Source organism: Buteo buteo, chromosome 5 (assembly GCF_964188355.1).
Source record: "Buteo buteo chromosome 5, bButBut1.hap1.1, whole genome shotgun sequence".
Taxonomy (NCBI): Eukaryota; Metazoa; Chordata; class Aves; order Accipitriformes; family Accipitridae; genus Buteo; species Buteo buteo.
In genome coordinates, this window is record NC_134175.1 from 9,386,295 (window position 1) to 9,527,266 (window position 140,972).

Genomic DNA, 140,972 nt, shown 5'->3' on the forward strand with positions numbered 1-140,972 from the left:
TCCTTTTCCCCCTAGAGACCACAGACGAGGCAGAGACACTGACCGCTCGCTTGCTGGGACACAGGGAGGAGCTGATCCAGAGCGTGACACAGCTGAGCCCCATTGTAGAGTTCTTGGAGGCAGCAGAAGAGGGATTCCTGACCGCCTCGGAGAAGCGGGTAAAAGAATCTGAAATAAGGAAAACTCTGTGAGGGTGTGTGTGGGGGTGTGTGTGTCTGCAAGGCAACATCTTATTGCATGGTTTGCCAAGTGATGCACTAGCACGGACTGCACATGTGTTGTCTCAGGTCCTTCTGTGCTGAACTGTGGGAATAGTGAAAGCTGAGCTGTGAAGGCCACCCCAAGACCGGGATGAACACTGCCTGGTACAGTGTCAGACTGCCCCTGCAAGCAGAGCCTGGGGCAGGGGAGGTGCCTGGTACTCCTCATAGGCCCTGAAAATGCCTTTTGTAAGCCCGGAGAAGGCTCTGTAGTGGAGTTTGGTTTCAGCAGAACCACTGATACCTCTGTGCTGCCTGCTTGCTAGTTACATCCTTCTGTGCATGGTCATCAGCTTACCTTTCAGCTGACTCTGCCAGCTTTTATCACACAGTTGCTGCAAGAGTAGCACATCCACTGACTGATTTCTTTTTTCTTTTTTTTTCTTGTTTAATGTGTTGAATGCAGCAGTTGGTGGGGAAGACTGTTGCTTTCCTGTAAGCAATTGCATTATGTATGCTGATTTGCAGACACCATAAAGGACAAAATATTGTGTATAACCTGCTTTCCTTTGTGTTTTGGGTGGATCTGGCTATACCCCGCCTGTGCAGCTGAAACTTGCAGGGTGCCCTAGCATGCTGCGTTCAGTACACAGCTTGCACACCTCCTGTCCTAGTTTGTCACATCAGTTAGTTCCCCTGACGCAGGATTATAGCAAGTGGAAAGCACTGTTGTGCTCAGTGGCATGAATGATGTCTGCTTTCTGTCTGAGTGAGCCTGACCAGAGCCACGACAGGTGGGATGAGAACCTCTGCCTGTCTCTTAAGTCCCTCAATTATTGTATTGCTCACTTGCATGCAATCCCTGACCAAGCGTCCAGCCTGGAGCATCCCTGAGTATGGGCGCAGCTCGGTGCAAGGAGGGCCAAAGAAGGTGCTGCCAACAGAGGCATCCGCCTTGTCCTTGTGGGCTAGGGTGTGACTGGTGGCTGATGAATTTTCTCCTCTGAAAGCAGCATGGCTAAGCCTGGAATGGGGATGTGAGAGGAGAGAGCAAGGCATGAATGCAGCAAAGGACTTGGCATCTGCTGGGGATATTTTGACTGTCGGCAGACACCTGCATGGGGGTGCCTGGAGCTGAACTCCTAGCTGTGGAAGCTGCATCAGCAGTGGGGAGATTAGGATTTTTCATATATGCCTGTTCATGTTGCAGTGTGGTCTTTCTTTTAAAGGCTGCACCTTTTCCCTGCACTCTTCTTTTTGTCTTAATGAAATTAGGTAGTTAAAATGCAGCCATTTTTTATCTTCCTTCCCATTGAAAAAAAAAAACAAAACAAAACACCCAACAATAAACCAAAACCATTCTGCCATCATAATTCTGTTCCTTGGGCACAGGATACAGCCTTTAATTACATCATCATATACTAGGGTACTCCTGCCTCGTTTGGTGACGGGTAGTGTTATTCAGTATTTCTCTTTATCCTCTTCAGTCACTCTATGCTCTGTTTGCTGCAGAGCCTCCAAACCCTGCTGTGAATACAAAATCCTTCTTCTCTCTATGGGATCCCTTCATGTTCTTGTTTTAGCCCACAGGTTCCCAGCGAATAACAAATGTATTTGGGGAGCACTCCAGTGAGGCTGGGTGCATAGCTTTTTCCCTGCTGTGGCACAGGAAAATAAGGCAGAAATTGCCAAGTGTAGACTGACCTTGGGGGGTTCCCCTTTTTTCAGGCTTGTTTTATTTGTTTATTTCCCTGCTACCCTCAGACAAGTGGAAAAGTGCTTAATTATTTCAAAAGTTAAATTAAAATGGTGGGCCTGTGGCATATGTGCAGTTGAGATCTCTGGTGTGTCATGTGCAGTACTGGGAAAACGAACATGGAATTAGGAGCCACCTCTGAAGGTTTCGTCTTACCTGATTCATCCAGCACTGCACTAGAGCTCTGGGCTGACAGAGTTAGGATCTAGTTCTCCAAGGGTTCATAAAGACAAGGCTTTCCTTTTTCTTCTCACAGTCACTGCCTCATTAGCTACACATTTATTCAGCAAGACAAGTGTGAGTTTTACGTGTAACAGCCTTTTTTCTAGGCAGCTGGGTTCTTTCTGTGCCTGGTCCAAGCTGTGCATGGAGCAAGTCTGATTTTCTTTGCTGGAAAACCAGTACATGACGTGTTGTGAAGCCTCTTTGTAAATCCCTGGTTTTCTGGGGAACTTTTTATGTAGCTTTTCTATTTTTTGAGTGCTTAACTTTGTGGCTTTATTAGTGTTTCTGTAATGTGGAGAGGTAGGGTGGAGGATTTGAGGGGATGTCTTGGATGCAGATTATCACTTAAAAGAAATAAACTTGGATACAAAGGAAGAGCATGTGCATGGTGTCCCATGGCTTAGGTTGTTGCAGAGTTCAGAGTTCAGTCCACAGTACAGCCCTGAACCTGGAGCATCAGAGTAGCTGGTAAAAACACCCGTCCTTTCCTTCTGTCTGGGCTCTCCTCTAAAGGGGACTTGGGTATTTTGAGCTATGTGCTTTCCCTCCCCTTTGGCTCCAGTGCCTACATAGCTTGATGCTCAAACCAAACTGCTTCAGAGCTAGGACAAGTACCAATGACAACACAAGCAAGGTTACTGGCCGTTGCAGGAACAATCCTAACTGGACATGCTGGGGGATGGAAAAGTCCTGCTGCAAACAGAATGGGGAGATGTTTTCTGACCATCTCACCTGGTGTTGTCAAAATGAGTCTCAAAATGTCAGCACTGCATCTGGCACTGCCAGGGACATCACTTCTGTGCCTGTTGACACTTGTCTGGGGGCAGTGGTAGGTTACAGCGTGAACTCCCCAAAAGGATGCTGCTCTTGTACCCCTTTTTGTGTTCTCTTAAAAGTGGACTTCAGTCTGAGAGATCCAGAGTCAGCTCAGTGTGAATTAGATGGGAGGATATGTCAACAGGTTCACTAACAGAGTTTTGGCTATAAAAGGACAGATCTTCAGAAATGAGAGAAACTAATTAATGAGATCAGCTGCTCGTAAGAGCGCAGGAGGAGCTGTTGGATTAGTTTCTTTTATGTTAAAGGTAGGAGAATTGTCTGAAGTTTGCATCCTGAACAAGAGAGGAGAATTTCTATGAGAGGTTACAGACCTGAGTGAATGAATAACTTGAGGAAGAGTATTAGGACCTGCAAGGAATGTCTGAAATGTCCGACAGGCAAAGAAGTGTACTTTAGAGGTATGGAGAGAGGCCTGTGGCACGTCAGGCTGCTGGGCATCATGGCACATACCGTGACAAGCAACAAACATTTGTCTGACCAAGTAAAGGAAAAGAATAATGAGAGGACATGACCTGCAAACTCACGGCTGAGCCTAGGGCCAAATCCAGGAGAAACACAGAAACAGAGATTTCCTGCAGCTGAAGTGAAATCACAACTCAAAGGGCATCCCCCTACAGAGTGGAGGAGCTAACACATGTGGCTATGAGAGCAACAGCAAGGTTTATTACTTTATTTTCCAAGTTGAGAGTGGTCCCTACAATTGATGACCAGGACAGATGTGTGGGAGAGGGAAACTCTGGTCTAGGCAGTCAGCTCTGCGGGTGCACAGGAATATGTGTTGGGACAGGCTGGAGGGCATATGTAGCTGAAGCACTGCATGTAAGCAAAAAACAATGGGATAAAATGCAGTAGAGGGTGTTCAAGTAAATTGTTTCTGCCTGACCTGGAATCTTTATTTGATGAGATAAAAATGGTTTTTTCTGCCTCAATCTAGACTTGAGCAAAGCATTTGAATTTCATGTGAGGAAATTGTTAAACTAGAGGAAGTGGTGATATTAAAAAAGGATGTGTCTTATTGGGAGATAACTACAGATTGTGCCGAAGGCAGGACTGACAGGTTGGAGCAAGGTTACCAGTGGGATTCTTGGCACTAACTTAATATTCACACTAATGTTATTGACACAAAAATATCAAAGCATGCTTAGCAAAACTTGCTGATGAGCAAAACTGGGATCTTTTGTCCACACAGGGGACGATCTGCAAGAGGGAGAAGAATTACATGGCTGCAGAACTAAGTAGTGAGAACTGAATGACATGGTAGTGTTAAGTGAAGGGCGTGCATTTAGATGCAGTAACAAGAACTAAGAATTAAGACCTCATCTGAAATTTCTGTGTGCAGTTCCAGTCTTGTTCAAAAAAGATGAATTTGTATTGAAGCAGCGACAGATCTGCAGTCGTAAGATCAGGGGAGTGGAGAAGCTGTTTTGTGAGAGGAGCTGCTTTATTTAGACAAGTGAAATGATGACTGAGAGGGAATATGATTGTGCTCTTATAAAGAGATTGGAGAGGAAGGGTAGGGTAAACACCTCAGAGAGTTTAGAAGGCTTTTTAAGCTAAAAGATGATGTTGGCACATGAACAAATGGGTATACACTGGCCATGAATAAATTTAAGCTGAAAATTAGAAGAATCAGCAGGGGAATGAGACTCTGGAAGAGCTTTCCAACCAGGGGAAAGGGAGCAAAAATGTAACTAGTTTTAGGACAGATCTTAATAATTTTATTAATGGGACTGTGTAGTGTAGTGCTTATGACAGCAGGGAACTGGGCTGGTGACCTACAGAGTTTCTGCCAGTCCTACATTTCAAATGCTTAGGAACACAGCATTTGCAGAGAGGAGGTCAACCTGTATTTGTCAACTGGCTTTCCCTTGTAGGAGTCTTGTAGGAGCCTTGCAGGTATTCTACTGGCATACTAGATCTTTTCCAAGTGATTGCATCTCACATAAGAGATGTCTCATGTGGTCTTGTCATAGAAATAATCATTCAATTAATAGGATGCTTGTTTAAATAATGAGAGTCTTTTTTTTCTTTTTCTGTCCATCTCTGTCTTTTGATGACAAACAGAAAAATTGGGGAGACAAGGGAAAAGAGACTGCCAATTTAAAAAGTATTTACTAAAATTATTAGATTAAATACTGTTTTGAACCCTATCATTAAGTCCATTTTTGTTTCCTTTGAAAAAATGTTTTTTTGCTTGTCAGCCACTTCCAAGAGCTAGGCTTGGTGGAAGAACCCACCAGGGTAGTTTTCAAGGTGACACGTGTCAGATTAGCTGGGACATGTTAAGTTGTTCCTGTAACTAGCACTCCATAACACCTCCCAGTTAATCAGATGAGTGAAAGCAGTGGATATGGATTTATTGCAGTACTGTGATACTGTTCCTCCTTCTCTGATCTCTGTTCAGATCCAAGAATTTATAGGAAGCTGTCACAAACAGGTTCTTGGCTGTTTCTTTGTCGCAGGTAGTTTTGGATTGCTGTGATGGCAGCTCTCAGAGGGAAGCCATGGACAATCTGCTCAGGAAGGTAGATGAAGAGAAAACCCTGAAAGCGGAAAGTTTGATCAAACTTCTGGGGGCCGTGAAAGCATCATTCCCTGGTCTCCACCTTCTGCTAGACAACTTGGTGGCAACAGCAAATGTCTCTGATGGCAAAGGTATGGGAATACTAAACTTCAGAGCCTGGGGGCTCGCTTCAGGGAATTGCCAGGGAGTTTGGATGCTTGTCTGGACTTCAGCATGCTCTTATAATCTTACTTTCATGTAGGAGACTGGGATGGCCATTTTATTCAAACAAAAATGGTCTGGGAGCACTGGGGTAGGATGGCTATGCCAGTAAGAAGGCCCCTGCTTTGCAATGAAATGAGCAGTGTTGGGCAGAAGCCTGTTGGGCTCCTTCCTTGAGTTTCACACTGATAGGGTAGAAGCTAGGATGTCATCTCTGGAAAAGAGGAGAACTGTTCCCTCCAGTGTCAAATTACTTTTTGATTTTGAGTTATTTAAAAGCAGCAGCAGCATGTCTCTGTAATAAATAGAACAATTTTCACAAAATAAATGCTTCATAGGTGAAGGCATCTTTACCAAACTCTGGTTCATTGGTGACTTTAACATATGGTACTTGCTGGCTTTGAAATCAAATACCTGAAACTTCCCAAAAGTCATAGATGTTTTGACATTAAATACAGGCAATGTCTTACCTGGCTGCTGTCTTTGTGAATTCCTTGTGATTGAGGGAGATTGTGGGGAAAATTTAGTTGGGCTGTGCGCCTGTCCTCGATCCAGGTAGCATTTCTGCATATCGTGGTCACTGACTCGTGGTCTCCTGTGTGGAGCAGAGTGTGCTGATGGGAGTCCCACACTTAGTGTCTCTATTAGACATCAGGACCTTGGATACCTAGTCGCCTCCTTTTTGTTTTGGTGGGGTTTTATTGTTTAGTGCCTGCCTATGGTGATTCAGGGACTCATGAGTCCTCATCTTTTGACTGGTGGAAAAGCCTTCCAAGTTTGGGTGGGTTTAGGCACACACCTGCGCAATTCCGATGGAGAGGCAAATTTCACCAGCTCTGAAGTCACATAAAAATTAAAAACTAAATTAACATGCAGTGAAATGTAAATGAGTGTTTAATAGAAGGCAAAACTGTGCTCATAATGCTGATAATTTCCTCTGTAGCAAACATTCCCGACAGGCAGTTTGCTTTGTCATTTGTTAAGCACGATTGCTTTCTTGAAACACCAGACTCCCAACATGGTTAATTATCTAGTGGTAATACCTATTCCAAGGAGGAGCATTCCTTAATTACATAGAGTTGAATCTCCTCAAATTGCAGCTTGAACAAACAGAAGCACAAATATTCCTTATTGTGGAAATAAAGAAGGAGGGAATGATTTGAGCCACTGATGGCAGCCTTTGATGTCCTGTGCTGTCTTGCTAACAGAAAGGAGGATGTCTTGTACACTGGCATAGGGCATGCAGGTTATGGAGCTCACCTTGGTACTGCAGCTGAGCTGAGAGCGCATTCATAACAGCTCAAATTTGTGTAATAAAATCAGAAACATTCCGATGGGAGAAGGGGGAAAATATTTTTATTTGTAAACCATCCCCTGATCCATGTGGGGCACATCCAAGTCATATCTAAACACTACGGAGCTCAAGCACTTAATGAGGTTGGTACTCCCACTTTGCCAGGGAGTAGACTCATGTCTCCAAGAAATCTTTGTCCAGGGAGTTTTTCATATTAGCTCAAAATCTTCCGTTGATTATTTCCCACAGCCTGCCATTGCCTCCTTCACCATCCTGGAGATCTTTCTCTTCTTACCCGGCACCATAGGTTTTCTGGGCCCCAGAGACTGTATTTTTTTTTTCACCAAGCTGTGTGGCTGTGTGAATAATAGATTGTTCTGTTTGGTACTGAACCAAAATGATTAAAAGACCTGAGCACATAAACAAAAAACATGCACAGATGTCTTGGATGAACTGCAGTTCTTTGTTTTGGTTTCTCCTACAAAAGTATAACTATGCATCTTCTCCAATTTATTAACTCCAAGAGTGAAAAAAATCCTTTTCAGATTCATCTATTTGGCAATTTCCAGTTTTATTTATCAACTAATCTGGCAATAAGTACAATCATATATTACTTTTGGACACAGTAAGTTTTGCCCGAGTCTCTTCATTATCCTGAATAAACACTGTTCTTTCTTGAATTAGGCCATTGTGTCCTGATACCGGAGTGTCTTTAAAGGGTTGTGATGTTACTCTGGAGTTGTTTCTCAGTTTCATCGGGGCAAGCCTCAGCAGACCCAGCTTGGAATTAGATATGGGAGGGGGAAGGAATGAGGTTGAAGTTGCATTTCTTTGGTGTAAGGGAGAGAAGAGGGTATTACTGCTGCTTTGCAATCACAAGTCTGGTCTGTGTTCCCTTAACATTTTCAGCAAGGACAGCTCAGCCCACTAAGTTCTTGATTACCTTGGACCATCTGTGTGTTCGTAAAATGTTAGCATGTTTGATAGTCATACACCGCTGAGACGGAGCATGCTGCAGAGCTCCTTCTCGGTGGAGCAGCTCAAAGACTCTCACTTACAAACATCTTTCAATGAAACTACAATTAAGAGTCAGTAATGGGGTCTCCTTGATTCCAGGCCATCAGAAGAGGCTGATGAGCATCTCGAGGTGTTATCTTCACAGACAAGGCCACATGTTTACCTGCTGAACATGGCTGAAAACTGAGACTTTCTTCTTCTTCTGGGCTCAGACCAGGACTGAGACTTGGAAGGCATTTGGGTGCCAGAGATCTATTTCTGTAGGGGCATATGGGCAGAGGATATTCTGTGTTGTCTTTGATCTGGAGCAGTTTTGATTTGCCATGTGTTTTGATTTGTCATGTTCATCCTCTGCTTGAAGGTGAATCCAGGTGTCCTAAGCGTAAGGCCCTGAGCATTAGTGACCCAGGGACAACTGGTTGCTTTGGTTTTTTTGTTATCCCCTAGCTCTGAAGCCCTTTGGGAAGGTGCTGCAAGCTGAGCTGTTCTTATTTTCATTCACTTGCATTCAGCCAAATGGACCCCAGAGGATTATGGAGCCAAACTGTTAAGACAATACCGACAAAACTTGGTGGAGCTCCTCACAGACACCCAGACGCTGTTGCAGGGTATCTCTGCTGCACAGAGCCTGGCTCCTACTGAGAGAGAGGTAAGCAGTCTCCTGCATGTGTGCAAGCAGATACTGAGCTTTAATCCCCATCTGGGATCCCTATCAAGTCCTGAGGACTTGATTTACTACTTGTCATGGCTTGGTTTGGGGCAGTCCTCAAGCAGGACTCGGTTTAATGATTTCTCAGTATCCCATTGTGGGAGTGAAGCAGGTAACATATATGAAGCTGAAGGCTGGCAAGTAAGAGTGTCTGATTTGGGTACTGAGGAGAGATGCTCAGCTTTGGAGAGAGTTGAGGAAATAGCTGATGTGTTTGTGTGAAGAGCTGGGCTTCCAAGTGGTCACCACTTGAGTTGCAGTGTGAGCCAGGTCTTCAGCAGGGTGGGAGCAAGGGAAGGCTGGGTCTGGGGTGAGCTGCAGTCTTGTTAGTGCCTCGCTGTGGGTCTTTCCAAGGCGATGGAGCAGGTTGTGAAGTGTGAGGCTGGTGGTTTCGCCTCCCTCGTGTCAGCAGCGCTGGAGGAGCGGTCTTTGTCGGTCTCTGCCATTTGGCAGCTGCTTCTAGCTGTGCGGGAACCTGCACCACTGAACCTGCTCATGGACGAGATTCGGAAACAACCTGGCGCAGAGTTTTTCTTCCAAGCAGGTAATGGCCTTGGTGTCGTCCCCCCCGCTCTCCTTGAGCTTCTCCTGCTGCTGGCAGGAGCTGCTTTCTAACTCCTCACCCTCTCCCTGGCTGGGAACCTCTCTTCTTCCAGTAGGCCTCAACACCCGTGTCCTTGGTGAAACAATTGACTGTTTGGAAAAGCACTTTGGTCTGCAAACACAGGTGCTTTGCTTGTGGCTCTGTGCTTTCAGGTTTTGTAATGAGGAAGCCTTTTGAGAGCTGGCCACCATCCTGCAATAATAACCAGCTGGAGGCCCATCAGTCTGAAAGCATGGGTTTCATTGGAGGTCTGTGTGCAGCCACCACCCTGTCCTCCCCAGAGTCTCAGCCTCTGGCTTTGAGTTTTCCTACTTTAAAACCTAAACTGTGCTTTTCCCCCAATATCATTGTCAAAATCTCATGCAAGTCTGAGGAGTGTTGAGGTCGGTGGTCTTGTGGGGCAGGAGAGGGAGGCTGTGCAGAGCCCAGCTTTGTGTGTTGGCCCTGTGGGCCCAAAGCTGGGGTTCACCTGCCTGCAGTCAGATGCCTGTGGTGTAGCTGCCTCCATCTGAACTCCTCGTCTCCATCACCTCTGTGCTCAGCTTGGAGAAACCAGCCCTTCTGGCGTGTGGTGCATCTGGCCACTTTTTACGTGGCTGTCCTTGGATGAGGCAAATTGTGCCTAGATATGCCTGTTTCTCTGCAAAGTCAGAATGAGATGTCTATAATTGGGGTAGAGAAGAAATCTGGAGTCTTGGGAGAACCATGCCTGCCTTTTGAGTTTGTCACTGTCTCTTTCAGCAGCATGCTTTGGAAGACCTGATCTTCTCACCCGAAGTTGGACAAGCAGTGAGAAATGAGGTCTGCTAGGGTTTTATGCTGGATGTCAGTGCTGCAGTTAGTATAACCAAAGCTTGCCTGTAGTTGTTTGCTGTTTCCTATGCCCTAAAGAAGTCACTCCTGTTAACGGGTCAGTTTCAGGAGCGGACTGGACGAAGCTAAGTGAAGCTAAGGCCTCCAGGTTCTCCTTGAGTTTTGTGTTTTTTAAATACCTTTACTTTTTATTTTCATCTTTAGTGGCCACCAGCGAGAGCACAGCCATTGAGATCATCCTGCGCCACAGCAAGCTGATCTCGGAGGCCATCCAGCAGAGAGTGGACCCAGAGGGCTTGGCTCCGGGGGAGGCACAACTCACAGAAGCAGTAAAAGAGGTGCAAGGGGATGCTCTTGGAGCTGGCATGGTTTGGGGCTCAAAGGGTGGACAGGCCATAGCATGCGCTGAAATCAAGGGACGTTACTTAGGTTGGGGAAGCCATCCAAAGCTGGAGGTGACGTTCTCCTGAAGTAAGAGTGTGTTGTGTGTTTTGTATTAAATTCTGCAGGAGTTTTTAGGTAAAAGAATTTGCCAACAAGATTCTCAGCTGGTGAAAATGTGGGTATTCAAACACAGCAAAACTGTTCTAGCTCTGCAAGGGTGCTGAAGTCCTGGAGAAAGCAGAGCTGCCAGGGAGTGGGTTTCCATTTGAGTTGGTTGTTCCAGGACATACGAGAATGAAACACTCCTAGAAAATGCACTGAGGATGCCATGATTGTGTAGCATTCCAGAGTGCCTTGCCTTTTTTTCCTCTTTGACAAAGAAAATGGGTTGTGTTAGTTAGTAACAAGCTGGCCTTTTCCACCAGGCAGTCTATGGTTGCTCATTCTTTCTCTGGTTAGGTACTGTTGGAGATCTGGAAGGGTGAGATACGTATGGGCATGCACAGATTCTCACCTTGGTTCTCCTTGCAGTGGCTGTCTGAAGCAGGTTTGGATTTGGAAGGGAGAGAAAAGCCCAGAGATAGTTGTATATGAAAGACAGGTTTATGAGTTAGGTAAGCTTGTAATGGTGTAAGGCATTGAGGAACTGCTCTTTCTGTGGAAAGGTGGTTTTAAGTGAGCTAATACCAAAACAGAAAGTCTGAGAATTTAATTTGTTGTAACTTTTTTTTAATCCTGAAATTCTCTCAGTTCATGCACATCCATCAGTGGAGGGACAAAGACCTGTATGGAAAGGGATTTCTTTTCTGGTTTCTCAAAGCAGGTTCCCAGCAGTAGAGATGAAATAAAGCAGATGTGCCCTCACTCTCAGACCATCCCGACCTTTCACAGCCCAAAATCTCTGTCATGTGATGTTTTCTTCTTCTTCTTACTTCTGCAGCTACTGAGTATTTCTGCTCAGAAGGAAAGTTCAGAGGCCTCCTTGAAAGCAGCTCTGAGCACAGCCCAGGAGAGGTCTGTCCCAGCCATCAAGATCTGTCAGCTGCTGTGCAATGTCCATGAGTCCTTCCCGGACCTGCAGCCAGTGATGCAGGAGCTGGGGCATGTGGGTAAGAAAAGCACAGGCTTTCATCCTTCTGTGATCTTTTACACACAGTTATGGGAGTCCTGGGCAGTTTAGTAGTGGATGTCAGTGTCCTGGTGGCGTGAGGTCATTTTACAGAACTACCCCTGGCCAGGTATCCGGGTTGTACTTGCAGGAGGATTCACAGGGATGACCTTTGGATCCAAGCCCTGGAGCATGCATTTCTCCTGCTGGTAAAATGCACCATATTAAAGTTTTGTACATCATGAGGGTTGTGGAGACCATAACTTAGCCCATACTGGTATTCCTTAACTGCATTTGCACTTTTCCACCCCAGTCCTTGCTCTGGAGGTGTTTAAGCAACTTAGTTATTTAAGTTGTATCTATATTGGCTTGTTTTTCAGAATTACTATCCTCAAGCTATGGGGTTTCTTTGGCTCCTCCTGTATTGTTGGATCTGTATGAATTTGGACTTGTATTGCAGTCCCTTGACTTTATATGTGGATACTCTATATGTGTGGATACTTCACAGGCTGACTGTGGAAGGATCACATCAGAGTGCACTTGTCTTGTGCAAAGATGACCGTGATAGTGCAGTTTGTAGTCCCAGACTGTTTTCTGAGTTAATTTTCTTAGAGTGCCTTAATTTGGTCTTGCTGTGTATAAACTTTATAGAGCAAATGATCCCCTGGGAGGGTCCCACAGCAGTAGGGGAATGTTACATACTGTACTAGTTTGGCAAAGGTATGAACAAAACATATGCAGATAGCAATTTGGTGAACTCCAGAAACAAATGCATAGCAATAACCATGTGTGAGACCCTGCCCTGAGCTGTGGGATGCTTTCCAGCTGAGCTGAATTGTATCTCTGCATCCGTCATTTGAAGGAACAATGCTTAACAGAATTTGGTGCTTTAATGAAAAAGATAGCAGAGGGCCAGGAAGCTAACTGCAGGTTTGCATTCTCTTGAAAAGGATGCAAATGTGACTTGCTTATTCTGTTTGTTCACATACATTTTTATGGCGTTGTGTTTCCCAGTGCATCCAGATTCTTTGGGCTGCAGAATCCACTGGGATGTACACAGTGTGATATTTTTTTTTTTTTTTCAATTTTTTTTTTCATCCAAGCACAAGCGCTGGTTCAGCTCGATCCATCCCTATTTATTCGTGATGCCAGAGCTGCTTAGCTTACGGCGCAGTGTGGAAATACTAGCAGATTGTTAGGTAGTTAGGGTAAGCAGCTTGTTATTAATGTCTTATCTTTTTTTAGGAGTAGGTTTAATTGCTTTCTCTGAAAATTTGGGTCAGGGCCACGATCAGTCTTTGTGAATGAACACAAGCCTCCTGGCTTTGAGACTCACCATTGTTTTGTGTTTGACAGTGACAGGCAAAGCCAATGTTCCCCATATGCTGGGAAGGGACAGAGAGTTACCTGCCCCTAGGTTAGTTAGCTTGCCTGCATTCTTGCGCAATGAGGCAATGTTGGGGTGGTAAAAGGGACTGGGTGACGGGGAGCGGGGCATGTGTAGAAGAAACTGAGGATCTGGATTACTGCTCTAGCTGTAGGGCTTGGAGGGTGATAGCACATGCTCTGCTCTGCTTTCTTGACTCAGTGGCCTTAGTGGTCTCCCTGAGAGATGTCCTACACTGTAGATCCAGTATTCATGCCCAGTTCAGATCTAGGTCCTCTCTTATAACTCCACCAAGAGTTGCCACCAATCCAGTTGGCTTTTTAACCTGGTAATGGCTCTGATGAGGATTTCCAGAGAAAAGGCAATTCCTTCTTATCTGCCATTCCTTCTCTGTCTCCTTCCGAAGCTGCAGGCACTTGTCCCACTCCCCTTGACCCTGTCTGACCTTGCGATGTGCCAGGGCTGATGCCCTGGTGACTCTAGAGGAGGTAAGCCAACAGCAATTGCGCGTGCCTGTGAATGTGCAGCCCACCTAAGCTCTCGAACACCTTGCAGTGAGGGACCTGGGGAGTCAGCTAGATTGCTCTGGCAGATGCCTGCTTCTCTGGCACCAATATCAAAGAGAGCAGACTGCTGTTACTAAGTGTCTTTGCAGGGCTTCAAGCCAAGGTTGAGACGAAATAAAGCAAGAAGCAACATCAAAAACAAGAGCCCTGGAAAAATGGTATTTACTTGGCAAAAATGTGTATTCTGTATGAAGTGTTCAGAGGAGGATTGCCAGTTACCAGCCCCTTTTTGGCATCCTACAGATCTTTACACTGAACTTCCATATCTTAATTTCTAAGCCAGTCTCCTCAGCTCTGATATCACTGCTTACCAGCCCTAGATGTTGCAGGTGGCTTTATGGATCAATAGCCATGTGGGTCTTGGCATGAGATATGAGTGATAATTGCAGGCCTCATGTTTGAGGGATGTGAGCTTCCACTTGAAACAGAGGTGATCTTACATGTCTGAAGAACGTATGTGCTGTGTGGAGATGTGTACAGTTTGTGTTTCCATTTGAAAGCAACGGTTTTTACATCTCTACTGAATAAAAAAAAATAATTCTGGTACTTAATTTAGGTGAGCTGAAACAGTTGGAAAGCACTAGGCATCCGTGTGGAGGAAATTGTCTGTGTCCATCCCCAACCACATTCAGCATCACCAAAGTAATGGGTTGGTTTCTTTGGTGGAGATACAATATGAAATCTGTTGGTTTCTCCTTGGGTGCCTTCTGTAGTCAGAGCACTTTCCCTGTTGGCAGCTGGTGCATGCAAGGATGAGGTTTGGCTCTTCCAACCAACTCCACAACCTTCTCCTTAGCCAGCTGCTTTCCAGGTCTCCGAGCAGTCACTTCTTGGGAGATCATGTTTGTCAAAATATGTCTCACTTTCAAATCTCAGAAATGCATCAAGAACTCCAGCAAAAAGGCTTTTCCTCTGCATAATCTTGTGTTTAAAAATGACAGCTAGCATCTAACTTAGGCCATCTAACTTAGGCCTGGGTCAGCCCCTGGAATTGTGAAATTGGAGGGTCTGCAAGCAAATGCCATTCTCCTCTGTAGAAGTTCTGCATTAGAAGCCACTATGCATGTCAGCAAACATTGGAATGACCTTCAAGATGCAAAGGGGTAGGTGAAATTTTCTTCCAGCTTAAGCTGAAGAAGTGAGAGATGGGATGGTCACACCCTAAGATCCCTTCTGCAGGGAGGGTAGAGCAGCCACCAGGATTATAGACTCAGCAGACCACTTAAAAAAGAGAAAGAAAACTTGGTGTGAAATACACCATAATTAATAGCAGGGTTTTTCTTCCAGTGCTGAATGTCTTTGCCACCAGAGAATGGAAAGTGCTGCGGAGTCCAGAGTCGCAGACGACCCCATAGTTGGGAATTCCTGTCTGGGACCTTCTCTGGTGTATGTTTACCCCGGGCTCTGTCTGTTCCCAGGAGGCTCAGCCAGGGGCATGGCCAAGGCATGCTAAGTTACTGCCCCTCAAACTTGATGTGCAATCACTTCTTCACTCTGGTCTTGTTTCTCACGAGGGCACTCAAGCTCAGCTCTAAGCTTCCTACATCTCCAAGAACAGAAGTTGGCTGGGTAATGTCTGTTGCTCAGTGCTGCTCTCATGAGGTATGAAATGTTGTCTTCACCCATAGGAGGGGTTCCGGGAGACAACCTGGCTGCCAAGTGGAAAGGAATTGCTGCCCTGATGTAGCAGTGCCATGTGTCCTCTCTTCTGTTCAGGCAGCAGCCAGCCTGTGGTACTTGATGCTGTTAAAGAAACCTGCAAGCTCAGCAACCTGATGCCTGACCTTACTGCCACATCAGCTTTGCGTCGTGCAGTTTAGCATGTCTCCCATTCTCCTGTCTCATGATAGCCAGATGTTGAAAGGCTTTTGAGGATGTATTCCATCATGGCAAGGTTCCTCCTGCCATCCAGGATGTATATATTACACTGGCACGGGACTACAGGGTGCAGGTACCTAGCCATCAATTTCATGTGATCTGCTTCAGCTTTCTTTCAATACTGTTCTCTGGGAGTAGTAGCATCCCCCTGAAGATGGAGAGCTGTTCCTGGAGCACCTTTATGTATTTCCCCATGAAGGTGGACTTAAGTTGAGAGCTCCCCCTGCCTTTGTACCATTACAGTCTTGTGCTGTTGGCTAGGCTAAAGGTTTGTAATCCTGAACACCATTTTCACAGGCATAAGAGCAGGAGGACCATGAGCCAGCTTTTGACCCGCTAGGGTCTGTGGCAAAACTCCACTTCGTCTGACTCAGGTTGCACCCCTGCTGCCATGGTGGTACTTCTAGACGTTTCCAGTCCTGGTGTCCTTAATGCTCACATCTTCCTCCACGTTCATCCTCATCCACATTCTTCATCATCATCATCAGGTTTAAAGATTCTTCTTCACTCGGGTCAGAAAAACTGACAGTGTTGGTTGTAGGGATGTGGGAAGAGACCTTAGAGGTGAAAGGTGCGTATTGCTATCTTTATAGAGCAGGTCAAACTGAAAACCAGTCTTCCAGTCTTTTTCTCCCTTGATGTGTTCACTGGTTGGTGGGTCACCACTTGACATCTTAAGATTTCCAAGTGTGCTGGAATATCATCGAGTTTCTAGTTGGGTTGGAAATCCAGGACAGTAGCGCTGTGCAGGGAGGACACTTTGCTGAGCTCTTCCCATAGTGAGGAAGGTAGAAATGAAGTTTTGCAAGCACAGGGTGAATTTCCTGTGCATTGGCAAAAGGAGAAGTCTGCACTGGTTTCCATGGCCACACAGTTGCATGGTTCTCATTAAAGCAAAGAAGCCAAATATATGTTTGTATTTTGATTTCTTCCATATATGCATTCCCTGTGGGTCTTTTTTGTAGATTGAGATCCTAGGTGAATTTTCCAGCTTGTGCTTTTTGAGATGATGGTGTTACAGGAACTCAGAAAAGCATTATACTTTGTAAGAAGTGAATGTAATGAGCGATTTAGAATACCTCAGGGCCCTAACCAAAAAATTCAAAAGGGTCGTAGCAAGATTATCTGTTCCCTTTCAAAGAGTTTGTGTTTGGGAAGTGTTCCTGAGATTTCTTGTAATTAATGGCTGGATATCCACTCTCAATGGCAGACTTAGACAGTATCATACCTGAGGCTCAGATCTTCAAACATTTTAGCACAGCTGTAACTTCACGTGTCTGAGCAAGAGGCAGATGCTTGGATGCAAAAGTTGTTCCTGTTTGAGGATCAAGCTCTTTAGAAAATCTGGCCCTGGCTCTTGCCATCTTATCCAACCCCTGTTATTCGTGGGTAGAGAAATTCAAGGTCCGGTCTTTCATGCATTTTACCATGCACGGCCACAGCTACTTCTGGGCAGAGCCATGTGCCACCATTGTGATGGGACAGCGTGTCTGATATGTGTCTGTTATTGCTGTTCAGGGACAACTGTCTGTGTAGGAGCATTCAGGAGATGGGAGACTGAGGGGCTGGTGCCTAGTCCTAGTGGTCACCACTGAAACAGGAATTGTTTTTTCTGTAGGTCTCTTGACTGAGGGAAGTGGGGAGAAACCTGGGATCAGGAAGTGGAAGGTGAACAGTGAATCCCAAGTTGAAGCTCTGGACAAAGATGAGGACAAGGTGGGAGATGCCACTGCCAAGGAACTGAGGGAACCCCAAGAAAAAGCTTCTTCCAAGAAGACTTTTGTCTGCAAAGCCTGCGATAAGACCTTCCATTTCTACTGCCGCCTGAAGGTGCACATGAAACGTTGTCGGGTGGCCAGAGGAAAGCAAATCCAGTGTAAGGAGTGCAGCGAGGTCAAATCGACGAAGAAGGAGCTGGAGAAGCATCAGCTGGAGGTCCACGGGGTGGTGGGGATGGCCAAGAAGAAGAAAAAGCGTCTCCCTGTGGCGTGTGACATCTGTGGCCGAGAGTTTGCTCATGCCTCAGGTACAGTTGGTGGGAGCAAGGGTGTTTGGAAAGTCTGGACAATATAATAAAGTGATAGTCTGAAATCTCCTCCTCCTCCCTGCAGCTCTGTGAGCACTGTGTGTGAGAAACACAGCTCAGCTCATTTCTCCTGCCCCACTGAGCACAACCACTTTCTGATTAGTTCTTCCCTAATTGGTTTTCCACATGGCTCATCAAAGAAAAGTGGGGCTACTGGCAAATTTAAAAGCCTCCAAATATAATCAAGCTGTTCCAGTTCTGTGGCTGGTTTAGCAGGACGAGTAAGAGGACTCGAGTCTCTTTGCCCTCCCTGTGGCAGCTCATGATATCATGGTGGACTTCCGGGCCGGAGGACACCGGTTGACCCCCGGTGTCATGGGTGGGCTGGTGGACCTCCAGGCTGGGTGGACTGGTGCGTCTGCAGCAGGGTCAGGCAGGGCTGGCAGTGGGTCCCACTGGTGCCACCTGGGTGTCCTGCCTGCCTCCCCAGGGATGCAGTACCACAAGCTGACGGAGCACTTTGATGAGAAGCCCTTCTCCTGCGAGGAGTGCGGGGCCAAGTTTGCGGCCAACTCCACGCTGAAGAACCACCTGCGGCTGCACACAGGGGACCGGCCCTTCATGTGCAAGCACTGCCTGATGACATTCATGCAGGCATCAGCCCTTGCGTACCACACCAAGAAGAAGCACGCTGAAGGTGAGCCTTCCCTGTGGAAGCCTGGCCATGGGCTTCGCTTGCTCCATCCACTACTTCATGCCCTGTTCCTCCATCTGCCTCCTGGCTGCTTCCCCATCCTTTGGGGGAGTCCTGGGCAGCAGACTGCTCCCAGATCTCCTTCACCTGCACGGTTTTGTTTGCAGTTCCCCACTCTGCTTTTCTCCCATGCCCTTACTCCTACAAGACTCCACTCCTACAAGGACTCCATGGTCCTCTGATTAGCCACCCAGTTAGCAGTTTGCTCTCCATTAAGGGGATCTTCCTCTGCCTTCCTTGTTTTTCTCCTGAGTAGCTCCTCTCAGTCCCCTCACATCTAGACTCCTGCGATGCATCCTTCTCCCTCTGGTTAACCAGCTTTCTCCCATCCCTCCCTCTAGCTGAATTTCACGTAGTTTTTCATGCCAGTGCTGCTTCTGCCCCTGCACTCAGCCCCATGTGCTACTGGGGTTTAAGTATGCCTCTTCCAGCTGATCGTCACAGAGGATGCATTGCTGTGTTTGTAAGAAATACGTTTGGGTGTATTTCCCACTGTTGCACTAGTGTGATGCGGTTGGGCAATTAATTTTGAACATGAGGCACACCAGTGTGTAGTACCTCTAGAAGTGTGTAGTACCTCTGGATACTTGAGGTCTGTAGTAATTTAATATTTCCTGTGCAGTTGCGGTTTTCTCCAGCACCTCTAGGACTTTTTGACTCTGTGCTGTTATGCTTTGGCTACCACAGGAAAGTCTGTCCACTTTACAATCTCTTCCCCCTCCCTTTGAAATTAGGCATAGTCCAGACAGAGCTACTGTCCTGCTAGGTGCAGGCTCTCACCCTGGGTGTCGCTGCAGGGAAGATGTACGGCTGCCAGTACTGCGATGCTGTGTTCGCCCAGTCCATCGAGCTGTCACGCCACGTCCGGACTCACACGGGGGACAAGCCGTACGTCTGCCGGGAGTGTGGGAAAGGCTTTCGCCAGGCCAACGGGCTCTCCATCCACCTCCGAACCTTCCACAGTGAGTGTGGCCAGCTGCCTCCCTGGCTTGGGCCGTCCAGCCTGCGAGGCACAGCTTCTGTGGGGTCATGGCAGACCCATCTGTGCTAGGGGAGGCTTGTATGGGTGTTACTGGTGCCTGGAGGCTGTCTGGGAGTCTTGTGGTGGGATTTTTCCCTCTCAAGAAAAGCAAGACTCTTTAGTGGTTTGATGCTGTGAGTAGGGTTATCCCAAAGAAAATTGTAGGGGTGACTTCCAGCAAATCGCAGGCTGCTGGGAACCCACCATGGGAAGCTGTAGGTGAGCAGGAGCAGCAACAACATCTCTATGCAAAGCCAAAACTCCAGTGCTAGTTTTTGTCTGGGAAGTAACAAGTTTTTCTTTCCCTTTTCTTTCCTCCCCCTGTGAATTCCCCTCTTAATTATTTTTTTTCCTTGATTTCTTTGTCCCCTGTGGTTTTTGTTGCATTTCTGGGCGGCAGACATTGAAGATCCCTATGACTGCAAGAAGTGCCGGATGAGCTTTGCCACCCTGCAGGAGCACCGCAAGCACGTCCATGAGGCCCACTCTCGGGAGTACCACCCCTGCCCCACCTGCACTAAAGTCTTCAGCGCCCCGTCCCTCCTGGAGCGCCACATGGTGACTCATGTCGGAGGAAAGCCCTTTAGCTGTGAGATCTGTGACAAAGCTTACCAGGTGAGCTGGTGCAGCAAGGATTTGGTCTCGTGTGCTGGAGGTTACCATTGCCCGCTCCTGCACCGGGATGTCTCTCCTGGCCATGGGCACTGAGTGGAGCAGTTTGTGGTCAGCAGAAGGAAAAATTGCACAGAGGAGGCAGAGTTTGTAGGAAAAAGGCAAGTCCATGGCGAGAGATGGGCCGTGACTGCAAAGGGCTACATACCTGCCCATCTAGACCCTCATGAATCCCTTTCACCTAAGTATCTAGCTGCCAAGAAGTGTAGAAATAAAAATACTTGTGTTGCAAATGGCATACCACAGTGGGAGAGTGTGTGGGAGCGCATTCCTACAAGGGAGCAGAAATTCAATGCCAAAAGGGGACCTGCAGTGAGTGAGATGAGGATGAGGGAGTCAACAGTGTTCAGCTTTTCGGGGGCAATGGAGAAACAGAAGTGAGGTGTTAGCTCTTGTCCTGTGGGATGATGAGCAGGTCTTGTATCTGCTGAGCACAACCCCACTGTTCCTGTTGCTTTCCACACAGTTTCTTGCTGTCATGATGCCCCTGGAAAGGCTTTGAATTGTAACCATGATTTGATCCTTATCATTGCAGCAGTTGTCAGGGTTATGGTATCACAACCGGACCCACCACCCTGATGTCTTTGCAGCTCAGAATCACCGCTCCTCCAAGTTCTCCTCCCTGCAGTGCAGCTCCTGTGACAAAACCTTCTCCAGCACTGCTGCTCACCGAAAGCATGTCAAGACAGAGCACACAGGTAATGGCCCATTCTTTAGCGAACAAAACCATGTGGTGACTGCTGGGAGAGATGTAGTAATAACTCTGATAGGACAAGGCTGCACATCCTGTTTACCTGCAAATCACAGTAGATTCTTTGTATCCTGTAGCAATCTCTTCTGGCAAGCCTCATCTCAGTGTCTTGCAGCTCACTTGCTCTTGGCCTCTCCTTTTCCTGCCTTATCTTCAAAGATGCTCCTCATGTCTGTATGCATGTGTGGTGTTGCTGAAGTATTAACAGAGCTCTGGTCTGGAAGGTCTCTTGTAGAAGACCTTGGGTGCATGCTTTTCTGTTCTTGCCCTTGTTTGCAGATGTGAAGTTCCACGAGTGTGAGACGTGCAAGGAGCTCTTCCCCACGCTGGCCCTCCTGCAGGTCCATGTGAAGTGCAGGCACTCAGGTCTGTTACATTTGCTGTTGTTCATGTTACCTTGTGAGCAATGACTGCTCCTATCAGTGAGTGACATCTAAGCTGTAAGCGGGAGAGTGAAGATGGACATGGTAAGGAAGCAGAGTGTGAGGAAACAGAAAATATGGATGTAGTGGAAAAGCACTGGTTTTGGTGAGGCTGGGACATGTTTGTTAAGCTTCTGGAGACACTGGAGTCAAGGAGGGATCTGGACTTGCTTGTTACAGCAGAGAAGAGAGCTAAATGCAGGTGAGGAGACATCAGCATAGAGAAACAAGGAACTGAACCCTGAGCATTGGGGTTTGTGGAGGGTAGAGCTAGTGGGAGACTGGAGAAAAAAAGGAGTTTAGCACCAGAAAGATTAGAGAGGGCCTTGGGCTTGGCGAAACCACATCAAGGGCCCTTTGGCAAGCGGGCAAGCTGAAGCAATGTTGTGAGGACAGAGTGCACTGACAGACCAGACTACTACAAAAGGTGGGTCCCCAGGGCTGTGCATGGGATAGCAGGAGAGGAGGTGGATCAGGAGACATTGGAGGGGACAGCCAACCACAGCCTGGAGAATGAGGAAGGAGAAGACCTAGACGTAGCGCTCTCTCTGAGATGAGAGAGCCTCTGGGGTGGATAATGGGTTTGCAGTAGCTGAATCAGGAAGTGCAAGCCAGGCCAACAAGGAGCAGTGCTGGATGGTGCAAGGGAACAGGGAGAAGAGATGTCTGCAAGAAGGGACAGCTGTGGCTACAATCAGATACACCAACCTGGTTTCAGAACGCCAGTGCTGCAGGGAGCTAGAGCTGAATCAGATCTGAACGGCTACAAACTGTTTGACAGACAGTGGTGTAGCCAAGAGAAGGGACTCTGGCACACGCTGTGCCTTGAGTCCCTGGTAGGTTTCAGCGCTGTGTGTCCTGGCTATTTGCAGCTCCCTGTGCCCTTGGGCTGACCCTGGCCATCGCAGCCCAGGCTCAGGGCAGTGCTTCTCCCTGCAGGCTCCCAGCTGTTTTGCTGCTTGTACTGCTCAGCATCCTTCCGCTTCCCAGGGGCCCTGCAGAACCACGTCACCAGCGAGCACTTCAAGCAGACGGAGAGCACCTTCACCTGCAAGCTCTGTGGGGAGCTCTTCCCCTCCCAGGGCGAGCTGGAGGGGCACTACAGTGCTGAGCATCCCAAGGTGGTCTTCTCCCAAGCCGCCACAGCCCAGATTGTGCAGGTACAGATTGCTCTGTGCTGCAGCCCTCGCAGTTGTTCACCCAACCTCCCCTTCTAACCCTCTTATTCTTCCCAAATCCACCCTGTGGCTCCTGTCACCCCTTCTGCTCCCCAATTCCCCCTTCTTAGAGGGGTCTAGGATGCAAGCCCTTCAGCCCACAGTGCTCTAGGATTTCTGTGCTAGTGTGAGGCGGGCTTGCTGGAGGGGAAGCAGCTCAGTCCTGGTTTTCAGGAGCCGAGGAGGAGGGACTGACAGTGTGTGCAGAGGTGCCTGGTTACTCAGAGGCTATTAGAACCCAGATGACATACCCTGTGAGATTATAGCTGTTTTGTTGGACAAATGCTAGGCTTGAACCCAGACTCTTGCTCTTCAATACCTCAGCCATCAGTGGAGAACAGCTCCTCAGATGAGGGAGCCCAGTGTACAAGATTCCCTGGGCTGGCATTCCTCCAGTGGATAATCACAGAGTGTTTATTGTCTACGACTGCTTGTGGAGCTAAATTATAGCAATTTTGTGGAGAGAAATATTTAAATTACTCTCCGTTCTTCTCTTTTGCATCATTGGTGTGTGTGGTTTGGTGTTTCCCATTAGTCTCACGCCTATTGTAATTGCAGACCTCTGGTATGAAGCTAAATGTTATTACTAGAGCTGAGCCTAGGAATGATGTGGGTAGCAAAGTGATTGTGGGGAAAACGGTGCTGTAAGTGTCTGACTCTCAGGTCATCTTCCATGCAGGTGATTCAGACATCGGAGCAAGGAGCAGCAGAGCACATCATCTCTTTTGACAACGCCCAACTTGCTGGCTCCCAAGTCTTTGTGACGTTGCCCGAATCCCAAGCGAGCCAAACTGGCTCCGAGCTGGTGACAGTGACTATGGAGGACTTGTTTGATGACAAAGTCACTCTGATTTGTGAAGAAGCCAAGTGAGAGTGTGTGGCAGGTGCCCGTGCATGGCGCCTGGTATCCACTAGACTCGTTCAGGAGCTGTACCTCAATGTGCTGCTCCAGCAGGGAGATTCAGGCTTTCTTTGGGAAAGCAGCCCTGGCTATGTGTCACTGCAAAAGAACTGGCATGCAGCAAGCACAGCATGGCCATGGACAGGAGAGATTTGTAGACATTCACAAGGGCCTGGGAAGTCTCCCTGCAGTCAGCAACTGCCAGCTCAGGTGAGCTGGACCACCCATCTCTTCCAGCTCAAGAGAAATAAAGAAGCAGAGGAAAAGATGGGAATATGGTGTGTTCATGTGTGTTCCTCCACTGCTGTGAACAGAGTGGAGGAGAGGAGACTAGTGCAGGACAAAGTTGGGGTGGTATGGGTATGTGAAACCAAAGAAAAAACTGTCCTGAGAATTCAAGGTGGAGATTTTTATGGCTGAATCAGTGATGTGCTCACAGGTATCTGCTGCTTTGCAGGGTGAGTAAGGGCTGCTTTGTTTCTTCTGTTGCTCTCCCATGTACCGTTGTGCTGCCTGTTGTGCCAGCTAGAAAACTCCTCCAGCACAGAGCTGACATTTGGGCCTCTCTGCTCAAGCAGAGACTTCTTGGGAGTTGTGCTAAATGGCTTTGGAGCTGTTTAGGTAATATCTTGTGTAGCACAGGTCTGATCCCATCCATGTTTTTGCTGTGACTGTCCATTACAAAGAGGGGTCACAGGCAGGTCTGGGCATCCACATCCTCTTTGCAAGCAAACAGCCCTGAGATCTCCCACCCCTCTTCTAATTCACTGAGCACGTGCTGAAGCTGCCACATCTGAGAAAGGAGAAGGAGCTGTGCCTGCATGCCAAGGGCCTTCGTTACTGGTATCAGTGGATTGGAACTAATGAAGGCATTTCTGTCTGAGTGTGCAATAGCTGCTGTGACTGCACATAGAAGTTCCCCGTGGCACACAGGGCATTGCTTTGTAAAATGCATTCAGATACCTACTGTAAAGTTTGCTTCTCTGGTGCCAGCACGATGCAACAGCTTCATTGCAGCATACTGGCCCCTTTAAGGCTAAATTTCATAAAGCTTTTTTATCTGCAGTTTCCTAAAATATAATCTGATAATTAATGGTTTGCTGAATCCATTATGAAGTGCAATTAGATAGATGCAGGGTTCCTGTGGCTCTGAGGGGACTGGTAGCATTTATCTTCCTTTCCCTCATGCCAAAAGGTTGAACTCTGCCACTGCAATATTTACATACTGAGCGGTGATCCCTGCCGCATCTTGCAGCCTGAGACCCTGCAGTGAGCAGCACCCGTTTTATCACGCTGCCCAGAGCTGCGAGAGCACAAGAGATGAACAGATTGGAGTTTTCCAGCAGCATCTTGTGCTGGCTGCTCACAGCCACCAGTCAGAGATGGTCACACAGGAGCATGCCAAGGTGCTTGTGCCAGTGAGATAGTTTGTTGTTCCTATTACAACTCGGAGAGAAGTGAGCAGCAAGGGGTGCTCCCAGGAGAGGGGCTTGGTGGAGCTAATGTTCTGCATGGCGTTTTTTATGTGCGTGTGGCAGCAAGCGTATGACCCCGTTGAAGTGTTGCACATGTCTTGAAGGGCTCCCACCTTTCTCTTCCTTGGTTGCATGCACAGTTTATCCCCCAGGCTTTGAGGTGATGGTGAAGTGGGGGATGCATGAGGTTAAGTTGCCATGGAGTCCAGGAATGACCAGGAGATGGTGCTCAAGGTCTTGAGGATTAGTGCTAATGGCCAGGTGCCTCTGCACCTTTGCTGAAGCTCCTCTTAGCCTTCCCAGGCCTTCCTCAGCTCCTGGGCTGGCAGGTGTGGAGAGCCCTTGAGCCACTGCAAAGTTGAAGGACAACTCGAAGCCCTGGACAGGACACCTCCAAACCCTGGATATCATTGCTTAAAAAGAAGAACCTGAAACTGGGCTGTGGCCATGTGTGGAGAGGGTAAAATACATCTGTTACTGAGGTGAAGCAGTGAAAAAGCCTGAGATCCCCCTTGGCCAGGAGAAGAGCAGAGGGGGAACTACTGGAGACCATCTCATGCCTGCCTGGACACAGAAGAGCTGTGTGTGGTGCTTAGGATGAGCATGGGGATAATGACAGAACAAGCAAGTATGTCTTGATGGTCTCAGAGCAGATATGTTGGGAGGTAAGTGGTGGATTTTGTCCTGCAGGCTGGTGGAGATGGAAGCTGTTCACTCTTTTCTGGCTTTGTGGGGGCTGGGAGCTGTGGAAATCCTGCACAGGCTCCATGAGTGCTCTGGAGCAGGGCTTGTATTGTCCAGGTGATGCTTTGCAGATGTCCTAGCCTTCATTTGGGAGTCACTATCTGCAGGGAGCACTAGGTGAAGCTGATCTCCCTTTGTTCCTGAAAAACTCTGGAGGAAGAGTAAAGATTTAACAGAGTTTGGGGAGAAGTTGCCTTATTTTATAGCCCTCTCGTAAGGCAGAGGGAGCTTAGCTAGGGAAGAGCATGCAAGTGATGCATTTTGGTTTTGATCCATTTGATCCTCGGCGGTTGACTGAGTGTTGTCGCAGTTGAAGGAGGACAGTGTAGATCACACATCAGGCACAGTTCAGGCTCACCTCTCCTGTTTAGGGCCATCTCTCCTGCCTTTGTGCCCTGCAAAAGCCTGTGTGGATGTATCCTCGGCAGTCCTGCCAGCAGTATACACCCAATGAGAGCTCTGCAGCTGTACAGAGACCATCAAGCATCTCCTGTATCATTATGAGGAGATAATAACTCGGATCCCCACGTTCCAGTTCCTTCTTGATGGATGAAATATGCACGTCAGAGCAAATTGCAGTGTTAGCAACACCTATATACTACCCAGAAGGAAGATGCGTTTCCCAGGGCACATCCTGGTCTGGTGCACAACGCTGAAGATGCTGATCACTAGCGATTTCTTGTTATGCTGCATATTCTTTTTTCCTCTGTAAAAATAAAACATGGAGAATGAAAGATGTAGATACAGAGCGTCATGTGAAGCGATTGATTGGAAGGAAAATGTGATTTTTGCAGGTCTTATCCCAGGTGCTGGGTGACCCATTGGGTTTTATGGTGGGGTCCTGTGCTCCTCTTGACCTTGGTGCCATCCTCTGTAGGGAAGTGGAGAAGCTGTTGTCAGGTCAGGCTGGAGCACGGGAGCGTTCCGCCCTTCGCTGTGTCCTCCTGTTGCAGGTGTCAGATGCTTTTGGAAAAAGGGCAGAGTGCCTATAACAGAAGCCTGGGGAGTAACATCCCATGGAGGATGTTAGATCAGTTAATGGTTTATATATCTCCAGGTATTAATTGGTGCCATTTAGGGTGCAGGATTAAGCTTATGACTGTTAGGAAATGTCTGTTTTCTGCACAACTTTCATTCTGACCTGGTGTCTGTCCTGTTCGCTGAAGGATCCTTTGGAAAAAGGCAGGGTGCTGCTGGGCGTGGCAACAGCTGTGAGCAGCCCTTACTTGGCATTTCCCAATGCAAAGTGTAATTTTGCAGCTCCAAGGTGTTATTTTAACACAGTATATGTAAATTCTGTGCTCTGGGCTTTTTTTTTTTTTTTTTTTTTTAAATCCAACCCATCTGTGATTAGGTGCAAAGATAATGCTGCCTTGCCCAGGAGTGAGGAATGGAGGTGGTGGGAGCATGGGGGAGTCGGACATTGCTTGAAGCCTCTCCTGGGGGAAAGGAAGAGAAGAGCAGAGCAGGTACCAGCAGTCTAAAACCCTCTGTGTGAGTTGGGCAAGCCCTGGCAGCCCCTGCGCCCTGGCTGATGCTGATGTCTTGGCAGATTTCATTATTGGTCTGGCAGGCTGCCAGCATGTCCCCAGCAAATTCAAGCACTGGAAAAGGGAAGCGATGTTTTCAAACAGCCTCCAGCTCAGCAAACGCTGAGCCGAGTTTCATAGGGCAGAGATGAGATGCTTCAGCAGCCAGAGGGAATTCCTTCTCCCGAATATCGGTGGTTTGCTGCAGACAGTGAGAGCTGAGGTGCTTCCGTGGGAGATGGGCTTGGTAACCTTTTGTAATGGGGAGGAGCAGGCTGGCTAATGGAGGGGGCTCGGCTGCCTCTCCAACGTTGGTTAATATGTCTAATCCCCCAGCACAGTCAGCTGTATGGTGCCTCCTTGCAGTAAGTCGCCACGATTCCTAATTTCTTGAGTTAAAACAGTAATTCCTTTTATTGGGTCTCCAGCCAGCCTTTTGCACATGATGAGAGCGCAAGCAGAAGTTCTCACTTTGCCTTCCCTGCACCATTTATGATCACTCAAAGCAGGAAATCTGCCCAGGTTTCTAATCATATTTAAGCAAACCTGATAAAGTGTACCTCTTAGTCCATTTAATATGACACACATGGATGCTGCATAGCACCTGCTGTTAAGTTGCTATATATAGCTCTCATCTACAAACAGGAATAGGGCTTGGAAGCACCCATGGGTTGGACCATGGCACCTGTTTCTGTGACTTGCAAGGAAACAAAGTCCTTGCCGGCAAAGCATGTGGGCAAGACAGAGGCTGGAGGAGCAATAAGGAGCAGTGGGGATCCAAATTGCCTGGCACGCGGGCGCAGTCAAGCTGTGTGCGTCTTAGCATTGCTAAATGTCAGGCTGCATATCTGGGAAGAGGTGATGCTGGCCGTGTGGAGAGAGGGGGGGGACTGTGGTCAGGATGTCTGAAAGCATCCTGAGGTCTGCTGGTCGTAACTGGAGGCGTGTGGAGCTGTGAGCGACGTTTGGGGGCTTTAGTGGCAGCTTTTGGCAGAAGTTGGGAGGTGTTTACTGCTGCCCCCTGCTCTGAGCATTGCTGCAACTAGATGTCATTCCCATACAGCTGCTCACCCACAGCAGTGTATGACAACTAAATGACAAATTGAAGGCTCTGCAGGAAACAACTATCAGTACAAGTCAAGAGCTGGAAAATCTGCCTTATTGCCCGAGAACGAAGAAGCTCTAATTGCTCGGTGTGGCTAAGGGGTGACCTGGTGGCAGCCTTCACCCCACTATGCTGGGGGACTGTGTTCACTCCTGTCTCTGTACTCCAGCAAAGGCAAAGTGCTGAAGGGCATCAACACTAGTAAGGGTCCATCTGTACAGAGCACAAATGCTTAGATTTGCCTTATTTCCCTTCCCTGCTTGGACACCCCTGAGATGCCCAGCATTAAGGGCAGTCCAGACAGTGACCTTTTCACTTCTAACAGGAGCAGTCAGTCCCTGTCTTATTCCCAGGGAGCTCAGGGTCAAGTTTGTTGGCCAATATTTCCTTCATCCTCTGGATCAGGGATACTTACAGCCCTGCAGCATATGGGAAGCCTGGTCTGGGCAGGCTGTCTGCTTGTGTTCTTCTCTGTACTTCCCAGACCTTCTCCCACTGGCCCTGGAGCCTCTTGCAGATGGGGAGGGCTGGCCAGGATGGGTCTGTTGTACACATCCTTGCTTGGGGCACAAAGTAGCTGCCAACAAATGGGTCTGTCTGGATAGATTAGATCTAGCTTTGTGCTGTGCAAAATTGTCTCAGTCCCTAGGTCTTCCAGCCACTGGAGGCTTCCTGCTGGAGATGGAGTTTGCTCTCCTCCTCTTGGCTGTAATAAGGTGAGCAGAGCCCTGCCTCGGGTTTCAAACTGCCTGTGGAGATAATCTGTGCCCCTCCAGCTGTGCTGAACCTGCTAACAGGCATGATGATGGCTTTCCCTGACATGTGAATCTGGCTTTCTCTGCCCATGGAGGCCAAGGCCATATGCCACCTACTCCATGGTGTTGGCCTTCTTGGCCAGCACTTTGGTAGGGAAGAGTTGAGCTTCAGTCCTTGCCAGACACCCTCATCCCTCCACTCTGCTGTGCTTCAGCTGGACAAGGTCTCCCTGCAGGTTCACCCCAGCCTTCCACTCACCTTCACCCAGTCTGTCATCACCCAGAGCATCTCCCCCAAAGCTCACCCACGGAGATGGTACCTCTCGACATACACTTCCCATGAGCTGAGCCCCATGCAGGGCTTTGCTGTCTGTAGCGACTACATGTGGATGCACATCTGGAAAGTCTCTAGCTGCTGGTAAATAACTCCCATTCTGGCCTTCTGCAGGAGTTGAAAGGAGGGCTCTGTGCTGGGTGGAAGATGGGTGGGAAGGCTGGAAGGACCCCTTGGCAGTTACAAACATGTGGGTCATCCAGCTTTATCCAGCTTGTGTTGTTTTCATTTCTTCCAGCTCAGAGGCTACAGTGGAGACAGTATTTAGAGCAGGGCCGCCCTGCCAGTTGATACTTAATGCCATAATAATATTACATTTGTTTAGCCCATTGCACTTCAAACCTTAATTTGTTTCTTTTGTCTCTGAGCATTTAATAGCTGTTATTGAGCTGTCCAGTGACACACAGGGCTTTTTCCAGCATGCTTATAGATGATAGTGAATTTGGCGATATGCAGGAGTAGGTCAGATGATCCCTATGGCATGCATGAACTTCCATTTATCAACACTACGTTTCCCTTGCAGCGAAACTGGTCTCTGTTAGCAGTGAATTCCCTCTGCAGCTTCTTACAGCCTCTCTCATCGACTAACCCAGATAATCCTCTGCTATCTGCCACATCTCTGTAGATCTATTAAACACACAAAAGTTCTGGTGTCCTTGTGCGTAACCAGGGTAGGTTGTGAGATTTTAAATCCCCCAGTGCAGGATACTGTCAAAGTTTTATTGAAAGTCTAAATAAATAAACCACTTTTACTTATCCATTTCTCAGTGGTTCGAGAGGGCTTTTCCTTTTTAGAGGTGAGGCATTGCTGTTTGCTTGATGGGCTAGTTCAGATTATCGGTGATACAGCTGACCAGGAGTTGATGCCACTGATGGGACCCTGTGGTAGGTGATTGGATGTGGGATCCCAAAAGCTTTGCACAGTTGGGGTTGGGTCTGCCTGCAGCTCTAGTGGAGCATGAGGACAGGTAGGACTTGCTTTGGGGGTTCACAGTGACTTAACTTTCATGCTGAAGAAACCAAACCATCAGCCCTGCTGTGTGTCCAAACTCTGCCTGTGTCCCTCTGGGATACACAGGGGTGACTGCCAAGCTTTGGCAGGTTCTATCCCCTCCTCCACTTAGTCTTAGGAGGGCCAGCAGAGCAGGTAGCACAGAGAGAGTGTTACTGCTGATACTTCTCAGTGCTTGTGTGTCAGTACCTGTCCCCCGCTTCCCCTTTCTCACTGCTAAAGTCTCTACCGCTCCTGCATGCCTAATGCAAACATTGCAGAAGGATGATTCAGCACTTGGTGGAGAATTGCAAATGCCTGAGAGATTATTTTGAGCATCTGGGAGCAGCTCTGGGAAGCAACGGGGTGAGCAGGGTCCCTGTGCTCCTCCATGTGCCAGCCATGTCCCCACGCGGCCGCGTGCCCGAGCAGACATGGGATGCAGCCCCGGGACAGCCTGGCATGCTGCCGACTGCTGTGTTCCTGCCTCTGCAGCCTGCCCGGCTGCTTTCCCCCTGCCAAAGCTCTGCAGCCCCGGCAGGGACCATGAGCTCCCCTTTTCCTTCCAGGGAGCAGGCGGCTCACCTTGCCAAAGCGATCGAACACAATTTCCTTTTTCCGTGTCACAAGCCCATTCCTGGGGTTTTGCTCATGCCAGGTGCTTGCAGAGAGAGGTCTCCTGTTGGGAACAATTCCTTCCCCTGGGCTGGCGGGGGGGAAGATTACTAAGACCTGTAATTCGAGGGGGGACTAATTGGTGTTGGTTTCAATGTGAAAGCAGCCGGGCTGTCGCCCGTGATAGGAAGCAGAAAGAATCTGAAAGCAGCTGGGATCAATGGCTGCAGGTCAGGGGCATGAATGCAGCCCCTAGCTGGTGATGGGCTTCAGCAGGGGCTGTAGGACCTGCCTGATCCTTGGGGACGCTGGCTGGGCCCTTAGGGCTCGGACATTGGCATCTCCAGCACTCCCTGATCCCCCAGAGCACCTCTGCTGGCTTGGCCCTTTGCCCTCCCTGAGCCTACTGCACCATGCTGCAGGGCTGATGGGTAGTGTCTTGGGGGGGGAAAACACGCTGCTGGTGCTCTTGGAGGCCCCAAACAAGCCTTTGGGGGCTGGAGCCTGGCAGTTTAACCTGCAGAAGCTGTTTGGCTCGGGGTCCCTGTGATGAGGGCTGGGGGAGGTCTCCCTCCCTGTGCTGCGGGAGCCGTCCCCATCCTCTGGTCTCATTTGTTTGGGGCAAGTCTCTGCTCATCAGTGGGTTGCTCCATTTTCTTCTGGCTCTGCCTGCCGTGCCGTGTCCCTCTTTGCCTTCAGTGAGCTCTCTTTGCAGGTCTTCCTCCATGCTCTCTACGTGGGGCTGCGTGGGCTGGCCAGACCTGGACCAGGTTTCCCCTCCCAACCCTGTACAAGTGTGGCCAGAATAATTGTCTGCTGAGACCGAGTGCCTCCTGCCTTGTCCTGGCTTCTCCAGCCGGCCCTATTGGTGCTGAGCATAGGGGTACCAGCTTGGAAACTCTCCCCTGGAGTCAATGGGGGGGGGGGGGGGGCAGGATCTTCCATCTGCCTGCCCAAGGGATGGTCTTGAAGGGCATCTCAGGGGCATGCGTGGGTGCCCTCATCCACCCACCTGCTTTGCTCTAGGTGGCTCCAGCAGAAGAGGGGGAGCGCAAGGGGGTGCTGCATCGGCGCCTGGTCTCGTAGGAGGAGCGGTGGCAGAGCGGAGTGGCTGTTGCTGGGCAGGATGATGGAAGAAGAGGATTATGACAAACGGTATTACCAGGGAGTGCTTTCCCCCCCTGCTTTTTTTTTTTTTTTCCCAAGCTCCGATAATGCAGAACACATCCACGGAGATTTCCTCTCAGTTTTCCCCCCAAACCCCTTTCGTCTGTGATGAAGCCTGAGACATCTCCACCACAAAGAATTCTTTCTTTTTTTTTTAAGTTGTTAACGCCTGAAAAGAGGGGTTTAGGAGAGAACGACCTTCAGTATTGGTTATAATCTCACTGCACGAGTCTCTAATATCCCTTGCTCACACGAATACATTCACCCAGCTTCCTCCACAGCATCCTTCAAGAAAATCGATGAGGAAATGGGATTTGCCATGCTGGTCCAGCTCACTCAGGGTCCTCTTCAGAAGCCACCAGTCTCATGCTCCAAAGGTGAAAATCCTCGGCCACTCACACAAACACTTCTGCAGCAGCCTGATGGGGAAAGAAATCCCTTTGGAGGACTGCAGCCCCCTCAGCTTTTAAGTAAATGTTTTGGTCATCCCTGTTGGAGTGCCAAACCCTGTTCCACTCTTGCAAAGCCTATGAGTGTTGTCCAGGTTGAAATTAATTTAGGTGTCAGTTGTAGGACTTGCTCCAGGCCCCTTGTGTCCAGGGGACCAGCACTGGACATATATTCTCCAGGATGCTCCACCTGTGAAGTCATTACCTCAAACACGGTAAAGCAGAAGTCATATCTGCTGGACATTGTTGATGGTCACCCATGGAACGATGCTGTCTGAATGTCCTGCTGTGCCTCTGTGTGCTGTTAAACCCTGCAGTGTGAACCATCTACATCAGCATGGCATCTCCAAGTGCTTTGTGATGTTGGGAGGAAAAAGGTACAGTAAGGATTTTAGCAGGGGGGCTGAACTAGGTGATCTCCAGAGGTCCTGTCCAACCTCAACTACTCTGCAATTCTGTGATGGCAATTTTTTTGCAGATCTCTGATTTTTCACCTGAGGATTGAGTCCATAGCTTTGGCTGGGCTTCCCTACTGCAGCACAGAGCAGTATCAAGCAAACCCTAAACTCAAGAGGGCTGCATCCATTTTTCTGCTAGAGAAAAAATGGACCAAACCCAAGACACCTTTGGTGTCGGCTTCAGTGCAATCCTACTGCCAAGATGGGATGGAGCAGGGCGACTCAGGGTGGAAAATTTGTCTCACCTGGCTCCTGGGGGAAAAATATCTGACTCCCAGTTATGCCATGGACCCAGAAAGACTGGGGCATGGCACTTTGACCTGCTCTTTCCAGAACCAGGGATTTTTCCTGTGGTTCAGGTGGCTGTCTGGCAGCTCTGTGCCCACTGCAATAGCCCCATGGCAGCACTGTTACAACTGCTCCTACCTTTGTGAAGAAACGAAGGGGCAATTTCTGACCTCTTCCACTTCCTACAGGTCTTATCAGCTGTGTCTTACTGTGAATGTGATTTTGATCCAGCTCTGGAGGTACCAAAATGATGGGTCCCTCCATCCTGGACCACACTGCTCTCTTGCCCTTGTGATGTTAATCTGACCTTGCAGTTTCCACGAGTACCCAGACATCTGGCTGGATGGCAGCCCCATCCTGCCAGTGTTGCAGTTTTGGAGCCTCAGGCTTGTTGTCACAGTGCAAGACACCGCAAGGTAGGTCCTATAAACAGTGGGACCATACACCTGAGTAGTGCATCACAGCGAACACCCTAACTGGGGGCAGGTGGAGGTATCAGCACCTCTCTCTTTGTGTCTGGCCTCTGTGCTGGCTGTGGCTGTTTGCCAGCCTGATGCTGTCCTTCCAGGCATTTCCTTTTTTCGAGGAAGCTGGTCTTACTCGGTAATGCTTGACGCCTGTCTCCCTTTTTCCCCTGGCAGGGCCAACCATCCTCCCCGCCCGGTGCTGTTGCTGCAGCTCCAAGCCACACGCTCCATCTGTGCCAGGGACACGGCGTCTCTTGCTGCCTGCGGGCATGTCCCAGCATTTGCAGAGTTGTTTTAACTTTGCCCTTCTGCCTTCTGTTCACCATCTCCCAGATCTGCCCTTTCTGATTTTCTCCACACTGCTGTCTCCAGGGCCTCTCCAGCTCCAGGATGGTATCTGACCTAGTAGACAGGACATTCCCGTGCTGGGCTAGCTCCAGTCTGTCCTCAGCAGGGCTGGAGAAAACTCTCGTGGTACCAAGGCAAGCAGCCCGGTAATGTTCACTTTGAAAACCCCTCGCTCATCCAAGCTGTAATGTGCTCAGTTCACCGTTATTCCTACCAAGGAACCATACAGTGGGTTAGCTTGACTTTATTTCTTTTAGCAATCATACAGCTTAAAGAGCAGGTACCATAGAGAATGCTGACTCACTGTCCATCACGAAACAGGGCTGCAAAAACCAGCTCCTCGTGTCCCACCACCACTGTGGTACTCCTGGCTGTACCTCTAGCGGGCAAATCCAGTCCACTTGCAAGATTTCCTCTCCTGCTGAGCACACAGAGGCATGCAGATCTTTTAATGACAGCTGAGATTTGTGAGTATTGACTTCATTATTCAGTGATTAAAATATTCCAGCTTCATTGCGACACAGGGGTGCATTAATGATTTATGGTATTGCATTTTGATTCGACACCTTAGCAAACTTTAAAAGCAGCTCGTGCCATGGATTCTGCTGAAATCTGGAAATTAAATCTGAAGATTTAGTAGTTACTTGGCTTGAAAGATAGGAAAACGGGCTAGATGCGCCATGGAGAAAAAAAATCTTAAAGAGTCTTTGAAAAGTGACCATAACCCAGACTGGCACATGGATGCACCCGCTGCCCAAGGAGGCGGTGCTGGCCCTGGGGGGGACGGCATCCATCTCCACACATGACAGGAGGCTGGCACGTGGCTTGGCTGCGCTGACCCTCTGTCATTCTTCTCGAGGCAGCTTTTGCAGAGTTTTAAGTCTCTTACAATGTGATGGGTCCTGGGAGCAGGGGGGCTTCCAGGAGCGTTTCTGGGCCATGGGGGCTCCTAGCCCAGCACCCCTCTCCACGCCACCATCCCACCTCCCCGTGGGACCCTGTCCTGTGACCGTCTGTCCCAGCAGACCATCCCAACCCTTTCTCTTGCTCCTCTGGTGTAGGAGGCTGGGAGCGAGACGCAGTCATGTCTTTGCTGTCCCTGCAGGGAATCCAGCATCACTTGAGTGTCCGTCTCCATCCTCTGCCTCACCTGCTATTATCAGCAAATGCTTTGAGACCTGTGTGTCTGAATCTCTTGTACACAGTGGGGTTCCCCATTGATCGCTTTATTTCTTACCTCTGCTCTTAGGAGACCCCTGGGGTCTTTTCCTCTTGCCTGTGTCCTGAGAAAAGCAGAAGGGACAGCAAAGTGTGTGGGGGAGTGTGACCTGTTCTGGATGCAGGGTGTTTCAGAGGTACAAAGGAGAGGAAAGATGTTTCACTCCAGACATTCCCATTGCAGGATCTGCCCCTTGAACTGATGGCTGTGGCAGCCTCAGCCCCTGGGGACCCCCAGGTCCCCTTTGGGTGTGTTGCCCCCATCCCCTTTTGTCCCCACTCCCTTCACAGCCCAATTAGCTGTTTGCTTAAGGTACTGCAAACCTCACTTGATAAGTTTACCTAATTGCTTCACTTAAGTTAATTACTTCTTGGCTGAACAAGAAAGCAACATAATTGATGTCAAGGCGTATTTGTCACTTCGATTAATGTCCCAGGAGCGGGGAACTTGGCACTCCCCCCTCCTCGCACCCTTCCTTCCCAGCTGCAGCCATGGAGGCAGCCGGCAGCGCTCTGCTCCCTGTGGCTCCCGACTCTTGCCGGAGAGCGGAGGTGGGTGCTGCGCCTCAGGCAGCCCTGCCATGCACGTCTGCCCTCCCGGAGCAGGCTACAGTATGCTGGTGATGCTGCCTCCTGCCCCCACTTCTTTGCCAGACCCTGGGAGCAGGCAGCAACTTCCAGGCACTGGTGATAAATCCTGTTACACGGCAGTGCCTGCCTGATGCACGGACAGGGGAGGTGAAGGCAGGAAGGCTGCCCAGTGCGTCAATAATGAGAACAATTACCTGTGGTGTGGGCAACAAGCACCTTTTGCTTGAACCTGTCGATGGGGAAAGAGATGACCCTCATGGCTCCGGCATGCCCTGCGTGGGGAGCAGCTTCATGGGCACAGCCAGCAGCCAAGCCCAGACCATACCCCGCGCAACGCTAAATTCAGCCCATGCTCTGGCTGCATGCAGGCTGGGGTTTGGGTCAGGACACAGCCTCAAGTGACTTCTTTGAGTCCTGGCTGTTTGCTGGAAGTTAGGATAGCCGGCAGGATGCTGGGCTGAGGTCTCTCCTGCTAAATGAGGCTGGCAGTGATTGTCAGGGAGTTTGCACCCGCTTCTTTCTTTTGGAGGGTTTTTTTTTTCTCTTTCCTTTGCATCTGAAAGGATTTCAGGCAGTAGGTTAGCTCATAAAAAGCTTTCCCTAGGAGCGGCTGCCTGCCGGACTTGGGGTGAATGCCCTGGAGAAAACACCTCCCACTCCAGTGAAATCTTCCTCCCGTGACCTGCACCAGGAGGTGAACTTTTGTGCTAGAGAAAGATAATCCCCTTTGCTCACCGGGACTGAAGGCTCTGTGATAAAAGCTTTATTCAAGATCAAAGACATATGCTGCTTTTTTTTTTTTTTTTTAAACTACTACCTTAAACAAAAAGTTTGGTTTATGCCGGATTGAAGCTCCAAGTGGTGACAGCTCCAGAGCTCATCTTCCCAGCCAGTGCTGGTGGGAAGCGGGACAGCGCAGGGGTGTAAGGCACTGTGACCATTATCCCAGCACAAAGAGGGTTTGGGGGCTCAGCTCCATTTCCCGTTGCACTAAACCACTCAGGGTTCAGGTTCTCTTTCAGTCTGGGGGATTATCCAGGCAGCTGGAGGAGGCGGTGCGGGGGAGCCTGGGGAATGGTTTGCGTTTGATCTTGCTCAGCAGTTTCATCTGCACGAGTGTCCGTCTGGGGCTTTGCTCAGGGGTCCGGGAAACCTCCTGCGATGGAGGTGACACAAAAGGCTGTGGGTTTTTCTCGGCAGTGAGCTGGTCAATGGGGGGGTCTTGTGCCAGTTTGCACTTCAAAAGCCATGAGATGGGCTTCCAAAACTGTGAGCTCAGCTACAAATTGCAGGGTTGTTTATTCATTATCGGAGCCCCAGCACTGGGACCCCTTTTGCTGCTTTCTTCCCAGCCGCAGACTTTTCCCTGCAGCCAGCCAGGCTGTTACCTAGTAAAAATTAAGCCAAAGTGCCTCTTTTCACGGTGCTGGGTGTCCTCTATCAACACCCACATCCTCAGGACATCCCATACTGTGGGGTACCCTGTACCTTGTGTTGTTGGATGTATCGCAGGGCACCCAACTGCAGGACTCCCCACATCATGGGACACCCCCAACAGATCTACCTTGTGTCTCCAGACAGCCTTTAGTGTAAGACACCCCATACCCCATCCTGCGGTATAGAAGGGCAGCTGTAATGTGAGAAGCTCAATTGCCAGGACCACGCATTTCAGACAGTGAAATAAGTCCCATGTAACCCTGCTTTCACCCCCAGTACTGATTTTCATATCACAGCCAAGTCCTCCCGTGTGTAAAATGGCAGAGGGTCTCTCACTTACTTCCACTGCAACATCCTCTCCGTGTTTAGCCCTTTGTAAAATGAGGGATCACAGGTCGAACTGTGTGCTCAGGATAACTCCTCTGAAGCTAATGGACTTATTATGGTCTCTCATTTCAGAGCTAAGCTCAGCAAACCTCTCAGTGGGGAGAAAAAAAAAAAATCTCTCCAGGAATGAAATTCACTCTGTCGAGTGCAACACATTTTGCACTGAGATAAACTTCACTCCTCTGTGTGGCTTCTGCATGGACCAGTCCCTCAGCTGCCCTCCCCGGCTCTCCAGGCACTGCTGGGCAGGCAGCCCACAAACCCGACCCCAGCTCTGCTGCACCCAGACCTGGAACAAAGTGGTGGGTCCTACTTGTGCTGAGCGAGGGATGTCAGATGATGTTTGCCAGCTTGTTTTAGTGAAAATCTGTTGGTCCACAGGCCAGGGCATTGGGAAAGACCAACTTCCCTTATGCTGTTAGAGAAATAAAACCACTTAGAGAATCAGGGTTAACCCTGATGTATCTGCTCTCTAGCATCCCTCCAGCTGGCTCAGGTGCAACTGTCTCACCAGATCAGCATTAGGCTGGGAGAAGATCATCCCCGCCAGGACCAAGGAGGCAGGAAGGGTGGACAAGCAGCTGTATGGCTGATAGGATGTCACTGCAGTCTGAAGCCTCCTTTACCTTCTGCTCCCACTACACAACCTTCCCCTGCACCCACAAGCAGATGCCAACTTGGATGTGTCACTAAGATGGCTACTGAGGTTGAAATGAGGGAACAGGAGACTGGCTGAGTTTGGGATCTCATGGTGCAAGCAGAGAGAAGGGGTTAGCCCACACAGATTTAGGAAAGGGGGACAACTTTCCCTGTGCAGCCCATGAAGACCATGGCCGTGTCGTAGGCTGCTACCAACAAATGGGTTTAGAGAGGCTGAGGTAGGGATTGCTCCTGATCCTTCGTGGGCACAGGCCAGCAAACTCTTCACTGATACTCACTACAGAGTGGAGTGGAAAATCAGCACAATGTCCTTATACATCTCTCCAGAGCTGGCGTGATATGGACACTTGGTGCCACTGAAGTGTTGCAGGGCTCTACCTTGCAGCTTGAGGTCTGTCTTTAATTAAAGGAGGGCAACTGAGTTGGGATAGTTCCCAGAGCTTGGGGGGGGTTTTCCTTCCCTGGAAAGAAGGTGCAGGAGGTTTTTAATGTGGGGAAGAACTTCCCCTGAGGGCTGGGCCAATACCAACCTCTTCTGCTCTGTCTTCTGTGGTGGAGCAATGTCCCCCTCTATGCTGTGCAGCAGCTTGTACCAGCGTGGCTGCCAAGGATGTGGCCACGAGCTGTGCAGAACTGTCTGAGAGCAGTCAGGGAAGAGGTGGGCAGAGGAGAGGGGCACAGGCCAGACCTCTTCCAAGGGAAATAGTCCTTTTCTTTAGAGTCAAAGCTCCACCATCGAAGGGGTCATTCTGGACACAGGGGAACCAGCAGCACAGCAGCTGATGGAAGTGCACTCTCACTGGGTAATCCAAGAGCTCTAATGATCTGCCTTTGATCTCCTATTCAATGGGGAGATTTATTACAGCTTTCATTTCAAGTCAGAACTGATGAATTTCAGTGGACCTGTCGAGTGGCTACAATCTGGAGGCATTTATCTTTCAGGAGGAAGAGACAGTCTCCTCTCTTTGTCTCTTTGAAATGATGGGGGGAGACATGGTACCCAGCGAGTGAGGGTCAGATGATACCTGCTGCATGGCAGCAAGGTCTGCCTTGCTCAGGGCAGGCTCCCTGCTCCAGCTGTGGCACAGCAGCTGCTTCAATGGCCTTTCTACTCTGGCACAAAGTTAATCTGCTTAATACATGTTGCTCTCCCTCTTCCCTGCTTTCGCAGACAGCCCAGAGGGGCTGAGATCCAGCATCATGGGACAGGGCTCCCAGGGCTCTTTCCCTGGAGCCAAGTGCTGCTCTGGATCTGGAAGATGCCTATTCTTCTTTAGCAGAAGGTGGTCTGGAAACCTTGTGTCCAAAACCATCTCTTCTGGCTTGGGTTGTGCAAGGGACCTCTGTTGCATTTAAACTATTTTCTGCAATTTCACCAGAATCAACGCATTTTGCTTCTGACTGCTCAAGGATGCTGGGGGGAGCCTGTTTCAGACTTTCCCATGTAGGTGCAGTTTAGCTGTCCCATCTAACAGTATTTTCACTTGATACCTCTCCACTGAAGCAGATCCCTTATACAAACACCGGGATGGCCTGTGCTGTCCTGTGGCACATGGAAAAGCTGGGGATCTTTGCTAAATAAAAACAATTTTATGATTGCTAAGAGCCACAGAAGAGCTCTTGGGCATTATTTGCAGCTCTTATCAGTTTGAAGGCTGCTCCTTGGCAGGGCCTGCTCTGAGCACCTCTTTGTGCTGTCGCTGCTGCTGCTCCCTGCCTGCACCCAGCCACAGCAATGGCAGGAGTGTAATTTCTGTTACATATTGGCACTGGTTTGGGGTTCGGCTTGGACTGAGAGATGTTTTCCAACATTTAGCATATGCAGCTATTTCTCCCAGTCTCCAGAGCTGGTCCCATTGCTTTGGTTCACCCTCTACCCCATCTCGTCCCCATCTGCCCCACTGAGGAAGAGGCTTTCACTTGGTCAGAGTCTGCACCTTCCCAATGCTCTGTCTCAGTGCTGCAACGTTTGTCCTGGGAGCCCGGCACGTGTGAAAACAGCATCCTCGCAAGCTCCCACCACTGTCCTGACTATACCAGTCATCTTGGCCCCGCACCACTGTGCCAATGTGGTCCCACTGCGCAGCTCTGCGTTGTGTCCCGGCAAGCTCTGCACTGGCAGTGGCACCTCCGTGGGGCCGTCGTGCTCCCTCCCATCAGCAGACAACAAAGAGGCTCCGACGTGCTTCTGCTCTTGAGCAGGGCTGGGCTCTCCTGGGACAGGCTTGGCTGCCTTCCCTGGCTCATCTCTGCTTCACGAGCGGTTGTCTGAGTATGCTGCCAGCCCTGCAGACTCTGTGTCAAGCCCTTGGTCCTTTGCTCCAGCGGGACCTGTGGTGACAGCAGGAGATCTTTCCTCTCCCTTCTTCCCTGGTGCCTCTGAGGATCTTGCCCACAGAAGCCCCAGGGGCAGGGCAGCAGCAGGATTGCTGGGCTGCTTGGGCTCCCCCTTGGCCATGCGTGATCCCTCAGGACCCTGTTGCTGGCCCCAGTCACACGCCCCAGGTAAGAGCCATGTCCCTGGACCAGCACAGCTCCGTGGCATGCAGGGGTTTTGGGTGGAGAGGAGCTGGGTACCACGCACTGGTGCAGCCAGGGGCAGGAGAGGTGCATGCGGTCCACGCAGACAAAAAGCAAGTCCTGTGGAGTGGTGGCACCATCGCACAGGGCCTTTTGAGGAACGAGGGTGCAGCCAGAGTGCTGGAGTTACCTGGATCCATTGTGCAATGGGATGGACACGGGACCTTCGGGGAACAGTGCCGGGCCCAGCCGGCTGCATCTCTGTAGCTTTGGTTTGTTATAAGGGGTTCGTTGGTTTGGACTCTGCAGCAAGACAGGTTAAGCCAGTTTAAACCCAGGGTGCTGAGCTAAAACCTTTTCTTGCTCCTGACAACGATGCCTGCTTCCCGGTGTTCATCTGCCTCCTGCTGACAGCGGGATTGCACACCACTTGCATGGATGGATGCTGGTGGCATCACGCCGTGAGCCCTCTGCCGTGTGCTCAGGGCTGCTCTGCTGGCCCAGCACAGCTCCAGCTGCGGGTTGTCCCACTGTGCCGTGGGTTGTCCCACTGTGCCGTGCAGTGTCCAGGGAGCATGTGGGGCCCCATGGGGCCTTGGGATCAGGGGGGCCCTGTGAAAGCTGACACTGTCCTCCAGCATATCCCCGAGCCACACATGTGTGGGTGTAAAGCTGCATGCATGGGATGTGTGACCTGGTCCCTGTGCCTCATCACCATCTATTTCCAGGCTGCCCTGCTGCAGCTGTGCAGCACAGCTGCAATCTGTATGTGTGGGTGGCAGTGGTGGGGGAAGAGCCACCCGTTATCAGTCTGTCCCCTAATCCATCCTGCAGATGAGCGGCTGCCTGCCTGCCTGGCAGATAGCGCTGGGAGGGCTGTTGCTCCCTGCCAGGGACTGCTAAAGAGCAGCCACCATATTGATTGGCCCTGTCACCACTTGAGGGATGTATTCTTGCGAACAGCCTCTGGCATTAGCAGTCTGCTCACATGTTGGCTGCATCAAGGGCCACCAAGGTCTCCATCCCCGGCAGGTGCAGCAGGGACAGGGCTGGGGCTCGTGGCCGCGCTCGGCAACTCCTGCCCCAGAGAGCCAGACCACGAGGATGGCTGAGGTAACCCTCAGCGGTGCAGGAGGGGGAAGGAGAAGACCAAGATGGTGATGTGTCCCAGGATTCAGGAGATGAGGAGATGCTCGGTGAGCACATCTGGTGAGCTCACCATGGGCACACGGTAGAGGTGCAGATCCTTCCAGCTTGTGCTTTCTGTCTGCTGGATTTGGTAGGCTTCAGTGGGATCAAGGATGCAGGAGGATGACTGGGGCTGGACAGTGATTTTTTTTTTTTTCCCCCACAGAAAATGCTGATTTGTTAATCTCAAAGCCATAAGTATGAAATGTCTGGCTTAATCAAAGATACCTCTTTGGAAAAAATAGTATTCAGGAGTCTCCAAATTTCTGAAGTGACCCCTTTGGATGCTATCAGATTGGAGAAGCTCGGGATCTCTTCGTTCAGAGCTGGTCTGTGCTTTGACAGGTAAATGGTGATTCCTCTTCTCCTGGCTGGAGATGCAAAACTCATTCACAGTCTTTCATGTGCTTGTGGGGACTGGGGCATGTTTGCTGGGCCCGTGCTGTTTGCAGATCTTATTTCTGCTTCTGGAAGGAAAACAGTGACCCAGTACATGCGAGAAGAGTTGTGATGTGCTGCACCAGCTTATCTATATGACATCAGGCTCTGCACCAGCCTTTCCAAACTGCTTGCTCGTGTTAGTAGCTTGTTTATTTATCTCCTGAATGGGCAAATAAGATATATGTAGTTTTCTTTTTCATCTGGCCCCTCATTAACATAATGCTGAGCAGGAGAGCAGATCTGAGTGGTGCTGTCAGACTTCATTACAGGGATCCAGCCCAAAGAGACACGTAGCTCTGGGAGCTCGCTGCAAGGCCATCCGTCAAGCCAGACCCAACTGTCCCTATGCAGAGAAAGTGTCAGACCCCCAGCAGACAGAGGTGAGCACGTGATTCCCTCTGCCCAGCACAGGCTGAGCTACTCTTGCCATTAATCCTTCCAGAGAATGTGGCTCATTTCTTGGGTAGCATTAAAGAGAGCTTTGTTTCCTAGTTACATATCTGCATTCATGGTGCAGTCACCAAATTTCTGCCTCTCAAGCTGCCCCAGTGGTCCCTGAGTTATTCACCACCAGACACTAAGGCTGATGCTAAACCCAAATAGATGATAAAGCTTTTCATGAACACTATGAAACTATGTTTGCCTCTCTGATAAATCCTGTCTTTGAGCAAGATGTTGAAGGGATGCTCTCTACAGGTTGTGGCTTCAAGGTCCCCTTGGAGCAGCAGATGGTAAATCCTCACCAGCCTGTAGAAATTTGGACTAGTTCTTCCTTCCCTGCAGGGCACAGACCAGACCCCCCCCGCAAACAGCTTATGACCTGGACTTCTCCCTCCATACCTGTCCTGCAAAACCAGCCTTTCTGCCCTGCCCTGGGGAACAGCCCACAGCAGAGGACATCGGTTGAGCTAGTTCTGGGAAAGACCTCCAGAAGGAAGGCTGTAACTGTCAACATGCCAAACGAGAACACAAAAGAAGAAGTGGGCAGCAACCTGGCCTACGATCTACAAGGGCTGAAGTAAGCAAGATCCTGACGGGAGACATCACCCTGTAATCACTGCTGCCTCCCAAATGGTGTTAATGCCCGTTTGTTATCACTAGTGCTGGAGATAGGATCATTGGCTGATGTCCCACGTCCCCTCTGTCACGAACAAGTGATCCTGGCCAGCCCACTTGGACACTTATGTGGGTGCTGGCTGTGAGTGCACTAGGTCATCTTGGAAATGGCATTAAGTAAAATCCCTTTCCCACTCGTGCAGTCTCCCACTGAGGTTTTTACATCAATTTCCTGCATTTTGAGCTTATCAATGGGATCTTTTCTGGTAAAAACCAAGCACGTTTAAATGAAGAAGTCTCAAGTTCTCTTCCTGACGAGTGGGACGTTGTGGTCATTGCACTGGTCCCTGGACTGACACTGTGTCCATGCTTGGGACGCGCAGTCCCTGCTCCCTCCTCCAGCCCACTTCCTGACCCCGTGTGATCCCACAGGGAAATGATCCCATCTTTCTCATGAGCTTGCCAAATCACTGAGGAAATGTCCTGAAAAGGGACTCCCATAACACACGAGGCTCTCTGGGCTAAGTGAAAGGGGATATTTGGGGCGCTGACACCCCGGCTGGTGGGACCCTGTCCATTCTTGCAATCCCCTCGTGCAAGGGCTGAGCTGGAAATCTCCGCAGCCTTGGGCTTGCAATCCTTAGATTGACTGCTCGGCATGTGGCTGCTTCTTAGGTCATTAAAGCAGAAAATGGTGACGTTTAAAGCCTTTCTCCCTAAGAGGAAGTGGCAGACGCAGTGAAAAGTTAATGACGGTGGCTGTGCCTTGCCGAGTCCGGGTTCTCCCCTTCCCTGCCATCCTCTTCACTCTCCAATTAACGCCCTGGCTGGATGGCTGGGCCAGGGCACGTTTGCCAAGACAGGAGGCGGTGGGGCAGGGATGGATTGGGAGAGGCACCAGCTGCTCCTCTCATCGCACAGAGCAGATGAAAGGAGAAATCCTCCGTGTCTTTGATACAGGAACAGAGGCCCCTACACTGCCTCCTCCTCTCCTGTTGCAGCTGGTGTCTCAGGAGCCATTACATTACAATGGCAGTAATAAGGAGCACAGCAGCTATTGTTATTGGTGCCTGGTGGGTTTTGGTGCTTGGGGTGAGTGATGGAGATGTCTGTCCCAGTTGGGGCAAGGATGCTCCTGCCCTTGCCCCAGGCGCACATTCGCTGGGACTGCTGGTGCCTGCGGAGGGACGGTGAGCTGCCGTGCGAAAAGCAAAGCAATGGGAGCCTGCAGCATCCCAGCCTTTGGCATCATCTTAGAAAAAGGGTGATCAACAGCCCAGAGCTGCAAGAAATTTGTTTCTGGCATGGCTTTCTGGCCATCCTACTGCTTTCCCATCCAGGCTGCTGGCAGCCAAAGCGACAGGATTTCTGGGGGGATGCAAAGGGACGAGGTGAGAGACTGAAAACCACCATCGGAGATTTGAACCTCCAGATCAGGCAGCACGTTGCCCAAGGTGACCAGGATGTGATACCACCAGTTGCAGACCAGCTGGCCACCTGCTTGCCAAAAGCAACAGTGGTGGACATGCCCAGGGATCCCTGGGTGCTGCTTCCTCTTCCAAGTCAGAGGCTGATGACCCTCGGCAAACTGCAGTTGCTGCTTCAAGCCCTCCTGCTCAGTGGATTTTGAGTTGCATGGCAGAAACACATGCTCATAACCCTGGCACTGGTGTCTCTGCTTGCTGCTTTTGCCTGGGAAATTGGGGTGGTGGGCTATACGTAACACAGTCTGCACAACCCCCAGACAGTCCCCACCCCATCCAGGTACTGTGGTGTTGGACCCGACCAAGGCTGAGAAATGCAGCTAAATGCCACGAACTAACCAAGACGGTTGAGAAAAAAACTTCTCACTGTGTACCCTGATGGTGTATTTGTTAGACTGGATCCATGCCTCTTTGTGCCCCTTTTTCAGAAATCCAGGGCAAATCCACAGTAAGCAGCTAACAATTTGGAAGAGACATTCAGCCCTGGACTGTAGCGACCTTTCTAACAAAACCTGCAGCAAAAGCCTCTGCTCAGCAAGTGCCATGTGTGCTCATCATGGCGGGAGCTCATCTCTCTGTCTGTGTTGGTGCAATTTGCATTAGCCTAGGAAAATGTCACAGGTTACATGCTCTGGGGCAAGTTCTGCTCTGTTTTCTCCCGCAGTTCAGGGGGGAATTGGCCACACTTCCCACCTCTGACCCGCTCCCAACCCCTCTCAGACCCATGTGAAATCTGCAGCCGATAACTCTTGGCTTGAAGACATTATGTGTAAAGACGCAGGAGTGTAACTAGTGCCACTCAAAATCCCATCACATCAGCTTGGCAATGAAAGAAACAGCTCTATCCAAAAGCAGCTGACATCTCAAGGTTTCAGGCTGACAGGGAAACCTCTGCTCAGAAATTCAGGGCAGGCAGAGGAAACTGGATGCCCTGGGCTAGCAGGGCTGGGGAAAGAGCCAACAGTGGCTGTCTGCATCCTGGGTGGACAGCAATGCTGTACTCAGCCCCTCAGGAGAGGGGAGGCTGGTGTAGTGCAAAGCCTGGGAGAACAGAAGAGGGTTGGTACTCATCCTAAGGGCCATTATTTCTGGGCAAATGCCTGGGTTGGACTGAACTGGAGCTGGATGTCAACCCAGTTGTGTCCGTGTTGAGAAATATTCACTAATGGGAGATGCTACAGCTGTTCTTGGGGCCACTGGCCACCATCCCACTGTGGCCAGCTGCTGGTTTCCAGTGTCTCGGTGTGATTCCCTTAGTCCCACCATGCTCTTTGGCTCATGAGGACCTTGGAGGCTGTGAATGCCTGCGCTCATCTCCAACAGGCACCTTTGAGATGCAAGGCACGTGGGGTTCAGCTTAGGAGGAGCCACTACCAGAACTGACCCTCTTTTTCAGACCAGTGCCAAATGATCAGAGGTGGTCTGTCCTGGGCTCCCACTGGCTCTGCTGCAGCTTCCCAGGGATGGTCTGGGTGTCTCCGTGACCCTTCCTTGGGGCTCAGCTACCTCTGGGGCAGCGGGATGCTGACTCCGGTCTGTCTGGAAGGTGCTGAAAGAAAGCACGGTGGGGAAAAAGGGCAGGGCACAGGACCTGCTTTCGTGGGACTGATCCTGGCTCTGTATCCTCCCCCGAGGGCTGTGATGATCCGCGTGTCCTGCACATCACATCAACTCTGGGAAGCACCGGTCCCTGGATTGGGACTGGAGATGGCCCCTCTCCCCTCGTCAACAAGCTGGCTCTGCTAACGAGGCAGCTCCTCATTTGCATGGGCTTGCGATGCTGCGGCCGGGAGGTTGGCTCCGAGGGCATGAACGCGGGGACAGCACTGACCTGTCTTTGCCGTCTTCTCTCCGAGTGCCAGCCCGTCCCCCTTAATAGGGAGCTTTGAAATGACTCGTTCATTTATCCTAATGCAATAAGAGCCTGGTTTGAGTGCGGTCTTTGTGCAGGAGCAAACTGTCTCTGCTCCCTGGAAAGGCGGTATTATGCTGTCTCTCGCACTCCAATATGCTAATACACCAACTCCCTGCAATTTCATTTTCAACAGGGACTAATTTAAAAGAAATGACCAGCCTGCCAGTGGACTTCAAAGATATCTTTTGATGAGTTTTAGCAGCTTCAGCAAAACTCTAATTTGAATTTCAGTGGCTGCCGTGTGATTTTCTCGGTGACAGTTAAGAGAGATGATAGCGCCAGCTCCATCTGTCATTGGAGCCTCTTCTCTTCCCTCTTTTCACTGATTTGTTACAGAGGGGGGGGAAAGGAGAGAGGAGAAAAGTTGAAAGAGAGGGTGGCTAAATTCTGGCGCCCTTGTGCAGAGGCGCACAAAGGGGAAATGTGGAGCTGGGAGGTGGGAGGAGGCGATGGGGGACGGCCGGGCAGCATCCCTGCCAGCACAGGCAGTGTGCTCGGCAGCTCTGGGGGTTTTGACAAAACGGTGTAATGGCTCAGGCAATCCGGGTTAAACTGATAACGACACAGAAAATGCTTTCACCGGGAAATTAGCAAGCACTTTCTGTCCAAGTTGGCTGCCCAGGCCAGCAGCCCGGGGAAGATGAGCTCTTGCAGCAGGGGAAAATGGCAGGCAGGTTTTGGGGTCATCTGTCAACAACTGCCCCCCCTGCAATCCTGCACCCTGGGTGCTGCGATCCCCTTCGTGGTTCAATGCATTTCAGTCGGGGTCACAGCAATAGATGGCGAGCTCCAGTGGCTGGAGTCTGCAAGTTGCAGCATGGCCAGAATTGGGGCAACGTGTCACCCCGTCCCGGTATTGGTGAAAGACAGGGGACAGAGCACCAGCAGGCAGCAGGGCCAATGCAGGGACCGTCTCCATCTCATACGTTGGTCCTCCACCCCACCACCGCGTGCACTGCTCTCTACAAAGGGGACCGAGCCTCCTGGGTGGAGGCAGCACAGCTCCTGCTCCCCTTCTCATGTCTGGAGCTGCCCCTGTTATGGTTGTCACCTGTGATTTCATGCTCCCTCTTACATCTTTAGTTTCCTTTGTCAGAGACAGCTTCATCGCTGGCTCCCCTGCGCCTTGGGGAGTCCTCTCACGCTGAGCTGGCAGCTTTCGGGGCAGAGGCGCCGCAGCCTTTTGTTCCCAGAGACCCAGATTTACATCCTCCATCTGATGCCCGTGGACAGAGCCATGGCCGGGCGCATTTAAGCGCCAGTCCCAGCATCCGAGCTTGCCCTCCTCTCACAGGGAAGCCCTGGCCCGGATGGTGGGAGCCACTCGGGGTTCCTCTGGCTGGCCGGGGCATCCGGGCAGCGTGGGAGCGGCTGTCAATCCCACTGTAAGCCCCAGGCAAGCTGATCAGGACCTGTTCAGCTCATGTAAAATCTGGGATTAGAGACTGGTTCGAGTGCCCCCTGTTCCTGATTACAGCTGCTCCCAGAGACCTAGGCCAGGAGTCATGCTGGCAAAGCCTTGTTTCATGCATGCTCTCTGGTACCCTCCATTACTAGTTTGTCCCGGGGAATGGGATGATCCCAGTTCAGGTTTCTCAGTGGTGAGCATCCCACTAGTGCTCCACCCCACACTGATGCCAGACCGGGCCCCTGCCCTGGCAGAAGAGCCTGGAGAAGGAAAGTACGTGCCCCACATGCACATACACATCCCAGTAAAGTACTGCCCATACACCCCGGAGCTGTGCCCTCCCAAATCTTTGGGACCCCAGCACCGCAGGGGTCAGTGCCAGGAGGTGCTTGTGTGGGTCATGCCATGCTGCCAGAGTGGGCAGCAGGACCCTGAGAGCTGGAGGTGGGATCTCTCTGCGGGACCTGGATGCAGAACATCCTGGGGACCATCCTTGCCTGGAATGGGCTGCACAGATTCCCTGCCAGCTTTGCAGGAGTCTTTGTACCATAGGAGAAGATGACATGGCGAGGAATTAGACAGGATCAGTGAGAAAACCCTGAAAAAAAGACAAGGAGAGCAGGCAGGTGAGAGCATCCTGGAAGGCAGCTGTAAGGCAAAGGAAGGGTCGTACCCTGTGCCTGCTGAGCCCAGGAGCTGTAGAGGCCAAGGCTACCAGTACCGATGGTAGAGGCAATGGCACTGGCCCATGTTTCCAAGCATGCTCCCTTTTTCAGATTAGCAAAGCTAATCCTACTACTACCGATGGCTAATGAATACAGCGCTCATCCATCCCACCCCTCAGGTGATACCCCAGGAGTATGCACGGGCTGGTAACCCACCTGCAAAGCATCCCTGCTGCTGCCATTGTCTCCTGCAGCAAAAAACCGGGGTCAGTTGCCGTCTAAGCCCGTTTGACAGTGCTGCTGAGGCTCCGCGGCGGAGACCTCAGCTCCCGGAGTCAGGCTGCTGCTCTGAGATCTGCCGTGAAATCGCTGCGACATTAGGCACTTCCTAATAAAGCTGTCACAGACACCCCCATTATCTCTCAGCTCAGCCCCCTGCCCTCTGTTTAACCAGATAATCTGCTTTTTAAAAATACATTTTCCTCTGGCTCAGTGGAAGCTCAGGTCTGTCCCAGTTCCTTGTCACCGAGGCGCGCTGAGGAATTATCAGCACGCAGGCCTTTTTTATTTTTCTTTGTCATTGTGTGATACTGAAAAGTCTATTTTGTGGCTAATTATGCTGGCATCTGCGTGCCTCCCTCGGAGTGCATTTGAGTTTGTCCCTACTGCAGTGGAACAGCCTGTGCGGGGAGGCATCGCTTTCCATTAGACATGCAGAGATCAGACCTGAAATTTGCCCCAGCCCTATGCACAATGCTGGTGTTCGGGGTCCTCATCCATCCTTTTGTCCTCAGCCCTGGGAAATTCCCATTTCTCTACCACAGCCTGGGGGATGAGCGGGTTTGCTCTCCAGCAGCAAGGTCTGCCACCAGACGGTGGCTATGGGATGTGTCAGGATTTGCAAAGGTTCCTGGGATCAGTCTGCAAATGTTGAATGTGGGACCGTGGTCATCCTTTCCTGGTAGAGCCAGCGTGGCCCCATGCTGCTCCCTTGTCCATAGCCCTGAGCAGAGTGGCCAAGTGGGGCAACGCTACTGCAGATGTCACTGCCCCTTACGCTCACCCCAAGGACCATGGTGTGAATCTGTTCACCTTCTCCATGGTGCCCAGCCCAGGTACTTGCCCATGAAGCTTGTAGGCTTAGGACTGGTAGACACAAACGGCACAGCCACCATCTCGCTTGTTTCCGCCGTTAGGCTCGTGAATCACCTGTGAAGTGCCATAACAGTGCCCACTGTAAGGTCTGCCCTTCGGAAAGGCTCCCCGAGCCCAGCAAGCATTTGGGCAGAGCAGCATCTCTGGCACTTTCTCTCTGCTTTGATCAGCTTGCAGTGGCCCTTTCGTTACCTGACTTGGCTCTACAGGAAAGGGACAGAGTGGGAAGGGTTAATCCTGTGCTTTCATTCTTCAGTTTTGCTGGGAAGTAGGGAAGTGGCAGGGGGAGCCCGCCTGAGCCCTACCATTTCCAGGCTCTGCTGGTGGTGCTGGTCAGGCTTGGTGTGCCACGTGGTCATAATCTGGAGACCACACTCAATAATAATTTGGCCACGAACTAGAAGAGGCCAAAGACCAGCTGCAATTGCTAATGCTTTGGTTAGTCACAGGGGAAATGTGGTGTAAAGCATTGCATCATGCTCTGGGGGTCGTGTGAAAAAGGTGACATGTCAGCCTAGAGAAGAGGCTGATTTATTTTTCAGGACTGAGCTACCATCTCACGGGAGGATGTTGTATCTAATCCCACTAACGCTGCTGAGACAGAGCACCTGTAACACCTACAGACCTCGCAGAGCTGGAGGCAGCTCTGGATATAATTACCCAAGTTCACACTAACGTGTCCATGGTTAAATTACTGCTTTGGAGAACTACTGGAGCAACACTGTGGATTTGTGTCAGATAAGAAGTGTGACATTGTTTTGCAGAATAAAAAAGAGCCTTATCAGGAGTGTGCTAGCCTGAGTGTTTGTTCAGCTCTGCAAGCAGCTGACTCTGCAAGTGGTCAGGTTGGCTGCAGCTGGGGAAGGCTGCCTGCTGTATCACAGATGGGAGAGATGCTGCCGTGCAGTGGAGACAGGTCCCAACGCTGCTCCGTTGAGTGTAACGGAGAGGCTGATCCAGGCAGCATAAGCCTGGCCTGAAGAAAGTGCTATTAGCATGATGCTGGCAGTTCTCTGAGACGGGACCGCACCATGCACGATCCGCAGGTGGAAATACCTCTGAGCTGCTGCACCGAGCCTTGATATCCAGGAGCATATTGGTGGGGAACCATGGAGAGACACATGGTGCATCTTCTTATACTGGCAAGAGAGGATGAAAAGAAGGAAATTAAAGAGGGCAATGCAACAGCTAAGAAGAGGATCATCTGAAGCTGGGAACAAGACCTCCACAATGTGTTTCCAATGCCTCTGCATCAACACAGGGCCTGGGAACTGCAGCAATGAGCTCTCACCGGGGGATGGTATCACCACTAAGAGGGAAGAAATGAGTTTTTCCACATGCATTAAGACAAGACACGCCAGCATGAAGTAAGATGATCCACGTGCCCAGAAATGCACGGAGAACTGCTGTGTCCTGGTGTCTCTTCACAGAGGATACAGCAGAAAGTGAAATCATGAAAATGATAATGGGTGGAGAACGATTTCCACATGAGAAGAGAGAAGAAAGGAGCTATTTAGTTTGAGAGGGGATGAATGAGAGAGAACACGGTAAGATGGAGATAATAATGAATGGGACAGGGAAGATGTATCCACCAGTCACCCTCGACAAAGCAAGAAGCACCTGGGGAACTGAAAGGGTCCTTCTTGCAAATGGATGCAAGAAAGTGCTTTCTGGCAGCGTTCAAGTGATCTGTCCGTGGGATTGAGGGCAGCAGGAAGCAGAGGGCAAAGTACCAGCTCATTTCTGCTGAAGCTGCCTGCATCTGCCTCCGTCTCCCTCCACCTTCTGCCAGCATCAAGCAAGACAGTATCTCTGATCTGCTCTGCTCCCCAAAATGGCAGTGATCCCCAGCAGCTTGCTAGTGTGGTGTTTCCCTCTAGTGTCGCACCAAGCAGGCTGCTGCTGTGGCTGCTCGTGAGCACAAAGGCCACGGTGATGGCCACAGGGCTCTGACCCATTGCAGATGAATTTGCGAGGTATGAAATGCCTGGATTCCCTCTGGCGACTGCTGTGGGGCATCAAATGTGGCAAATGTGGCGACAGTGTGGGGCATCAAATGCCTTTCAAAATGACTGCGTGCCCAAGACATGGTGGACACAGCCATGAGGACTGGAGGATCCCTGTAGGATTTAGGAGTCATCAGAAGGGACTTAGCCACCCAGAGGAAATGGGGAAGGAGAGAAGTGTTAATACCATCTTTTTGCATGTCCCTTCTGTCACCTTTCCCCAGCGTCAGAAAGCAATGTGGCTTCTGGGGCTTTCACAGTGGGATGGGGGAGTCGTTCTGTCCTGTCCCTGAGGAGAGGGGAACCACCAGGTGTCTGCACCCTCTCCCTGGGGCAGAATGCTGGGCACTTTGGGCATACTAGAAGCCAGTATCAGGCTGCTGGAGGATCCAGTCTACAGCCCTGTACCCCTGAACCCGCATGGTGACAGTGACAGCAGCAGCGAATGGTAATGCTGTGGACAGTGCCGTGGTACACGTGTGATGTGCACTGCTCCCACAGAGCTTCATTAGGATCATTTTGGGTTTTTTTGTTGTTTTTTTTTTTTTTTCCTGGGGCTGCTGGCGTGACACTCCAAAAGTCTCCGCTGCCACGGGGAGGTGCTTTGCACAGCATTTCCATCCCAATTGGTGTCCCCTGCTGGGGACCGCCTGTGTCCCAGCCTCGCTGTCCCCGTTTGGGCCAGATGGAGCAGGTGGGGACAGAAAAGACCTGAGGGCTGCTCCTCCTCGCTGCATCCCCATGACATCCCCTAAGGTTTTCCTAGCCACGCTCTGCTAAACAACACTGCCTTGTTGTCTCACCTTGCTGCAAACGGTGGGGTGCAGGCAGCGGGGCTGGGTGGCTGCGGACAGTTGCAGGGACAAGTCCCTGCCAGCAGCCCGTCAGCACCGAGGAGCAATGCTCACAGAGAGCTTGGGGCAAGCTGTGGGGAAGCCTTACTGGCTGCTGCCTTCAAAGCTGTGTCTCCCCAGGATGAGGCAGGTGGATCAGAGTTCAGCTTTTCTGCCAGGTCTGAAAACAGTGCTTTTAAATCATCACCTGGGACCAATCCAGAATAATACTGGCTTTTTTTTTTTCTTCCCCCCCTTTTTTTTTTTCTTTCTCCCCCCCCAGCATTTCCCAAAAATCACAGTCAGAAAGAAGTTGGTTTTGGGGTGAAGTGAGTGATTTTTGGGCTTCAGCATCATTTAAGGCTCAGGGGCCACAGGGAAAAGAATACACAAGCAGGGAGCTGGGGTTGTGTTTTTAAAGGCTATGGACTTTGCAGATGCCTTGCCAGGGGGAAGGAGAGCACACACCCAGAAAGTTTCACGCAGCGAGCGATGCAAGGGGATGCATTTCATTTGCTTGCCAGCCACAGCCTGCTGCATGTCATCTCTTTAACCAAGGCGATCTGCACCGGCGCTCCTCTCTGGTGACTCCCAAGTGCTCTTCCAGATCCTCCACTACACTGGGGCTTGTCCAGCCCACGGCCACGAGGACTCTTGCCAGCCCTTCATATGTATCAATCAGGAGGGCAGGACGCTGCAGTCCAGCGCATCTGTGTGCTTTCCAGCCAGGAGCACCTCCACGTCCCGACACTGACGGGGTAATTGCAATATTGTCATGACATGTAGAAGATCAAAGGCTGGGTGCAGAGGAGGTGGCAGTGGTGGTAAGAATGACATGCAGTTTGCATTTAGAAAGCACTTAAGAAGCAATTATCCAGTGCTGGGAGCCCTGGCCAGAGAGTGTGGCTCATGTATTTTAATGCATATTTCAAAGAGATGAAGATTGGTGCCCAGCGGGAGGCCCAGCAGTCGTGGAGCAGCTGTGTGCAGCTTGCTCTGGGCCAGGCTGCACTGCAGTGGCCTCACGCAAAGCTGTGGGCTGCCTGCCCACGGGCAGCTTGCCCTCATACCCTGCCCCTTGCCGCTCCGCCGCATCAAGCCGTCTCTCCCTGCAGTGCTGGCCTATGGACGGGAGGACGAGGGGTGAGGAGGAGAAGGGAGTCTTGGCATTGCCCCTGGGCAACACCGCTCCCCGGGTGGCTCCTCGTTCCTGGAGAGGGAGGGAGGTGCTGTTTTGGATGGGATGCGGGGCTCTGCTCTGATGGCAGCAGCCAGATGCAGCGATGCCAGCAATGCTCTGACACGGGGCCGCAGGACCCACCTCGCATTGCGCCAGCTGCCGACCGTGTCGGTGACGGGATGGGCCTGTCTCAGCCTCTCCCATTTGCAAATCCCAAAGCAGATGCACATCCCTCTGCAGTGAAACGCGGTACCTCCCGTGCACCCCTCCGATGCAGTGCTCAGTCCTGCTGGTGGCTTCCCTCAATCAGCCCGACTCAGCTCATCAGCACTGCATCACCGGGCTGCGGGAGGGCAGTGGTCCTGCCGGCTCCCTTTCTGCTTAGCAGTGGGCATCGCTAATGGAAAAGCCTCTTTAGGGAAAGAGACCACCTAGGAGAGGCGGCCTGTTCCTTGTTTTCTAATTAGAAGCAGGCTTAGACAGACTAAACGGGTTAACCAGTAATGAATAAATTATCGCTTGTAATTATCTTCTTCATTGCTGGCTGGAGCAGCGAAGACCACAAGGGATAACCTCCTAACTTGAGCTGGAGCCCTGTCATCTTCGAGGGAGCATCCCACGAAGACTTCCCAGCTCCTGGGCTGCCCCAGGGTGGGCAGCCAGCAGCACCCCAGGGCAAACCCATCAGTGAGTTGATGCTTAGCTGGACCTTCAGCATCTGTGTGTGAGGAGGTGAAGGACAGCGAGCGGGCAAGCAGGTGGAGGTGGCATCGCACCGTGGGTAGGGTTGGGAGCAACCCTGGGGCGCAGGCACCCCATCTCCTCTGTGGGACCAGATGGAGCTTGTCTTTCAGTAAGTGCAGGTATGTCCGGACAGGGCTGCCGGCATCACCCCCAACCTGTGCTATGTCTTGATGGGCTGCTGACAGCCCTGGGCAGGCGTTCCCAAGCCATGGGCCCGGCAAGGGCAGGTTTGCAGCCCTGGCACACACCCCAGGAGGTCTGCCCCCCACATCCACACCAATGTCTGTCTGTCCATTAGGCTATCCCTGGGGGGGCCTTTGCTGCCCCGACCTGCCGCCGGAGCCCGCTGCCTTTGACAAGTCTCTCCAGTGGAGGTCTGACAGCTCGTTTCAGGGGAAGGGGGTGCAGAGGAGCCACAACATCTCACTGCGGTGCTTGAAACACTTGTCCACATCCCACTTCGGTGCCGACCCCCCACCTTGCGGAGTCCGTGGGGTTACTGTGAGCTGAGCTCAGCACCCACGGCACGACTTGGTGGACTCCAAGTAAACCTTCAGCGAGGCCAGCCTGCCTGGTGTGTTGCTTTCTCATCCCAACACCACCTCCTCCAGTCACCAGGGACCTTGGGTTTCTGGAAACACGTTGCTCTGAGCTGTGGGGGTGCTGCTCTGCTTTCCCCAGGGCCTCAGAAATGCTGGGAGGGGGGGTGACTCCAAAGAGCCCCAGCAGCCCCTGTCCTTGCTCCCCTCCGGCTGTTGGAGCAGGGAATGCCTTTGTGGGAAGGTCAACGGATTTGTGCCAAAGTGGGACAGGCTGAAGATAATCTCAGGGCTACAGGGATACTCATACCAATTCCAAATCAGAATTCTGACTTCAGTCTAAAGCTGTTTGCTTTCTGTTGGTGTTCCCACACACAGTAACACCCACTGCAGTGCCTTCATTCTGGCCCAGGATGATAACGGGGGGGTGCTGACATCAGCTCAGCTGGAGGAAAGGAATTGTGATCAGTGGATCCCTCAGGCCCATGCAGATTGTTCCTGGCTCAGTCCTTGACTTTACCCATTGATTTCTGAGCCTTTTCCTTGATGATGTGTACATCTTTTCCACATTCACTATATTATTTAGACAGGGGAAGTGTTCCTGCTTAGGTTTAGGACCTGTCTCCTCAAGCATGGTAGTCCCCTGTGTGGGAGACCCTGGTACAATTCCCCCTGTGCCAGGCTGTACATCTGCCACCCCTGGACATGGGTTATCCTCAGCTCGTGTCTTCTGCTGCATGTAAAGTACTTGCAAAGTGTTTGGGAACATATAAGATGATTTTCCAGCCCCCCAAAGGGCAGGACAAGGGCATTTCATTTAATAAGCATGTGGAAGAATTTGAGAGATGGTAGCCTGGCCAGGACATCTGCCTGCCTGGGCTTTAAGGCAAGGCAAGAATTGGTTTATAAACCTGCAAGCAAAGGAGAGAACAGGACCCAGGACTTGATCTGCTGTGCAAAGGCAGTCCTGTGCTCTCTGTCCTGTTCCCTCCTCTTCGGTGCACTTAGATCTTCAGTTGCTTTCTTTAATAGCTTCTGGAGCAGTAGCATTTTCTTCTGGATAGAAGAGAAAAATGGTCTGGAAATCCTCAGCCTTGGTCATGTTATGGATGCTCTGCTGTGAAATACTGAGCTTCCCAAATAAGCAGGGAGATATAATTTTTACTTGGCTCATTAGAGCCTATTACACTTCAATTTGAAGCCATCTTTAGTGGGATTTTGGCACCACAAAAGCAGCCTAGTTGGTGCAATCCACCTTCCCAGTCCAAGGCACCTGATATAATGCTGAGACAGAATGGAGTCTTCTGGAGCTTGGGAAAAGCTGAGGAGCCAAAATTTCCACTCTTTCTAAGCTTGGAGCGCACCTCTCAGGTATGATACTAACTCCAGAGACATCTTCTGAGTTTGATCTCCATGCCTGACCTCTCAGGGACCTCACTGGGGCAAAATCTGTCTCTCCAAGCCCTGCAGAAGACTGATCTGCTGCAAGAGGCTCTGTATTCAGGACCCACATCTGTACATGCAAGCACCGACCAAGAGGTGCCCAGCGACACACCATGGGAGAAACATCTCCTGCCAAAGGTTGGGGCATGATCTGGAGAGGCAAAAGGTAGGGTTTTAATCCTCCTGGGAAGAGGGAGTTGTGGTGCTTCTGTCCCATACCACAGGTGAGTTTGCTGGTTGCTTGTGCTGCTATATAACTGGAGTGTTTCTCCTCTTGCCCTGCTCGTCCAGCTGCTCGGGTGCAGACTAGTCCATGGGAGGATGCTAGAACTCCTCTGGAGCTGGACTCCTCCAGCATGGTCGAAGAGCTTCAAGCAGCTTTTCTCACAGCCACTATAAGCAATAGGTTGCAGTAAAAAGGAAGGTGTCAAGGCAGTAGCCTTATTTTTGACACTGGCTGGTTTTGAAGCATTTGATTTCTCTGGTAGCTTTCAGTTGACTGAGGCCAAGAAAGCTAATTACAGAAGTGCGGCTGAGAAATCTGAGGCACACGGGAACACCATGGGAAAAAATGGAACATATAAAAGGCATGGTTTAATCAGAGAGGACTGAAAGAAAGAGAAATCTCAGAAGAGCTAGTGACTGATCTGTGGCTGGAGAACAGGCAACTGAGAGAGAGACAGAGGCAGCGAGAGAGGTCTGGTTGCAGAGCTAACTCCAGGCATTGCAATTAGAATTTGCCAGGCAGCAGAAGTCACCCTGTCCAGAGTGACAACTTTGAAGGGTGAGTAGCGCATAGCCTTCATAGACACGGTTGAAAACACTTGACACCACTAGAGTGACCCGTGGCAGAGATGAGAGCAGATCTGAAAGAAGGAATGAAGCCAGCACAGCACCTGGATGCTGCATGTACTGTGATAAGCAGTGAAAGCAAAGCACCCTGCATATTGGGGAGAGGCAGCAAATGCAGGAGTCTGCAAGCACCAGCAGATGCACGGGAAGGATAAAGAAGAAGGTGACCATGTTATTAGCTCAGATGATTTTTTCAAAGGAGTGAAGGACAGTGCTGCAGCAGAAGGGAAACAGACTCTAAATCTCCAGGCCAAGGCAACTTGCTTTACTTTGAATACATGTATTTAAGAGCAAGCCAGAAAGTATCTCTACAAAAGAAGTTTCCTCTGACAGTGGTGAAGGGACTTCTCTCTGCTACATGTGGACATCACCTGAGTGTACTACTGATCAGATAAGAACCTATTTCTGCTAACATCATCACCCAGTCAAGTGTCCCAAGACCCGAGTGCTGCAACCGGAGGACCAAAGTAGTAGAAGATGTTAGGGGATGTCCTCCTGCATGGCCAGACGAGACAAACAAGGGGAATGGAGTCTACCACAAAACTTTCAGTGGCTAGATTGGGATGAGAGACCCTCAGGGCATGGCACAGTCAGGACAAGTGCAACTGGCAGCAGAGCTGCCTTCAAAGGGAGCCTATTGCCTAAATACTCTCTTAGGGAACTTTGGGACCCCAGCCACACCGTTACAAAGGAGAATGACTAGCTTCTTGAGAAGTATTTCTAAAGATAGCTTGGAAAGAAGATATGGTCCTAGGGGTGGTGCCTTGGTGGGCTGAGATGCCCAGGCAGGAGACAGTGTCTTGCCTTGCAGGCAGACCAAAGCCTTGGATGGTCTCTTGCCAGTGCCTGGTGCCCCATGGGACCTCAGACAACACAACAGGGCCCATGCGGGGGCTGCTAGCAATGGGCGAGGAGCTTTGCTGCAACGTCCTCAGGATGGGGTACTGGAGAGGAGAACAACCCATGGGGAAGCTGGAGTGATTAAATCAGCTTCGCTTGGGGCTCTTTTTACTTTACCTTATGGAGAGACTTTCCAAAGACAGAATGGCAAAAACTGTATATATTTAAAAATTAGAGACAGCTTGCTGTCAGTTGGAGTGGGAGGAAGATGACCGTTGCATGGCTGTCCTGCCAATTCCTGGGCACTTGTCTCAGGCCCTGTAATATCTGGAGTTTGATGAAGCTCCCTTCTGAAGCCGCTTGACTTCAATTTAGCCCAAATTCCCCAAACCACAGGATAAATAAACTTCACCCATGCTGGGGGCTAGGTAAATCCCATCTTTGAAAACATGGCATGGAGAAAAGTGGTGCCAGAATCTGGCAACGTGACCTCTTGCTCCTGACTCTCCTGCTGATGCCACTGTCTTCAGATGAGCAGGCAGGAGCGCAACACATTTTGAGCAAGCCCTTGAAGACTATCCAGGGGCAAAGCTGAGATCTAAACCTGGAGCTGTGAGATGACATGGCAGCATCGTGGCTGGTTTAGCTGTAAAGAGGCTGTGGGTTGGCAGCCAGAGCCACCCAGTGATGCTGCGTGCTGCCAGCCTTGGCTTCTTTAAAGCACAGTGACTGCGTTCAACAGCTCTTTGCTACTCTGTGCAGCTTGGACTTGCTCGCACTGACCTTTGGGAGCAGCAAACAGCCTCCTGCTGACCCTGAGCAAGCGAGGGTCTGGAAGAGAGATTTGCCTTCTCCTCTGCCTCCAGCTGCAGCAACAGCGTGGTCCTGCGTGGTCCTTCCTGCAGCGATGCCTCAGGTCCCAGCCAAAGGCTGGGTTTTGTCTACATCTGATTCCCAGATCTGAGTCCTTCTCTCTGTGTGAAATACATAACATGTCCTCCCTGACCCTTTGCCACCTACCCTTGAAACATAGATTATATTCCTGACAATTTCCAAGTGAATCTGTTAATTAGTTCCTGAGACAGTATTAATTAAATACATGCTCTTTACAAAATTTCGATTTGTTTGTTCATGTTCTGCTGACCCTTGAACTAACGAAGGGCTTTTCACTGACCCCTCACACCCCACAGGGAGTTAAATCTCAGTGAAATAAGGTGGAGAGTTGGATGTTTGAAGAAATTAGGCTGCAATTCTACAAGGTTACCCAAGGTAACCAAGTTATTTATAACTTTGTGTAATAGCCAGGGCTGGATGGGTAGCTCCACTTCTTCCTGAATAGTCCTACATCCAACATCCCACACGAAGGAACACGGCTCCTGGGCAGGAGGCAGGCTCCAAACTGCATACACAGGGACCTATGCTGGATACTAAATAGTCCCAGCTGGTGGCATGGTCCCTGATATAGCTGGACTTCATTATCAGAAAAAGCAAATATTAAACCTGAAACTGCAGCTGGGGATCCTGGGATGTGCAACTGAAACTGGAGGAGAAGATCTTGGCTTAGGACCATCCTTTGCCGTTGCCAGCCCCACCTTTGCATGGTGGTCGCCTGCTCCCAAATTTCCTAAGGTGATAAATGATAAAGGCAGAGCCCAGCTCTGTGAAAGTACAGCCCAGGCAAATGGGACCCAGGTACCGCCGGCAGGGAGCCAATACGTTCGCAGCGTATGCCTGACCAGTGTCCCTCTCTGCAAAGGGACAATCCTGGCTGAGCTCTGAAGTGGCTGTGGGTGTTCCCATTTACTTTGCTATTGTTCCCCAATCACTCACCCCATTTTAAATGGAGCTTTGTTTGGTTATTTTTGCAGTGTCAAAATTAATTTTGGAAAGTGTCTCATTGTAAGCTTTCAAAAGGATTACACCTGTGTCTGCCCAGCTCTATAATTAAGTCTCTTTGAGATTTCCACTGCCAGCAGAAACAATGTGCTTGAAACAAAGCCAGAAGTTTAGGCAGCTATTGGTGCATTTTGTTGGCAGCGCAAAGGATGCCTGAGATGGGTCTGAAGGTATTTTCTGCCCATCTTGTGGCTATGCCGTTAGCACCAGTGGTTTGGGGCCAAGCAGAAATCTTTTGCTTGGGATGGCAGAGGCTGGGGACACTTGCTGTAATGTACTTCCAAGGCAGGCTGCAGGACTCTGGAGGTGGCTGGTGTGGGCTGTTCTGCTTTGCTTTCCATCTCATTGCCGCTGTCCAGAGAAAGGCTTGACTTTTGGTCTGGGAACCCCAAGAAGAAACAACCATGGAAGTGCCCCCTCTGATCTTATGGAGGATTTGTATCCCATAGCACAACTAACGTGGTTTTTGGGTGCCTTGGACAGCACTCGACTCATTGCTACTGGAGAAGCCTGATGGTGCAGGCAGGATAAAGACGAAGCTGGTATCAGGGAGCAAAGCAGTGACCAGCTGTGCAAACAGAGGAGGCGGTGGGTGGCAGGGGATGTGGACTGAGATGCCACTGCCATCTGGCAGACACGAAGCAGTTCTGTCCATGCGGGATAAAGCCCTGGAGACAGGAGAGAACAACCCGTGCACAAGAAAGGAAAGAGCAAGGACAGAGGGGAGAGAAGAAAAAGGTGTGGAATAAACTGGGAGGAAAGAAGCACAAGCTGGGTTCAAGAAATGCAAGGGATGCCCCAGAGCAGGATGATGCCGGGGTCCCGGGTGGCGGAGGGTAGTGAACTGGGTTGCAGGCTCAGCTGCAACCCCTGCAGGGACCCTATGTTTTCCCAAAGTCTAAACATTTCAAACCACCTGCTTAGCCCACAAAGCCATTCCCTTCGGCAATATCAGAGCTGCTGTGCTCTGGAGACTGGGATTAAATACACACAGTGCTGCCTGGGCTAGTGGTGGCCCCTGTTTTATTAGCTCCAGCTAATTTCTGTTTGTTTGTAACAGCCTTTCCCAAGAGAGCACCAGGGCTGTCCCTCTGTCCCTTTCTTTTCCAAATACATCTACACTGGATGGAGAGAGGGGACTTCAGCTGGCTGGTCGATTGCCTTCCTCCATTGTTGCTGACTCTCAGGATACCATGGGCAGCCTTGTGTTATTTTCGGATGCTTTCAAGCCCCAGGTCCTGGAGGCATATGGTTATAACAGCAAAGCCTTTGGCCTCTGTGACTGTGCAGAATGGAGCCGTGTGCATGCCAAGGTTAGAAACTGGAAGGCAAAGGAGAGATATTAAGAATGGTGAGGTATATTTGTGGCTCTTGTGCCATTTTAGTGCCTGATTCATGGGGTTTGTTTCCTGATGTGTCTTTGAAGTGCTTGGACTTGACTGTGTGTTGCATCTCTGCTTCTTCAGCCAGCAAAGCATCATTGCTTGGGCTGTCTGCAGAGAAATCCAGAGGCTCTCACAGCCTTGCCTGGGTGTCAGAACTGCGAGTGTGGGCTGGAGCTCCTACAAGCACTCAGCTGGCCATGCCAGCACTGCAATCAGGCTTGAGACCCTCTGCAGAGCACCCCAAAGCCTCTGCTGCTCTGCTGTGGACTCAGCCCTGCTTTTGTGCTCATGCTGAGGCACTACATGCTATGATGTCTTTCCTCCAATGCTCCCCATGGCGATGTCCCCATTTGGGAAGCTGAGGGGTGGTCCCTCAGGTCATTACAGCACTGGATGCAGAGGGGGGCAGAGATGTTGCTCAGTCCTCCCTTCAGACAGGGCACAGAAACATTTTTCTCCATGCCTGGAGATGCCTGTGGATCGCCAGGACTTACTGCCATATCTATTTCAAAGGGGCAGCCCATCCCTCACCATCCCTCAGGATAAGGGCTGCGCTATTTCCAGGTTTGCAGGTAATGCTTCCAGCCTGGGCCTGGGGCTATTGTGGTGATTTTGCTTGGGCTAGACTTCTTCTGACTCCTCATCCCCTCTTCTTCTCAAGGCCAGACTGCCCCGTCAAGGCATGAGCTTCTATGTCCTTTTGGGCAGCATGGACATGGTGGTGCTTGGAGATACTTGTACCAAAAAAATAGCCCCGGGGAGACTCTTGCTTTGTATCTCTATACAACCCTGGTCCCTAACAGCTTCACAGCAACTGTGCACCCACCTTGGGGAGCAGAGACTTAGTTCCACTTCAGCAAGACAGAAAATAGGCAAGAAGGCAAGCACAACCCTGGCGCTCTTGGATAAAAGAACATTAATGCCGTTAATATCCAGCAATCAGAATTTCTTAGAGAGAGAACAGTGCTGCATCCCCTTCCCTCCTGCTCATCCCCTGCTTGTTTAATGAAAATCAGAGACAGCCATTAAAGAGCTGCTTAGCATTTCAATACGTTTAATATCCTCACTGATAAGGGAACGATGGATATTACCAAAAGGCCTTTCTTAAACTCTCCCCTTCTGCAGCCACTGCTCCTGGCTTGTGTTTGTCTCAATTCCAATTCCAAACCATCTCCTTCAACGAGGAAAAATTATGATAAGATTTTTTTTTTTAATATAAAGGATATTAATACACATCATTTCTGATAATGACAAGGAAGAAAGGCATGCCAGGCCTCCCCAGCCTTGACCTGAATTAATCGGGTGCTGATTGCTCAGCTGTCCAAGGTCCTCCCACAGTTCCACCTCGTCACGACTGATGCCAAGAGCTGACCCTCTCCGCTGGCATTAATGGAAGAAACCAGGCACCCACCTATGGTAACGAGGAGGGAAGCAGCATCCTCCACCTGCCCACGGTGAAGGGCTAGGCAAGACGTTCGGCCGTGGCATCTCGTGAAAGATGCTGGCTCGAGGGCTGCTCTGCTGGGGAAGAGGCCAGGCGGTGATGGGGATGCTGGTGAGTCCCTGGGGCAAACAGGGAAGGCACCACCTGGCCTGCTCCTCAGGGCAGGCACTTTGCTGAAATAGCGGCCTGACACATTAGGAAAACAAAAGCCCTCAGGGTGCTGGAGAGGGAAAAGAGCCCTGTGCAGGCTGCCCAGGAGGCAGGAAGGGGGTGAGACATGGTCCCTGTGATGCTTGACCTTGCTGCTGAGCAACCTGTCCCAGCCCTGATACAGCACGAGGAGTTTGGTGATACTGATGTAGCACAGGTATTGCTCCAGACGAATTCTTATAACGATATAGATGACTTGTCGGCATGTTTATTGTATTAGATGCCAGTTTAAAGGGCTGTCCACATGCATCGTTACATGGGGTACACTGAAGTTTGCTGGAAATTACTGCTAACAGCTCAGGCTGGGGCACCAAAGGCAAGTTTTTCTGGGGGATGCCACATGCATTTCTGCACATGAAAGTGCGGAACGGGGATGTACAACCTGTATGGGTACAGCATTCCGCTCCTATCCTGCTGCTCCCAGAGCTTTGCTGGAGAGGCCAGGGTAGAGGGCTCAGGACAAGAAGCCTGACTTGTTTAATCCCAGTTTTAAAAGGTCTTTGGATTCAGGGCTGTTGTCTGTGCAAGAGATGGAGGGGGCATTGTGCGTGGCCATTTGTGTGGGGAAAGCCTCCCCCCAGGACTCCTGTCCCCCCACCCTGCAGGGGGGCACGGCTTTGCCAGGAGGATCCTGGACCTCCGTGCGGCATTGCCTGTGCTTGGGGACCCACTCAGCTCATTCTCCTCCTCCTCCTCCTCCCGCAGACACCGTGTGAGTGGGACAGGGATGCACATTGGGCTTGGGAGAGGACACCTACTCCCCATCATTTCTCAGCGCTCCTCCTCCTGGCAAAGGGATGTACAGGAGGGGACAGACAGATGGACAGGCATCAGGGGGTTACAGAGACCTGCAACATGGCTCTGCTCCCTGCCCTGAGTGTTCCCTTCCCTGCAGGGTTGAAGGGGGGACCTTGGTCTGCTGGTGGCCTGACACGGGTTGACATGGGTCCTGGAGATGGTGTCATTCCCTTAATGACTGCCACCCATGCTGCCTGCACCAGCCCTGACCTGGAGGCACCTGGCCCTGCAAATGCTACAGGAAAGCAGAATTGCCTGGATGTTGCTTTCCTGACCCAGGAGGAGCAGGGACACGGGAGGCAGGCAGGGCTGTCCTCCCTGCTAGCCAAGGCACAGATTTGCTCTGGCAGGCCCGTGATGGGCAATCCTTGGGTGCAAAGCTGGGCGAAAGGGGCAACAGCCACTCAGGTCTGAGCTGCTGAGTTAGCGAGGAGGCTGTGGTCTCCCTGGTAAATGCACAATGACCTGGGTCATGCTAAAAGAGGGTATAGCCAGGCTTGGCTCCCCTCCTTTGCTGATCCTCGCTGTCTGAGCTGTGCTTTCCTCTCTCCGCAGCATCTATAAATATCCTCCCCATCTCCGTGACAGCCAGGTGCAGGACCACGTCTGAGGGACGTGGTGACGGCAAGAGACTCACCGAGGAGCGGAGGCAGCAGCACGCAGTGAGATAGGGGAGGCAGCTGGCAGGCAGGCGTTGTGCCCCATCCTGCTCAGGCCAGGGAGAGGTGACTGGGAGCCTGGGGAGGGATGCAGATGGGGAGAACCGCCAGGGATCCTGGTCTGATGCTCTCCATGTGTCTGGTTCCTGGGCTGTTTGGGGTTTCCGGGATGCCTTGTGACTGCGGCTGCGGCTGCATGTGGATCCTGGTAGGGAAAGGGTCCGCATTTCCAGACAGCAGCATCCCAGGCTCTTTCTCAAGTGTTTCCATCCTGTACCAGCTCACACACTCCCGACAGTGCCCAGCCTGCAGGCACATACACTAATTATGCACACGAGGCACATCCTGACCACAAAACCAAGTGTCCAGTGAAACCAGGATGCCTGCCCCTACTCCCACAGCCCTTCAGTGCCCAGCGTGCACGCACTGCATTACGGTATGCCATTCACACTGAGCCTGCACAGTCCTCCACTGAGGCTCAGCACCCTGCTGCACCCACCACTGCGTGCAGGCACCCCAGTACATGTCATCCTCTCTCCCCAAAGCTGACAGTGTATCTGAGAGGCCTCCCATTCCCTGGGAGGGATTTGGGGCACGCTATTTTGGAGTCACTGTGTCCTGGCTCCTGCAAAGCTGCTTTACATTCTGTAACAGCGCCCAACCACCGCAGCTTTTCTAGGCTCCTGGGTCACAGCAAAGCCAAAAGCTGTGGGGAGGTGCAATATCTGGTAGCCCTGAACACCCTTGCAAGACCTGGAAGACCCACATTCCTGGGACATGTGGGGCTGGGATGGTACCAGGGGACTGGAGATCCTGTGTGGGTGCCTGGGTTCTGTTGGAGGTCTGCAGGGTTAACCCCCTGTGTTAGAGCATCACACTGGGAGCAGACTTCACTCAGTACTGCAAGGCCAAAGCTGGCTTCTGCTTCCCCAGAGGTTCATTTCCAGAGCTTGGGGCTGAGATGATGGCAGCATGGATGGCGTCCCTCTGGCAAGCCTGACTCTGCTTGGTCACTGCGTGACAAAGAGTTGAGGGATCCAGCACTGAGCTGTGACAAGCCCTTTCAGGAGATTGCTGGGTTGGAGTAGCAATGTGATAGCTGGCGGAAAATCAGCTCTCCCACCACCTGCAGGGGTGCAACCACCATGGCATCAGCACTGCTCTGGGGCTTCCTGGTGGCTTGGTGCTATTTGGGAAACCACCAGCCCTGACCCCTTTGCTCCAAGGTGCACCACAAAGACCACTTCTTAGCTGCAGCCCCTGCCAGACGGCACCGCTCAGCCTCTGCCAGCTGCCTTGGGAACTGCTGGAGTCCTCCCCAAGCCATGGCTGTGTCCCTGCCGGAGCTGCTCTGCAAACCTATCCTGTGATACCGCTGATGACAGGATCTCTCCAGCACTGTCTCCAGACGGATGGCTTCCCAGGCAGGCAGAGCAAAAAAACCTGGAGGCACCTGACGCCCTGGTCCGTTCGCAGATCCTAATGATGAGTGGTGCAGACATGTCCCTGCGGGTACAATCCTTATCCATTCTGAATGGGGAATTATTGCCACCACGTGCTGTGGGACGGGCAGGGAGCCCGTCTCACCCCAGCAGGTAGGAAGCTGCTGGCAGCGCTGTGGGGTGCCCCAGCATGGGGTCCAGCATCTCCAGGGAACATGCTGGGATCAAGGGTAAGATGGAGGGTGTGCAACACTCTCCCCCCCCCCCAAGCCCACTGAGCAAGTTGGGTTGAGCTTTATCCAAGGGATGGCCTGACAGTCAACAGAGGGAGATGCCCATCCTCCCTCCCGTGCCTTTTCCTGGGGTGAGTTGCTGGGGGCAGGGGAGGGCTGCAATCGTACATCAGTTCCCTGGTCATGAGCACATGGAAGAGCAAATAACCCTACCGCACGTGGCATAGGTGGGAGTCAGCATCTGTGGTTACCATGGGCAGGTATTAGTGATCGTTCAGCATTTAGATGGGGAAACAGTTGTGGCCACTGTAGGGGGTCTGTTGACAGATGCCGAGTGTTTAATGCTGAGCAAGGTACTCACCCGGCTCGGCAATTCTGGTGGCTCCAAGCAAGAGGGACGCAGAGGCGTCCTCAGTAGGGCTGTGGGGAGGCTGCTCTGTGCTCCCGAGGCAGCCCAGACCCCGGTTGCAGTGCACCCTTGCCCAGCGCCCAGCCTTGCCCACCGTGGGAAAACTGCAGCGTCCTCCCAAACTCCGCTTTTGAAGGGCTTGGCCCTCTCTCGGGCAGCCGATGTGGCTGTAAACAGGCTGGGTGTTGTCAGCCCTGGCCGTGTTGTCCCCTGCTCCCGCTGACCCAGCTCAAGGGCAAGCAGAGAGTATCTATCCCAGGACAATGTGGCATGGAAAACATCAAGGGGGGGAGGTTCTGCCTGCCTTCCCCTGCCCCAGACATGCAAAGGGACCATGCGCAAGGGGTTTTGCTCTCTGTGCACACCGGGACTGAAGGGCAGCCCCATCCCCTTCACACCTGACCCCACCTGAGCGCAGAGCTCCCCGCCGGGCCACGGCTCGGGCTGCAAGTTTGGCTCTTGCAGCAGCTGGACGAGAAAAGCGAAGAGGGTTGGGGGAGCGCGAGAAGCGGTGGGGGCTGCTCGAGCATCGCCAGGGAGGAGGGATGGATGGCAGTGGGGAGCGGGAGCCCACCGTCCGGATGGATGCTCGGGCTGGGTACGGCGTGCGCGCGTGGTGCGGGAAGGGGGGCTTGCTGCAGAGCCCACCCACCCCATTGGCTTGCGAGCGGTGACAGGCAGGCTGCTCCCTCCCTGCCGAGCCGCTCGCCCGTGTGGATGCGAGCAATGTGCGCAAAGTGCCTTTGCATTAGCCGGCGTGTGCCGTAGCTCTGGGCGCTCGCTCGCAGAGGTGCTGGGACAACCGAGGTGGCCCTGTCCCGTGCCCGGTGGCCCTGCCGGATCATGGCATGGGCACAGGGGGATCTGACGTCCTCGCTCTCCATCGTCATCGCTTTGGCTGCCTGCCTCTCTGCCACCACCAGCGAAGGTAGGAACCGGGGTGGCCCTGGCGTGACGGGGCAGCGTTGGGGGGGACCTCTGGGATCGCTGTGGCTGTCTGGATGTGTCCACATGGGCTTGCTCGCTCTGTCGGGCTTAGCTTCTCCCTCCTCCCAGGGGAGCGCAGCTCCGGGTTCCTGCCTGCCTGAGTTTCCTGATCCTGGAGCTTTTGCACTGGAGGCTAAACTTCTGAGCCGGGCAGGAGGACTCGGTTTCTGCAGCAATGCCTGTCGGCTCTGACTGGCCTCCCCTGCAAGGGCTCTGCTGCAGAGTGGAGGGGTGGCTGCAGAGGGGACAGGGACACAGACACCAGCTCAGCCATGGCGATCCCCATCACCAGAGCTGGTGGCAGTGCGGGGCCGTGTGTGCTGGCCGGGTGGCGTGGGCTGCAAGGGAGCAAGCAGGTGGGCACGGGAAGGTGCGCGGAGGATGCGGGGAGCTGGAAGGGCACTCGGGTGGGAAACTTGTCACGAAGGAATGGGCTGGAAACTTCTGAAGTAGAAAGCAGGGATGCAGCCAGGGACCCTCTCCCAACATCTCGGCGTCAGCCACGTCAGGCCCGCTCCCTCTGCCCAGCCAGTCTACCCGGCTGCTGGCTGCACTCATCCCCGGCCCTTGTCAGCAGTGCAACCCTGCTCCGGCATCTCGGGCCCCCCTCAGCTTCGGCAGCGCTGCTCCCACTGCCTGCCACCCACCCGCTCGCCTGCCTCCTTCCGCGCTGGCAGCGGCAGCATGGCTGCTTCCCAGGTCTGCTGATCTTCATCACCCGGAGATCTGCTGTTCCCGCTCCCGAGCGTGTCCTTGGCACCAGCAGCATCCTCCTTCCCCCCTTCTGCTACGCCTGAGAGCCGCGGCCAGCACGGTGCAGCCCTCTGCAGCGAGTCCCGGGGCTGGTGTCCCTACCCGGTGGCGGCAGTGGCATCCCTCCCTTCTCCTGCCCCTGCATCCCTGCCATCCTTCTGGCTTGCTGAGGCCCACGGGCTGGCGCCGCGATGCTTCGTGCACTTTGCGGCATCCTGCCGGGCTGGATCCTTGCACCTGCTGCCATCTTCCAACACCCACCCGCACCTCGCCTCCAACCCAGTCTGTCTTCCTCACCTCTGTTACCCATTTCTGGCTATTTGCTGGCCCTAACCCCGTTTTATGGTAGCTGTCTGCTTCCTCGTACTCCTCCTGCTCCTTTCCCCGCTGGCTTTCCTGCCCTTGTGGGGGGATGCACCGGGCTTTCACTGCTGGGGACGGGCTGTGTGGGTGCAGGATGAGAACCCAGCCCCCCGACACCCCCAGCCCTTGCTCGCCCTCCACTCCGTGGTGCGGCAGCTGCCCTGTACCCCGAGCCCTGGGCAGAGCGCAGTGCAGGATGCTGCCCGCGCTGCCCTGGGGTCTCAGCGCTGCAGCCCTGCAAAGCCAAGTAGCCCTGCCCGGACTCAGCTAACGCTGGGCACGGACAAGCGAGGCTGGGGCCTCTTTGCTTTCCTCTGTGGAGGAGATTGCTGGCTGCTGGGGTAGGTTTTATGGCGTCTATATGGACAGCCAGGCCCTGGGCTGCTGTCTGCTTGTCCCCAGCTGGAAAGACCTGGGTTTCCCGCAAGACTTTTTGGAAAGGAAAGCTAGTCTCAATAACAGCCTTGATCAGGGGGATGAGTGGGGCTGGGGATGAGCCAGGCTCTGGGGAAGACCAAGCGGGCTGGATCTGGGTTAGACTGGGCAGAAGGTGCTGGGCGGCATCAGGACAAAGCGCGGGGCCCTGCAGAAAGCTGGCGGTGCTCTGTTGACCACCCCCAAGGATGCTCGTGCCTCCGTGGGTGCTGGGACACCGCTCTGCAGTGGCGAGGGGCAGCTCAGTGTCAGCCGGGCCCCACGATACAGACAGTGGAGCCGGGGATGTGGCTGCAGGCTCCTGCCAGCTCCCAGCATCTCCGGGCGCGGGGATGGGCTGGTGGCCGCATCCATGCCGGGGCGGTTGCAGTGCCGGTCATTGAGCGCCCTGGCATGGGGACGGGACTAGAAATGTGGAGAGATGCTGCAAAGTGCATCATTGCCCTGGCGTCTCCTGCACTCCGGTGTGTGCTGGGCTTTGCTACCCCATTTCTACAGCATGTGGCACTTGCGGGCACGGTGTGAGGGTGTAGCCGTGGTGCACAAAGGTGCCCCGCTGCTGCTGACCGTGACCTCTGCCTGCTGCCACGGCCGTGGTCTGCTTCTTGCCGTGCATCTCTGGCCATGCTACCCAGAAAACCCAATGCTCGAGAGCTGCAGGGTAGAAAATTACAGCTGCAAAGCAAATTTAAGGCCAGTGTGCGCTGCACTCTGTCTGTGCGTATTGGGAGGCAATTGGTATATAAAGACGTATATTAACCTGAAGAAATGGCTTTAGTCTGATTTTCTTCCCCTTCCAAGAGCTCCCAGTGCATTTGTCTTTTCTGAAAGATTTGTTCCAAGAAGTTTTGAGCTTATATTTTTTATTCCTTTCAGTCTTGCATGCAGTGGGTGCCCTGGAAAAGGGAGAAAAAGGGAATCGCCATTCCTTGGGAAATCCCCACATTTCAGCACAACAGCCATTGCAAAATGCATTGAAAGCGAAAACTCAGATTTTTTTTTCTAGGTAGGTGAAAATTTGCAGGATGTGGAAAATTTTCATTTGGAGCACTGAAAAAATTTTGTCTGAAATTGTTAAATTGCTTTAGAGCAGGGAGGTAGAAAAGTTATTTTCAATAATATGAAGATAGTGTGATAGACTAAAATATTTACACTATTACACACCAAGTTACATAGGCAAAAATATTAAAGCGGATATTTTATATGACACTGCAAATTGAAGTGCAATAATAAAATATGAAATATCTTTGTTGTATTGAAAGAAAATCAGACAAGCAGAAATTACCACATTTGGGGCTTGGGCAGGGAGTGACAAAATTTTATTTTCTGCTGGAAAATGGCACTTCAAATGCTGTTGCTGGGGTCTGCTCCCTCCCAGGTGATGCCTCCAGCTCAGCTCTGCCCTCCATCCATGAGGTGGGCAACCTTCCTCCCCATCACAGCACAGACCTCATGGCCCGCGGGTGAGCTTGGCTGGTACCTCGGTGGGGAACATGGTGCAGCAGGGAAGGGGGACCCAGGGACATGTCCCCCAGCATTTCAGGGCACGTAGGACGGCCGAGGCAAACAGCAGGTGATGGGGATAGGGCAATGTACAGGGAGCGTACTGGTGAGGATGCAGAGCTGGTGACACAGGGATGCTCGCCTTTTCTCTGCCCCACGGGGTCGGTGATGGAGATGTTTTGTTCATCCTCGCAACAAGGATGGGGTGCGGGAGAGCACCAGGGTCCTTGGGAAAACCCAGCAGCTTGCTGTGCTGCCGAAATGGGGGCCAGAGGAAGCTTGTGTGGCAATCTCCCCTGCTAATCTCTCAATTGTAATCTCATTAATTACCCCTCTGCTCGAACAGAAAAAGAGGTAAAAAACTTATCTGCATGTTTATTCAACGCTACTTTTCTACCCCTTCTGCAGCAATGCCGAAGTCAGGGCTGCGGGAGAAGCAAAGCTCTGAAAGGGAGAGGAAATAGCTTTTGCAGTTGTAAAAAGGCTGTGAGGATGCCGTGATCCTCTGTGAGAATTGGAAATAAGATGTTTTAGGTATACAGGCTTTTCGTGATGGGGGGACAGAGAAGCATTAGTTTAAAACAGGGAGCTGATTTTGGCTATGTTTGCCAAAAAAAAAAAAAAAAAAAAAAAAGGGGTGTGTAATTTTTTGATTGATCCCAAAATGCTGATATAAAGCAAATACTTGCATGATTTTAGGCAGGCTCACAGGGATATGTTTCTGGTCTCATCTTCATTTCCATCCTTCTTGTATTAATAGCTTATAAAACTTCTGGATAATGAAACCACAAAATTTGCAGAAAAATAACACAACAGCACACAAAATGCACCTACTCCGTGAGCTTTTTTTCATTCTCCTTGAATTCTCGTTTCCTGAAATCATGAGGGGTTTATTTACAGTGAAAATAAATGGGCACCCATTTTGGTGACGGTGGAAATAGATCTGATGAATCCAAAATTAAGTACAACTGAAAACCCAATGAATTACTACAGGGATGAAGGAATTCCCTATTTTTTCGATTGCTGAGAAATTATTAGAAAAATATTTTACCCAAAAGAAAAAAAAAACACCAAACAACGAACCCCAGCCCCATAAGATGCTCAGCCAGGGAGGGAGGGAGAGCGGCTCGTCCCACACATCCCGCTGGGGTCAGCACGTGTGGGTCCTGGCGGGCAAGACTCCGGAGAATGCTGGTTTCATCAAGATATCCTGACACCTCCGCTCTTTGTTTCGGTCGGGTCCTGTGTTTCGTACGTCCCTGCTCGCCTCACTGGCAGCCTTCAGTGCTGCCTTTATCTCCAGGGGCAAATCCATTCATATGATAACTCTATTCATACCCTGACAGTTTTTGATAGTTCATTCTCCTAACCCCAGTGTGTTTGCATGACCAACACTCAAAATTATTCCTCTGTCACAGAGAAACGATTAACCCCTTCAGCCCTGGTAGTTCAAAAGTGAGCGGCGGGATCACACAGTCTATTTCCTTCAAAAAGAAAAAAAATAACCCCATGTCCTGCCTGAGTAGATGTGCGGTACTTAAGGTCATAAATAACCACATAAAGGACGTAACTCCTTTATGGGTCAGGTTCAGCCACACCAATAAAGCCTAATAAACTGTGTTTGCCCTAAGGACGCCATCCAGAAAGGTATTCAACATTTATCTGAAGACATCGGCAAAGGCAGACCAATCCCTGCCTTCAATAATTTGTTCCAATGGCCCATTGGCCTCAGCCTTAAAAAATTGGACCCCTCTTTTCCCTAATACAAATTTGCCTGGATTCAACTTCCAGCCATTTTTTCATGTTAGGCTTTCCTTGCTAGATTTAAGAGCCCATATTTTTCTGCCATGAAAGTACGCTGAGTGCAACTGGGTGCCTCACACTCCTCATGGGCACAAGCAGATTGGACTCTGCGGGTTCCTCTCTCTCATATTTTTTTTCCTCCAACCCTGGTGTCATGATTGTGCCTGTGGTATCTTCTGCTCTGTCTCCAGTTTCTCATATTTAAAATGCCTTAACCATGTAAGTGAGTGGCAACAGCACTGACTGCAGCTAGATAGACCAGCTCCATCCCAGCATCAAGGGCGCGCACAGGTCACCGGATCTTTCCTTGGGTAAAATACCCTTTGTGTTACATACCTCCCTTACAGTTTTTAAGTGATATTTCATTACCGGTGGCATGAGATATTCAGCCTGTCCCCTCAAACATTTTTAGTATTGGTATTTTTGTCCATGAAAATATTCCATTTTAGAAAGCTATTTTTAAGAAAGCAAAGTAATTGCCTTTAAAAGAAATTAACTTGCTTTAAAAATGTCACTGGGATACAAACAGCTAGACATGGTTTAGGGTGGCCAACTGGTGTGAGAGCAAAAAATGTCGTCAGAGAAATCAGGGAAAACACACCTGACAGTCTGAAAAACTGCCATCCAAAGCCCCTTCAGATAACCCAAATAAGTAAGCACATTTACAAAACATCCACATTTTCCTAGTGAATACTCCAGAGAGGATAAAACTCAAATCTTTGCCAGGACTGCTGGGATGCAAGAGTCAGTGGGAAGGGCAGGGTGTCTGCAGGCTTTGTACTGTTGATGGACTCACAGGCTCTGCTACAAGCACAGATCTCCAGTGCCAGGTCCACCTGAGTCACTGTGGGTGGCATGGAAAGCAGCTGCGAGCGACACCAAGGAGTCCTGATTTTGGGTAAGAAATCTGCAAAATCCCAAACAGGCAGGAGATAACCGAGCAGACATGCGGCTTACAGGTTGGGGGTGGAAGCGCTGAGATGCTCTGGGATAAGGACCTGGGATGGCGTTAGGGGCTTGCCTGGCGTAAGCTTTGACTCCCGAAAAATGCAGCAGAAGTCAGAAACCTCATCAGCTAAAGCTGAAAAAGCATTCATGTCTATTTTGCTATACCCAACAAATGTGAGAAAAGAGAAGAGGGAATCAGGACTGGTGTGAGGACACTGGCACAAAACCCTCTGGAAAGGGCTCCCATTTCTCCGAGTCTGCACTACACAGGTTTTGCTTACCGCAAGCAGAAGAGGTGTATTTTGAGTTAGAAAAATCTCCTGTGTGATTTTTAGACTGTCACGATATTGCGTTACTGGTGGCATGAGATATTCAGCCTGTCCCTGAGACTAGGATGGTAGCTTTGTGGAAAGTGGGACGTCCTGGTCTGGGTGCAGGGCTGTTACCTGTTCTTCCAGTTTCTGGGTTTGGGGACACTGGTCAGGGATGCAAGAAGCTGTTCTTTGATGGTCTGTGGGTTGAACAGATTAGGTCTCGCAAGGCTTTAGCCAAACGAATTGCCGAGGTGTGGCTGTGCAAGGCATGGGCTCCTCTCCACTGATGGACGGGTCCGTGTCATCTTGCTGTCCTTTAGGCTGGAGACATTGTGATGGAAAGGACTCACACGGCTCCCTGACGGCCAAATCCAGACCTGGGGACACCAAGTCTGCAGAGCCCCCCACCGGGGCTGCAGGGACCCTTCAGCTGCCCTTGGTGCTCCCCAGTGCCTGCCCTCTCCCCAGCCTCACCGCAGTCCTGCTCCTTCCCCTGCTCACATTGGATGTTTCCATGGAATTTCTTGCCTCCCTGACCTTTCTGAGCCCCCCCCATCCCCAGAGCCTTCCCACCTCCTCCTCTGGCTTCTGCCCTGAATTACAACGAGCCCAGCCACCCCTTGAGCCCAAAAGAGCTCCTTCCCCACCAGCACGAGCTCCTGGACCGGGGACGTGGAGATGTGTGCTCACCCCTCGCTCTGAGCCTCAGATCTGGCCCCATACACCCCATATTCGAACCCTGGGACAGCCTGTGGTTTTTTAACATTTCCAGTCAGTTATTTATGTCCAGCTCTGACCACACACTCTCTTTGCACCAAAACCTGTGTGTGCCACGAAGCGGGGATGCACACTGGTGCTGTAACACCCTGCCCGGAGGTGGGGAGTGTGTGTGCTTTAATCTGGGTTGCCGAAGCCAGCCTGCCCAATTTGCCCTGGCTATCCCACCACACACAAGCATCAGGAGTCTCAAACTGAGTAGGAAACATGAGCATTTTACATCTCTATTTTCTCACCTATATTTCTGAGAGGAAACACTTTTTTGTTGTTTGGCTTTTGATGTGGGGTTTTTTTTGGTTTTGTTTTTTTTTTTTTTTTCTGGGGAAAAAAATGCTGCCCTGTAATTTCAAGGTTTTTAGCCTTGGAAATACTTTATTCAGGGTGTTTTGTTTTGTTTCATTTTTTACACTATTTCATGACACCTCAGTCCTACCACAGGTTATGGTCTTGCGCTGCACATTATCTTACATGATATCATGCAGGGTCTGGAAGGATCAGGTTGATAATTTTATTTTTAAAACCTGAACTGCAGCTTTTTGTTAGCACTGATTGAACAAACAAGCTTTCTTCCTACATCAAAGTATCTTCTGCTCCTGGTATACTGAAAAGGGGTGACCCTCTGGGCAGTCCTTATGGGCATTACCACTCCTGATGCATTACAAAAGATATAAAATTAAATACAGAAAGTTCACAGCAACAATCTGGAGGTCTGAGAAGAAATCCTGAAATGGGAATTAGGGCACGTCCAAAAAGCAGCACTGCTTTTTCACGGCAATTGTTTGAAAATGTTTCTTTTTAATATATATTTTTTTTCAGCCTGATTCTGGCATTTCCAGAAATGTGGAAATCCCACTTTCCTGATGGATTTGGCGACATCTTTTATATCTACCCGCAATGCTTTCCTAAATTTCCTCTCTGGGCAGCCGAGGCCAGCGGGTGCCGATGCGAGCACCATCCCCGCTGTGTCCTTAGTACATGCAGCCTCATCGACGAGCAGCTGCTTGACAAAGCCTGCCAGGATCTGGCCACTTGTGCGGCGGAGCACTGGTGTGCAGCACCCCACTGCCGCGGTGCTGACCTGGATCCGTGGGGCGCATCCCCTGCGCACAGCTCCCGAATGGGAAGAGCTGACCTACCCTCCAGGCTTGCTGCTTTTACCTCAAAGCCCCAACGGTTGGCCTTGTGCGTTGGTGAATAAATAACTATTTTGCTCTCTTTAAAGATATATACTGTCCCGGGGAGGGGGAAGCTGAAAGCGAAGCGTCCTGTCCTGTGCCCCTGTGATGCTCTGAGGCCAGTAAGACACAGCTTTGTTGCTTGGCTTTGCCTCCCGAGTTGGAAAGGTCATGGCTGGCTATTCAGCGCGCCCTTGGATTATATGGTGGGACACAAATGGCTGACCCACCCCGGCCCCACCTGCCCATTCAAAGTTCTCTTTGAGCTTACGGGAAATGAATACCGCTGGCTCTTGTTCGCGTCCTCTCAGGGAGCCTCCTCCTGCCCTTTTCCCATACACCGACTCTCTCTTTCTGCTGCAGATAACCCTTCCTGTATCATTCCTTCCCCAAGTGGGGCTGGGGCTGTGGAGCTGCTGTGGGGTGTGCAGACCTGTGTGGGGCTGTGGGGGCTGAGCCCACCGGTCTTCCGGTAGCAGGGAGCAGGAGTGCCTAACCGTGCTGAAAAGAGTTTAATTATCGATGCAAAAGGCGTTGTTACATGGGGGAGAGCCTTGCTGTGAATCCTGGGAGGGCTTTGAAGTTGTGATGGAGAGGAACTGAAGCCCAAGGGAACAGGGCTGCTCCCACTGACCCTTCCTCCCCACGTCTGCGCTACAAAGCCCCTGCGTGGGAGGGAGACGGCGGAGTAATTAGAGTGAGGACCGCAGTGGGTTAACAATTAGCGAGGGAGCTCAGAGCCCTCTTTGGTCCCCCACTGTTCTTCTAGAGGCTGGGGCTCAGCACATCCCCCAGCATGTCACCCCCGGGCTTGTCCCGCCACCCCACCATGCACTCCCGCGTGGGCTGAGGGTCTCCATGTTCCCCTGAGCTGGGCAGCCGTGGCTCCCACAGCACCATTCCTGAGCCCGGGATGCTTGGATGTGGGACCCCAAGATGTCTGTGCCTCTGTTTGTAGGGATGTAATACATCCCTGCAGGAGCCACAACCACTAGCACAAGTGTTGGGAAAGGTTTCTCAGCACTCTTTATAGATACAGATATACGGACCCAGGCAAAACGCACATCCTCTGGATGCTAGTCGCTGCCTCGGCTTCCTTGCTCATCCCAAGCGGCGTTTAGAATTTGGTAGATATGGGTATGGATATGGATATGGACATGCATACAGATACAGATACTGATACAGATACATATAGATGTAGATATAAAAATAAAGATGTAGGTATAAATAAATTAGACATATACATATAGATCATATACATATACATACACCTAATCTTTGACTCCTGCATAACGTGCATCTATGAGATTGCAATGTGCACTACTCACACAACTTTACATGATGCAACTTTATAAAGGAGCAAGTAGGTATGCCTTGCGTGAGACTCCGTCTCAAGACCCCAGTTGGCACTGGGAAGCGACCTGCTCGCTCCTAGGTGCTTCCATTTGAACGGGCAATCAGGCTTGACAGCTTTTCCACCAGTGCGAGAATTTCCCCTGACACCTCCTGGTGTTTTGGCTCAATACGTCGAGTCAAGGCCAAGGCACAGAATAGGGAAAATACAAAATGGTGCTCAGGAAAACAAAATGGAGCTCGCAGTTTGAGACTGATACGTGCAGACAGTCCATAACATCAAACAGAATTGCCCAGCTGTAGGAGAGAGGTCTCCCAAACCGGCACGTTTTCTGAGAAATGTTTCAGCTGAAAAGGGTCCTTTGTGGCGGTCTCGCTCGCCCTCTGGCATCAAGGGCGGGATCTTTCTGAGCATCGCCCCCGGAGAACTGACACAGATGGGAGATCACCTGCGAGGGGCTGGACAGGGCATTTGTCGCATGCAATGCAGTGGGTTTCATCGGTCTTGGTCTATAGCCTTTCCCTGAAATGGGTGGTTGGGTTTTGGGAGACTATTGTTCTCCCCATATCTGACCACAGCATGTAATAGTGCTGCTAGATGGATGCTCATATCCACAGACATGTGTGCTATACCATGAGTTAACGCGAGAGGTCTTGGACACGCAATGCCTTTGTATTTGTGCAATGCCCACTGCAGTGGGCTTAATGCGTAGGACTCCTAGGCACTTGGCTAAAACGCTTGCTAAGGAATAAAAGAAATAACTTAGCCCTCTTCCTGCAAAGTGGCACGAGCTATCTGCTCCACGCGCTTGTGGCAGGGAATGCAAGCTTGTGTAGTCGTTTGTGCACCAAAGCACCCGCCAGCAGACGGCTCCTTCGTGTATAGGAGATTGGGTGACAGTCATATGGTCCGCATGGTGGCATGGGGGGTAGCAAGCTGGCTCCAGGTCCCGCACACTGCTGTGCAGACAAGCCTGGGGCACATCCCACCGTGCCTGCTCTGATCTCGGCGTTGTTCCCCACGGCGCGATGCTCCAGCCGGACCCCAGTCTCTGCAGGCTCCTCGTGCTGCCCGGAGAGAAGCGAGAGGCAGGCGCATCCATCGCTGAGCATCTCAGCGTGGGAAAGAGGGTGCAAAGACCATGGCTGGGGGGAGAGAGGGCCTGCGAAAGCGGTCCCCTCCCCGCAGCCTGCCTGCTGAGGGTCACCGGGACTCTGATCCTGCACTGTGAGCCGGGAAACTCCTGAGCCCCGGCTCCTGCTGGGTGAATTACCCAGGGAAAATAGGCAGAAAATCTTCAGATTAACAATAACAAATAAAAATGGATTTGAGATCTCCGAGGTAATTACTCCGTGCTGAGGGCAAGGGGCCTCTTTAGCAGTGGGAGCAGTGCCGTGCGGGGAGCGGAGGGGCTCGGCCTGCTGTTGGGCCAATGGAGTCACACAAGAAGCCCTGGAAATTCTTTCAAATTGTTCTGCTAACATTAATAAATGCCTCAAAAGCTCCTAATCTGCTATGTCAGAAGCATGACGTCTGGGCGTTTCACAGCCAGCTCACGTCTCTGCTCCTCTCTCTCCTCCGTCTCCTTCCCTGCCTGGTAATAGTAAACGAAAGTGGCACCCGTTCCTCCAGCTGCTGGGACCAGCATCATGCTGAGTCCGGCCTCTGCTGGGGCTGGAGCTGCTGTCCTGACATGCCCCGTCCCTGCTGTGACAAGCCGGTGCCTTGCCCTGGGACCACCATCTCTCCAGAGCCCAGGGACCAGCCGAGACCCGGTGCTGCAGCAGGGATGCTGCGCCACGTTGCCTCGAGGTCCAGTTTGATGCTGCTCGAGGGTGAGGAAAAGCAGCCGGCATGGATGCAGCGTCCAGCATGGTCTTGACCTTACTGGGTGGCTGCAGGGCAAAGAGCACTGGGGAGAGCTGGAGGCACTGGATGTCCCTGAGGGAGCCCGGTGCTGATGAAGGGTGACGAGGCATGGGTGCATTGGTGTCGGTGACCACTGTGCTCACTCCTAAGGGTCAGGGCACCTTGCCGGCACCCTCTCCCAAGCCTCCATCCCTCTTGATCTGCACCCTGGAGCTGGGGCTTGGGCTCCTTCCCCAGGTGCTGAGCAAGTCGGGGGGGTTATCAGGCAGCGGCAAGTCTCTCCTCTGCCTGATGTTGTGGGATCTGGGTGTGGGGCTCATGGGCAGCAGATGACACTCAGGGGCAGCTCACCCTGTGCATGCAGCAATGCCGTGGCAGCCCGCTTCCCCTGCCTGCTGACACTGCACAGGTTTCCATGGGAAGCTCCTGAGCACGTTCAAAGGCATCCTCGCCTCTGCCCCTGCAGAAGCTGCTCCCCTGTCCTTGCAGCTTTTCCCATCTCTCCTTGTTAAGCTGAGCTCCCGGTGGTGGCAGGGCTTTTGAAGGGTTGGCTTTGATGGGCCTCCTCATGCAACCTGTCCCCCAAGGGCTGGCTTCTCCAGTGGGGTGTCAGCCAGGACCATGGGAGGTCACTTTGTGCTGGAGCCAGGCACTGCGGTGCGTAATTACAGTGGCTGCTGGAGTGCAGACTTCAAGCTGGTGATGCTGGGAGGGATGTGAGCCTAAAGAGCTCAGCAGAGCATCCAGAGGAGAAGTATCCAAGTGAGGAACAATGCTCCGGTTGCATCAGTGTTGGCACAGGGTGGGGCTGGTGGACAACCTGATGCTTGGGGTTTGTTTCCCCAGCTCCCCCTTGCTTTGCATCCCCTCTGACCTGCTGTTTGCAAATGGACACATTGCTCTCAGTCTTATGCCCAGGACTGGTACAGCCCCACCCCAACTCTACCCCGAACCAACACCTCTGGGGAGCATCATTTGTTGCCATCCCCTCACTCTATATCTGCCTCAGCTGCAGCCAGGCAGGTCTCTGGCAGCAGCCCCATGGATTGATGGGCACAGGGGACAAACAAGAGAGTGGGATGCATGGAGGGGTCATTTGTGGTGGCTCGGTTCCTTGCCCCTTGGGGACGGGGAGAAAGCTTTCTAACGCAGCATTTTGCTCCTGTGTTTTCCAGTGAACTTGCTAGACACGTCAACAATCCTGGGAGACTGGGGCTGGATGACTTATCCCTCACACGGGGTAAGTATGAAGCAGCTGTTGGCACATGGGGGACCCCAGTGGGATGGGTCACCACGGGTTCAGTGGGCAGGGTGGATGGACATCTCAGTCCCAGGTTGGTGCCTTGGTCAGTGCTGATGGGGCAAAGAGCCCATGTCTGTTGGGAAAATGCCAGCCTGAAAGACTAGCAGTGGGATGCGGCCGGTTTGAAAATGCTGTTTAACTCTCCATGTCCCCTGGTAGGGACCAGGTTGTCACCAGGTCCTGAGCTTTGAGGGAACTCAAGAGCTGGGTCACCCCATGGGCACTCACGCTGAGAAGCATCTCATTCCTCGCTGCACCGGGGGAGCATCAGGAGCAACAGCCCCAAATGACTGGGAAGCTCTCAACCGCCTGTAATCAGAGGAGTTTGCTGTGGGAACTGGGCAAGAGGGGCAGGGGAGCATCCCCTGTAGAGGGTTTCTTATGGGGAATGGGGATGTAAATGCACAGCCCTGTGGTGTGGCTGGGAGGGATGTAGGGGTGGTGATCCCCATGTGAGCCTGCCATCTCTACTGGCTGGATCGTCTCCGCATGCTCCCTTCACTTGCATTTCCATGTCCAGGTTTTCCTGCCGCAGCAGCTTTCTGGAAATTGTGAGTTTCAGATGGCAGCGGTGACCTGGCTGTAAGGATTTTGCTCATTCATTTAGTGAACAGAAACAATCCCATAAATACACACAGGACCAACTGCAAGGCACAGTGGGGCTTGCTGCATGCACAAAACGTGCAAAATTGGGGTGCCTACCTGGCTTTCGCTGCTGTGTTGATTTTTCATGTCCACTCTTTTTCATCCCCTCTCTGAACTAAATGGTCCTAATCTTTTCAATTCCGCCTCCTACAGAAATCTTCCCAGGCCTCTAATCATTTTCATTGATCTGTTGCTTGAGACTTTCAGTCCCCGTGCTCTTTGAGCAGGAGTGATCAGAACTGTGAATTCATAATAATAACAATGACCAGATTTATATCAGACATTATCATATATGTAAATATATTAAATCATTAACTCAGCTCTAATTTTAGCAGTTAGCTGTTGCAATGATGACTATCCTGGAAATGTAATAGATTCAGAGGTACAAGGTCAGAGGGGACCGCAGAGCTAATGTGATGTGATCTCCTGCATAAATGCAGGCCTTCAGACCTGTCAATTCACTTGCATCTCAGAAAAGCTCAGCTTTTAGAAAAAAAAACCATCCTTGACTACAAAATTGCCAGTGGTGGTAAATCCTCCAGGTCCTTGTAGCAATGTTGTTAACACGCTGCTGTTAAAAACCCATCGATACATGGGTTTGCCTGGCTTCGGTTTCCAGCCACCGGACCTTCTTCTGCCATTGCCCAGATGAGGGAGATGTTGTCCTCTTCATGGTCATGCACAGGCTGCCCTCAGTCATGTGGATCCCTGTCCCGTCACCCTGCTGATGCCATCTCATCCCAGCCCTGCTGCCAAATCCTGGCATCCCGGAGGGGCCGGATGCACGTTCAGGGGATCAGGGACCAGGGCTTCCTCTGCTCCCCTGGGAGGGAGGATGTTTCTGGGACGTTTCTGGGAGTGAGGGCTGTCTTCCTTTGTCCACTTCCGTGGTTCTGCCCTTCACCACATCCTAAGCAATTCCTCTCCATAGTCAGACCCTCCACCGCTCACAGACTGCCCAAGACCCTCCTTCTTCTGGATCCTCCACCATGAATCCAGCTCTCCAGACTCCTGCGTGACCTCGTCCCCAGGCCCATTACTAGCTGTCAGACATGCAGATGGGATCCATCACATCACCTAGGTGACTTGGATGAAGATGAATCCACCTGAGCTGGCTGTCCTGGGGACACATGGGCACGACTGGGCAGGACCTTGCACTCCCAAAGCAGACAAGAGATTGAGCCTACAGGTGCCTTTTTCTCACCACGTCAGGGACTTCCATGACTGGTTAAGGTGTATCATCCTGTATTGTACACCTGCAAATCCAGGGGATGAATCCTGGGTCCCATTAGAGTTGTCAGGTGTAACGTGTTATGTGACCATAGGGTGCTGGCTCACAGGGCAGTCACCACTTGCACTGCTCTCTTGCACTACAGCAGATGTCCAGCAGGCCTTCACCAGCAGCCCAGCAACTCCTGAACCCTAATACATGTCTGAAGTCTCCACCTTATTAGTGATGTTTATTAAGAATAGTTAATACTGGATGCCAAAAAAAGAAAAACAAAAAGACTTGTGTAACACCTAACACCAAAGCCACCTCTTGGACATGCTGCTGTGTCCTCCTACAAGACCTAGGTAAGTCATGGGTAACACCACACTTTGCTTACCCTGTGCTTTTGCCCAACTTGTGGCCTTGTTACTGAGAGGATGACCATACAGCTGTGTGAAAACTGTCTTAAACACCTTCAAGGAGGGTGCCTGGGTTTCAAGGTGACATTCCTGCACGAACAACTTTGCATATCTTTTTTCAGCTGGATGTTTTAATGGTTCTTCTGAACACTTGTCTGGACTGTTGTTCTTCCCCCATGGGCCATTGCATTGCATCATCCTGAAAGAGCATCTCATTCCTTTAACCTCCTGCTGGTCCTTCAGCTCCAGGTGCTTTTTGAGTAGTAAATTTGCACTTGGATCCAGTTGCCATCACCGGAAAGGAGGTGGGATAGTGTGCCGGTGTCTCAGAGAAGCTGCTGTAGGATACTTGCTCTCAGATGCCTCCTGAGCAGCCCCTACAGCAGGGTTCAGATTCAGGTGGGAGAGATGCCAGGTGACTTGCAGGCTTGATATGTTGGGTCCGCATGGCTCCAAGCCTGGTGTGATCTCTGCTCCAGGAAAGGGACTGAGTTTGCTGGTCACTATCTCAGGAGTACGGCGGGTGTCCCTGGGACTGTCCCTGCCCACTGTGGCATGCTGTGACTCTGGCAGCCCTGGGCTGGGTAGAACCCACTTGGTGGTGTAGTATGGAGGTGGTGTACCATGGAGGCAGATTTTCTTTGAAGTCCCTTATTTTTGCTGCCATTTCCTTAATGCAGATATTCCTGCTGGAAAAAAAGGTGGCAGTGCCCCCCGCCCTACCGCTATCCTCCCTTGCTGCCTGCTGGCTGTCCTGCCTGAGCTGCAGCTGGAGCGTGTGCTGGGTGCTGGAGGGTGCAGGATTTTCTGGCAGTGTCTCTGCTCCATCCATGGACAGACACAAGCATCACAACATCCTCCTGCCAAGGGACAGTGTTGCTGACCTGGCTCCCCAGCTGAAGTCTTGCTTGTTTTTGCTTTACCCACGTCTCCATTCCCCTGCTTCTCATGAGCCCAGGGCCACCGCATGCGTGACAGTGGGGAGGTGAGTAGCTCTGGCTGGGTCTTTGCATGGCACTAAACAGCACAGAGCCCCAGTCCCCAGCCCAAGGAGCGTAAGAAGGGAACTTGTGTCTGCTAGCTCAGTCCCTAATGCCCTATGGCTTGCTTTTCCAGCACCTGCAGCTCCTGTCCCACCTCTCTGGGGCTCCTCTTCGGGGCTGGGAGATCCCAGAGCTGCCCATACAGCCAGGGCAACGGTTCAAAGCATCAGCAGTGCAAAACTGGAAGGGTACCACTTGCAAAGTCCTGATGTTTTCATCACACCTGTGGGCAAGGTGAACTTGCCTCACAGGGAGGGTTTTTTTTCTCTCTGGGTTTTGTGTGGCCCGCAAGAGCAGAGGAGCAGGGGACTGGGAGCAATGGGCAGAGTGGGGGTCAGCAGCACCATGGGCCCTGGGGAGTGTCAAGCCATCAGGGAGCATGCATGGCCTGTTTTGACATTTCCTCTTGCCAGACAATTAACTGAGGGGTAATTGGCTGTAATTGCTGCTCAAGGGTTTAATTGCATCCCCCCCCTCACCTCCACCCCGGAGACACGTGCAGGAAGCGGAAGGGTCACTGGGAGCATCCCTGTCCCACAGGCTGCGGCTCCTCTCAATTATAACTTCAAAGGGCTCCCAGGAGCTTTGCAGCTCACTCCATCCCCAGAACAATTCCCTTTGCATTGAAAATTAAACTCTTATCAGTGCAGTCAAAGAGCCTGCCCCTTCCCCTTCTGTGCCTCTGGTTTCCCAGCTCTCCCCAGGAAAATGCCCCAGTGCCCCAGTGCCCTTCTCTCCCCTTTCCTTGCTTGGCACGTGACCTGCTGGATCAGAGGCAGCCTGATCGGCCCCTTTGCAAATTGCTTTTCTACTGACTAATTAAAACGCTGATGAGATAAGTCAACATATTATTAATAATTATTGTATCGTCTACTTTGATTTACAAAGTCAAACAGGAAATGATTTTGTTCAGACACAGGGTATCTAAGGAGCTTGAATGATGCCTTGCAAAAGCTAATTATAATGGGAGCACCTTGAGTGCCGGGGGAAGGACCCCCATGCTGCCCACAACCTCCCCGTCTGCCCCCCACCAACACCTCTGTTGTCTGGCCCCACAACATCCCCCTTGTTGCACGGCCTGGGGTCAGCCCAGAGAGCTGGTGGGCATCTGCCACCCAGGAAGCTGCCCCAATGCCCGGCATGCTTCATGTTGGCTTTGGGGGTGGGAACACCAGGAAAGACCTTCAGAGGTGGTTTGCACCTCCTCATCTCTGCCTCTCCACTCCTGGTAAAGGGACATTCCTGAGGCCCCTGGGCACAATTAGCCAAGCCAAGCCAATTCACTCATTCTGCAGAAGCTCAGAGACAAAACTGGCAGGAAGGCACCAGATTTGCTTAAACAACCAACTGAGAGCACAGACAACACGCTTCTGCCCATAGGATGGTCTCTCAGCAGTGTTTGCACAGCAGGGATGGGGATTTCATGCTGGTGTACAGTGCAACTGTAAATGCCCCAGGACCCAACTGTTTGCAGAGCAAAGCCTATGCAGCAGGGGACTTTTTTTGCCTGGCTTTGGTCCTGCAGGCAACAGCCAGTTTATGGCTTAGATGAACCCGGCCTGACGTGCCAGCTCTGTTACAGAGCAGTCTCCCTTTGTCCCAAGCCCACCCTGCAAAAACTCTGCCCCAGTCCGAGCTGTGCTGTGTGCTTGCCATTTCAACCCCGTCTAAGGTCATGTCTTTCTCCTCAGAACAGCAAAAGATATTGGGGCTCTCCCTTTTGCCCAGGCCATGTCTTCTGCCCTCCATCACTTTGATGTCCTTGTGCCATTTCTTGGGTTTCTCTTTCAATCCAGAGCCTCTGCCTGGATCCAGGAATACCAGCAAGTTAGAGGACAAGCTGCAGCGAAACGGATTTTCTTTGAAAAAAAGACGACGGGTAGGAATGGAACATTGGAAAATAAAGATTTAGACTAGTAATTGAGATAAAAGCTCATCTCCCAGCACTTGTTCAGTAAATGCTGGGTTATTGCTAATTCCCCAGACACTGGTCACTACCAGGAGTTAATCACCTGCAGTGAAGCTCAGGGTGGTTAACTGCCTGACAAATCCTTCCTTAGCCACAGCAGTGACTGATTTCATGGGGATTATCTCCATTAACGCCTCCCATCTAATGATTTATAGCTGCAATAATGTCCTTCTCTCTTTTTTTCTCTCCCAGTGACAGTGGTGTGAGGGACCTGGCAGCTCCAGGGGACGTGCCGTAGCTCAGGTCTTGCTCTCGGGAGGAAGGAAAGTGCTGGATGTCTCAGTGGCAGCAAAAACTTTGCTATGCCAGGCAGACCTGGCATCCCTCCTGGAAGCCATCCTAGGGCTGGGGAGACCTTGTCCCTTGGCTCCTGCTGTGGGCACCGCAAGGGTGGTGGGAGGCTGAGCTGCTGCTCCAGGGCAATGTGGTCTCTCCTCATGTGTTCGCCCCCTCCGCTCCTCCTCCTCCTCCTCCTCCTCCTCCTCCCCCCCACTCTGCTGCACCACACAGGCCCTGGGAGACTTCTAAGACCTTGCTCAGCCGCCCAGATATCTGGTGTTTGCATCTTTCGCCTTTCATAATCTGGCAAATTTTTTTATAACTGGTGTTGACTTTAATTTAAACTATTAGGCAAGGCCCTGAATACAGATGCGATCATGTCCCCCCCCGCCCCAACGCGTGCGCTCACCACGTTAATTATGATGTCCTCATTTCTGTCTCACTAGGGGTTCTTATCGCAATGATGGGGGCCGGGCTGAGCTTCGCTTAATAAAAGCCACTTCAAACTGTCAGTTGAGAGCAGGCGATGCTGGGAGGCTGGGTGTGTGCACAGTGCCTGCACTCTTGAACTAATGGTACCTGGCGTCAGAGACTCCTCTTCCTGCCCATGAGAGCCTGTAATTAAGGTGAAACAGAAAACCCCTTCAAGTCATGGGGATTCCTGAAGCGGGTCCCTCCATCCCAAATGCCTGGCACATCCTGGGACCTGGCGGAGCTGTGTTGCCTTGTAGCATGCTGGGAAGATGCACGTGTGGCATCCAAGCCACCAGTTCAGGTGGCCTGCCTTCCCTTCGTGCAGTTCCACCGATGACAGAGCACGTGCCCTGTGGGCCACTGGTACAGGTGTGGTGTTTTGGGCTAGTCTCAGGTTGCGATCCCAAGGCGCTGCATGCAACCCTGGGAACGAGCTGACGGTCCAGCCGCTGTGCAAAAAAGCACCAAGTTTGAAAGAGTGATGTTGCAAATGCAAACCCTCCACGTTCTCCCCTGTGGTTGGTGCTGACCATTGCTGGTGCTTGGAGGTGGGCATTTAGCTCCCTGCTCTCTGCCAGCAGCGAGGACACGGCCAGCTCTGGCAGTGCCACAGGGCTGTAGGGACACCACAGTCAGGAGCATTGTCTCCTCTGCCGGATTTGAGAGAGAAGTGAACGTCTGGAGACCCAAAGCAACCACACCAGCTGGAGGCCAAGGCATTTTGTGGCACACAGTAACCTCATATTTCCCTTGTCAGACACTCCTGGAGAGCCCCAAGCCCCACAGAGGTTGCAGAGGGGAGCTTGCTGTGCAGCGTGGGAGCATCCCTGCTCGCCACCCTCAGCCCTGCCCTCGTCCTGCGCGTCTCCTCCCGTGCGCAGCTCTGCCTCGCTTCCCCCCAGGGAACTCAGCAGGGAAAAGACAGGAAACAGATGTTGTGTTAATTTGTGCTCGATTAATTTCGACAACGACTTCCACACCCTCCGCAGCGCCGCAGTGCATACACGCGTTGGCGCAGGAACGGGGAGCTGGCTGGTTTCTGCTGGCCCCGGTGCAGGAGTGTGCAAGGAGCTGTGCCATGCCTGCTGCTGCACACACTTTAGGGCACCTCTGTACCCCTTGGCCAAGCGGCAGGGGTGTATCCTGGGTGTCATAGCACTTTCTACAGGCTTATCTCTGTGGTTGAGGAAGCTGAGGCATAATAAGATGGGTGCTGCTGCTCACCCCTCCAGCAAAGCACACAGGTAGCCTGGCTCCTTTCCACGTTGTCTACTTGAGTGCTGGGGTGCAGAGCAAGTCCTCAGTGATCCTAGGACCTAGGATGAACCTGGGCTTTTCTGGAATTCAGAGGATGATTTTTTTAAAAGAATCTGAAATATTTTTGTCTCCTGGCAGTGGCTTGACTTTCACACCCTTTGCCAGCATATTCCTCTCTGAATGAGCGTTTGTTGAAGTCTGCACCTGGAGCTGCTGCCTTTTCCAGGTTGTTTTGAGCTCTTCAGCAGTGAGGAGCAGAGTTTTCTAAAGGCAAGATGCTGGGGGAGTTTTGAAGATGTACCTCACCAAAATGACTGCTCTGACCATCCTAGCACTAGCAGAAGGCAGAGGAACGTCTCCTCCACAGGAGCTGCAGGTTGAGGAGGTTAAATGAGGAAGGACTTTCCTGTCTGAGAGGGGAGAAAGGAGCAGACTGTCTTACAGGTATCACTGATAACTCTTTCCAATCTCTCTTATGTTCTGGAGGTGTGATGCCCTCCCGCAGCTGTGTCCTGTCCCTGCAGTGCTACCAGCCACATCATGAGGCTGTCGGGTGCCTGTCCCGGCAGATCTGCATCCTTGCTGGCTCCCGCAGTCACTGGGGTGAAGTCTTCAGGCTCACACCCCACCCTGAGCTGAGCATCAGGCTCCTTCTCTCTGAGCTGCTGTCAGTTTTGCATCTGTAATGAATCACGGGTCACTATTCGCATAAGAAAACATCATTTTTGCCCTGTCAGAGCAAGCCCAGAGATTTATTTTAATGTACTTGCAATGCTGCTTAAAAGATTTGTTTTCCTGCTCTGTGTACCACTGCTGGAGCTCTGCTTGGCTCCCCCAGCTCTCCCAGACAGCACGCAGGCAGGCAGGGCACATACAGTGAGTGCTGAAGTGGGGGGCTGCACCCTGGGGGTGCTGAGGCTGTGGGGGGTGATGGTTTGGTAGGCAGAGCAGCAAGTACTGCAGGGGTGCCAGTACCTTCCCCAACTTCTGCAGGGCTGCGTCTGGGGCTGCCCCTCGCAACTGGACTTGGGTATGGTGGTGGGACTCAGGCATCTTCAAAGCCTGTTGCTAAGTCCAGAGAAAAGGCAGAAGGTCTGAAGTCCTCCTCTGCTCATCTTCCTCCTCCTCCTTCTCCCATAAGAAGAATTGAGGGGTCCCAGATCCATCCATGGGGGGTGTGATTGGTGTGCCTGGTTTGGACAGGGATGTGAGCTGAAGAGGTGGTGTGAAGCCCCCAGAGAAGTGAAGGTCTGTGGGTCCTGGTGAGGGGTTGGTGGCGTTGGAGGGGGTGGAGAGGGAGACACGTCAGGCAAGAGTGAGCCCCCAGAAATGTCCTGTAGCCCTCAACACCTAAGTTCAACTTGTCCCTCAACAGCCGAGCTCATTTGTATCCAAAATCTCACTAACTTCTCACTTTGAGTCAGTCAAACCCACTTAGCATCCCTTCCTTGGATAATACAAATGTCCCTGTCCCCTCCTAACCCACCCAGTGACTCCCCAGACCACCCCTCCATCACAGTCCCACTCACTGCAACCTGCTTTTGCCCAGAATCCCCTTCCCAAGCTCATCCTGCTGCTACACTGAATTTTAACCGCAGAGCTGTCAAGCTGTAAGCCTCTGGATTCCCAGAGCCAGCCCCTAGTCCAGACTCTCAGCTGGGCTGAGCACTGTGCACTCACTGAGGAACCACGCTGACCTCTCCTTGCCTGGGAAGAAGGGGGCTCTGAGCCTCCATGGACCCCCATTTCTTGCTGGAAGTCCTGTGTTCACTGCATGCTTCCCCTTCACCCTGTGGTATGCGCCCTGAAACCCATTCCTCAGCTGGAAAGCCGCCTGTTTAGTTTGTGCATGGAGATTGCATGAGCCAGAAGAGACCCAGGTGAGCTGTGAGCATGGGTGCCTTCCTGCTGCTGCTGTGAATGGCAGGTTAAGCACCAAAAGGGACTTGCAGATACGGTCTGGAGGGTTTGGAGCCCTCCCAAACAGTTTCTGCCATCAGTTTCTGCTATCAAATCAGACTTGTGCAAGCATTCCCGTCTGCGAACAGGGGTGCACTTCACCCAGCTCTGCATCAGGGTGGGCTGTGAGAGTTACTGCCCAAATTAGTGCTGGGTAAAGTCTGCTCATCTTAATTTTCCTTTGGCCTGTGGCAGCAGTGATCTCTCATCCAGACGCAGCTGCAGGAGCAGAGGGAGTTCATCCCAGCGTGGGTGATGGCACAGACCCCTGCATGTCCCGTGCTCACCCAGTGTTTGGGGACATCTGGAATGACCTGTTCTCTCTCTGTCCTGCAGTGGGATTCAATCAATGAAATGGATGAGTTTTTCAGCCCCATCCACACCTACCAGGTCTGTAATGTCATGACCCCCAACCAGAACAACTGGCTACGGACCAACTGGGTTCAACGGGATGGCGCACGGCGGGTCTACGCGGAGATTAAATTCACGCTGAGGGACTGTAACAGCATGCCGGGTGTGCTGGGCACCTGCAAGGAGACTTTCAACCTCTACTACCTGGAGTCCGACCGGGACCTGGGCACCAGCACTCGGGAGAGCCAGTTTATGAAGATCGATACCATTGCAGCTGATGAGAGCTTCACCAACGTGGACCTGGGGGTGAGGCGCCTGAAGCTGAACACGGAGGTGCGGGGCGTGGGGCCACTGAGCAAGAGGGGTTTCTACTTGGCCTTCCAGGACATAGGCGCTTGCATCGCCATCGTTTCGGTGCGGGTGTACTACAAGAAGTGCCCAGCGATGGTGAGGAACTTGGCGTCCTTCTCCGAGGCTGTGACTGGGGCGGACTCCTCCTCCTTGGTGGAAGTGCGGGGAGAGTGCGTGGGCCATTCAGAAGAGAGGGACACCCCCAAAATGTACTGCAGTGCTGAGGGAGAATGGTTGGTGCCCATCGGGAAGTGTGTGTGCAGTGCTGGCTACGAAGAACAGCGTGATTCCTGCATGGGTGAGTCCCTGCTTCTTGCTAGCAGTGCCTGCAAGGGGAGGGATGGCTGCAAAGGGGCTCTTGCCTCTTTGGGGAAGGGCTGAGGGCAGAAGCCTGCTCACAGGAACTTGGAAAGCCAGCCTCTGTGAGGGCCAAGGTCTGCCCAAACCTTTGCTGGCCATCTTCATGCTTCCAAAACGGATCACTGGTACCACTGACAAGCTCCTTCGGAGCTCCTGTGAGTCTGACCATGACAGGTCCTGGTGCAGGGGGTTTGAAAGCAAGGAAAGAAAAAAGAAAAAACACGGAGCTTTTATGAAACAAGGTTATTGCGTCCATCCATCACCCCTCCCCGGGGCTGCTGCAGAGCCCTGCCGTCCAGGGGTGTGGAGAGCCTTCCCGGGGGCCCTCTGTGCCGCTGGGCAGACTTCAAGCTGCCGACTGTACAAACTGTGATAAGGAAGCGGGGTGACCAGCAGCAGCCGTGCACCAGGCACGGGGATGTGTGTGTACAGAGCACGGCACTCGGGGCTCCCCAGGAGAGCCATCCACACAGATTTGTTTGCTCTCAGTTTCTTTACGGGACGTGTTTAGGGGAGCAGCACAAATAAGAGTGCGGGGCCTTTGTTTGAGTTTCATGGAAACGTCAAGTGTAGCATTTGTCTTAGGGAGACTTGACACAAGGTTAGGACGTCCGACACCGGAGTGGAATGGATCCAGGTGCTGCTGGGACCCGTGCTGGCCCCGGAGGGTCCCCAGCTACGCAGAGTGGGAAGGACGGGCAGAATAAATGTTTCTATCTGAAACTCCTCCTGTCTGCGACCATTGATTTGAAAGTCATCCTTGGATAGATCTGATAATTCAGAAAGGGCCTTCTGCTCCCACGTTAAAGAGTGGGTGTAAAGTGTGCGTGGGGCCAGGCACGTGCTACTGTGGGAGGGAGCACTGGCGTGGGCTGCCTGGATGGCTGGGTCCCAGCCCCACGACTGCAAGGAGCTGCGAGTTGGAGGTTTGGTTCAGAATGGGCAAACACCCCTTCCCTGTATTCCCCTCCTGCAGTCCCATACAGCAGAATCCACCCCAGGAGATCACCACCCCAAAGCCTAGAGGCAGAGGGAAGCCCCAGGGTCTGTGTCGTGCTCAGCCCAGCTCATTTTCCTGTGTTTCCTTGGACATGTTTGTCTCTCTCCTCAAAGCAAAACTCTGGGAGAGCTCCTTCTCTGCCCTCCTGCCCTTTTCTGGGTTTTGCCCCTACCCATAGGCACGGCACAGGAGGAAGTGTGGTCCAACCTGCCTCCCCAGATGGGGTGGACACAGGCAGAAGCTGGCCCTTCTGCATGCAGGCGGACTCAGACCCATGCTGCTCAACCAGCAACGCTCTTTGGTGAAGCTCTCCAAGGCTCGTGGCATCACAAATGGGACAGAAATGTCACTGGACTTTCTCCGACCTCAGTGTTGTCTCGCCTGCCTGCCTCCCCTGTTCCATTTATCCAGCTCCTAGCATGGGGAGTTTGATAGCCCAGCATCAAGGGAGCAGGGGCAGCACATCCTTCCTAGCCTCTCCTTTGGTGGGTGGGAGTGGAGCAGGAGTACATATATTTACACACAAAAGCAAACAGATGCAAATCTCTGATCTAAGCTTCTTGTGTTTGACTGGGACAGAGTTCATTTTTCACGGTGAAAAGTGCCTTTCCAGAATGATTTATAACCCCAGTGGATCTGTCAGAGTTGGAAATTAGCCGTTTTAATTGTCAGGCGGACAAAAGCAGGATTCCAGTGGCTGTCGCCCCAGCAATTTTTCATTCTCCGTCACAGGGATGAGATGGTATAAATCACTCCTTGTGGCCCTAATAATCTTTCTATAAATATCAGGGAAATTCATTTTTTGCTTGGGGGGGGGGGGGGGGGAAATTAGAGAGAAGATACTTTGCCTCTATGGCAGTGTTTAAAATGTGATTCCAAATTAATTTCCTTTTGCCTTTCACAGTTGGACGCCTTATTTGTCAAAGCTAAAGATGTTTGAACAGTGGAGGTTTCTCCCCCACTTCTTTAACGTTCATTTTTCTAAGGACCTGCCAGAGTGATGGAAGACAGCTCATGAAACCAGATCATGGCCAGAGCTGTTCCCAGCCCTTCGGAAGTGAAGGAAGGCTGTGCCACAGAGCTGGGAAGGATGGGGTGAGGTGGGACATGATGGAGGATGTGTAGGAACCTGGGGACATTCTCTGCCTCTCATCCCCCTTTACTGTCAGCCATCACCTTGGATGCCCCCTTGTTTGGGCAGGAGGGTGGTGGCTGGTATCTCTGACTCCTTGCGCTTACCCCAGCAGGATCCACATTTTTCATCTGGTTGTGATTGATGTCCTGGTGTTTGCCATAAGGGTGTGAGGGGCAGTTTCCATGGCATCGAGGGGGCAGATCTCAGCCCAGGAGCTCCGGATTCAGGACAATGCTAAGGATGCCAGCCAGCCTGGCATGAGACGTGTCACAGCCCTGCATCACACAAGACATTTGTCCCCCGTATTGGTGCCTCATGCATCTGCCTGATTTATCTTCAGAGGTACAGAGTCCCCTTTTCCAGCTGTCCCTGGGCATGGGTGCTGCAGTGCCTTACTGGGCAGAAAGCAGGTTTGAGCATGGATTGCCACAGCTGCTGATGGGGTCCTGGGGTCTGCCAGCTCCTAAAATTCCCAGCTTCTGGTCCCATGGCATCTTCTGTCACAGCCACCCCAACAATGAAACGCCTTGAGTTCTCTCTCCCAGGGCAGCACAGCCCTGCTGCCCCACTCACTTTTCCCCTCCATTCTCAAGGCTCTGAAGGACTTTGCTTCCCTCATCCCTGTCATTCACAGCCAGCCTCGGATGTGCTGCTCTTTCCTTCTTGAAATGCATTAGTCCACAGCAAGACGCGTTAGTATCTCTTACACACAGCAAATAGCAACTGCTCTGCCTAAATAGCAGAATAAGCAATAGCATAAGTGAAAAGGATCTGTCCCAGCAATTTATCAGATAAGAAGACTATCAGCATAATTCACCTTATTTAAATGCAGTTGCTGTACAGGGCAAATAGAGACCCATTTCAATAAGGTCAGTGCTATTAAAGAAACGAGAAAGGGGAGCACTTTCACCTGGTTCTGCTTCTGTGGGATGGGAAGAAACCCATAAGCCACCTCCTCAAACAGTCGTGAGGCTGAGAGCTGGGACATGTACCACAACCTGTGGATGGATGGAGAGATGGACAGGGAGGCTTAGGCAGGCTAGGACAGTGGCTCTCCACCCCCACCCCTCCTACCAGCCCTTGCAGCCCCTCTTTGGGAAGGGCCGCCAGGCTTCTGAGCCACCAAGGCTTTGAGCCTGTGGTCCTTGAATAAGAGTCAGCCTTTTGGGGAGGATCTGAATTATTCCTTGGGCTGCATCTGTCACCAGCTATCAGTGAGCAAAACTGGAAAGTTGGGCTACAATCTGTTTAGGTGATCACGAGTTGCATACACACAGAGTCAGTTTGGAGCATCAGTCGCAGTGCCATGGCTGTGGATCATGGTGCTGCTCTCTAGGAGCTGACACAAACCCAGCCAGTCAGCCAACCACCAGCCACGGAGACCTCCAGGAGCACAGAATCTCTTGGGAAACATTTTCTTTAACAAATGAAAAAGGGTAAAAGAGAAGGGACAGGCCTTCTTCCCTGTTGTCAGAGCAAAAGGATGAGCCTTTGGCAGAAATGCCATTCCCAAAGAGCATCTTTGAGATATATTCATGGGTTTCAGGTGGTTCAGACATTTTTGTCTAAAGTTTGGGACCAGGCATCTTGGCCTCCAGGTCTCCTGATTGCTCTGGCTACTTTCCCTCTGCTGTGCTTGGGGGGCTTCAGCTTGGCTGTTGCTGTTGGCTGGAAAACAGTGATGAGGGACCAACAGTTAAGCAATTGCTGCTCCATCAGCCCATTTGCACATGAAGACGGGTGTTCATAGCCTGCCAGGGCTGAGCAAGAACAGCTACCAAACAGGGGTCTGATGTGTGTGGCTGAACAATGATCTGACCCTGGGGTAGACTTTACCCAGCTCTGCTTAAGCCAAAAAAATGGTCTGTCTCCTCCAGACAAGAAGAGAGGGAGGCTGTCACCACAGGGACCCTTTCCTCTCCAGCTCCCAAACTGAAGGAGAGATGGGAATAGGAGAGGGTCTGCTCGCCCCTCATGGACAAAATCCTCTGCTGCTGGGCGCTCTCATGCCTCCTGTGGTACACGCCTGGTGGAAATGGATCTGGAGAGTCTGGTTAGCAATCTGGAAGCCGGTTAATTTTTTCCAGTTGGTGGGATTCATGCTGATGAACCAATCAGCAAATTTAATGTACTTTAAACCTTCCTTGTGGGCAACTTTAATTGAGCAATTAAAGCACCACGGCATTGCTAATTAAGAGGAGAAAATACCCAGCTTGGTAATTATGTGCTTGTGAATACAGTTTTGCATCCATGGACCTTTAAGAAGAAAGTCAGTGGAGACTGACTTTCCAGCTGATGGGGCAAGGGGGAGCAGAGCTACACAGTGTGACAGGAGGGGAAACCCCATCCAGCTGTACCCCACCACCCACGCACCATGCTGGGGGGCACAACCCTGGCCACACAGGGACAGGGTCAAGGTAAGCCCTAGAAACACCAGGGGACAAAGTGACACAGATGAAGCCATTGGCAGTGGAAGCCAGGTCAGAGACACAGAATCCACCTGTGCCGGGCTGGGCAATGACCTACAGCCACTGCAGCAAACGTTTGCAGCTGTGTGAACAGATGTGGTCCAGATGCTGATGTTGGAAGGGGAGGAAAGGTGGAGGCATGCGACCTGCTCTCCTTGGCCTTGGGTGCGAGGGGACAGACCCCTTTGCCCACTGCATTGCAGGTGCGGATGCTGCTCACCCTTGGATATCTGCCCAGGGAGACAACAGCCTGTGTTCTCTTCCTTCAGTGCTGAAAGGGTGGAGAAGCATGCATGGAGAATGAAAGATACGCTAGTGGGTTAAGGGAGCCCACCAGAGCCTTGCTCCAGTCCCTTCTTTCCCCAAACTCCTTATCCTTTTCTCCCTCAGAGATGTTCTGAGAAGCCTCGGGCTTCTCTCTCCCTTTTCTGCTAACAGTGATTTTTTTCCCCACCTGTATAAGAACATCGCACAGCAACTCTGAGCTCCTCATGTTGTGTCTTGGTGTGAAACAGCCGATCCAGGTTGCTCTGTTGGAAACAGGACACCGGTCCTGCTGGGCTGACTCCAAGCAAACCCCCTTTTTCCTGCCTCTGAGCTACACAGGGTCCTCCAAAATGCATGAGGGGGTCACACGTACCTCTGTCAACGAGCAAACCTGGGAATTCAGGGCACCCATTACCAGGCTGGGCTCCACCTCCCTTAGGTCCTGCCTGGAAGAATATGTACCATATATCAAGGCAACAGATAAAAGTGTGTCAAAATACCCTATCACTGCAACTCCAAACAAACATATTGGAATATGTTTCACTTTTCTTTACAAATTGGTATGGATTTCAAGGAGACTTTCCGTGCAAGTCCCAGCACACCCATGCCAGCTCCGAGCTGCAGGCTTGGTGGCTGTGTTGCACCTCAGTGACGTCTCTTCAGAGTCTCCTGTGCCTGCTGGCAGAGTACCAGGCTGTCGTACCCAAAGCTGGACTGCACCAGTGCCCTGAGTGCCCACCACAGAGGGCTTCTGCTGTGAGTGTACCAAAATGAACCTTTCAAGGGCAGGGGCAGTGATAGTTTCAAAGATGTGCTATGGAAGTTATGCAAATGTCCTTTCCATGATATCAGGCAAGAAAATCAAAGAAATTTGCAAGATTTTCATTCTTGGTTTGCAAGCCAGTCAGCTGCTTTGTAAAATACAGGCAATACTGTCTGGTAAGATTATATCACCTTCTGTTTATCCCACGCAAAGCCCTGCATCCTGAAAAAAAAGAAAACAGTTTGTTTTCCAAACCACATAAGCTAGGACTGTTAAGGATCCAGGTATCAGACTTCAGATGGGAACAGCCTGCAAAGGAGATGTGTCAGAGACACAAATTGTTTGCAAGGTTTGGGCTGGACATTAGGAAAAACTTCTTCCCCTGGAAGATTATCCAGCCCTGGGACAGGATCCTTGGATTCACATTTGCCTCGTACCAAGACTTCCAGTTTATAGTCCCAGACCTAGCTGCTAATTAGTCTGTTTGGATGCCATGTCTGCTGGGTTATGTGCGCGTGGCTAATTCAGCTCAGTGAGCATGCTGGAAAAGGCAGGGTGCAGGACAAGGTGATCTCAGTATCTCCAGCACCTTCACTCCCTCCTTGAAAACTCAAGCACGTGGCTAATTGCATTTACTAGGAAAACAAAACAAAGCAGCACCCTGACCCCCGCCCCCCCCAAACCATTTTTTTTTTTCTGGTTAGGGGCAAACAAAAAGGACAGAGATGACTGCAGAGCTGCCTTTTCCCCACCAAGAGAACAATATGGGTTTTGTCCCTGGCTGAATATTTTATTGTTTGCCACTTTTCCTGAGTTTGCTGTGTTTAGCCACTGACATAGATGAAGGGTGAGAATGATGTGAGGCTGGAGTTTAGGGTATTGATGGGGCTGAAACAAATTTCATTTGTGCTTGGTAGGTCTCTGTAGTCCCTATAAGAAATGCCAAAGAGCAGCTGGACTTTGATGGATGGATCTGGCAGTACTCAAAGACCTTCACCAGTTTTTGAGTGTGGTTTTTTTTTGTTTGAACTCTTCTTTTCCACAGAATTTGGCCAGGTTCAGGTCTTGAACACAGGTTGTAGCTCTGGATTACCAATGTGCAGGTGCCTGGGAAGCTGTTGTTAGGGAGTTAGAAACAGGCAGCCTGCAGGGAAGACCTGGCATTTTGCACTGATACTTACAGTGGAGACAGTGTAATGCAATGGGGGGCTGGGGACCTTAAATTCACTACCAGCATATTCGGAGGATTGGTGTGATTGCCTTGCATGGGCAAGATGCTCCTCATCCCACAGAGCAGTAGCACCGTGCCAAAAATTTGTTCTGTACTTGGCATGAGATGCAGATCCCAACCATGTCACCGCTTCTTTCCCCTTCCTGAAAACAAGATGCTGCTGCTGACACTTCCCCGTGAAGGAGAAAGGGATCCAAAAGCTGGTGGTGCTCAGCTGTGCGAGGGCGAGGGCTGTGCTGGCCCTGTGATGCTCTTCACTTGCTTCTGTTGGAGTGCTGGGCACCCTTATTTTAAAGCTCAGCCTCTGTACATATCCATAGCCATATGCATGTTGTGAGAGGGCTCGCATACATACCCTCCAAAGCTGCGTACTGGTTCCTGCAGGGGCTGGGATTAGGTTCTTGGTGTTACGTACATTCTTTCTTCATTTATGCATCTTTGCTCCCTGAAGCCTCGCAGCAGGGATGCAGGGTTACCTCCAGCACTGTCATCTGCAGGCATGGCTCCCATTCGGCCATTCTTCTTCCTGAACACAGCGTTTTCTGGGTTTGTTTTTGGTTTAGTGAAAACTCTGTTTTTTTCAGGAGCCTTGGTTAGTTCTGTCTAAAACCCTTTGGCAAGACTGAGTTTTGGAAACAGGTTTTTTCTAATTCTGGCATTAGGCTGCCTGTTTCCATCTGACTCCTGCAAGCTGTAGCATTTCCCCAGATAAGCTTTATAAAAAAGTTTTTGCTCCAAGAGCATGCCAGGCTGTCTCACCTACATAAGTCTGCACAGCATCACCTTGACTCCACTCCCGCAGAAGGATGTCTGCACCGGGCAGCAGAGCAGCACTCGCAGCAAACTGGGATTTGGATGTTTCCTGCTTTTTAAAATTTTTTAAAAAAACATGGAGGGAAGAAGAGCAGGACAGAGTCAGGGGTGCCTTCAACAGTACTGAATCCAAGGCAATTGCTGATTTTTCTATGGCAGCACCATGCAGATGTCCAGTTTGGGATGCAGCCAGTCTGGGCCACCATGGTTCCAGTTTGCCCAACAAGTAGAATTACTCCACTCGGAAAAGCAGAGGCCTCCTTAGACAACTTGTCCCAGTAGTCATGAAATCTGGGAGCAAGAAGCTGTGCAGGGTGCCCTTTGCTGCACGTGCCATTTGCTCGCAGCCTGATGCGTAGGGTTTTGCTAGCTTTGCAAAATCTTCATGGGCGAAAACTCCAAAACTCCCCCTGTTCCCCTATCGGGGGTGTGAAGGAGTGTGAGATGGGTTGAATTGTGGGAAGAAGGGCCAAGCAGTGGGGAGGTGATATGAGGTGGAGTCTGGGGTGATATGAGACAAGTTCAGGTGTGTAGAGTGGTGTGACAGGTTGTAAGGCAGTATTGGGGGTGGAAGGGGTTGTGAGCTGTGCAAAAGGGCTGCGAGGTGGGAACTGGGCTGTGTGAAGGGCTGTAAGGTGGTGCTCAGTGGCTAGAGGTAAAGCAGTGATTGGAGGTGTGAGACAGTGCAGGGGTGAGCAGGACGCAAAGGATGCACAGAGCATCAGCAGGGCCATGGGGTGATGCATGATTTAGAGACCAAGAGTTTGCCTGAGAAAGCCAGCCCAGCCAGTCCCCAAAACCCCCTCCAGACCACCGACCAACTTGGGGACAGAGCCTGGGCTGACCTGGGATTGCAGGGAAAGGGGAACACAGCCTTGCAAAAACACAAAGTCTGGGTCAATGAGGCAGATGCCTCTTTTTAAGACATGAGTGTGAATAACATGCTTCTGTTTCAGTGTCTGTGTCATGTGGGAGCTGAGCATCATGCTGAAACTGGATTGAAAGGAGCTGGGATTTTCTGTGCTAGCTTCTGCATCCTGGAGGGCTCTGGGATTGGTGCCTGTCTCTGGCTGTGACAGTGGCTGTGACACCCTTATTTCCATCTCTATTTCTTCCCAGCACCGCCGAAGTATGTTCTGCTGGTGCTCTTGGCTCCCTTCTAGTGCTTGCTGATGTCCAGCTTTGTTGCAGGGTCAGGGAAGGGGGCAATTTGTGGCACTGGTGCCGCGGAGCTTCCCCATGGCACCCTCTCAGCTGTGCCCTTGCCCTGCCCAAACGTCCTGGCCTGAGGATTGAGCCAAGAGGGAGTGACACGGGGTCGATGCTCGCATTTGCAGCCCCACTGAAGTAGCCCTTGGTGGTCCCACCAGGGCCACCTGCAGAGCACTAGTCCCAGATGGCAACTTCAGACTGAGAAGAGCAGCTCGTTCCCAGCTAGTGTATCCTCGACAGGTTCATCTATCATCTCCTGAGCTCTGCCAGCTTATTAGCAGATGTTGTCCTGTCCCCAGAGGATGGAGAGGGAGGGAAACAAATGGACCAAACTACAGATGGCTGGCAGCGCCTTCCCCACGCTCGCTGTTTCTAAGACAAGCCTGCTGCTCCGGGGCCCCTTGGGCAGGTGATGCATGAGAGAGTGGGGCTGGTGGGCTGGGAAAAACAGGCAAGTTGTGCTGTGCAGGGTAGTGGGATCAGTGGAAGCCCTGTGGCATTTACCCCCAACAGGCTGGGGTGATAATTGCGACAGAGGGTTGGAGATGTGCTCTGCCAAGCACAGGTTTAGTGCCGGTTTTTGTAGGCTCTGTTTGTGTCTCTGGGACCAGCCAGGGGTCTGGGCTGCAAGCCCAGTGTAGATATGCAGGTCTTGAGCTGGGCTGCAGGCAAAGGTGTGCTGCTGTCCCATGTGCACTGCAAAACCACACCATGAGATGAAACTGCAAGGACAGACAACCTTGGCTGGGTTTGGCACGGGGAATGGCACTGGGGACAGAAGAAGGACACCAGTAGCAGGACTTCTGGTGGTCCACAAAGAGGCAGGACCCGAGATCCTCAGACACAGAGTAAAGGTATCAACTGTATAAAATAATAACAAAAAAAAGAAATCCCCACCTTCTACAAGGCTCCTGGAAGGGCATTGCTGGTAGGTGGCAATAGCTGGTTGCTGCAAAGACAGCAGGACAACGGTTCTGCACCTCCCTGGTGGGTGGCTTCAGATTTTGGTGGCTTCAGTGTGTGCTACAACCATGGAGCCCTGTAGATTTTAGACCTGATGTGTTTGACTGAATTTTTCTTGCTGGCCACTTCTCTGATGGTTTGCTCTTACCAGAGCTAAGCCGGGAGGTCCTGGTCTTCCACATGTCATTGGCTTGGCATGAGAGACCTCAATCCAGAGCAGGACATGCCTGTCATCCTGTACTGTAAGGATTTCATATCTTGTGCAGGTTCCAAGCTGGTGCCCTGTCTCCCAAGCCTGCAAAAGGCTTTGCACATGTGTCCTGCTTCCACCTAAAGCAAGCACTGAGACACACAGAGGTGCATGACCCTATCCAGAGCAGTGCCTACCCCAGCCCCAGTTGCTTTCCAGGCTTCCTCACGTGCTCGTGCTGTCCAGGTGCTGGGAGGTGGCTCTCAGCAGCTCTGCCCTGGTGCACAAATTCACCTGTAATTTGTCATTTAGGATAATTTTCCCCCTGAGTGCATCTAAAATAATTGGAATCATTGCTACAGGTAATTAATGCTTTCTCTTTTTTTTTTACAGCATTAAATGCTAAGTGATTACAATTGCTTAGTGCAAATCTGCTGTGCTTCATGTTCCCAGCCTTCCTGCTGGCCTGTCTCTCTGTACCTGATACATGATACAGCACTGATTTCTTTGCCCTTAATTAAATATTGGTGGGGAGAACCACTCCAGTGCTTCTTGAATCAAGAGTCCCTGGTTGCTGGCTCCTGCACGGGTAGAGATGACAGTGGTTTGCAGGTACAAGGGGCCCTTCGCACAACAAGTTGAAGGTGGCAAATCCTGGCATGCATGCTGGCTAGCATGGACTGTGGGGCTGTCTCATGGCTTGGTTCCCATCTGGTAGGCTGTGCTCATGCCATGTCTTCATCCTTTCCCACACAGAGGAACTGGGAACTTTTCTTTCTTAGAGATATGATTTGGTTTATTTCCCCAGCTGCCTACCCCCCCAAATTTGTCCCCACCTGAGAACAGGGTGTAACAGCACTCACCTCAGTCTTACACCCAAAACCCAAGGGGTTGCAGACCGGAGGGTGTTGCAGCATCAGGCAGAGGGGATTTGGTAAAGGCAGAGAGTCCCCCTGGCTCTCTTGGTGTGTGGGATAACAAGGACCAGTCAGCACCAGAGCTTGGCAAATGTCCTGGGCTGTCCTTGGTGTGGTTGGCTGGGGACAGGAATCCTCCTCTCCCAGCTCTGCCTCCCCTGTTTTCTCTCCTCTTCTGATGCCCTTGAGGAGGTGAAAGATGTCGAGAGAGCTGGGGAGCAAAGCCAGCCCGGAGCTGCTGCCATTTCCTCATGAGTCACTTCTGCCTTCCCTTGCATCCCCGAGTTTGGGCACTTCTGCTCCTTGCTCTGATGCTACTCAGGGACTGGAGGAGCAGGGATTTGGGAACAAACTCTGGAGCTTCTGGCCTCTGCTTTTTCCAGCCTGCTATACCAAGCTGTGACACCAAGCTTTGATACCACCATCCCTGGTACATCCTGCTAGTAGTATTTCTCCTCTGTCTTTAAAGCAGCATTCAGCGCATAACTGCCACAGGAGCTGGTGACAGAGCCTGAAGAGGGACCAGCAAGCCACCAGGGATGTGTGTGGCTGGAGCACAGCCTTCAGCTGCCGTTGCTGGAAGTAGCTCCATTACAAAGAGGCTGTTGCATTACTGTGCAGTGTGTGACACATGAAATATGTTGGTGGCAATCAGTCCAGGGAGATGTGTGGCAAGGAAAGGAGCATTATTAATAACAAAACAAATCAGCACCTAGAAGCAGAACAAACAGCCAGCACAGAGGGACCCAGACCACTGGGGATGCTGGATCACAAACAAAACCCTTCTACATGCTTGGAAGCAAAATTTGAGGCAGTATGCAGAGGTGGCCACTGGGGGTAAAGACAGGAAAATGAAGGTATTACTACCTCAGTAAGGAAAAACAGAAATGAGTCAGAGCCAGGATTAACGCTTGAATCACTGGAACTGGTCCTAGAAGTACTTGGTGAATACAGGGACTCAGACAGAGCCTGTTTTTCCCTACTTGGAACTGAAATCTGCAAGAAAGGACAGATCCTTCCACCCCCAGACAGATACCTGACATGCCACATGTCACTTTTGAGCTAATCGATTTTCCTAATGAGAGACGAGTTGTTTGTTTGTGTGACAAATGATTCACCCGAGGGGTTTCTGGGAGAGGTGGGGGTAGGATGGAGCAGACTGATGCCAGCTGCGGCGTGGGATGAGCGTGTGCTGCTGCCACACAGTCCCCAGCACCAGGAGGAGGCAGAGCAACTGAAGGGGGGTTGCGTTGTCAGAAAAAAGCTCAGGGTGGCTCGTTTGGCCTTGCTGTCCCTCCGCAGATAGCAGGCAGCATGCATGCACTGCCGTTTTGCTGCAATGTGGAACAAGAGAGTTTTCCCTTCGTTTTGTGCAAGCAAACTTGTTTTGTATAGTGGCACACCAGGGGCTTGCAGAGGGATGTGCACCGTGTCCCAGGTGCGGAGCTTTTAATTCTTGAAACCGCCCACATGGATGCTCTTGGACACCTGGGCACATCCAGCATGGGTAGTATGGCAGTTCACAACATCACTGGGAAGTGAGGACTGTGCCGCAAATTTGCCCCGTAAATAATGGTTCTTAGAATAGTTAACAAAGCAATTTCCAGTGCTGCCTGGTTTGATCTTTGCAGCGCTCCCTGCCCCGGGGCCGGGTGGTGCCCCAGAGGGGTGGCTGCAGTGGGCAGAGCTCTGGGCAGGAGACAGGGGGACAAGGAGAGCACCTCCAGCCTCGCAGGCAGCTCACGAAAACAGAGGCACCTAAGTCTGCTTGTGGAACAGTGGTGAATGGGTACCAGGATGGCAGTAAGTACCAAGATGACAGCTTGGGGGAGAGGCAAAAGCAATTTTCACAGAACACGGTTTCCAGCTGGAGTGGGACTCACCCAGGCGCTGGGGAGAAGGGCTGGTTTCCCATGCGCTGCGATGGGGGCGAGAGCGGGGTCCAGCTTTGTGCTGGTGGGACCCACCGAGTCGTGGGATGCTCCTTATCCGGGCGCATCCCTCTGACCTCTGCCCCTTCCCTCCTCTGCAGCCTGCCAGCTGGGATTTTACAAGTCAGCCCCCGGGGACCAGCTGTGTGCAAAGTGCCCCTTGCACAGCCATTCGGAGAGCCGGGCGGCCCGCGTGTGCCGCTGCGACAGCAGCTTCTACAGGGCGGTGCAGGACCCCCCCTCGGCCGCCTGCACGCGTGAGTACCCCGGCTGCCCAGGCGCCCGTCCGCGCTGCAGCGGGGCAGGCGTCAAGCCCTCGGACGCAGCAGATGCTCCCTGGCTGAGCCCGGCATGCACCCTTGCCTCCGTGCATGCTGCCCAAGGCGCTGTAGCAGCCTTTCAACCCCAGGTCTCCCTTCGGCGCACGAGCTGAGACCCCCTCAGCTGCACTCCCTCACTGCCCTCTGTCTCATCCTCATCCTGCTGCTCTCCAAACATCCCTGGGCAGAGTCTGCTCCCCTCCTGGGCGTCTCTCCTGCGACAGGGCAGGATGAGACCGTGTCTCTGCCGGCAAGCTCACCTGCTCATGCACCAGCCCGTGTGGCCGCTTCCCTTTACAGAAATGCCCGGGGTGGTCAGACCCCTGGGAGGCCACAGGGCGGCACAAGTGTTTCTGTGCTCTCCTTCGCTGTGGGTGGACAGTGGCACCAGGGCTTGTCATAGGGTTTCAGCTCAGCTCTCTGCTATAGACTGCTCTGAGGGGCCTAGTGCTATTAAAAGGGGACAAGAACATCCCAGGAGGAGTCATCCTCTCTGTAGCTGGTCCAGCAGGGCAGAAAGGTGTGGGGCTGCTAGCTGAAGCCAGGGTGAAAGACAGGTCAGCGGCATCTGACTTGTGTTTCCCTAGGGGATATCCTCCCAAGACTGTTGATTTCCCCAGGAAGTGTGAGTTTACCCTTCCCTTTAGATGAGCAGATCCTGTTCTCCACTGTCCAGCCCATCAGCACCTTGGCTCTTCCCCCAAAAGCTTCATGCATCCCCATTGCTTTCTGCTTCCCCCAGAACAAACATCAGCTTTTGCCTGCCTGGCATTTGGCATCCTGGTCCAGAGCATCTTACCTCCATGGCATTTCACCCTGAGACCTGTCTGTGTCTTTGCTGTCTTCTGTTTGGAGCATTTCCCTCTCTGGGCAGCTCTGTATTCCCTGTAGCATCGTTTGTACACACAGGTACATGCTGCCCAAGATGCATCTCTCCGTGGGTCCCGTGCTCTGCCAGTCCCAACACGCTTCAGCAGCTCCCGCTCTGCCTGAACCTCTGTTTCTTTTCCAGGCCCCCCCTCTGCTCCCGTGAACCTGATCTCCAGTGTAAATGGCACCTCGGTGACACTGGAGTGGGGCCCACCCCTGGACAAGGGGGGGCGAGCTGACATCGTGTACAACGTGGTCTGCAGGCGCTGCGCGGGGGACGCTGGCCAGTGCGAGGCGTGTGGCAGTGGAATCCGCTTCGTGCCCCAGCAGATGAGCCTGGTGCAGGGAGCGCTGACGGTGACCAACCTCCTGGCCCACACCAACTACTCCTTTTGGGTGGAGGCCGTCAACGGCGTCTCCGACCTCAGCCTGGAGTCCAGGAGAGCTGCGGTCGCCAACATCACGACAAACCAGGCAGGTAGGAGGAGCAGACACCCCCCCCAGGGCTTTGCCTGTGTGGGTGATGCTGATGTTGCTCTGACATTGCTCCAGCCAGTATCTGCAGGAGCCAGAACCTGCCCTAGCGGCCAAGGACGGGTTTGGTGATGGGCATGGGACCCCCAGGAGATGTGGCCCCTATCATCTCTGCTGCTGGAGGTGGGTTCAGGGAGCAGGGGTGGGCTGGAAACAAGCTGCTGCCCAAGGCAAGTCTTACCCTTCTCTGGATCATGGTATCCTTTTTCATCCTCCTTTCCTTCCACTTCAGCCTGCAGACACTGGTGGAGGCTCCTTTTCTGCAGGAGACAGGGGGCAGGGAGAACACTTGTTTATTGACAGGAACACTAAGTGGAGCATGAATCTTTCAGGCTGTTCCTCCAACCTTCTGTCCCTTCCCAAAGGGCCAAGCAGCAGTTCATGCTCTGCTCTTAGCTCACACCAACGCCCAGCCCTGGCAGGTGACAGCAACGTTTGCTGGGAAAAGTCTCTCTCATGCATGTCTCATCTGTGCAAATCCCTTGCTGTGAAATGCTCTTTCCCCAGGAAATATTTCTGAGCAATGCTCTAGCCCAGGTGGGCCAGGACCCTGCTACAGGGTCACCTAGGCATATCCCCAGAGCAGAGCCCAGCTAAGCCCCTTTCCATGGAGCGCACTGTAGGCAGAGAGGACGGGGCAGGGACTGACCCTTCTTGTTAATCCTCCCAGCTGGAAACGAGCCCGCAGGAACTTCCTGCGGTGCTGAGCCCCTTCTGCTCTCATGGCGGTGGTGCCAGCAGGAGAAACCCGGGGACCCTCGCTGGGTTAGCTCATGGCTGGCATGAGAACAAGGCCTTTTTGTTACTAATGCCTGCCCGTAGCACTCCTTCAGCACCCCACTGAGCCTACGCGGAAATGGCTCAATCCTGCTGGCTTGCTCCTGCATGATCCCTCCAAGTGCTGACAAGCAGCGTCAGCCTGATGCCTCGGAGGGGGATGCTCTCAGGAGGTGCTGAATATTCCCATTTCAACCCCTCTGCTGGGAAGGGGATACTGAGCAGGTGCCGCGAAACCAGCAGGGTTGGGAATTTGGTAGTGATTGAGGTTTAGCTGCTGCGCCTGCACGGTGCTCCAGCTGCTGTGCACCACAGAGCATCCCTGCCTGCCAGGGTGGCTTGCCCATGCTGGGTGGCGGTCACTCTTGTCCCCCCATCCCTGGGGGGGCTGGTGCAGCAGAGATGCCCTGGGGCTGTTTGGAGAGATGCCCTTGGGGTTTAGCTGATTCCCACCATCCCACCCCGTTCCAGCTCCCCGGGGTCCTGTGTCCCAACAGTGATTTCTGCTTCTCAGAAGAGCCAGCTCGAAGATGAACTGAGCTATAACTGCCACCTTTCAGTCCCTGGGTACCCCACTGCTGCTGCAGCCCCTGGGGCCTCTTTTGGTCTCTGTGCTCCTCCAGGGACACCCCTGTGCTGCAGCCACGGCAGACAGCAGCTCTATCTTCCCCAGATCCACCACATCCCATTTTTCATTCGGCAGTTGGGGTCATAAGGGGTGTCTGACCCCTTCCCATGGACCCCATGGCTGCACCTGGCCATCGCAGCACCCACCACACTCTCTGAGGTCCTTCCAGGGGGGTATTCCCAGCAGGAAAAGAGGCTCATGAGTTGGCTCCTCCAGCTGTGACAGCTCCAATTTGGGCATGGCAGGTGCAAGGACTGATTCACAGGCTCCCAACCCAGGCCCAGGCAGATGACCAGTATCTCAGGGCAGGAGAGCACCCCCAGGGCACCTTTAGACTGATGCTCATTCCCTGATCACCCCTCTGGGCATTTATCATCTCCTCTTTCCCTCTTCCCCTGACCCTCTTCCCATTCCCCAGCTGGGGGCAGGAGGGGTCAGGGTCCTGGTAGGGACCAACCTCCAGCCCTGCAGCCCCTTCTCCCTTCTGGCTCCAGGCCACAGTGAAACACCAGTGTCTCCTCCTGCCTGTGCTGGGACAGTGCCCTCCTCTTTCATATCCTCAGAGCCTGCTCATTCAATGGGAAAGAGATTGAGGCAACTGAAGCGAGCAAAGCCTGTTTGCTCGGCCCTTCACAGCACCCATCTCATGGCTTTAATCAGAACAGAAACATGGTTTAAACCAGGCATCCTGCTTGGGTTTCCAGTTCCACCCTTCCCTGCTGCTGTGTCCTGCTGCCCTCACCCGCGCAAGACCCACACCAGCAGGTACCTAACACCCTGCCCTCTGCGTCCCCAGCCCCATCCCAGGTCGTGGTAGTCCGCCAGGAGAGCACGGGCCAGAACAGCGTCACCTTGCTGTGGCAAGAGCCAGACCAGCCCAATGGCATCATCCTGGAGTACGAGATCAAGTACTACGAGAAGGTAATGCTGAGCTTGCTGCCGCAATCTGGTCCCAGCATGGTGGATTTAGACAGGGGCATGGCTCGGTTTAAATCCTGCTGGTGCAATTGCTGCTGTCAGCGAGCCTTGCGCAAAGGACTATTTTGGAAGATTTTGTGGTTGCTGTGCTAATGCAGCAAGGTTTTTGGTGTTGTTTTTCCCCAGGACAAGGAAATGCAGAGCTATTCGACCCTAAAATCCAAGGGCACCACTGCCACCATCTCTGGGCTCAAGCCTGCAACCCGCTACATTTTCCAGGTTCGGGCTCGCACCTCTGCTGGCTGCGGGAGGTTCAGTCAGACTGTGGAGGTGGAAACGGGGAAGCCAGGTGAGTGTGTGCAGTTGTGGGATGTGGTAAGTGTGGGGCAGGGAGCATGGGGGATAGTGATGCCCTTCTCCATGGCCACTGTTCTTCTGCCACATAGGGAAGGAGGCTGGATGCACATCTGCTGGGGTTTCACCTGCAGGGCTTGCTTGAGTTTGCCCTCCTGAGATGTTCTTATACATTAGGAAGAAGAGGGAGGAAGGACATAGCAGCCAGGGTAGGGAAGACCTGGTGAGGTCCTGAGGCCCCAGACTCCTCTCTGCACTGGTTTGCTGTATCACCATGACTTTCCCAGATCTGTGCTTGGTTTCCCCATGTATAAATGGTCCCTGTACACTGGAAGAGCCCCAAAGCTGGGGCTGGATAGTGGATAGTGCTTTATCTTTGAAGACCATGACCCCATTGGGGTAGGTAAGTTTCTGTGCTCAGCAGAGCACTCCCCACTCCAGCTCACCTCCTTCCTAACCTGCTTCTTCCAGTCTCTCTCCGGTACGACACGATGACGATTGTCTGGATCTGCTTGACACTCATCACTGGCCTCGTCGCGCTGCTGGTGGTCCTAATCTGCAAGAAGAGGTAAGTGTTTTCTGGAGGTCAGTGCAGCTTGTCACCAAGCAGGGCAGCAGGGATGGGAGTACTTGGGTGCAACTTTTGTCCTCCTAGTTTGTCCAGAGCATCCACATGTCAGGGCTTAATAAGCAATCAAGAGACTTCATTTAGGGGTCACCCTGCCTCCAGTTTCCCTGAGGCAGAGCTGGTCTCCAGACCTTCCCCTCATGCCAGCAGGCTGAATAGTGGAGAGCTCTTCTCCATCAAAAAGGTCCAAGGGGGACTGTGTCTGCTACATCTCAGCGTGACTGAGCCAGGCATGTGGAGCACACATGCTGCTGCCTGGAGAAGACAAAAAGGCTGCAGCTTTTAGCACTGCCAAGCCTTGGAGAGCATCTGGAAAGTACCTTGCTCCAGGCCAAAGTATTTGTCCAGCAAGACACAGGGATGCAGCTGGTGGAGGGCCAAGTGTTAGCTCCAGCTCCTCCTGGGCTGCCTACAGCCCTGGCACACACTGCCTTCCACCCTGCCTTTGGGCTGCTTGTGGGACCAAGGGTCAGGAGCACCTCTTCTGACTCTTGTGTCCCCATGGCAGGCACTGCGGGTACAGCAAGGCTTTCCAGGACTCGGACGAGGAGAAGATGCATTATCAGAATGGGCAAGGTAGGACCCTCCCTGCTGCTGCCCCTGAGGTGTGAAGGACCTCAGCCCTGTGGATGGGCAGGGACCTGGACCATTACTGCCTGGCGCTGCTGTGGTTTCCAGGGGGAAGTGTTATGACCACTGCCTGCTTCTGGGGATGTGTCTAGGAGAGCCGAGCGGGGGCTCTGATCCCAGGGGCATCCTGGTAATGGGGTTGAAGGGTTGCACAGCATAAGATGGGACTGCAGCATGTTCATCGCAGACAGCAGCAGGCCAGAAGAGTAGAAAACTCATCACAGGTGAGGGGTGGGGTTGGGGGGGTTATGGAGGGGGACGATCACATGGAGGAGATCTGGGCAGATCCTGGACTGCTCTGAGGACATTGCTGTGCCAAAGAATACCTTAGGTTTCCTTGGGGCTGCAACCTCTGTGGCTCCTCAGCATGTCAACCCAAGAAGTCCTGCCCCTGCCCATCCTCTGCCCAGCTGCTGGGTGCCCCTACTTCTCAGCAGGGCTGCCTGAAAGAGCTTATCTCCTGTCTCCCCTTTGAAACCTGGCAGTGAAGTTCCCCGAGTCCAAGTTCTATGTGGACCCACACACATACGAAGACCCCTGCCAAGCCGTGCATGAGTTCACCCGTGAAATCGAGGCCTCCCGGATCAAGATTGAGAAGGTTATTGGGTCTGGTGAGTCCCTGGGCCAGGGACCTCTTTGCATAGCATCTGCTCAGGGAAATTCACAGTCTGACGTTGTGCCATCCCCATGGCCTGCTGGGACCACAGCAGGCTATGCAGCACTGACACAGTGCTCAGCCAGGGCTTCATCTGCTCCTCACCCTTCTGAGATCAAAATCAGGGATAGAGTGGGGGTTTTTTGGTGCATGAAATAAACTCTTTGGAGGGAGCCTGGTGCAGAGGGTTGCTGCTCAGCCAGCGTGGCACTGACAGCTCAGGCTGACGCAGCAGATGGCTCAGCCTGTCCCGCGTGGGCGCTCCAACGCTGCCACCCTGCTTTCAAACCTTGGAGCAAGCATCTGGGGTGACAAGATGCAAATGAAATTGCAAGCAAAATGGTAAATTTTCAGAACAAAAGGGATTTTTGCATAGGAACAGGGGCTTGCAGGGAAGCACGGGGCAGAGCCAGAACTGGAACTTTACCAGCAGCACCCCAAGGACTTAGCCCAGAGCAGCATTAGGAAGCCTGGCTGAGAGACATCCCTGCTGCTCTAAGAGCCTCCCAAATTTGTTCATTAAAAGTGGTAAAGCAAGTGCCACTGTAATCATTACTCTTGGCCCATTGTCTTCAGTAAAAGGTATCAGAGAGAGATGGTTTCTGGTATTTCTGCCCAGTTCCCAGAGGTGGCACTGGAAGGCAGAGATGACCTTTCTGTACTCGGGGGCAGTGATGCACAAAGACCCCAGGAGTCCTGAGGGGCTGGAGCATGCTGTGAGCGTGCTGGCAGTCTGAGTGATTTGTGGTGCCGGTGGGTTGGTGCAAGAAGCTGAGGAGCTCTCCATGCCCTCACCTTCTCTTGCCTTGCAGGGGAGTCCGGAGAGGTGTGCTACGGCCGCCTGAAGCTGCCAGGGAAGAGGGAGATTCCCGTGGCCATCAAGGCACTGAAAGCAGGCTACACAGAGAAGCAGAGACGGGACTTTCTGAGCGAAGCCAGCATCATGGCACAGTTTGACCACCCCAACGTCATCCATCTGGAGGGGGTGGTGACCAGGAGTAGGTGGCTGGCAGGGATGGGACCCCATGGTGGGGCAGAGCTGGGATGTATTTCCCTGTGGGCACCCTAGGAGATGGGGGTTAGGGATCACTTTGGGTGCACTCAGTCCTTCAGCTGCCTCGATTGCTCACTTGTCAGAGGTCCTTTTACCCTGGGTCTCCTCCATCCCACCCCCTTGCCTTCTCTTACAGGACAAACTTTCCATGTGGCAGTTCCCCACCTTGATCCACAGTGCGCCTCAGGTCAGGGTTATTGGTTTAGGAGATCTCCTACCCATTAGTGTTTATTTTAAAGCTGCCTGTATTGAATCATAATTTGAAGTCTTCCTTCAAAAAGGCACATTCTGATGCAAAGCGTTATGCTAATGGAATGCAAATTTCAGTGGGATAACGAAGCCGACCTAGCCACATCAATAACACCTGGAGGGAGGCATAAATGCCGGGGTTATTGCCACATCCCCACCATCCTGCCCGTCCTGCAGTCCTGCGTGGTGCAGGGGTGAGACTGCTCTTCAGGATTGCAGGAGACCCACCGGCTTGGATTCATGTCTTTCCCAGTAAAAGCCTGGCACTGGGCTTCCCAGAGGAAGGTGACTTCTCTGCTAACTTGACCTCCCTTGTCTTCTGCAGGCAAATTGGTAATGATTGTTACTGAATACATGGAGAATGGCTCGCTAGACACCTTCCTCAGGGTAAGGAGCTCTTTTGTATTTTTTATTCATTGCACATTCCTGTGGGCTGAGTGACTGGAGAAGAGGCTGGTTCCTGCTCCTCAGCCTCACGGCCACTGCAGCCCCTGTGTGAGAGCCGTGTGCTCTGGGCTCTCATCTCTCCAGCAGACACCAGCTCCTGGGCATCGCGCCCGGCTCCCCGGAGCAGCACCGCAAAGGCAGGGACACCTGCCTGAGTGGCATGTCAGAGGTTCTGGGAGGGCAGGATGTGGGCTGGGGGGACAAGAGAGAGGCACTGAGGTTAGAGGAGGTACTAAGCCAAAGACAAGAGGCACTAGGGGGTTAGTTTAATGGGAGCAGCATCAACAGGATGCTGGTGAAAACCACGAGTGAACTCTGGGTTATTTCCTTTCCAGAAACATGATGGACAGTTCACCATCATCCAGCTGGTGGGCATGTTGCGTGGCATCGGAGCAGGCATGAGGTACCTGTCTGACCTCGGCTACGTGCACCGGGACCTGGCTGCCCGTAACATTCTGGTGAACAGCAACTTGGTCTGCAAAGTGTCTGACTTTGGCCTCTCACGCATCCTGGAGGATGACCCTGATGCTGCGTACACCACCACGGTGCGTGGCTCTTCGCGTTGCAGTCTTTTTTATCCTTACTGATGGTGATTGCCCCAGGCGACTAACAGATGGAAAAGTTAGATGCTCTCAAGTCAAAATAGGCAGGGCAGGAATGGCGATAGTCACCTCGCTGCTGATGTCTGGACCAAGAGCATGAACCCAAAGAGCTTCTGAGCCTTAATGCATTGTCCTTCATACAGGGACATCCCAGAACTGAAGAGTATGGTGAACAGAGAAGCAGGGTGGGAGAGCAGGGAGCTGATCAAACAGGCAACAGCTCCCAAGGGCATGTGTGGCCCCCTGCACAGGGACACTCCCAAGTCCCCGTTGGAGTGCTTCCCTAGACTCTGTAGCTCTATCCACTCCTTCAGTTGTCCTAGAGCCATCAGTCAGTAGGTGGGTGTTATGGTACACTCTTCAGTCGTGTGGCCACATACCAGTTTTTCCATGCAACTCTGCCTCATTTGGGGGTGTGGAAAGGGCGGGAATTGGCTTTGCAACCTAGGTGATTTTGTTTTAATATAGGACACTTTTGTCTGTGAAGGCATTTTAAGATATTTCTGGCCAACCTGACAGCTCTGGAGCTTGATGTGCTCCTCCACTGGAAGTCATCAGAGGCAAAATTAAATACATTGAGGGAATGTGCTCTTTTTTGCTCTTCTCTGGCCATGAAAGGATTTAGTGTGCTCCCCAGGCACACCTCTGACTGGGAAAATGTGGTAGATAGATAGGCATTTCCTGATGGAGGCCAGTTTGGAGCTGCAGCTGAGGAGTCTAAGCATCATTTTTCAGAAGCAGATTTTTCTAGACAAGCAGAAAGACCCTCAGGTTACTTTGGGGTAGCTGACAGCAATGCAGAGTATGGCCCAAAGCAGTTGCAGGTCTGAGGGATGAATGCACAATGGCCCAGCCTGGAGAACATGGCCTTCATGCTCTTGGCTTGGCTTCAGCCAAGTGGAGGAGTGAGCCAGAATATGTCCTGTGTGTGTTTTTGTGTTCAGCTGCTCCCTTTGGTATCTCAAGAAATAACCTGATATTCCAAATCCTTTAGTTTTGGGGAAGGTTCCTGCTGCTTGGTTCAAATACAGCATCTTCTGCATCTTGGCTTTGGGACTCTCAGAGGAAGGGTAAGAAGGGGCCCAAGATCAGCTAGGGCTTCCTAGTGTCAGAGCAGCCCACCTCCTTGTCCGTGACCTACAGACACACACGTAGCCTGGTCTTCCTCCCACCGAGCCAGTCTCTGAGCTTTCCCCCAGTGCTTTTAGTCTTTATGAACAAGTTTCCAGAGACAGTATGTCAGTGACCACACTGTGTCAGGGAGGTGACCTGAGTGACCAGAGCTCATGTATTGACCTACCTGCTGACCCTTTCCAATCCTGCCTAGTTTCTAGAGACACTATCTCATGTCCCCGGTATGAATGCAAGCAGGGAGGTCACTAGAGGGTGGAGTAGCCACTGGAAATGTTACAAGCAGAGGCTTTGAGGCATCTTGGCACAGTGAGACCCACCAGATCTGATTGCTCTGGAGCAAGACTAGGTGCATAGCCTGGATATAGTTGAACCACAAGGATGCAGTGACAGGATCAGGAGCACAAGATCTCTGGCAAGGTCTCAGTCAGGATATCCTGAAAATGAGGATGTTTTCTTGTTCAGAAACTTGTGATAAGATGGTGTCCTGTGTTCCTCCCCTGTTGTCCTCGACCTGCTCAGGAGGGGACTGTCCCAAAGGATGCATCATTCATCTTCAGTCCCCATCAAGGTGTGAACCAGAGCAGGCAGGACTCAGTTGGGTGGAGGCAACTTTCCCTAGACAGGAATACCTGAAAGATGTTCCCAGGCACATCATGCCTGCCCCAGCTGCTCCGGGAACCCACTCGATGTTCCCTACAACACAACTTTCCTCTTCAGATGGCGGGCAACCACATTTCTAGCTTAAATGTATTCTTAGCACATGTATTGCTGATTTTTGTCAGCATGGTCCTTTAATTCAACAAGTCTTGCTCTTCAGTGCTTGCCTGCCAAAGCAGTAATGGACAGGGAGCACATGTCATTGCTCTCTTTGTCTGCTCGAGTCAGGCTCTCTGCCTGGGCCCAGGCTCAGCTCCATGCTTTTGTGCTTTGGTAGCCCTTGGCCCCACTTCATCATGTTGAAGTCCTCCCTCTTGAAGACTGAGGGCCAGAACTGTGCATGAAGAAGACCTTGTAAAACAGCACAGCTTTGTCCTTGCTCTACTGGAAATACCTTGAAGTCATCCTTCAGGTACACCTTTAGGCTTACCTAGGGCAGATTGCCTCCTCAGTCCTTTCCAGAAGATGCCATCCCAGCATATTGCTTGTCTCCTCTGCTGTCCCAGCTGCAGAGAGGTAGGGATGCCTGAGCCCTGCACGGTCTGAACCTCCACTGTTGCTCACTTTTTCAGGGGGGGAAGATCCCCATTCGCTGGACGGCTCCGGAGGCCATCGCATACCGCAAGTTCTCCTCGGCCAGCGATGTGTGGAGCTACGGCATTGTGATGTGGGAGGTGCTGGCCTACGGCGAGCGCCCGTACTGGAACATGACCAACCGGGACGTGAGTGGATGCGGGGTGGCGTGGTGGCAAGCCTGCCTCTCCTCCTGCCCTTACCCAAGCCAGCCTAGCAGAGGGGGCTGGGAAAAGAGGACCCAAAGAGCAACCCTTCCCTCTTCTCACACCCCTGCAGGGCTGTGCACAGCGTGCGTGTCCCCTCGCTGGGGACATCGGTGTGTTGCCCGTCATTGCACCACGCAGCCTTTCCCTTTGCAGCACCTTGGCTCCTTGCTGTGTGCACTGTGGGTCTCCCCATCCCTGTCTGCTGCTCTGTACAAGCCTTTCTGCTGGCTGGAGAGCTTCAGCAGGTGTTGTGACACCTTTCCCAATCCATGGAAGGGATCAGGGCTTCCCTAGGATCACTGCAGCCCCACTGCATTAGCCTGCCAGTCCCTCCTGCACCCAGTGCTGGGGGTCTATCCCTTCCACTGCCCATGTGAGGCTGCTGAGAGCCCCAGGCTTGCACCAACTGACAGTAGGCTTTGGGCTTGTCAGAGTTGTGTGGAGCCACTCTTACCACAAGAGTAGCACGAAAACTGTAGGAAAATGTAGGTTATATTCCTGACTACAGCCTGGGAGCAAAATTTACAAAAGGAGGCAACAAAATGAGTATTTTGACTCTGCAGAACCACAGGACTCCTTTTTTTTACCTATGGGGACTATAAACCTCTCTGCCTTCTCCCTGCTCTGGGAGTCCTGACAGTCGCCTCTCTCCCTAGTGTTTTTATTATTTTAGAAAGTGGCTTTGGTGACAACAGGGTATGGATGCAGTGGCTTACACTACCTCCTCCGCACAGTTCCTTCAAGCAGGGTTTCACCCAGCCTTGCTAAGCGGTGGCAAGCCCTAGTTGTAGAACAACTGAGTGCGAGTGCAGCTTTCATGGCTTGTCAGCTGGAGGGAAGCTGCAATATTTTAGGCCTGTTAGACCTTGTAATAAATCCGCTGTCATAGCAGTGATTTCTTGTATGTGTATGGTATCCAGCCTGCTTCCAGCTCTCCACAGAGACTGCGCACAGCTCGCTGGCAATTCAGTTGTCGTTTAGCATGAATCTTGTGTACAACCCTCCTGCTTCCACCTCTGATGGCCCCAGCCACTCACGCAGCAGGGATTTTCCCTGTGTGCCGCCATCTGGGGTGCTGGCAGTTGGGGTGAGGGTGCAGCTCCACTTCGGCGTGTGGCTTCCTTCCAGGTCATTAACTCGGTGGAGGAAGGCTACCGCCTGCCTGCCCCCATGGGCTGCCCCACAGCCCTGCACCAGCTCATGCTAGATTGCTGGCAGAAGGACCGGAGTGAGAGGCCACGCTTCTCCCAGATTGTCGGCATCCTGGACAAGCTGATCCGCAACCCTGACAACTTGAAGTGCACAGCCACCGTGAACCGGTAAGGGCTGCCTGAGCCATCACGATGAGCAGGGCTTGACAGCTGATGCTGGGCAGAACATGTGGGTTGCAGCGAATAAGGGATATTTCTGTCCAGCTCTAGCAGCAGTGGCTTCCCCTGTGGCCATGGACATGCATAGGGCCCACGGGCACAGGTTGTGGTGGACAGTGGGAAGCATCCTGCATGTCACTGCCTTGCTCCCACCATGGCATCCCCACACCAGGGTCTGGTCAAGTACATGCAGCGGTGCCTATGCAGCGGCATGCTTGTCTTTACCAGCCTGCGCAGGCTCTCTCTGTCCTGCCCTCACCTGCAGGGTCACAGGCTTTTTGAGGTAGACCTCATAGCCTGGCCACCTAAGACCAACATCTCCTGGTCTAACCCCTTCTGTCCTGCTCCCAGGTTCACCCAAACACCCTTTGACAGGGGTCTTCTTGACCTGGCCAGCTGTCTGACAGTGGAGGACTGGCTGGACTCCATCCGGCTGGGGCACTACCGCGACAACTTTGCCATGGCAGGGTACTCCTCCCTGGGCATGGTGATGCGCATGAATGTTGAGTGAGTACCAGAGAACAAACAGCATTGGTTGGGTTGCCCGGCACCATCCCACTAGCCGCAAATAGTGACTGTTCTGCCTTGGCTTGCTCGATCTAGTTGCTCCCTGATGCCAGAGACACACGCCTAAGGAAACGGTGTTGAGACCTGGGACAATGTCCAAGGCTGTGCTGACCTTTGAGAGAAGGTGTGGGAGTTGTACTGAGAGGGTATGAGTTCCAAGTCACTTCTGGTGCTCTGTGGTGGGTTTCCACCATCATCATAGGTTCATAGGTAATTTGGGTTGTAAGGTGCTTCAGGAGGTCATATAGCCCAGCCTCCTGATCAAAGCAGGGTCAGATATGATGTTTCTGTCTCCTTGGACTTTTCACCTTTGTTTCCCCTGCAAAAGTCATGTCTGGAACAGAGCGCAGTTGCGCCATACTGCACAGTTTCTCTGGGATCGTTGGGAAACAAACGGATCTGGGGTGCACATCAGAGTTTTTTCAGACCCCAGTGCACTGGACTGGCTCCCTGCTCAGTGCAACTAGGCAGGGAGGCACCACCCAGGGCCTTGGTGTGAGTGGAAGGTCACAGCCAAGTGACCAAGGATGGGTTAAGTAAGGAGAGCTGGGGAAGATGTGTCCCACCACCTATCCTCCTCCTCCTGCTGTAAGGAGCTTGCTCTGCCACCTGTCTAGGGGGTCTCCGAGGTGGCTGATGCTCCAAGTGGTACCAGAAAAGACGGCAACTATATCTGCTCCTACCCTGGGCTTACATTCCCCATCCCTTGGTGTTAGCATTAGTGCCAGGGCTGGCAACAACCACTCCTGCCCCTGAGGAGACTTGTTGCCTGTCAAAAGGTGTGGAGGTGCCAGATGGTAGTTCTGTGACTGAGGAAGGATGTGAAAGTGCGCACCTTTGTCGAGGTGCGGCAGGTAGCGAAGGAGCCAGTGAAAGGGAAGATGGAGAGACGCAGGCAGAGGGCTGTCATGTGCATTGATCAGGGGCTGCACTTGGGGCCTTTGCTATGGGATTGAGCTGATACCGATCCTTGTCTCTCATGCACATCAGGGAAGCTTTTGAGTGGGTAAGGCTCATCATCCATCTGTCTTTCTGACTGGGTTATCTGTGGGCATCTTGCTGAAACTGAATCCAATTTCAGAGCATCGATCTTGTCACCTACTAGCCTGTCAGGAGTGATCCCCCTCCTGCTCCCCCCGGGGCTGTCACAGCAGCCCTGTCAGGAGGATGTGCCCGAGGGAATGGCAGCCTCTCTATCCCCGGGAGGATGCCCATGGACCCTCAGCAGCAGCAGACTTGTGCTGATGGGCAAGTGGAGAGGCGCCAGGCATGGGATCCTAGGCTGGTCCATGGGATGAGCACACAGGGAGGAGCAGTGTCTCTCTGGGGCCCGGCACAGGTCCAGCCCATGGGGTGTCCAAGAGTGTCTTTGTTCTCCAGGGACATTCGGAGTCTGGGCATCACCATGATGGGTCACCAGAAGAAGATCTTGAGCAGTATCCAGGCCATGAGATCCCAGCTGCTGAACACAAATGGCCCCAGGAGGCATCTCTGATCACCAGCTTTGCAGACCCACATTGGTCATTCCTTAACACTTACCCTGGCAAAGGGGCAGCAGGGTAGTGAGCAGGAAAAGGGGCACCAGACCAGGACCTGGAGCCCCACCAGCATGTCTTTGATTTCAGCATCAGTGGAAATATGACTTCCCAGATACCTCGATGGTCCTGCTGCCTCCTTCCCCCATCTGAAGGGGGGAGCAGCCTTCCAAGCGGGCTAGGGACATGTCATGCCTCTCTCCATCCTCTACTGTGTCCCCATGGGACTGGGGGTCCTCACACAACTATGCAGGACAGGTGGTAACCCCTTCACACAGCGGGATGGCCCCAGCTGCACCTGCAGATGGAGGGGTATCAGTCGCAACAGCAATACCAGGAGCAGTGGGACTTGGCTTGCCATGGCACACAGCTCCCATGGATCTGACAGCTGGGGAGTTTGTTGGATCTCTGAACTGAGGAGGACTCCACAGGCTGCCACACAGCAGAGACAACCCTGCTCCCAGTACCTCCCAGTTCCAGTGTACTCCGGCTTGGACCTCCTGAACTGCACCAGCCTGCAGGTGACTTCACGGTCCACCTCTACCAAGCCCAGGAGGGCAGGGGACAGAGTACAAGGTAGCAGTGCCAGGAGCAGCTGGCTCTACCTGCAGAGGAGACTTCTCTACCATGAAGGAGAGCTGGCCAGGGTCTGCTATCTGGAGCCTCAAGATGCCCCAGGGTGCTGTAGAAGGCTCTCCACCTCTTGAACCCACCAGCACTGCTCCTCTCCGGATCCAGCACAGGCAGCCCAGGGCAGCCCGGGCACGTTTTTGAGGGCCACACGCTCAGGTTTCTCCCCCAGCAGAACAACCATCCTGGCCTCTCCCAAAGCCGTACCAGAGCAGAGACGAGTGGGAGAGTTTGCTCCCATCTCACATGATGGAGGGACAGAGACACTTCTGCCAAACTCTTCATTGCCCTAGAGAAACCCACGAGCTGTCCCATTACCACACTATCTGCCTATACCCAGGGCTGCCATGTCATCTGCAGAGGAGGAGTCCCGAGCAACACTTCCAGCTGCAATCACACAGTCCTCTGGCTGGGGACAGGGGCTCTGGGCAAAGAGGATCTCCAGCACTACCCAGCTGATGAGCTTGGTGACTGGGAGGTTGGCCTTTCCTTCACAGCTCTCCTCTCCTCCACAAGAGCACCTCTTTTGGCGAGCTTGCCTGGTGTGGAGCAGCGTCCTCCAAAGACTTGTGGAGCTGGTCTGAGAGGCTGAGCTGGCTGCAGAGATGCAGATGTGCCAGGGAGGGGGGCAGGCTGTGGGCTGGGAAGGTTTGTCTTGGGTGTAAATACAATTTTCTATGGGTTTCGGAACTGTTTTACTGAAATACAATGTTAAGTACACAAAAATGGTCTCAAAGCACAGAAGCCTTGTTCATGGGGCTGAACTCACTGCAAAAAAAAATTTGCTGGGAGCGTGGCTGGGGAGGGGTGCAGCTGGAGAAGAAGTGCTGGAGGGGAGCCACGCTGACTGCCAGGGACCAGCCTGGCCCACAGCATCCTGTCCTTAGCACTGGCACAGTTAAATCCAGCATCACTCAAATGCGGGTACTGGTAGGATCTGGCCTGAGGTCTGTTCCTCCCAGTTCTGTTTGGGCACAAGGGAGGGTGGGGGGAGGGATAAAGCCATTTCTCAGCTGCAATAATCTGGCTAAACTGGCCTTTCTGAGGCTGGCTTAGCTTTCCATCCAGGGCACTTACGTCCTGATGGATTCTCTGACTGTGGCGGGCACTTTACTTCTTCCTATGGAAGTTCTTTGTAATGGGGGACAGATGCAATGTGTTGTTTAATTTGTATTGCACCCTGTATCCCGCACTCAGACCTGTCACACACCTACCCTGCAGTCATCATCATGACGGAGGTCAGTCCAAGCCCTGCAGCACAGGATGGTGGGTGCTGGCCATGTCCTCTCTTCCCAACATTTGGGACGCCCCGGAGGGTGAGTCCGTCATGGACAAACTGGGGAGAGCAGAGGTCAGGTCAGTGCCACGGGCTTGTGTCCTTGGGGTTTGCTGGGCAACCCTGGTAACATGGGCTGCAGGATCTGAGATTGGGACGTGCCAGATGGCCCCTTTCCAGGTGGTTCATGGGTCAGATCCTGCAGCGTGGGGTCATTGGGCTGCTGCCAGCTGTGGGGATGGCAGGGCAGGGTTTGCCTTTTATGTTCAGACTGTGCACCTCCTCCTGGACAATAAAACTCGTTCTTCCCGTGGGCCATCTCCTTGCCTGTTGTTGTTGCTGTGCTGCACAGACCTGCTTCACCACTTGCAGAGACCGTGGGGCCCTCCACAGCTGCTTCAGAGGCACGGGGGAGGCAGCACTGGGATGCCCAGCGAGACACGAGCTTCCTTTGCTCCAGAAAGCCTCCCACACATGAAGGATGTTTCCCTGGGGAGCTGGAGCATCTGTGAGATGGGCCCACAGGTGCAGGGAAGGGCCAAGAGGCTGATCATTTGTTGGCTTCTTGTGGGGGGCGTTGCTGTACTGTGGGCTGGGAGAAGCATCCCCAAAACTACCAAGTCATTGCTACGTAGGAGCATCTCTTGCCGGAGATCATGCAAGCACAGGATGTCTTGCCTGCAGAGGCTCCTCTGAACCTCAGGGGTCTCTTGCATGTTTTCCCAGAACCAGGCTTACCCCCTCCTGGAAATAGAGGAATTTTTAAAAAAAGCAAAACAAACCCCCAGTAAAACCTCGACTCTCATCCCCTGAAGCCTGAGCTGAGGTATCTTGTAAGTGGGCTTACAAAACCCTTCTTGTAGCTGTTTAGCTGTGGTTCCAGCTGCCCTCCAGTGAAGGATTTACCAGCATGTATTGCAGGGACAAAGACAACACCAGCATTTGCAGGAAAGAAGCATCTTTTTCTTGCCATACAAAACCAAAAGGGCACCACAGCACAGGGTGGGATTGGCTTTATCCGTGTTAGCACCTGCTCGCATGCCCCCAGCCTTTGTGGCCCTTCAGGGTTGGAGACACCCATCCCCAGGCAGGACAGCCCTACTCCACATCCCTGCTGTGAGGAAAGGCCAGCTTGGCTCCACCACGATGTTGTGCAGCCCTCTCCTCCCAGGTGCCCCAGCCCTCCTTGCACCAGCTGTCTACACGCTGTCAAGTTATCCTGCCAGACCCATCCAGAGCCTCCTTCCTCCCAGTCAGCCCTTTCACTGTTCTCTGCAGTGCCCCCTCTCCAGAAGCACTGGTCCCCAGGCTGGGCACGCTGCTCCAGAGCTGAGCTCACAAGCCCTGCGCTCTGCATTCCCCCTTACGTACCCCATTTTGGTATTTGCATTTCCCATCACTACCACCCACACATGACTGCAGAATGCCTGCTGCTTCTCCTGTTGCTCCCGACTTGTCCTGTTCCAGACTTTCCTCCTTTCCCCATCACCTCCCAAACACATCCTTAGGCATCATATTCCACCTTTCTAGTTTGCTGGAGCCTTTATCTGCCAAAGACTTCAAGAAATATGGTTGGAAGGGACCTCTGAAGGTCACCTCATCCTGCTCCTCCCTATGCATGTCCAGCGCACACAGCTGTGCAGGTTCTGCTCAGACCCTCGCTCCATCATGCAGGCAGGGACAGCAACCGTGTCACACCTCGCACACCATAACTGCTGGCACTGGGCACAGTGGGACAGCCTGGGAATGCTGGGACGTGTCAGTGTTCACCGAGGACCCACATTCCACTAATTTATTTCACTTATGAATAAAGCCAGTATCCACATTGTGCAAAATGTATAAAGTTTTCTTACATTTCTCAGTCCCAAAGCAAACATTTGATCTGTGGAAGGATGGATGATGCTGGTGCCTGGCTTCTTCCCCCAGGGACAGGCAGGAGCAGGCACACTCAGCTAGGCTGGTGTGCGTGGGTAGGGCTCTGTATTCAGAGCTGCTCCACAGCTACTACAGAATCACTTTGCGAAAGACTGCGAGGACCATGCCCAGGGCGTCACCCCGCTTACAACCTCCAGGAAAACGAGGCACGGTTGTGTCATTTTTAACACATCATTTCTTCCCCTTCTGGAAGAAAATGCCATGAAATTGCTGTCCTGGCAAGGGCCAGTCATCAAGGGCTCCTCTCCAGGACACAGAGCCACGTTTCCAGACCTCATGCGCTGCTCCGTGTTCCCAAAGCTGAGCCCCACTGCAGGCAGTGGGTGTCTGGTCCAGCCAGGCTGGGGACAGGGCTGGCACCCAGGCACCCTGATGGCTGAGAAAGGAACCTGCTCAGCAGCAAAACCCTTGTGGAGAGGACTTAGGGAACCCGTCCGGGGGAAGGAGCTGGTCAAGAGGTAAACTCTCCTATCTGAGGAGAGGCGGTGGAAACTCTGGCTTATGTACGACAGCAGATAAACCCCTTCATGTATCAAAATAGCCCTCAGGATTTTCACACCTTCTTAAATGCCCCCCAAGAGACTTTTATGCCAGCTTGCACTGTTGGGAGCTGGTCTTTCCCTAGTAAAACAGCTTTTCTTTTCTAGTCACACCCAATATTACTCCAAGCTACCAATAAGTCATCTCCAAAGCATTTCATTTACAGCTGTCCAGGCCAAATTTGTCTGTGTCATTAGCAAGCGAGGCTCTGCAAGCTTTGTGTGCCTGGAGGTGGCAGTCTGGACTTGCAGAGCACCTGCAGAGCCCTGCGTGGAGCCACCCGTCTTAGCTCTGCACCCACGCTCGCTTTGTGCCAACTTTATGCAGGTTTGCAGGGGTCAGATGCACTCCATGGATGGTGTTAACAGATGGTGAACTCTGCTTCATATTTACTGATATGATTCCTGTCTGATCACATACCAGCTTAGTCTGCCAAGGAAGGCTGTATTCCCAAACCACCTTCTCTCTCTGCTTTTAGCACAGTCGTTTAGCATCATGTCCAAGCAAATTACTCAGGATAATGTGATGTAAGATAGAATTATCACCCACAGCTGCTGTTTTAACCCTTGGAAGGGTTATGGGTTAAGTTCTGCATGGGTTTTGAAGTATCCCATAGGTCATGTCTTGGACACCACCATCAAGGAGTGAGATATCAGCACAGCTCATCCCAGGATGAACAGAGGCTGACAGAAGTGCCTGCTCTGTGATCAGGCCAGGGTCTCCCCACCTCGAGTGAGCTGGGCTCGGGGAAGAATGAGCCAGGATTGACTTCTGCCGCAGGGACTGGAAACATGGGACAGGCTTCAGAGCAGAAATGCAGGTCTCTCGGAGTAGGAGGTCTCCTTCCAAGCAGTCGCAGGCTGCACTGAGTGGGAAAAGGAGGAAACGAATGGCACTTCGTCACCTGCCTTCTGAAGGTGCCTTCCTCTCTCCTTTGGGTGTAAAAGGGAACCTGGACTGATCAGCCTGACTTAACCTCCAGTTACATGACATGTACCCCAGCCCTGCACCCAGGGCGGTCCCACGGGTCCATGGGATGCAACCTAAAGCATCTCACTGAGAGGGGAGTACCAGGGGATCCCCAGACACACACAGCCCAGCTCCTCAGGGACCTGTGACCCACCCCACCACCACCCACCTAGCCTGGGATGTGTGGTTTTGCTGCGTAGCACCTGTGAGCAGGATTCTCAGCTATCTGCACCCTCGGCAGTTTATGGGTCCCTCATCCAGCAACCCAGGCACAATTACACCTGCTCTTCTGAGCAGGCTGTCAAACATCCATGACATCCAGACAAACAACAAAGCCTTTCAAATTTCCTGGATGAAAACTCCTGGCAGTTGCGTCTTCAGAAATCCCAGTGCACAGTTGCTGCATCTCCTGCTTATGCTGGTCCTTCCGGAAGGGAATTGCAGACCACCTGCAAGCACCAGAAAGATTTCTGCATGCAAAGCTGGCAACACTTCCCCTACACACTGTGCTGCTTATTCTTGGAAGCAAAAAAAAAAAGCAAGAATTTTTTTACTGAGTTAAAAAAAGACTAAGGGGTTGCACACCGCACAGGAAACTTGTGAAAAGGGTAAAGGCATTGAAACTTGTTGATCTAGACTCCCAGCCATGGCACGTTAGAGATTTTCATTTTGCTGATGCTGAAAGAAGGTTAAATTGTTCCCAGGCACTCACTGATGTCTTCCTGACCCCAGAGTCTTTCACTCAGAGATTTCTTATTACTTATTGTATGTTTCATTTCCTCCCCGCCTTCCCGTCTTCCCCTCACAAAGTTGTCCTGAAAAGTGACCCTTGTAAGGAGCGGGCAGTGGGATGGAGAGTGTGGGTGGGGTGTCATTGAGCAGATAACAGCAGATAACATGTCCTTCCCAAACACCGAGAAGGGTGCAGATTAACTGGGTGCATCAAGGAAGGGAGGTGAGGGCACGCGGTGCAGACAATGCTGAGCAGTGGTCTTTGTGCTTGGATGGGAGCTGAGGGAGCGTGGGGTGACAGAGGCAGTCTGGGTGGACACGCTTTAGTGCTCTGATGGGGCATGAGCTTGGGGACTGGTGTGTGCTGCAACATGGGCAGGACATGTTCCAAAGGCACCGGGTGAGCTTACAACTCTCAGTGCAGAGGAGAGGAGATGGAGATGCAGGAGGTGACAAAGAGGCAGGAGCAGCAGGTTTAGACCTCCTTGCCCAGTGGGACTGGCCCTATCCTGCACGGACACACAGCAGGAAGGGATGAAACCCCATTTAATGTTGGGCTCCTCTAAACCTGTTATCAAAAGATGAGGTTCCTCATTACAATTCTTTTATTTCTCTCACATTCAGAGCTGCCAGTGAAGGGTCAGCAGCACTTATGAAATTTTCAATTCTCGCAGGTTTTGAATTTACATGTTTTTTTCTGTGTCTGAGCTGGAAGAAGATTATGAATAAAAGATTAAAATTGGAGGTCTCCAATCATTTAAGAGCAATGCAACAAGCATTTATTCCGGGAATGAGCACGAGCCAAACACTGCTGCATGCATACCAAAAATTAGCAGCAAACTTCAAACAGGGCCTAAACAAAAGGCTGTGCTCTTTGATGTGACTCTCTGCTGGGGTGTGGGGAGGAATGAACCTGGGGAGCTGGAAATCTCTGGGCTCTGCAGGGTCTAGGGAGCAAAGCAACAGCCTCCTTGACTCCAGATGCTCCAGAGGAGAGATGAGTCCCGCTGGCTCCATCGATGCTTTTCCACTGCCGAGCCCTGCTGAGAGGCATTAGTATTGTACAGGAGTGTCTTGTGCAAGCGATGGCTCTCTTCAAGAGAAAATGGAGGTGTGGGTGGTGGGAAAAGGAGGGTGACTAAGGCAGATTTGGGCGAACTACGATGTGGCTGAGAGACGTGGGAAGAGCTGAGGCAGGAGGAGGAACTGGGATGAGCTGAGGAGCGCAGGGGAGGCAAGGTAGGTCTGAGTAGGGCAGGAGCTGAAATGAGGCCAGGACAAGCCATGCCTGGTGTGGAAAAGGGCTTTTCATAACTAGAGGCAATGGTTTATTGAGTATAAGCTTTGCAAAGGGAAAAAAAGTTCTAGCAAAATCTTTGGCTTCTCTGCTCAGAGAAATGAAAACAGGATGGGACTTGCTGGTGCGTGGCCCCTTCTCTGGCCATGGGCATATTTCTGTGCATGTTCTCACCACGCAAAAAATCCCATTCCTTGCTCCTATCGATACCTGATCTTCCTCCCTGCATCCTCACTTTTCCAGGTGCTTTGACTTCAGTTCACTTCTTTATCAACACTATGGTACTTAAGGGAATAGGCACAGACATGGCTTGTGGTTCCCAGCACAACCTCTCTCAGGCTTTGCTGGGATAAGAGACATCCAGCCTGAAGTGTTAGCCTCCTTAGTGCTGTTCCCTGCCTCAGTTTCCCTTGTTCTTTCAGAGTCCTGCTCCCATGCCTGAGCCAGAAGCTCAGATCTCACTCCTCCAGCCCATGGGTCCTTTGCCCGCACCGTGTCTGTGCAGGTGCCACCAGATGTCTTTGTTTGCAGTGGCCTGCCATTACCTGTTCAGAGAGCCCCCATGGCTGCTGCTGGTGTCGGGGGGAGGCAGCAGAAGGGTCTGTGATCAGGAGAGGCTGGCAGGACCTCAGCCATGCACAGCAAGGACACGCCATGTCCCTGGAGGGGTCTGAGGGGAACATGGTGCTATGGGACAACCTGATCTGTGAGAGGTGACAGCCCCGCTGTGAACGTCATGCTGGACAGGACAACCCAGAGGTCCCTTTCACCAGCCCTGCTGGATCCTGTGAAATTTCCAGGCAGTGAAATATCTCTAAGCAGCAGATCTTATCAATAAATGCTGTACATAAAGCACTAAAATGTTATGATACAGCTTTCCAAGACATTTCCAGGACTTTCACCTTTTTTATGAGCAAGGGCTGGGCAATGCAGTTGTAGGCAGCATCCCCCCACAGCCTGTACCTGTCCTGCATCTCTCTCCCCCTCCTGGAGCAGTAGTGGGTTTCAGCAAAACGTGACAGGACAGCAAGCACGGAGGAACTTGTGTTGCTACAGGCTTTACGGAAATAGATGACAGCCAGAGAAAGAGCATGCGACATAGCAGTGCCCCTGCAGACAAGACGGTGGCAGCCTCAGCTTGCGTCTACATATGTCCAGGAGAAGGCACGAAAGAGGGATGTGTGACAGCTCCCTGTAGGCAAAGCTTTGCTTCAAGCTTGCAATAAGCCTTGAGACACTGTCCTGAAGGAAAGTGCCCCCGAGACTACTTGTAGCTCATGTGCTCTGGTTTTCCATACTTTACCCTTGTCCCCTGCTCTCCTGACACTGTGTCTTCAGCTGCTCCCTGAAATCATCCCACCATCCCTCCGTCACCTTCTTACTGCCCCCCCCATGGCCGGTCCTGCTGCCTTCTGAGGGCAACTGGCAGCATGGTGAAGCATCCTTGGTGGTGAGGGGACCTCATGGTGCCCATAACCATGGGTTACACCGGGTTTCACCTCCCTGCCTATGTCCTTTGAACAAGGCAGTGCCCAAGGAGGACAGCTGTGATGGGGACGATGTGTTGTCTGCAAGAGGATGGCAACACAGAGCTCCTTCCTTCCCAGGAAGAGCAGAGAGTCACAGCCTCTTTGAAATTCCCCGCACACGCAAGCCGGGGAGCCAGGAGGGGCACTGAGCTGGGGAGAGCTTGGGCTTTGTTTTCTCTCTACAGAGTGCCTGTCAGAGACGCCCACCTCCGGGAGGACAGGATAGACAGATGGACGTGGCTGGGCTAAGCAATGCTCATGGTGGGCTGCAGGGAGCTCCCCGTGCTTTGATAAGCTCTCAAGTGTCGGCGCTGACAGCCGCGGCTGCCGACTCTCTGCCCTTGCAAAGCAGCGCCTTCAATTTGATCCTCTCCCAGGACTGCTCCCACCACTGACAAAATCTCTTCCTCAGCTTTTACACATCCTCACTTCAGCAGCCAAGCCCCTGACACCACTCCTTTGGCGTGGGGACTCAGTCCTACCCTCGGGGCAGAGCCCTCCTTGCCCACCCTGCTCTTGTCGAGCATCCCCAGGCTGCTGGTCCTGCTCCGACTCAGGGTTCTGGTGCAGCCCGGCAAAAACTTTATTCAGTCAGCCTATAATTGTAAGAGAAGGGCTGGGGGTGATGAGCAATCTGTTAGTGGTGAGATGAAGCAGCTCAAGGACGAGCCATGCCTGGTTTGCCCCCAGTTCTCCACCAGCCTGGTGAAGCACCCCTGGGAAGATGAGTGGGTCTGTGCCAGCTGCATCTCTCCAATGTCCTGCATCCTCTCGTTCTCACTCAATTTCCCAAGCCTACTACTATGTCTATATTCACATTTACTTTTCAAGCCTCTCTAAAATCCCAGCGCACTGCAAGTTGGGGAATTTAAGAGTAGTCGATGAAAGGGACTCAACTGCACATGCCACTTGAAGTACGCAGGGTTGGCACCTGGTACAAGTCAGGTTTCAAGGGCCAACGTTACAGCTAGGGTGAGATTCCCCAGTTTTTTTATGGATGTTCAATGTCCATGGGAGGCATTTGTGATGGCTGCTCGCAGCTCTCACTTATGCCAAGTGGCTGTCTCTCGCTGAGCCCGTGTTTTTGTGTAGGTGCTTGGAACTGGAGTGTAGGACAAGAGAGCAGATCCAGTCAGACGTATCATGAATTTACGGACTTGACAGTAGGAGGAGGTAGGCAAGGCTCCATCTGGAAGTGTGATGCAGGAAATTGCTAGCATTTTTGCTTGTTTGCCCCAAACCTTTCTTTTCCCTGTTGCAGTTTCAGTATCTTCCCTTGTGGGTAGAGGCGGGGATGCAAACCTGTAACTTGTGGGGGCCAAGACAAGTACGTCTTGCCCTAGGTCACCTCCAGGAGGTTGGGTTTGCCCTCAGGTGAGCTTCTTGCTGCCATAGGCTATGTGTGGTCCCAGGATCCGGAACCCTCCCTGTGCACAGGTCCCACTGTGGGACCTGCTGCCCGTGGATTGTTGTGCAGGCTGAGTGGGGCAGGATGCTGCCTTAGACCCCAGCCCTGCAGGAGACATGGAGACTGTCGGGTTCAATCAGTGTCTCACCTTTTTGGTCATTAGACCAGAAAGTTTTAGCATCCTCTGTAGCCCTGGGAGGAGGGTGATGGGTGCCACAGCCTTGTGGCAATCCCTGACCAGCCCCAGCCTCAGCTACTGCTGCTGCCAGTCTCTCCTTTACTCTTCCTCCACAGTGGCATTGCTCTGCTGCTGCACAGCTTGGTCACTCCCGAGCCTGGATTAGCCACATTCCTGCCTCCACGTCTTCTGGGGGTAGGACAGGTCTGCTTTTGGGATCAAATGTCTTCCCTGCTAATGACCCTGCTGGCACTACAGAGCTGGGGGGAGCTGCCTGAGAATGCTTCCAGACCTCTATACTTGATGCTGAAGTGTTTCACCAGTTTTAGATGGAAAGTTTTGGGAGTCCAGGAGATGGCTTCTGGCTGAAAGCAGGGTGCAGTGCAGGCAGTCCCAGAGAGCCAGCAGTGTCTGCTGCCCACAGGGGGGTGCAGAGGCCCCCAGATTTTTCAATGGCATCTTCCTGCACTCTGGTCCTGGAGCCTGCACCACCAGTCTGGCCACAGCAGGCAGCCTGTGCCCTCCTGGAGCGCAGCCTGAGTGGTCAGGACAACTGGCTTGCAGCCAGGCCATGCTTCACGGAGGGCAGGACCCGCCAGCTGCCACCGAACTGCATGAGAATCTCTGAACTGCGGTTATTTTTTGTGTTCCTGACAAAGCCAATGGCTTAGAGGAGGGGTGGAAGCAAAGCAGGGAGGGAAGGGTGGTGGGATGGATGGAATGTCCTGCAAGACACCCGTAGGTTGCTCTGAGCCAGCACCAGTGATATCCCCACCAAACCCAGTTACTTCTCCATGCTGGGTCCCTGAGCCGTGTGAAAGGCCAAAGCAGAAAGTGCCATTGGGAGGTGGAAACCCGACACAGGGAAGGGAAGGGAAGGGAAGGGAAGGGAAGGGAAGGGAAGGGAAGGGAAGGGAAGGGAAGGGAAGGGAAGGGAAGGGAAGGGAAGGGAAGGGAAGGGAAGGGAAGGGAAGGGAAGGGAAGGGAAGGGAAGGGAAGGGAAGGGAAGGGAAGGGAAGGGAAGGGAAGGGAAGGGAAGGGAAGGGAAGGGAAGGGAAGGGAAGGGAAGGGAAGGGAAGGGCAGCAGGTTCTCCCCAGTGACAGGCTTACCAGACCAGCTGGTGTACTGGTCTGGGCATGCTGGGGATAGGCACCAGTAAAAGGCCAAGTCTCTGGAGTTAAAACAGGACTTTCCTGTCTTGGTCCTCTGTCCCTCTTGTCAGAGCTCCAAGAGGAGCAGAGATGGCTGCCTGCCCATTTGTCTAACAGTTTGCCTGTCTTTAATCCTGTTTTTATTGCTTCTGCTTATCAGCCTTGATCATAGACTCCATCAGCCTTCCCTTCCCTGCATGCCTCCCTCCACCGTCCCTGCTGGGAGCTTTGCAGCAAAGCACCCCACACAGCTGCTCACATCCCCTCGCTGTTGCAGCAGGAACCGTGGTTCAGCTCCTGCTGTAGGCTGAGGAACGTGCCTGCAATCTGCCTTTCCCACTCTGGCAGTAGCTCTGTGCAGCCTGCTGATGGGATCTGCACCCCTCACCCCCCATCCCACAGCAGTAGGGTCTTTGGAGTCTCTTGCAGACAAGGGTAAAGCCCCTAAAGAGATGCTTTTGGGGACAACCAGACCCTAGTCACTGTCTGCCATGAGTGCTGTCTTCTCATCTTGCTGGCCACAACCAGCTTGGGCTTCCCTGGGCTCCCACCCGCCACTAGCAGCGCTGAGGAGCAACTGTCCCACAACCAGGGGCCAAGAAAAGCCTCCAGCAGCCACGGAAGAGATGGAGTGAAGCCCCATGCAACCTACTTGCTTTGCTGACCTTCAGAGGCCAGAACCTGAAAGCTGGTGAGTGCTGACTTGAGCTTACGTGGGACATCACTGACTTGCTGGCAAGTCCAGCCACCCTCCCACAGCCCTGCCCCAGCCCATGTGTAGGTCAGCCTTTGGTTCTCCTCTCCCCCGGCCTCCCCCCATGGTCTTGGGGTCCTACCAAGGCCGGGCAGGGCTCCCCCACCTTTTGCACTGGCCTTTGTCTTGCTGAAGTGGAGCAAAGCATGAAATATGAATGAGCTGCCGTGGCCTGTCGCGTGCTGCTGGGCTGGACCCTGATTCGATTAGCACTGATGTTTCTTTCATGAGCAAGAAGCTTTCTCCTCTCTGGAGCTCTTTGCTGCAAACGCCGGGCTCAGTCACGGAAGCAGACGGCTGATTAACCACCCGCTGCCTACTACTGCTCCTGCCTGCTGCTCCTGCCCGCCTGCCGGCCATCCACTCCCTCCCTCCTGTCCCTGTCCCTGTCCCTGCCTGCTGTTGTCCCCCGCTACCTCCTACCACTCTGGAGCAAGCCCCGCTGCCTGCAGCCTGCTCTCGCTGCTGCTGCTGCTGCCAGCATCTGGCTTTCTCCCTCTTCCTAGGCTGGCATTCGCCATGGGTCCTTCCTATGCCAAACGCAGAGTTGTTTTCACGATGTGATAGGGCTGGGTATTTCCAGACGTGGAGCAGCACTGCTAAGGGAAGAGATGGTTGGACCCTGCCTGGTGTGGAGGCTACGGTTCGAGGTGTGCAACCGGCTACCTCCTGCGCGAAGGACACAGCTTCTGCTTCTGCTCCTGCTCCGGAGGCACAGGGTCGGCGCCTGAACAGGCTGATAAATGTTCTCTCTTCAGCAAGATCTTGATGATTTTCCTAATGACCAGGCCGGCAAAATAAGCCTGGCTCCTGAGAATTCATCTGGGCTATTTCAGGCAGCTAATTGTACTTAGCAAGGACGTTCCTACTGTTCAAATTTTTCAGTTATCTGGGACAATGTGAGTGCTAACAGGCTTCCCCAGAGCTGCTCTGTGGGGCAGGGAGAAGGGGACACAGCAAAGATCATAGTGCATCTGTCTCTCTCTGTCTCTATGCTTTTGTAAGGTAACCTTGAAGCTGGTATATACCATCAGCTTTAAAACTTTGTGCATCCCAACTTGCCTCAGCTTTCTTTGTGCAAGAACAGCCATTCCTCCCTGGCTCCACCTGCACACATGAACACGTGGCTTACACACGGCAGGATCTTGGTTGCCTCTTCCCCCACAATCAGCTGCAGGAGGCATCGAAGGCACCAGAACTTTGCACAAAATCGAATGCTTGAATATCTGGAAAGGGCTGGGTAATTTTGCGGCTGAAACCTTTCCCTCTGCCTTTTGCATCCCTGAATTGCATCTGTGCTGTTAATCATGTGCATGTGTAAAATTTCCCAGGCAGTACTGCTGGGGACGAAAAAATCTCTGTCTGTGAAGATTTTCAGCTCTCAGTTGGACAAGGGCAACAAGATCTGACTTTGAAGTCAGCCATGCTCGGAGCTGCTGGCTGGACTGTGGACCTCCAGAGAGCCCTTCCAACCTAAATCTTTGGCTGAGCCTCATTTCATGACAGGCCTGGCAGCTCGGACTTTCCGGGCTGTGTGGTTTTGCTCTTTCCCTGCTGGAACAGTCCAGTCCAACCTCTCCAGTGTTGTTTTGCTCTGGGAAAAGCTCCGTCCTTTCTTAGACATGGATTTCAATCACAGCCACGGGCCACCAGCTCTGTTCCCACTGAGAGACTCGTTGACCTTCAACAGGTGCAGTTCAGGAAGATGGTGCAATTAGCTCCAGAGCTAATTTTTCTGTCTGCCCATATATGGTGTGACTTCTTGGGTGCAGTTTGAGAAATGGTAGTGACACCATTAACGTGGGTGGATCACATACGCCAGCTCCCCTGCAGCACCCCTTAGCCAAGGGCACAGGTTTTCCATGCTCTTCTGCCCACACTCCAAGGTGAGGCAACATGATGGAGAGAGCAGGAACGACCTCTGACGCATGACAGGTATAAGCCAGTCTGCTGAAATAAATGGAGTATCAATGGGACAAGAGCTGAGATGCCATAAAGCAGTCTAAATGCACTGACTTCAGCCCTTCAGCCTCCGAAGGACTGACCCAGTTCTCACCCCCGAATCCCACCACCTCCTCTGTCCCGGGGTGGCTATTTTGGGGAGTACATCGCCAGCTTGGGAGAGTCTGGGCTGTGCCCCGGGATGCAGCCTTTCCCTGGCAGCAGCCTTTGCTGTCTCCCTGCCCAGCGGGCGGTCTGCCTGCCGGGATGCTGCTTGCAGACACTTTCCGCTGCTCTGCCTTTGCCTCCCGCGCAGGGAGGGCAGGGATGGAGGCAGGCGGCGGCGAGCAGCGATCCCGGGGCCCCAAGGAGCACTTGACACGCGATTCCTCTCGCACAGACAGTGCTTTACACGCTATTGCTGGCACAACACAGCGAGCGGCCAGGGGTTTCTCTGACACACACGCTCCTCCTTGCAGCTCCCTGGGCTCATCCTTCTCTCAGCCGTCATACCAAAGACACCGGCTGCTGCTCTGGCAGCATGAGTGGTCTCTGCTCATCAGAGCCCGAGGGAACAGTGGCAGAGCAGGCTCATCACCCTGCCTCTGCTCCCTTTGCCCTGCCTTCCTCTGTCCCTCCACTCCTCGCTGCCTGGCTGCCCGAGGCCACTGGTGAAGCCTTGGTGGGGATGGGGATGGCTTTACCCCTACAACATCCACTGGACTGGAGTCAATGGTGGAAGATGCAGAGCAAGCCGACCGTCCCAGCTATAGCAAGCAATTAGCCACCCCGCTCCACCAGTCCAGTATGGTTAATAGATTTTTTTTCCAAATTGAATTTATCGCTCTTGGCTCTTGTGGCCAGCTTTATGGTCTATCTGTGTTCTCCCAGCTCCAGCTGACAGTGGTTCGCACTCCTGTGGGCCAAGTTTAGCAGTGCAAATCCAGGCCCTTACTGTGCTGGTTACAGTGGTCCTGCCCTGGAAGGTCTCTGCTTACATTGCAGCTCCTCCTCATCCCTCACTCATTCTGCTATGCCCAGCCTGAGGGGTGACCAGACCCTATGTCTAACACAGGGTGTTGGTAACACCTCCAGGTGTTCCTAAATCCTGGACCATTTCTCCAGCTCTTGCACTTCAGTTTGGGTCCATTTACGTGCACAGAGGGTTCAATATGTTTTTTTCTCTATGCATTTGTCTGTGGTGCACTTCATCTGCCATTGTGTTGGCCACACACCACACTCTGCCAGGTCTCCCCGACAAGCCTAATCTGGGCTTAAAGCTCCAGGAAAGAGGGATGGGGAATCTTGGGGGCAAAGTGAGTGACTGCCAGTGGACCATCACTAGGTGCTACAAGCTCTGTAGGGGAATGACAGCAGACACACTGTTGAGGCAATGCCAGCTGTGGCCACCCAAGCACAGGAGATGCCCCAGAAGGTCCAGTCCAGGGGGAAAATTCAGGGGTTTTGGAACTGGGAATGTCCTAACCAAAGGGGAAGCACTATCCCATGCTGCTGACATTTGTGTACTAAAGGGTAAACAGCTGATGTGTGCAAGAGGAAGATTAGGGGGGCCCTCTGGTTGCCCACGTCAAGGTTATCAGAGCAGAGATGTGGACTGTGGGGTCAAGCAGAAGGATGGTCCCCTGCCCAGAGATGCTCTGTGCCCTGGTGTGGTCCAGTGGGGTGGCTGGCGAGCCCCATGCAGGCTGTGGCTGCAAAGGATGGTGGGCACACTCCTTTTCTCCTGGACATCAGGCTTCAGACTCCATCTGCTGTAATAAAAGTGGAATTTCCCTGGCTTGTGCTGAGCTGCCTGTGCTGGGGGAATACGCAGCACTGCTGGTGCTCAGCAATGAGCAGAAGAAAACTAGGGCAGGCAGGGATGAGCTGGGCTGTGGATGCAGCCTTGGGAAGCCCAGGTATTTCCCAGGAAGGCTGAAACCTCCACTCAGCTTGATTAGCAAGAACGCCAGGAGCGGTCTAGCTCAGCAGAAAGAGGACAGAGGCCACTCCAGCTGGTCCTTCCAGCATCACTCACGTGAGTCAGGGCTTTTTGCAGCATCCCTGTGATACAGGAAAGTTTTCTGTGCAGATGTGCTCCCTGGATGCCCAGTGCTGTGGAGCAGAGGAGCTGCCGCCCCAGTTTGTAACTGGGAGCATCCCATCAGGGATGCAGGTCTGCATGGTCACACATGTGGAGTGGAGGCTGCACTGGAACATGCACAGAACAGGTCTGCAGTGCTTTAGCAGCAAAAAAACTTCTTTCCCTCTTCCCAGTGCTCTCCCTGGGGTAGTTTGGGGCCGTGTCTCCAGACGGGATGCCCTTGCTTCTCTGCCCATCTCCCAGGGCTTTTTCTCTCCCCGTTCATGCCCCTCACACCCTGCACGTCAGGAGTCTGTAGCCAGCCATGTTTGCTGCAGAGGCGCAGAAACCAAGCCCTCACTTTGGGGCAGGGCTGGATGTGGCTCTGATGCCGGGTGCCGGGACCCACGCTGGCCCTGCCTGCCTCCCTTCCCCTGGCTGCCTGGGGCTGCCTGCTCCCAGCTCTGCTGGCAGGGATGTGCGGGCAGCTCCTGCCCATTTATGTGTGAGGAAAGAGAAAATACAGACTGGTGATTTTCTCTGGGGGGCTGAGCACAGATCAATCTCACTGTGCGCTGTGAAGCCTAAAGGACACCTTGAAAACTTCTTTTGTCAGGAAAGAAGCTGATTTCTCTCTCCCTGGGGCTCCCTGGGGACTTCCCAACAGATTTCCAGCATCTGAGAGAGCATCTTCCCTATGCCCACTTCCCCTGACACCCACCAGCAGAGCATGCCCATGGGCTGCCACCGAGCCCTGGCCAGGGGATCCCCATCCCCGGGCTGGGATGGGGTGCAGGGGGAACCGTTTTCATGGATCCATGTCTTTCCCCAGGGTCGTTGCAGTCTCTGGTCTTTGTGGCCTCTGCCCAAAGAGGCCTCATATCCCTAGATGGGGAATGTGCCCAGAGAGAGGGTTTCATCCCAATCCTACAGGTCCTGGCACAGGGGCAGAGGTTGGTCTCTGGTGGTCACTCCCTCCTTGGCTCAGCCGCACAGGATCAGACGTGCAGACGGCTGCAAGCTGTGGGACATCTTTGCAGGGCCAGCTCAGCCTTCGCCTGTCGCAGGTGCCAGCCAAGGAAATGCCAGGGCAGAGGGCCAGGTCAGGGCATCGGCAGCATCCCCGCAGCTGGGGCCAGACCCTGCACAGTGGGTGGATCCAGGAGGTTTCCATGAAACAGGAGTGTCCCTCTCCTCCCTTCCTATTGTGGCTGCTCCCTCCATCCCTCCTGACTCATCTGGCTCCCAAACCTGGCTGTGCCTCTGCCTCTTTGCTTGGCACAGCAGAGGGGACAGAAACGCCCGTGGGGACGGGGGAGCAGAGTTTGGAGGGGGGGGGGGAGGGGCCAGCAGACACCTCACAGACTCCCCCCGTCCCCTTGTCCTCCCTCCCAGCTGCTTATTGCAGGCCCAAATTAGGGATGAAAGATTAACGGGACAAATCTTTGTGAAGGCAACAAGCAGCACACTGGCTTTTCCAAAACAGCCACCACCACCCCTTGCCCCCAACCCTGTGGCAAACTAAGGTCACCCCAGCCCTTACCTCGCTCTAGATGGGAGAGCTTGCCACATGCATAGAAATGTCCCCATGTCCCATAAGTTCCAGTCAGGGCCCCTCGCTTTAATACTGTAATTTAGCAACACGAAAACAGCTGCATTCTGAAATTAAGCATACAAGGAGCTCTCCTTAAGCTGGGGGAATTATTTCCACATCATTTCAAATTTTCTGCTCTATTAATTTCCCTCTAGTCTGTCATTTTCTTCATTTGTCCCAAGGCTCCTGGGGTTCAGCAGACCCAGCACTAGGCATGACGCTTAGTCCCTTCTCCTTGGGCCAAATCCCCGTGGCTGGCTAGGCATCCAGCTTTCCGGATGCCTGGAGGCTCAGCTAGGTCCTGGACTTGCACACCAGTGCTGCCCCAGGGTAATGGATGTTCCTCTAGCTCAGCATCCGCTCCAGTCCTTCAAAAGGAGACCCTGGTCCAGGCACAGGAATGTGAAGCTGCCTCGGTGCCTGTCTGCATCAGGCATCCCCCAGCAGCGTGTCCCCTCTCAGCAGGCTCCCACCTTCGCCCTAGGCTGGAGGGGGCTGGGACAGTCTGGGACGGGGTTGCCTGGCCTTTCCACAGGGATGCCGGTAGTGCTGAGGGCTGCTGTCCCCCCTTGTCCTCTCCTAATACTACATCTGGTGGCATGGAGGGCTGGTGTGGGCAGGGGGATGTGGCCTGCAGCGAGCAGTCGTATTCTTGGAGGTCTGCACGTTCAGTTGGGCATAGGGCAGAGCACCCCAAAATCACAACCCTTTGCCTCAGCCTCTCCCAGCTTGGGTATCAGCGCAGCTCAAGGGCACAGCCCCATGCTTCACCCCTCTCTGCCTTGGAGCTCACATGCACATGCTTGCCCGACACCATGAGCCCTTAAAACGGGAATCAGTTTGAAAGGGTTTAAGTAACTTCAGTTCTTGCATTACATACAAGCTCCAGCCCCTGATAAGGTTTGCAAGATCTTTTTTGCAATCAAGAGGTGTCTTGGCTTCGCACCTCTGCTTGCATCCTGACCCAGGCTGGTAGACTGCAGCAGCCCAGGACTGCCCCCTTCTAAACACACAGTGTCACCATCACTGTTTGCTCTGTCAGTGCCTCACCTGCTTTCAAGGGCTTCTTTTTGGGAATAGGGAGGTACCAGCTGCTCTGCAAATGGCCATAGCACTGAGATTTTGGGGGCTGAAAGCTTTCTGGATGTAGTGCAATCAGAGGATGGTGCTGCAGGGATGTGCATATGGTCTCCTGTTGGGATGCAGCCCAAAATCATGCTCTTGGAGAACTACATCAGAATTACAAGGTAGGAAAGGTCTTCCGCTGCAGCAGGACAGGTTTGCTACCCTGTGTTGCTGATCTGGGTGTCCCAGGGAGCTTGTTATTTGTAGTCCACCTGCTTCTTACATATGTTTGATTTGCACCCTCAGTTATCCAGCCACTGAGCTAGCCTGGAGAGGGGTGAGCACTGAGGGTTTTTGGCTGTGTTTGGGCGCAACACCTTACTCAAAACCTACAGGAATCCTTCCAAAGGGTCCGCACAGAGCCTGAGTCAGAGATGATGGCAGTGGCCCCCCCAACCCCCCGACATTTTCATCCTTCTGCCTCACTTCCAAGCTGCAATTCCCAGGCGATCTCAAGTGATAACTTCTGCTATTCAACAGCAATTTGTCTTAAAAAGCTACGGCAACACTAACATTGCATTGCCTTTCCATCAATATCCAGCAGCTAAGTGATGGATGCTAGCAGAAAACTGTGCTTAGCTGCTTCAGCCCTTGTTAACTTATTGTGTAGAAAGTAAAGGAATGTATTTCTGCTGATGCTCCTATGGGAGATGGAGAGTGACCAGTTTCAGCTCTTTTAATTTCAACAAGAGGCTGAATAATACCACATCTTGGTTTGCTCTTCCCTGCAGCCTCTGCTTTATTAGTAAAGAGGTGCCTGGAGAGCAGTGGGCAGAGGAAGCCCTTTGCCTTTCCATGGGGTACCATCTGTATTGGAGCTGATGGGGGATGATCAAAGCTGTTTCCAGCGTCTGCCTTCAGGTGCTGCCCTGCAGCTGGTTTCTTCCAAGTGGTGCTCAGAAGAAAGTGCTTAGAGACCCTCCAGGAGCGCCTACACTCCTTGGGCACTCAGAGGACAGCAGTGAAGCAGAGGCAGGTCAGAAGCCCATCCTCATGCTGGTCTTGCCTCCTGCCAAATGAACACAACCCCAGAAGGCTGTTCCTGTAACCCATCCTCAGACTGGTCCCACGGCTGGAGCAGAGCACTTCCCACCCAGCATCTGCCACTGCTCATGCTTTTAGTAGACGTGCTGGGAGTTTATATGCTGGTATGCGGAATAACAATTTCCCACTCCCAAAGGGTTTTTTCTGGTCACCTGAAAGCCAGGGTTATTATTACTTTTTGCCCTTCCTCCCTGATCCATTGTATTCTGTCAATGCAGAGGGTTAAACCTGGAGCTGTAAAGCTGGTAGCAGCCACGCAGAGCTGGTGGAGCAGATGGCCTGTGTGCTCCCGTTCAACAGCAGGCCACCTCCTTACCTGCTCCAGAGTCTCAGCTCAGCTGGGAGGTCCATGATCCCCCATGCCAGATGTTGCAAGTCCTACCTGCCAGCTTGCCTCCTGCTACTCAGGGCTGGCTGTCCAGCCCTGTCCCCTCTGTCTCCTTCCTTATTCCTGAGATCTCAGAGCTGCTCACATTGTCTCCTGGCTCGAGTGCTCATACCCTTCCTGCCCCTCGTGGTTTATTGTGACTCTTGCAGACCTCTCGTTTCAGGACTGATGCCCTGCTTGGCTGGACAGCTTGGGCTCTACCCCTGTGCTACAGGTGAGCACTGGAAGCAGGATGGTCTCCAGCGTCAGAGACTGAATTAATCCCCCTCCCCCCCATTCTTCACACATTTACTTCCCCATGGTGGTCCCTCATTAGCATCCCACTGCTGTCCTCCAGCTGCTTTCCCTGTTTACACCATTTCCAAGACTATGGTAGGACTTTATGAATCATTTATCTCAAGCAGCAATTATTGTACAAACAAGTTATTAATACTGTGGCTATCAGCTTGCTCTGAACATCAGAGACAAAGCATGAGGTATAAGCATTGCAGAAGATGGATTGAGAGAAGGATTGTTTCAATTATGTGAGCCCCCCCCATCCTCTCCCCACTCACACAAGCAATTTCAGTGACGCCTGTGGGGTACCTGAGCTGAGCAGCTCTCCAGTGTGAGGCTCAAAGGCAGAAGGCAGGAAGAGGATCAGGGTAGCAATGAATAGGCAAAGTGATCATCCTGCAGCCCAGGGCATGCGGCTGAGCACGATGTCATGCCATATATACTGGAATTTTTGCAGGGCAGCCCAGGAGAGGGGTCAGCCAGTGGCTGCCCCAGAGGCGTGGTGCCAGGCAGCCTCCTCCCAAACACCACCAGTTGCTTTCCGCAGTGGTAACGGAGCACTGGTGGTAACCTTGGGACCTCGGGAGGCTGTGAGACACCTTGGGCTGGCCAGGCTGAGTGGGTCTTGCAGCACTGCCTCAGGGAGCAGGGCTCACATACCTGGATGGCTGCCTGCAGGAGTAAGGGGTGAGGAGGCTTCAAAAGTTGTTGGACAGGATCTGAGGAGGGCAGTGCTCCAGCATGGTGTTTTCCAGGGAAACTTGCAAGAAAGAGAAATGCCAAGCTGTCTGTAAAATGATGCCTTTCTGCAGGAGGGTAAACAACACAAGCCTCAGCATCTGGTCAGTAGGGAAAACTTCAAAGCTGAAAACAAAGCCAATTCAGTCACAGCTGCGAATCCTGCTAGGATAAATCATGTTTGCACAACCCCAATTACTTCAGTTAATTTGCGATATAATATACAAGGTTTCCTGGTGACAACTGGCACGGCAGCATCGCTCTGCCCCATCCAGCACCCGTCAACCATGACCTGGGGTGAAGCACAGGAGTGGCCCAAACCATCCCTGGGAACAGCCAGCACCCTGTGGGGGCACCCCAAGTCAGGCTGGTTTGTGCTTTGCTGGGACCACTTGCCAGGGGATGGACCAGCCTCTGCGACTTGACAGCCTTGACCTGGCCATGCTGGATGAAAAAAGGAGTGCTTCAGTGGATGAAAACGTTGCAGAGGCTGGGTTCAAACAGGTGAGACAAGCACGTGCAATGTGTAGGGGGGGAGTGAGGGGCTTTGTGTCACCTTGCAAGGAATTGATGCAGGGCTGGGAGGGTTGAAGCCCCTGGAGAAAACGCTGGTGTCGTGTCCAGGTGGAGAAATCAAGCCCGCAAGGTTGATGCGTGTCGGCTTCTCCCCACCCGCCCTTGGAGAGGAGAAAGACGGATTTTGGCACTGCTGAGCGCGCACCACCGTGTGAGCAGCCCCTGCGTGCAGGCAGGGCGGCTCTGCCTGCTGGCAGCCAGGCACGTGGCTAATCGAAGCTGAAAGCGTCTCTGGTTGCCCGAGCCATCCCCAGTGCCAGCACGTGCGGCAC

At 52.3% G+C, this 140,972-nt stretch overlaps 2 protein-coding genes across 16 annotated transcripts in view; both read left to right on the forward strand.

The window, feature by feature from the left end:
• ZBTB40 (zinc finger and BTB domain containing 40) overlaps positions 1-26,221 on the forward strand; it is a 42,109-nt gene extending 15,888 nt beyond the window's left edge. For 11 of the 15 annotated variants that reach the window (XM_075027616.1, XM_075027615.1, XM_075027624.1 and 8 more), the window contains 14 exons: positions 16-158; positions 5,484-5,676; positions 8,570-8,706; positions 9,121-9,310; positions 10,388-10,521; positions 11,508-11,676; positions 17,125-17,532; positions 18,023-18,229; positions 19,084-19,248; positions 19,708-19,922; positions 20,515-20,677; positions 21,010-21,096; positions 22,092-22,312; positions 23,049-26,221. In XM_075027616.1, coding sequence (XP_074883717.1) covers positions 16-158; positions 5,484-5,676; positions 8,570-8,706; positions 9,121-9,310; positions 10,388-10,521; positions 11,508-11,676; positions 17,125-17,532; positions 18,023-18,229; positions 19,084-19,248; positions 19,708-19,922; positions 20,515-20,677; positions 21,010-21,096; positions 22,092-22,312; positions 23,049-23,240 — 2,624 coding nt within the window. In that variant the 3' untranslated portion in view covers positions 23,241-26,221. Of the gene's footprint in view, positions 1-15; positions 159-5,483; positions 5,677-8,569; positions 8,707-9,120; positions 9,311-10,387; positions 10,522-11,507; positions 11,677-17,124; positions 17,533-18,022; positions 18,230-19,083; positions 19,249-19,707; positions 19,923-20,514; positions 20,678-21,009; positions 21,144-22,091; positions 22,313-23,048 lie in introns of those variants that run through there. The other 4 variants (XM_075027626.1, XM_075027625.1, XR_012650370.1 and 1 more) reach the window with 4 other exon arrangements.
• Positions 26,222-67,840: 41,619 nt separating this feature from the next.
• EPHA8 (EPH receptor A8) lies at positions 67,841-118,495 on the forward strand. The gene is made up of 17 exons (XM_075027666.1): positions 67,841-67,961; positions 80,490-80,554; positions 90,209-90,872; positions 103,926-104,081; positions 105,157-105,492; positions 107,750-107,874; positions 108,058-108,220; positions 108,697-108,793; positions 109,362-109,429; positions 109,969-110,094; positions 110,951-111,136; positions 111,767-111,828; positions 112,224-112,433; positions 114,854-115,003; positions 116,192-116,382; positions 116,785-116,940; positions 118,381-118,495. Exons 1-17 carry the CDS (start codon positions 67,877-67,879, stop codon positions 118,493-118,495), a joined length of 2,955 nt encoding a protein of 984 aa, XP_074883767.1. The 5' UTR covers positions 67,841-67,876.
• Positions 118,496-140,972: the final 22,477 nt, after the last annotated feature.

Excerpts from the sequence above, each read along its gene's own strand:
- EPHA8 (XM_075027666.1), top strand. The coding sequence starts at position 67,877 with ATGGCATGGGCACAGGGGGATCTGACGTCCTCGCTCTCCATCGTCATC. Across the intron at positions 108,221-108,696 it reads GGTGGAAACGGGGAAGCCAG|TCTCTCTCCGGTACGACACG; the intron begins GTGAGTGTGTGC and ends TGCTTCTTCCAG. Across the intron at positions 111,829-112,223 it reads CGCTAGACACCTTCCTCAGG|AAACATGATGGACAGTTCAC; the intron begins GTAAGGAGCTCT and ends TTTCCTTTCCAG.